Source organism: Lepisma saccharinum, chromosome 29 (genome assembly GCF_977018435.1).
Source record: "Lepisma saccharinum chromosome 29, izLepSacc3.1, whole genome shotgun sequence".
Lineage (NCBI taxonomy): Eukaryota > Metazoa > Arthropoda > Insecta > Zygentoma > Lepismatidae > Lepisma > Lepisma saccharinum.
The window spans coordinates 23821267-23965445 of NC_139257.1; the positions used below are offsets into that span (position 1 = coordinate 23821267).

Below are 144179 nucleotides of genomic sequence, written 5' to 3' on the forward strand. Positions count from 1 at the left end.
GTGGGTTATTGGCCCCCATCTGATCATTTTGAATTTCCCTACTCCCTCTCTTTTGCATCAGAATGCTAAGTGGGTTGGGTGGCCACAACTGCAGAGATATTTTCAAATTTATCAACATATGGTCCCTGACATCCAGTATTCAGATAATTCCAATATTTCCATTTACGTCAATTTAATTCAAGTGACAGTGTTATTTTTGTGTTTTAGAATATCTTGATACCATTATGATCCATGCTGGTATTTATTTGATATCTCGTATCAACAGCCGTTGTCGAAATATTCATTGTATTTATCCGGGATACTGACAGGTGGCGGAAATGTGTCACAAAGATAATTAATATAAAACTGACATACCTTTAAACAATCAACTATCGACATTTGCCAAATAAAAGTTTTAATAACAAATTATTTAACCTGAATATAAATGAAATGTATTTTCGGCATTTTCTTTGAAAAAGAATTATCCATTGATGAGTTTTTACTTTAAAAGCACATAGGGAACAGATTTTAAGGTGCAGCACCTTCCCTAAAATATAGCTGTTTTCATACCGATCGTTTGAGATATGTATTTTAGGACATTAAATCAAGTAAAATGAACACACTTTGTTGCACCTTTTTGTGAGATTAGCACATTTCATCCACTTTTTACCCCTGTTTGATGCTTCAGAAATTTTTTCCTTCCTTTTCTTCCATGTTTTGTTAAAAAATTGAACAAGAAATAAATGATTTTCACTCTACTTGAGAAGCTGCATAAAATCCTATAGTCTCATTTTGTAGAACAGAACGAGAGCTATAAAATGGTATAATATAATCATTGCAGCCTCAATAGTTCCCAAGATAATGTAGCAAAACCCGTGAGAGAAAACACAAACTTCAACGAAACCTATTCGGCAGAACCACCGTTCTCTACGCGGTCCGCGCGCATTGTATACAGAAGGCGCAGAAAAAAGAGAGGATTGAATAAAGGCATTTTATCAGCACCTTTTTGAAAATATTTTCAGAACCTTTTCTTACCTTTTCTGACAATACGTTTGCACCTTAAAATCCTTTCCCTAGATCATGTAAATAAATACAGTGATCTGGATTTTAGGCAGAACTGAAATTCTTAAATCGTGACGTTTCGAACTGGAACTTTCGGCAGCGAAATGGTGACTCGCGCGCTCGGAAGCTTTAGGAGCCTAAGGAGATAACGGTTGGTTTTAATCTATTTTAGGCTCATATAGGCTAATCCGGACTGGATCCACAGTCCAAAGTGGAATGGTGATCACTGAGCAATGTGTCTCATTCGGGGATCTAATCACCTCGTGATATCATTTATACTACACCAGATTTGAGCAACTCGTTAGCACATTTCGTTAGCACATTGTTCAGGCGGGAAGCTCGCACCGCACGTAGCCATCGTTGGGCGCCACAAATGAGGGTCTCACTTGTCGCACAAGACTCTAGCAACCTTCGTGTTCTGACGTCAGCGGGGAATGCCTTTGTTGTTACCTTAGATATGTTATGTTTTAGCATAAATACACTACAAATGTATTACTAATGCCAAGAACTAAACCTGACACGCATAACCTAGCAACGAAGCCATTTTGCCTAACAATGAAAACATTCCTCTCTGACGTCAGAACATGAAGGTTGCTAGAGTCGTGTGCGATAATTGAGACCCTCATTTGTGGCGCCCGGTGCGAGCTTCCCGCCCGAACGCCGAACCTCAAGGCCAGAAAACAGCAGATCAAACAACAAATAAAAGATGAGAAAAGAAGTCAGCGTTGCTTGAATGATTATAATTCAAAACTTTGCTACAATTACAGCCACTTACTATTAGAAGTAGCTAGTTAGCAGAACTCTGTGGTGGAATGGTTAGCACAGGACACTACGAAGCAAGGGGTCTCGGGTTCGAATCCCATCGTGGGCATGTGTGTTCTTTGGGAGTATCTCTTCATCAACCTTATCGTAACATCACTCATTCTTATCGTCGCGATTAGCCAAAAGTGGCAGAAAAGCAACGCTAAATAATCAAATAAATCAATCAAAAATAGAGATATAATTCCTGAAAAAGGTAAACGTTTCTCCCAGACACAAACAAAAACACATTAAACTTAGTGTACTTATAGTAATTTATCCTAACTGTACACAGATTTCACTGGATGATAGAGAAATTAATATTGACAAGCTCACCTTTATATAGAAGCTAAATCTAGCGTGCACCAAAGCTGACGGAAAAGAATTTCTCCGATGGAGCGACCACCTGTTGCTTATCGGTGATGCGGATGCTGTATGGACCGCTACTCTCCTTCCGGAATCCCGCGCGTCGCACAGATTTACAAGCCTCCAATTTCCTCTGCTGGGTGGCGCTGTCGACCGTCCCCTGCTATCAACAAACGAGCGGGAAAATCGTTTGATGTGTGCCGACCGGGCTTTTGATGCTGACAAACGCGCTGGGCATCTCGACGAGGCACCGCCGCGATGGTAACACGTGATGCCCCCGGTTGCCATGGCGACGAAGGAAGAGAGATTAACCGGTTGTGCTCTGTGAAGCTGCGCTGATATGCTTATGAGTATCCTGAGTCTTTTATAGGATGAACTCTGAGATGGGGATGAGACGAGATGAGAGTAATTAAAATCTGGAAATTGAGGGTGTTATTGGGATTAAGCTCTTCAAGAGAATAAACTCTTTAACTGAAGATGCTAATGCACGTTAAGGAACTCTTGCCATTACACACGCCGCTGCGACGCCACGGGTTCGTGGTTCGAATCCCGGGGTGCGCATGTGTGTCCTTTGCGAGTGTCCCTATCAATTTCATCTCCACTGATTCTCAACTTCGCGATCAGCCAAACGTGGCAGCAAACTGAAATAAAATCAATCAAATCAATAAATCAAATAGTGAATCAACTCATCCCTTTCTGCCTGTCCGTCTTATGCTTGCTAGAATATGACATTATTATATCTCTCCGAAAGTGGTCCCGTAAACCTCTACTTATATTTAGTAAAAAACTTATTTATATATTTACTATTGATTTTACATATTCAATGGAATTTATGATTGATTTAGTTTATTTTACTTCGCTTTTCTGCCAATTTTAGCTAACCAAGTCCAGACCAGAATTCGAATCCGGGACCGCCGGGTCTCCAGGTATCGAATCCCGGTCTGAGCAAGGGTGTTCCTTGTGAGTGTCCCTTTATAAATTTAACCATATAAAAACTCATCCTCATCTTCGCGATTAGCTAAAAGTCAAAAGTGGCAGAAGAGCAACGCTAAGTAACAAAAATCAATCAATCAAATTAACCTTTCGCGTAGTACTAACTTTTACATTAACTTTCTTATTTTGGAGCAGAACTTATTCTCCGGGTAGAGAAAAGGTTAAAGTAAGTAAAGTATAAGTAAGACCTACTCGAAAGGTTAAACCTTTACTTAAGTTTAAACTTTCGGGTATGTTAAATATTTACTTAAGTGTAACCTTTTGTGTAGGTTAAACCTTTGCTTAAGTTTAACCTTTCGGGTATGTTAAATATTTACTTAAGTGTAACCTTTTGTGTAGGTTAAACCTTTGCTTAAGTTTAACCTTTCGGGTATGTTAAATATTTACTTAAGTGTAACCTTTTGTGTAGGTTAAACCTTTACTTAAGTTTAACCTTTTGTGTAGGTTAAACCTTTACTTAAGTGTAACCTTTTGTGTAGGTTAAACCTTTGCTTAAGTTTAACCTTTCGGGTATGTTAAATATTTACTTAAGTGTAACCTTTTGTGTAGGTTAAACCTTTACTTAAGTTTAACCTTTCGTGTAGGTTAAACCTTTAATTAAGTTTAACCTTTCGTGTAGGTTAAACCTTTACTTAAATTTAACCTTTCGGGTATGTTAAACCTTTGCTTAACTTTAACCTTTCGGGAAAGTTAAACCTTTACTAAAGTTTAACCTTTCGGGAAAGATAAACTTTTACTAAAGTTAAACTTTCAGGTAAGTTAAACTTTTACTAAAGTTAACCTTTAGGAAAGTTAAACTCTTACTAAAGTTTAACCTTTCGGGAAAGTTATACTTTTAATAAAGTTTAACCTTTCGGGAAAGTTAAACTTTTAATAAAGTTTAACCTTTCGGGAAAGTTAAACTTTTAATAAAGTTTAACGGGAAAGTTAAACTTTTAATAAAGTTTAACCTTTCGGGAAAGTTAAACTTTTAATAAAGTTTAACCTTTCGGGAAAGTTAAACTTTTAATAAAGTTTAACCTTTCGGGAAAGTTAAACTTTTAATAAAGTTTAACCTTTCGGGAAAGTTAAACTTTTAATAAAGTTTAACCTTTCGGGAAAGTTAAACTTTTAATAAAGTTTAACCTTTCGGGAAAGTTAAACTTTTAATAAAGTTTAACCTTTCGGGAAAGTTAAACTTTTAATAAAGTTTAACCTTTCGGGAAAGTTAAACTTTTAATAAAGTTTAACCTTTCGGGAAAGTTAAACTTTTAATAAAGTTTAACCTATCGGGAAAGTTAAACTTTTGAGTAGGTTACTGTACAGGCTAAAAGTTATATCTCATATTTGGTATTTTGAGACCGATATTTCTCATTGTAGCTATATTAAGTTCATGCAATCGTGCAACAGGATATAATATAAATGACTTACAAAAAAGAAGGTTAATATTCCGAAAATATCGGCTAAGAATATGTAATTATTAAGCCATTTGCTGTACCAACTGTCAGGTGATTTATTGAATGCTCCTACACTCCCATCTAGTGAGCACTCAATCAACAGATGGATACAAGCAAAGTTCGTGCAGGTATATTAATGTTAATCAATATCTGCTGTGTAATTATTGACAATTGTTCAACTGACAGGCTGAGTCGATTTGACCGATAAGGTAAAAGTGGATAACGCGTCAACAACAGTACTGTGTTTTTGTGTTATTAAGAATCGATGCTGGACTAATTTGGTCCTTTGTACATCAGCCAATGGCGTCACGTGATTCATCCCATTGGACGTTGCTAGTTTGCTGGAATTACAACGCTGCCAAATGTACGAAATAGAGGTTGCTCAGTGCCATCTCACGGCGTACTTTCGAAACAAATTTTGCAACAGTGTACAATTGTAGTTTCGAGGTCAGACGTAGGAGGGCGTTCTTACAAGGGAGGTTATCTAGGTGTCCCCTCCGATTTCCATGAAACTTGGCAGGTGTTTAGAGGGACCCATAGGAATAAATACTTGTTTTTTTTGTTTCGGCTAAAAACCTGCTCTAGGGGGCAAAACACCCCCTCAAATGTCAAAATGAGGAGAAATTGAAGTGGGGATCTGATCCCTGTGTCCCCCTACGATTTCCATGAAACATGGCAGGTGCATAGAGGGACCCAAAGGAAGAAATACGTTTTTTTGTGTTTCAGCTAAAAAAAACTCTTTTAGGGGGCAACCCCCCCTTAAATGTCAAAATGAGGAGAAATTGAAGAGGGGATCTGACCCCGAAACCACGTAAATATGGCATAGGAAGAAACAGGGGGCATAGGGCCTCTCTATACACCTGCCAAATTTCATGCAAATCGGAGGGGGACACAGGGGTCAGATCCCCACTTCAATTTGTCCTCATTTTGATATTTGAGGGGGTGTTTTGCCCCCTAGAACAGTTTTTTAGCTGAAACAAAAAAAAACATGTATTTCTTCCTTTGGGCCCCTCTATACACCTGCCAAGTTTCATGGAAATCGGAGGGGGACACTTAGATAACGTCCCTTGTTAGTGAATTCGAAAGATTTGCTAATTTTTTAGTGTACGAATGGTGGCAATTCGTGAGATTACGAGGAAATAGAGAAAATTGCCTAGAGAGCTTTTTACAGGTTTCAGAAGGAGGTTAGTATTTGGGAAGTGAGATTTAGAGAGAGGAATGCTAGAAATTTTCTACACTCAGGGGTGTGGGTGGGTGCCTGGGTGGACACTAACCTGTCGTTAAATTGCTTTAGGCTAACCCTCTGCTGACCTGAATAGTCTACTTCAGAAAGGGAAAAGGAGAGAGATAGACCAAGAACAATTAAAAAGAGAGAGAAATAAGTTAATGAAAGTGAGAAACAGAGGAAAGAGAAAGAATAGTAAAAGAGAGAGAGAGAGAGAGAAAGAAAGAACAAGACATGAAGAAAAAGAAAAAAATGAGAGATATGTGGAAGAGAGGAGAGAAAGGAATATGATAAATATAAATAGAGAAAGAGAGATGAAGAAGAAGAGAGAATAATGGTAAGAAAGAGATAGAGAAAAGGGAGTATAATGATAAACAGTAAGAAAAGAGGGAAATTAAATAGCATACTAGAATTATGGCGAGGGAGAGAAAGTACAAGATACAGGGAAACAGCAAAAACGAGAGAGATAAAATGGAAGGAAAGAAAAGATATCAAGCAAAAGCGAATGAGATGAAAAGAATAAAATAGAGGAGAGATAAAAAGTCCTCCCAAAAAAGAGAGCTCTAGAAGGAGCCATTGCAAGCACCATCAGGTTTCACTGCATTGGTACACCATTAACCTTAGAAGGCAACCGCTCCGCTCCTCACCACCAAGCTCACCCCATCAGGAAATAACAACAGACCATTCAGACGACTTCTTTGTTTGTGTTTGTAGAAGTTCTAGAGTAATCTGTAGGTCACGTGACGGATGAGAGTACATTTGTACCACAATTTTCTTCTAATATCAGGAATTTCAACAACTGCGATAAGCGAAAGGATTACATGTGGTGGGCAGCCCAAGCAAGTCTTGCAACCGCACTGGGAATCTACAACATCGGGCGTATCCTGTCGCTGTCGCTTCTTCGTAACAACATATTCAAAAGAAGCGACGCTGTCCAATCAAATCCGCATGGTAACAAAATCAACCAATAGCAGCGTAGATTCGTCACTTCCGGTGCATATATGAGTATATGGGGCACGTATAAGATGTAAAAAAAAAAGCGCTGTAGATTTGGTTAGAAGCGTCGACCTGGCTAACGCACATCCCATACCTAATCATACCTTCGGAATTGGGGAAACGGAAAAGCAAAAATCTGTTGCCAAGACAACCTTTCAACGTCCTTTTTCTCTGCTCGATATTGATATTCTGGCTAGTGGTTTCCTCAATTTAGTAGGACGTATGGTAAAAGGACATCTTTATTCTCTCGGCGCTCCATTCTACTTTAACAAAACCAACTGTCCTTGTTATCTTCCTCCCTGTTAGGTAGCCAGTCTGCAAACCCACTCTCCAAATGTCCATCTCTGGAGAAATCAATAACCGGGGCCTACGAGATACTTATATACAGGCCTCACACCAGCTTCCGTGACGTCACACGATTAGTCAAGTTTACAACATTTTACAAAGTGTATTGTATGAGTATAATATTTATTTTTCTGACTGAATCTTTCTTTCTTATTCGCTCAAAACGTTGCTATAACATCAAGAACATTTCAAATGTTATGTGGCTTTAGAAAATACGTAAATAATATTGACAAAGTTAAAATCCAATCTTTACCGTTCTGCATAATGTACTTTTATTTTCCAAATTACCAAGGGAAAAAAGATAAAATTTTATCCTACAATTGAAACTTACTCTAAATTCGTAATAATTATCATCGTTAATATATAATTCCTATGGAATAAACACGTATGATTCAACTTATGCATGCAAGATAATTTTGTAAAAGTTTACGTACAGAAGATTGAGGAAAGAGCTTGTAAGATTGGAATTTTGTATTAAATAAACTTTTCAACTTTGGAAACTGAATTCCCGTGTGTAATTTTAATAATTGTTTAATGTTCTAGAAATCTTGTAAATATTTGGCTGCACAAGTTTGACTGGTTTGGTTGTAGGTTACAACTTTTTAAGATCAGTTTTCGTATTAAAGTTTTTACATTAAGCAAAAATAGAAAACGTACACATACCAATGCAACAAACATACTAGCCTAACCTATTCGAAACACAAACCTTAAATGATTAACAGTAATTCAAGCCTATGGAAAGGGATTTACGATCACACGGAAAATGAGAATATTAAATAAGCAACTTATATTAATTAAGATGTCCAAAGCAATAAGAAGGAGAACACAATAGAAACCTCATGTTCTATCAGGAGAATATTGCGGGAAGAATTTTGTATTCTTAAATCCTTATAATTATATCGCGTTTCGGTAGTACAAGCTAGATATAGTAAGAATCAAGAGACAAGTTTTTTTTTTAGGATACGGCGTAAGTTTTAGGAATATCAGCGTGTATTTCATTCATCCCTAACAGCGACAATTTACTTTTAACTGTACCTGGACATGTATTGAAATCGTACCATGCAAAATTCGCTAACATATTACAGTAAAAACTGCATATCCCGGAACCTCTATAAGAAGGAAACCAGTAAATACGGGGAAAAGGTCCTCAAAACGGACGCATTTTATACCTGAAAATGACCTGCTTAAGGCGGAAACCTCCTTAACGCGGAAACGGAACACCATTTAAAGACCAACGAGATGTTTTTATTCCCAGTAAGACGGAAATTTCTTCCTTTATTTTTTTCGCTCGCAAGAAAACAATGCAATACTGTAAGTGGGGCACGCCTCTGTTGCCACTCGCTTATCGGTAACATTGTCGATATGAAAGAATGTGCTACAATACTCATAGCTGTTACGATTCAGTTTCTTTCTTACATCTCTTACCCTCTTTCTCCACCTTTCTTTGTCTATTTCTCCTCTGTTCTTTCGTCACCTTTCTATTTTTCTTGTTATCTCTCTTTGTTTCTTTCCTTTTGTCTTCACTTTTATCTCAATCTTTCTTCGCCTCTCTTATTCCATCTTTCAATCTTTCTCTTTCCCTCTATGCACATCGCGCTACGACGCCAGGGGTCCCGGGTTCGAAAAGATATAAGTACGTACTGTACGTTCTTACAATACTGTAAAAGGTATACCAACATGTTGTGTAGTTACATAATTGTAATCTCTGCTATGCTTATTGCGACTGTATCGCATTTTTATTCATGTACGTACATGCATTAGTACTCTACATTATAAGTAATGCGAAATGTAAATCTGTCTTTCCATTATTTCCTGCAGCCCTCTATACTGTATTTAAAGTCAACCCTGTATAAGAAGGAAAACTGTTAAGACGGAAACTTTTGCTCGGAACCATCATGTTCCGGGATAGACAGGTTTTACTGTAGTTCATAATTATAATTTCCCCTCGTACTTGTGATATTTAGAACAGTTTTAGATAAAATCTCACTCTACTACTTTTAGACAGAGCATAAATTTAGGTTGCATGAAATCACAATGACTGACTGTGCAAAAGTATGAAACGAATCGTTATTCTTTAAATACTAGTAAATTTTCACTTTAGGGGCAATCCATATGAAGTCATACAACATGGTTGCTTGGCCATTTTTAAAAAAGTTTATTTTTTGTGTGGTGTGAGCCTCATATGTTGACAGTTCAGAACCACTGTTATTTTATTTTTACTATCACCGATTTGAAGATGGCGGGCAAGCTGAACACGATTCCGATGACCTCCATCAGTTCCAGTTCGTGGCCTTTCACTCCATTCTCTCACATAGCTGAGATTTCTTCAGCTGGGGTTTTCTTTAAGACCATGAACAGCCCAAGATCGCACAGTACTTATGTCTACACATTCATCCCCATAAAATGCCCTCAGTCTCAGCTGAATGTCAATTTGTAGCAAATTTTCTGCGGTTAGAAACTCTATCACTGCACGCTACTTCAGGTGCTCCACCGACATTGCATGGTTACATGCTGACATTTTCCTCGCAATAGTTCAGCACCCCCTGGCGATACAAGTTTGAAACCTTCAATGGAGAAGCGGGAAAGTCTTATATGTACAATGTATGGTTGCTCAAAATCCAAAATGCGTTTACAAGGTAACAAAGAAAATAAAAACATAGGAAGCTTTACTTTTCAGCACGCCCTCGTATATATACTTTATTGTAGATCCATTTCAGGATTGTAATGTTGTGCATTGACATTACAAATTACAGTTTGCAAAATTTTAACACAAAATGTTAATAAGAAATGAAATTAGGCATACCATATTTAATGCAAAATATTGATCTTTTCACGAGTTTTGTATCTCTTAAACCAATTTAATCTCAAACTCAAAATTTTTACTGAAGTTACTTATCATAGAGTACTGTATTGTGTACAAATTTCAGATTTTTAAACAACTGCCCACCAGAGATATTTAACCCTAAACTTGGAATTTTTTAACAAAAAGTATATGTTTATGACCCTGTAGAAAAACAAATATTAAAGTCTCAAGCTTCAAATAATGTTGACATACTCTATTGGTACACAGGTACTTGCGCAAATAAATTCAAGTGTCAAGCAAACTGCCTTCTCCCTCAAAAAAATGTCCGAAAATGTCATTTTGAGCGATTAAAATACACAATTTTTACCTTAAAATTTATTATGAAGGAATAATATTTATAAAATTACACAGAAATATAATTGTAGCCTATAATGTGCTTAACATCACAGATTTTATCTCACTGTCGCAGGACTTACCAGAGCTGAGATAAAACAGTTGCCGCTGATGCTTACGAATGGAGAAAATGACGCGCGCCATGATAAAAAAAATGCCCGCCATCTTCAAATCGGTGATGGTAAAAATAAAATAACAGTGGTTCTGAACTGTCAACATATGAGGCTCACACCACACAAAAAATAAACTTTTTTAAAATGGTCAAGCAACCATGTTGTATGACTTCATATGGATTGACCCTATAGCAACTTGTCTACAGATTTCCGTTGTACATTTCCAATTACCTCAAATGCTGGTGACGCAAGTACATGTTTTTAAAGTTCGCTAACTACATCGCAATAGTCATAAAGATTTCTTCCTGTCTTTAACAGAAATAATCGACAAAGGGAAAATATAGCATCCATTATAAAGGTCCAAAATTATTATCCACAATGTATTTGTGAAATAGGTTACTAAAATTGAACCAAATTATACTATTTCTTTCACGTGTTGTGTATCATGAAGATCATAAATCTTGTAAACCGGAACATAGCTTGAAGAAATAAGTGAATATTAAGATGTTTAAGACGTGACTTTTGAACTTTGAACTACACAATTTCAGACAACGTATGAGCAATAATACGAAAGTATAAATAACTATGAAAAACTAAATATGCTGACCAAGGCAGTAATTTATTTTATTAAAAACATAAACTAAACGTAACGTTTCAACCTTCTAGCAAGGTCTTCTTCAGACTCTGTATCAAGTACAAAAGTAACAAGATACAAAAACAGGGCCTTATATATACACAAACATTACTCCCTCCAGACTATTTAGAAAGTTGTTTGGAACTTTCTAGAAGGTGACTTTCACTTTCACCAACTTTACTCTCACCTCAAAGGCTAAACTCAATTACTTCCATATAGAATGTGGTTGGACTTTTAATCTCATGATCTTTTCCCTTCATTTTTCTTCCTTCTCCCCTCCTCTTTCTCTCTTGTCCTTTCCACTCTTTCTAACATCTTCTTCCATTCTTTGTTTAACTTCAGTCCCCCATTCCAGTTCATTGCTAGAAGGTTGAAACGTTACGTTTAGTTTATGTTTTTAATAAAATAAATTACTGCCTTGGTCAGCATATTTTGTTTTTCATAATCATGGAAACAAGGCTTAATGGTGTTATATAAATAACTATCAACATTTTCCGTGTTAAATATAGGAATATAATTAGTAGTTACAAGTTCGGAATCCATGCAATCAATATTACCATACACAATTTTCAAATGTCGTACTTCGCACTGGCTGAACACACTTTTTTTATTAACATATTGTTAAATGTTGTATTACATAGAAAGGCATAAAGTTACTTGCAACTGATCAGGACTTGACTATGCTTAATTTGCGAAAATAATTTTCATTCTTACCCTGAAATAAATACATTTACAGGAACTCTTTTTCGAGCAACTCACCCATTCAAATACATGTATTTCCCCAAAGGCCAAAACATCACACGGAGTATACACGAAGTATACGAATCTCGGAGGCCCCGCAATAACTGTTTCTGGTATGGGACGTTTTGATTGAGTCTTCATTAGGTGAGGAGAGACGATACGAGGAAATCTCGCACCTGTCTAGTCTTCGATTTCGTCTCGAAAAGAAAGTCTTATTCTCGATCTCCCGAAAATTTCTTTGTCAAAGTTATGATTCAAATCCAGGCTAGACTATTAGAGGCTCATCAGAATGCTGCACCTGTATTTCAAAGTGGGATCCGAACCACTGTTCAAACTGGTCCAGGGAGCCTTTGAGTAGAACGCATTGATGATGTGGAATGGTACAGTGCTTCTGGGGTTGGTACAGGGGCTAAGTAACACATTTGTTTTTTATTTCTTCCCTTCATTTCTTTTATAATTTCCAGTGTTTTCATTCTTCTTTTCTTCCTTCAACCACTCCTTCTCTGTATACTTTCATTCCTTCTTTCTTCACTCCTTCTTTCCTTTTTTGTCTCTCATAATTTTTCCTCGTCTTTTCTACCTTCTTGGATTCCTTCTTCATTCATCTTTCCTCCTTTAGAACCTTCCTTCTTTTCTGTCTTCCTTCCTGCTTTATTCCGTCTCTTCCCCTTTGGAACTTTCCGCCCTTCTCTGCTTTAATTCCTTCTTTTTCATTCCTGCTTTCCTCATGTTGACCCTACCTTCTCTCGGGCCTTCTCTCACTCCTTTTCCCCTTTTGAATCATCTTTCTGTCTTCGTTCATTTATCCATCCTTCTTCAATCCTTTCTTCCTCCATTTGACCTTCCTTTCTTTTCTATCTTCTTGGATTCCTTCCTTCATTCTTCAATCATCTTCTCTCCTTTAGAACCTTCCTTCTTTTCTGTCTTCCTTCCTCCCTAATTCCTTCTTTTCTGCTTTGGAACTTGAACTTTCCGTCTTTCTCTGATTTAAATCCTTCTTCATTCCTTCTTTCCTCATATTGACCCTACCTTTTTTCGTGCCTTCTCTCACTCCTTTTCCCCTTTTGAATCATCTTCCTGTCTTCGTTCATTTCTCCTTCCTTCTCCTTTCTTCCTCCTTTCAAACCTTGCTTCTTTTCTGCCTCCCTTCATTCCTTCCCTCTTAATTTAGTCCTTCCTTTTTATCAATGTTTACTTCCTTTCTGTCTTCTTTCACTTCTTCCTTCCTCCTTCATTCCTTCATTTCCCCTTTGGATCTCTCCTTTTTTTCTGACTTAATTCCTTCTTTCCTCCTTTGGGAATTTCCTTCTTTCGTCTTCTTTCATTCCTTCTTTCTCCATTCCTTCATAGACTATATGTTCCATAAACTAAGAAAAATGAGTATTCGTGAAGTTGGCACAGTTAGAAATGGTCTCTATCGGCGAAAGACGTACCTGTGAAGGGAACATCTCCAAACATTTTCCAAGGATGCAAACGCCATGGCAACCAGTTTATTTTTCCCCCATCTCGGGCTGAATAACGTGTTTACCTCGTTTACAATTTCTTTCTCTCTACGCTCCGATGAGTTGGCTTCTCGTCTGAAGGACTGGAAATCATTACTTCCCCCATCTAGCGTCTCCCTCTCGTACCATATTTTCCTTTGTATCTTTGTTTCGCAACTTTCTCTTTTGATCTTTCTCAGCTCTGTCCTCTTTTCAAATTCGCTAATGGAGATTGTCATTCAATCGGCGGCAGATGTTCGAGACATTTTCCAGGAAATGAGGATATTAGTGTATAATTTGCAAGACTGCACTGGAGAAATTTAATGGAAATTGAATGATGTTATCAGTTGCTTTCAGATTCTTTCCAAGATGGGGCAACAGGGATTTTTCTTATCTGCAAGATAGTTTCTTTTAAAAAATGTAGGTGGCAGCACTAATTGGTTGCAAAATTCTGAAGTTCTTACAAGAAACTTGAACCAGTCTTACCTGTCGCTTCAGTCCAAAAGCTGCGTATTAAATATTTTTATCAGACGACAGTTTGTTATTGTGTAATAATGGCACATTTTACGACAACTACTTCGTATGAACGTTCATGTACGAGGGGAAGTCAGTAAATAAGTTTCAAATTGATGTGGGATAGCAAGAAATATTAGTGAGTAGTTTGTAAATTTGTAATTAGGTGGCAGCACAATCCAGGTTGATAATATTCAGTTGGCAGTCGCTAGATAGAAGACTCAAGTCGAAAGTGAACTAGAGGGAGAAAGAGAGAGAGAGAGAAAGCAAGATAGAAAGATAAGAGAAAGGGAGAAAGAAAGGAGCAAAGGGAAAAACAGAGGCGAAAAGGAAAGAGGATAAAATATGTAGAAACAGATAGGGGAGAGGGGGCAAGAGAGGGGAAACAAAACCGAGGTATACATATAAAGAGAAGAATGAAAGAGAAACATGGACATGCAGAAATCACAACAAAGAACTCAGGGACGCTGGAAGACCGAGTGTCCAGCTACTATGTCTTTACATGAGTATATAAAGCAAACAAGAAAGAAAGAAGATGCATAAAGGGAGAAGATGATAGAAAGAAAACCAGAGACAGGATAAAAGAGAGAGGCAGGGAGAAAGGGCAAAGATGCAAAGAAAGAGATGAAGAAAGAAAATAAATTGGAGAAACAGCGGAAAAAGGGATAAACAAACCAAAAGAATGATAGGTGCAGAGAAGGAGAAGAGACAAACAGTGGAGAAAGATATATGAGGCAAGGAAAAATACAGATTAAGAGAAAGAGTGGAATAGAGATACGGAAACGGGGGAATAAATAGGGATAAGAGAAGGAAGAAAGCTACAGAGAAAGTGAGAAAAAACTCATATGAAAATATACCCACCCAAACGATATCCTCTATTGACGCCACTAAGTGTCAAACGAGGCATCTTGCTGATGCCGTTAACCCATCAACTATTGTGTTGGGAGAAAATCAGATTCGCCATGTACTGTTTACAAGTTTTGAGAGATCGATTACAATTACGAATTAAAACAATTAGCCATTAATATTTTAATGAAGGGTTTTAAGAACTGTTTCCATACCAACCACTGAATGATCAATAAGTTTTAGTAGCTAGGGACAAATTATGACAGTCCTTGTTTGCACAACTCGAACCCAGAGCAAGGTAATATTATGCTATTGCAAGCTAGTACCCAGGATCTTTTAAAAGGGGAGGGGGAGGCAAGTCCGAAACCGTGGTGATTATATTTATATTATTGTCATGAAATATATGTCAATTATAAATAATTAATATCATTAATTAATTTATTTATATATATTTATAAACATATATAAACAAATTAATTTGCTACATTTATAAACTAGTAAATTAATTCCTTTAACAACTGGTTCAGAAAGTCAAGAAATTAGATAGGTGAAACGTTTTTAATAAGTGTTAGATTTTATTTAATTATTGCTTTTTATTAATAATGATAATTACATTTTCATGCTTATATTTTGTTATGTTTCTATAATGGTGTAAATCTATCAATAGTCCCCAGAAAGGAATTATTTCCTTATCAGACTTGTATCTAGAGATTTCAGCGCCCAGGACGAGAATAGATTCTCGCACCCCCTGCACAGAATGGCATACTTAGACATTGTAGAAATTTTATGTACTTACTCTTTTCCGTTGAATCCGACGAAAAGAAAACTTAGCATTCAAGAAATGTGGCTAATGAAAGGGTAGTCGGTTCGGTTGTGCATCCCACATCATCTTCATTCAAGCAGTGTGCGTTATTGTTCAAATTTGGAAACTCGATTGCGAATTAAATATAACTAGGTGGGGGGACAGAAAATGAGAGACTTTAAGAAGACATTAGTTTCCTATTAAATTCACTAATTAAGTGGAGGTGAGAAATGGAGGAGAAATAACAGGCCGGTCTAATTTCTGTGTAGCAGGGGCCTAGGGTGGCAATGACAACCCCCTTCGCAGCTACGGCTCCTTTTCTTACTAGTCCAATTTCAAATAATCTAAAATCTTATCTATGACTGTAGAAGTACGTTTTAACCCCATGATGTTACCAGCCCTAAAGAGAGAGAGAGAGAGAGAGAGAGAGAGAGAGAGAGAAAGAGAGAGAGAAAGACAGAGAGAGAGAAACAGAGACAGAGAGACAGAGAGAGAGAGAAAGAGAGAGAGAGACAGAGACAGAGAAAGAGATAAAGAGAGAGAGAGAAAGAGAAAGAGAGAGAAAGAGAGAGAAAGAGAGAGAGACAGACAGAGAAAGAGATAAAGAGAGAGAGAGAGAAAGAGAGAGAGGGAGAGAGAGAAAGAGAGAAAGAAAGAGAGAGAGAGAGAGAGAAAGAGATGAAGAGAGAGAGAAAGAGAGAGAGAGAAAGAGAGAGAGAAAGAGAAAGAGATAAAGAGAGAGAGAGAGAGAGGGAAAGAGAAAGAGAAAGAGAGAGAGAAAGAGAGAGAGAAAGAGAGAGAGAAAGACAGAGATAGAGAGAGAAAGACAGAGAAAGAGAGAGAGAAAGAGAGAGAGAGAAAGAGAGATAGAAAGACAGAGAGAGAGTGAGAGAGAAAGTGAGAGAGAGAGAACAAGAGATGTATGCAACCTTCACACACAGACAAACATCATTCTTTGTTCTTTCTTTGTACGTGTTTATGATATTATTCTTAGTAAAGTTTGTTTGAAGTCAAAACTAATTGCTTATCTTTGTTGTCATATGTATAAACTCTTACCATCGGAAAATTTTGATAGGGGGGGATTTTAATAGAACAATATCATTGGTGGTATGTTGGAGATCCCCCTTAAGCCATGCGAATTCGTATCTTGAATGTGACCAAACACTATGGAATTATACTTATAAAGAAGACCATGTCTGAATGTGAATTAACAAAAAAATGGACATTTTCCCATAACGACTGCAGTTCGAAAAAAAGTCGGAACAGGGAGTAAATATGGTGAACTGTCCCGACCAAATTGGAACATTTAGTAGCTTCGCAAAAATGATTATGGAACTAAAATTACTAAATATAGTAGACTGCAGACCTCTCTCCAGAAACAACACATTCATTTATGAAAGATTAAAATCTAAATTCTTGCAAAATCTTAAAAATCGTCCATGTTATTTTTGTAGGTTTTCATAGGTTCGCATTAAAATATTTCATGGCTCGAGGGGGCGGGGCATGGCCCCCTTGCCCTCCCCACCTGAGATACGGGTCTGTGCTATTGTGTTTGCCCCATCCTCTATTGCATCACTTCATTCTCATCGTCGCTATTAATATGAGAGGCAGAAAAGCAACATAACACAACCAATAATAAAAACATATATATATATATATATATATATATATATATATATATATATATATATATATATATATATGACACTTTACTGTGTAATGCACTTACCAGTATAAGATCGGCCATGCTTTTAATAATAAATTAATTATTATGAGCACTTCTTGTTCGATAACTGTTTTTCGATTTTTCTCACTTTAGTATTTTGTTTACGCAACTATAGATGTCACCACTAGTACTAGTACGAAAACAGATTATTATAGTTGTAACAGCGTTGGAATTTTCCAAAATATCCACGTAACATTTCGCACATTATGTTCTGAAACATATGAGCAACATTTCAAGATATCACTTCTATGTATGCGAACACGTCACAGAATGAGCGAACCCTCAATAAACTATTTCCACCTGGCCAAGCTTCACTATCGACAGGCACTATTGCGAGAGAAAACATCTGAGAAACCGATAAATAACCATTCAGCAACGCCTTAAGGGTACACAAGTACAGCAAAGGCTTTCCTTCGGCATCAACAGATGTCACTACCAGTGACAAGCAAACTAAACATATTCCTTATGTGCCGAGGAAGAATGGGATTAATTGCACCTTCAAGGATCAGAAAGGAAATAATAATAAAAGAAAATTGGTTTCGATAAGACCTTGTGATATCGATAATCAATAGCTTTCTTTCAAGGCTTTCTCAGAGAACCCGCCATTGACGTAATAATACGCGTGCTTGTAGGTTCAGCTCAGACGGTCTATTTTGGAAGTCGAGCCTAACTTGTACAAATTGATTATTTCATTGGACGTTTGCAAAGTTCGTGACGGACATGGTTTGACGTTTTGTTCCAGAACATTGCTCGTTTTTTATGCTACGATATGAAATGCTAGGAGTGCTGAGTCCTGGTCTGATTATTTCGTTTTTAATGACAAATGGAAATTGGCGATCTTTGAACCAAACCTTTTCATAGTTGCCCTTAGTACAGCGCCTAGAATAACGTAGTGTCGAAAACGGCATGGTTCTGCGCTCTCTGGCTGGTTCCACTCGAAAATGATCCGCTAGAGGCGCTGGTGTTGACCCCGGTGCTTAGTGTTCGACTGCTTATAATGGAAGTAAATGGGGTTTTTGCTGCAACGTTTGATTCTTTTCCTTGTAACATTTCTTTGTATCAGAAAATTGTTATGATATTTGGTACAGTAGTCGCGAAAATATTAAAAAATATTATGAACCGTCGATCATGACCTGTCCTTGAGTTTTTTTATTAACAATACGGAAGAAAATATAGGTATGGATTGTAACACGTAACATGACAATTGCTGCGAGAATTAGTATTGTGTATGCATTATCCTGAAAGGTTCATTAATATTGTCATTGTCACAAATATTATTTTTATGGAAATTCACACAGACAATACTCGTTTATGTTTCAAAGATTGTTTTACATCCACTCGCGTGTTGTCAAACTTACCGCCCAAAAACTCGCAAGCGTGAAATATGACACTTTTCAGTTTCCCGCTTACTGGAAAAATGTAAACAACGCGTTGGTTGAGTTAAGAGTGTAATCAATGTTCTACTTACCAATCGACACGAATGTAAAGCAATTTCTTGATAGAGATGACAAGGTACATCCTAATCGGCTATTTGAACTCCATGTAATATGAAATTAAATTCTTTCGAATATCTGCATTTCGGGAAAATGACTTCATAATATGTACGCCACGAAACATTTTTTCTCCTTCATGACACTATTTCAATTTTATTAGTATACAAAAATAAACTTGTGTACACAATCCAACGTTTGACGTCCAGCCTCACATGCGATATGTTGATGCTCGTGTTGCGTTGCACATAAAACGTATTTATGTTACTTTTCTGTGTAAATTAATGCCATTTCGTGACTGCAAATCACTCCACAAATATAACTGTTTCCATCAATTCACTTACCGCCTTTCTAGAGAAACAAATCTACACAATATATTCCAAAAACTAACTAAGCCGCATTACTTTCATAACAAAATTAGCACCTGGGTCGATCGCACTGCCATCTACTTGTCATCGTCTCGGGGAACCAGTTTCTTGGGTCGTTTTCCACACTACGTTATTCAAGGCGCTGTACCCTTAGATTGTTCACACTTTTTGATTAGTATTTTGTTTGCGTAGCTGTAGATGTCGCCACCTAGTACTAGTGCCAATAGGGGGATAATGGTGCGGACCGCACTATCAAAATTTTGGGGAGCTTTACCTATTTATATGTATAAACATATCTTCTAAAATACTATACATGCAGGGATATGGGTAGAGCGAATGAGACTACATTTCCTTACTAATTCAACTTTTCTGCTAAATGGAACACATTGAATATGTTACATGAATAAATTGAAGAATTTAGAAGGGGCAGCAGATTAAAGAAAGTGATGAGTAAAGGTAGACGAAGGGACTTTCAGAGCCGCGCGTCAGGCTAAGTTTGCAGCAGGTTTTATGTATCAATCCGCGCGAGAACTGAGCTGAGAATCTTCCGTGCCAGTCTTTCCTCAACCGCCGAGCTGCTTACATCGCAGACACTGAGAAAATCTACAGTATTGCCAACCGCACAACACATCAAAACCCGCATGCATGTCAAGCGGAATGTATTTTTGTTTCTTTTTGTCTCCTGAAACATAACATTTTAGAAGTACTTTCGGCGCATAAATTATTTTAAAAATGTGTCATTACTTAATATAAATGCGAAATATCTTCGAAACATGAGAGCATGTGCATGCACGTCCGCAGGATTTTTTCCAGGGAGGGGCAAGGAAGGTATTTTTTCCGGGGGGGCAAGAAAGTCACATTTCCCCCAAAAGAATGTTAGTTCCATAAAAAGCATTGCTTAATGAATTTATGGAGTTAATACAATAATTAACACATATTATTGTGGCTAAAATGAAATTAAATCTATGAAATACATAATTTTTGGTTGACTGATTTTCGAGGGGGGCACGGCCCCCCTTGTCCCCTTCTGGACGCCATGAGCATGTGATATTTCGAGCACGCAAAAATAAAAATAAACAAAGATATAAGTAAACAACGATAGGCCCTCTTGAATTTAATGACAAATTATTGTTTTTGGTTTTAAAAAAAATACATTTATAAAAACTTTGTTACTGTAAGACACACGCACTTCAAGTTATACCAGCAAAAAAAGCATGATTTGTTATTGGTGATATATACAATCAAGTGCATTGTCTGCTGCTATTACTCTGGTTTCAATTTATGAATCACTTCACTAAACCAGGATTCAAATCTTGGTCTGTCCATTTCTTGCGAATCATCCTTCCCTTTCTTTGCACGGAACAGTAAATATACGCCTTCAACAAAGCTTCCATTGCTGACAGTGGGTGAAACAATAAGCCTCCCCCTTCCCCTCCATTTCTCGTCGGTTTGTTCAGCCCTGGCGGTGGTTTTGCACGGTGGTATATAAAAAGAATTCAATGTACGTCCCCGCCCCTCCCCTGACCGAGTTAAAGCACGTCTGGTCCAAATAATAAACATGTTTCTTCTCACGGGGATATCCTTTAATACCGCGGAAATTCTTTTATCGTCAAACAACAAACAATCGTTTCCTCTTCCTAAACTCAAACCGCAAATCATTCAACACCCTGAATACAGTTCGTGCGCACATTGACGGCAAATAACCTCACACCCTGTTTTACTTTGATCTTGTTTCCGTAAGGAGGATTATGCATTTTAAAGAACTTGCTCGATTTGAAGAGCTTTTCCCTTCGGATGAAGCCCATAATAACACTCGCTGAACAGGACACCTCGATTCAGCCATTCTCGCCGTTGTATAGCACGATTATTAATCACAATGAACATAGGGTTAAAATAGTGGGATGTGCAACACTGGTATCACGAATTCCACGCGCTCTGCAACGTATACAGTCTTGCTCGACTCGCACTTGGGATTCAGCGCAATACAAACTCCAGTTGGCGAATCTGCGGATCGTCTGCACAGTGATTGCAACCGATCAAGTCCACTTCTGCTAATGGATGTATAATTTTGTCTGTATTTTACAAATGAAATAACTGTTTTCTTGCAAGTATGCAGTTGTGTCGGAATAGAACCCGTCTCAGTGGAACAATATTCTGCGCGCACGTTTGGATCTACATATGCGAAAACCTGCTGCAAAGTTAACCTGACGCTTGGCTATCGTAATTATACTTTTTATAGGGGTTTGGACATGATCTGGGGGGACGTACTATTGGTCATGGAGGGATGAGCACACCTGAGAACTATCATTTATAGTAAAGACCTTTGACTTACCTGGACAAAATCACTTGGCCATGTCATTATTATCGGGCTCACTTCCTGTGATGAGTAATTACAAGTAAGAATTTTTACGTCAATGTCCCTGCACAAGTAGTTCCGAGGATACATGAGACTGACTCCTAAGATGACTCAAGCATCTTGCTGATCATGCCACCTCCACTTTCAAAAAACGAGAATGTGTGGAGGCCTACATCGAACCCCCACCCTTTCATGAGCCTCCACGACGCAGCGCAAAGGAGTGTCGGGTGTAGAACCTGTGGCGAGAATACAACGGTTGAAATCAACATCCTTGCTGCTCAGTTCGCGGCCAGTGTGTATACACCTTAATGTAGCGTATGTTTCTTTAATAGTGTTGTATGGCGAAATTTATTTATTTATTTATTTACTGCCCTCAACAGAGGTAAACCTCCAATTACAGACGGCAGAAAAAAACAAAGGAAACAATACAATTAGCAAATATATAAACATACATTAACCGATAATACAAGTAATCAATAACGTAATCAATAATGAAATTAAACAATCTGTTCCTTCCTCTTGTCTTTCACCATACAAGAACAAACTATATTCACCATATAGTTTGAATGGCAATGATAAATCTAAGGCCTGGTTATTCATTGAAAGCGTATTATACAAATCACACATTCTACTTAATGGGCTGCTTTTATATTTCTGAGTTTTAAGAATTTTCGTAATCAGTAAGTTTCGCCCACGTTAATTACTTTTTCTCGTATTGAATTGTAGTTGACTAAGGAAATAACTATTGTCTAATATACCGTTTACAGTTTTATGTAAGTATAAGTGATACAGAATATTCCGCCTATCACAAAGGCTCTTAAAATTAAATTCATGCAGCAAATGTTGATATGGCACCAGCGGCGTAGTGCCCACGTAAGGCTTGTAAGTCCACCTTACAAGTTGGAATTATTGAAGAAAACGTATTTCATTCCCGTATTTATTGCTTGAACACACATAGCAATATCAGACTCCAAGTAGAACTTTTAACGAAACAATTGAGGACTTGTTTTGATTCGAGTTGTTTCTCTGTAAGGCTTCTTCAGAGGACTTACGTGCGGGTGAATGGAAGAAATGGACTCGCCCATGGCGGATGTGTTTGCTTACGTAGTATCTTCTCAACCAATGAGAGGGCGCCCCGATTCTCACGCACTGTAAGGCGCATTACCAGTGAGTGCTATCTGGCGAGATTTCTGTCCCCGCTGCGTCTGTTTGCCACGGTCGGAAGAGAACCAAGAAAATCGACTCCCGTGTTGTTTCAACAATGCTTGACGGGAGGTGTAGCTAACAAAACGGGTGTCATTTGAAATGTGTAAACTAACTATTAAGTTCACAAAGAGATGGTTTAATGTTGGATATTACCTTCATTAGAAGCAGCGAAGTTAAAGAGGAATGTCTGTCAATCCTAGATCCGGCAGCGCCCGCAAAGTTAGGCGCGTGCATTACAGTTGCCCGTAATGTTAAAAGCATGCGCGTAATACTTAGCGTTATGATTTACAGAGTTTTTTTTTTTTACCTTTTCCATTGACTAAGTTGCTTGATATGCTTTTCACAATTGCGCAAATATCGTAACCATGATAATGAGTAATATTCTCGAATGCATTTGCATTTGCAAATTGTATCCTACGCATTTCCCACAAATGTTTTTTTTTTAGTGAAAGCAAAAGAATAATAAGATTAAAAATATGACATGGCCTTTCCAGAAGAAGAGTTTGTGTCCTTAACTAAGCTGTATGCGAAATATGTCAATTGCTACCAGTTGAAAGTTGAGCTACAGGCAATTTATTCTGAAGCCGAATATCGAGTATAGAGTGTGTTTGAACTTCATGAGTACCTGCGTATTACCCATTTGAATGAAGCTGTTGAACAAGTGTACAAACTAACAGAATTGTTCCTCACTGTTCCTGTCTGAAGCTCGTCGGTGGAAAGGTCGTTTTCTGCGCTGAAGAGGATTCATACATTTCAACGCAGCACACAGACTCAGGCAAGGAAATCTGACTTAGGACTGATATCCATTGAAAAGGAACTGCTAAAGACATTGACCAGAAACTCCCGTTTCTACGACGACGTGATTGAGGTGTTCAGACTAAAGGATCGACGGATAGAGTTACAGTATAAATGAGAATTTTCAATAAGTAATACATATGCTATTATTGTTAACATAGAGTGTGTGCATTTTGTGTTTGAACTTGAGTATGCCCATACATGACTTACATTCAAATAAATTTTATTTAGTTAAAATATCTTTGGGTTTTCTTTATCCAATATTCAGGTCAGGTTTATCTAAGGAAGCCTTACACCTTTCACAGAATGACGCTACGCCACTGTATGGCACATGATATTGTACTGGCTTATTATATTTTATATAAATACCTCAATGCATAGTGCCAGGGGCAATTATAAACGAAATCTAAGTGTAATGAATATATTTTAATGACGTGTCAGTAGTGGGATTTACAATAGGATAAGCACCACTTACAAGTGTAGGAAAGAAGAGGTTTTTGATTGAACAGCCCGATTTGCTTACACTTGAAACAATGCCAAGAGGGGCCTATACCCCAATTCTTCAGGTGTGATATGCTCTGATTTTTAAGAAATTCTGGATTCTAGTGTAGAAAGGAAGAAGCCTCTCAGACAGATTTGCTTACACTTAAAATTATGCCAAGTTCCTATATGATTTTATTGTTTATAGTGTGTTTTTCTGTCAAAATCCCAGGAATCTTGAATTGATATAAAGCTCATAGCTATTGGGTTCTGAGACCCAGTGAGTGTGGTGCATGGTTTTTATTGCCTTGTAATCGGGAGGCTCGGGTTTGAATTCTGGTAAAATGTGAAGCCTCCCCTAATGGCAAAATGTTAATATTGTTGTCTTGTAATCAGGAGGTTTTTGGGTTTGAGTCCTCATAAAATGTGAAGCCTCCCCTGATGGCAAAAATGTTAATATTATTGCTTTGTAAACAAAAGGCTCGGGTTTGAGTCCTGATAAAATGTATAAGATTGAAATACATGTTGCAAAATAATATCTCCACACGTGAGATTTTGAGAATAATTACTGCTAGTTGATAGCTCCCAGATCTGAACCCCCCCCCCCTCCTCTTCTCAGACAGATTCGGCCATGTGTGTAAAAGCTATATCTGTGTGATTGTTGTTCATAAACTTGTCAAAAATATGGCTTTTTTAATATTATTTTTGGCCATATTCCCATGCTCTACAACTTACAGATCTAATTCAATACAATTTGAGCTGTTAGCTGCTTTTTTTCTATTCTCTGATCAATTCCATTGCTTGGGGTAGGCAATTATTTAGCTCGGAAAAATGCATGAATTGATATTAATCTATCAAAAGACTAATGTTTTGCTTACATGCCTTGCCGGCACGCAAGAGATATAATCTACACAGCTAGAAGAGGCCATTAATTTTTCTGTACAACATGTAAAAGTGTAACAAAGATCATTGAGATAAGGATACACATTTTCTGTGCGATAGGGGGGAAGTGTAACAAAGATTATTGAGATAAAGATACACATTTTCTGTGCGATAGGGGAAAATGTAACAAAGATTATTGAGATAAAGATACACATTTTCTGTGCAACATGTAAAAATATAACAAAGATTATTGAGATAAAAATACACATTTTCTGACATAGTAGCAATGAACTGCCTTGCATGGTGAAACCAATTCTCATTCTGATAATATGAGCCTAGGCAAGACTTAGAGAATATTATGACAGTTCAAAATCCAATTTTGTCTGTATTAAGGGTCTCAGAACCCAGTAAAATGTGGATATATTCCATATAGAGAAGTGTTAATATTGTTACATTGTAATCAGGAGCTCTGGGTTTAAGTCCTGATAAAAATATGTAAGATTGAAATACATACAACAAAATAATATGCCCACACATAAGAAATTCACTGCTAGCTGATATACAGTTGAGGTTTGTGTGTTGTACAACAGGATAATAGAGCAAATATCTTCTAGAATTGCTCCGTGACTCTCTCATTTCTTACATCATAAACATATGATTTTTCACCTATGAGAATAACACTACATATGGTGTCATCAGGTAATGCCTCATGGAATTCACAGATAATTTTAATGTTTGTCCTGTCATTCACCACAACTTGTTTCCTTTTTGAAGTGTTAATTACAAACATGGGTCTCTGTGCTTTGAATTCATCTGGTGTGTAATACATGTCAGTATTGCCAGTAGTGACCCGTTTGAATGCCGAAAATGCCTCATATAATTTGAGGAAATCATCCTTGGACATGTCTAAATTGTAATTTTCTCTAGGAAATACCTCATTTCTGCCATTTTTAAGATATATGTTCTTGATGTTGCAGTTATCAAATTTGCTTGAATTTTTTTCCTGATTGTTGTGTCTTCCAGTCTGAAACAGTACCACTACAAAATCAGGCATGTCGTATTGTATGCTGGAGAATGAATTTGTAGCATCAAACTCATAATATGTACCAGTTGCGGGCTTCTGTACACATTGATATGTATAAAATTGTAGAGAAATTTGTGGATTTTTTATTATATCAGCTTTGTATTTAAGAGCATAACTGGCCTCATATTCAACAACCGGGATTCTTAACTCCATAGTCTGAATAATGCATTTGCCTGCATCTGGTAGGGTATTAGGCAGAGCTTCTCCTGTAGGGTTTATTGCACTGTACCTCATCAAAGCATTGTTATCATTTGCAGCTTTTCTAAATGTGATTCTTAAACCACCCTTCCACATAATATCTTTGTAATCTGAGAAGAATCCTGGCAATAGGCGCATGGGGAACAGCACTGTGTGGTTGTTAGATAATATCTTATCACCAGCCTCAAATCCACCTATTTTGTAGTAAGAAGCCTCGGTTTTGGATAATTTTAGTGTGGCCAAAGCTGTGGAGGTAATGCCGGGATAATCTATTCTGTTTATAACAACGCCATGCTTTCTGATCTCAATTTCAGAGAATAGATGCGGCACAAAATTATCTACCAATCTTATATTTGAATTTGCCGGATAATCGGTACCATCGAGCTTTACAACATCAAATTTGATGTATAGATCTGCTCTGTGGGGGTGTATAAAGCCATCCCCTACATCAAGATCAACCTCTCTCTGTGTTGGGTTGATTTAAATTTGCAAATGTCCTCCTGTTTGGAGGGAATGATTGTAGCTCATAACTCTCAATATTTTCCATTTTTTTCTTTAATGTATTTTTATTTAAATATTAATCTCTATGATAGCAGTTGTTGTGGCTCCAGCAAAATCAACTAATTCTTCTTTTTCATTAGTGACCATCAATTGAATATAATCTATTCTATTATGACACACAGGAAAATATAATGTTGGGGATGGATTGTAGATGATGGGCTCCATGAATTCAGAATTAGGTTTGAATGTTGCAATGATCCCTGTTTGTTTGTGAGTGCCTATGCCATTTGATTTGGTGATCATACCCTCAGCCACATTACAGTGAATATTCAGAGTCTCTATGGCTAAGAATTTGGGTATATTCATAGCAGTGTGTTTGATGCCTGGTTCAAGTTTTGTGTTGTTCTCAAAGCCTAACAGCTCTCCTATAGTACCCAGATTCACTGTTTCTGTGGCAGATACAATTTCTACTCTGTGAGTGACAGAATTTTGACTTAACACTACACCTCTGGGTAATTGAGCATTTAGAGTGGAGAGATTATATTGCCCTAGAGTGATGACAATTTTTTCATCCCCTACTGCAATTGTATTGTTGTGGTGTGTAATATTGGGGATTAGGTACATGCCATAAAATGCTCTGAGAGCTATTGTTTTGGGATACACTATGTCATCATGCAATTTGAGTTTCAATATTGAATTTTGGCTGGTGAGATGGAATACCCCCATGATGTTTTAAATACCACAAGGCTTTTTGAAAATCTTCAATTGATGGTTTATTTATTTGAGACATATATCTAAGAACTGATAAACACAAATGTCCACAATTAACATCTTTGAAGTTTTGAACACGGGCATTATTGTAATAAAGATTAGCTGAATTTAGATATTTTATTAAATTTTCAGGTGGAACACCTCCAAATGAATCAAACACAAATGCCTCATTTTTTAAATATTTAAGATAACAAATCCAGTGAGTGCCCTGATTTTTGTACTTATCCAAATTAACAATGCCACACTCTTTGTTGAGTGGTTGTTCTGGTAAAGAATCAGACATGTACACACCTCTAAGATGTTTGATGCCCAGTGGCTTGATTAAAGCTTCAATATCTTGGTTTGTAAGCGGCTCTTGTTTTTTTTAAACTTATTCATGGCTCTTTTAACACCTTTGCCTTGTTTCTCAATGGCCAGGTTATGGCGCCTCTGCTCATCTAATTCTGCCCTATTTTTCTTGGCATCTATTACTGTTTTTGCTATGGCGGCTGATCCCCCGGCCAAGCTCCCCACAGCCCCGAGAGCAGCTAAGATGGCAGGGATGGTAAATATAAATCCCCCCACATGTGATTTTTTTCTTGATTGCTGTAATTTTTTTTAATTGGGGGGTGCTAAGCAACAATTTCATACCATGCCCCTTTGCAAGACAAGAATTTTTTTTCTTGCGCTGCTTTTTATTCAAAAGACTGTCAATAGTTTTAAGAGATTTGAGACCTGCATAAGGTATTTGATACATAACACCCTTGGCCTTTATTGTAGGTTTATTATATACATATTCACAACCCCCACCCCAATTTTTGTTTGGTGCTCATAACTATGGTGGTTCCCAATGCTGCTATTTTTTCACTTAAAGAAGCATCTTTGCTTACAAATCTACCAAATGCAGCCTCTTCTAATTTCTTGTCTGCAACATGTCTCTTGTCAAGATCAGAATGTGTGTTGTATGCTATGTCATGGTCTCTACAAACAGCATCTAGGGGATTAACACCAGGATCACCTCTGTTTAATCTATGATCCAATTTTGTACCGGGGCCACAATATTGATAGCCTGGAATGTGTAGTTCAAATGGCAGCTTGTTTATAATGTCATTAACATGGCCCCGACCCTCAGAAATATTCCAAAATTTAGGTGGTAGAGTATTAATAATTTTTATGAGATATCCAATCCCCTTAGTGTCATTTACTATAAAATTAGACAATTTTGTGCTTATCATGTCCATAATTCCAACTTTTTCATTGTAAAAATTGTGGTTCCCAGCATTTTCCTCCCCAGCTATCACCAATAACCTATCTACAAGTTTCCTGACATCATCAACCCACACAAATTCTTCAGGCAGGGTGTTGTATTGTTTGATTCCACAGCCAGTCTTAATTTGTGACCATATGGGCTTGATTAAATTGTTGTATTTTGCCCCACTGCTAGACTTGACTCTTTTTTGTGTGGGATCATTGTTCTGGTATAGAGTATCTGATTTTATTAATATTTCTTTGTAATATTCATAATCTTGATCTGTATAGCTGCCAGGTCTCTTCCTAGTCATCAGTTCCCACAATCCAGGTGTGCCGGGGTACTTAACAAAAGCACCTTTTTCTCCGAGACGAGATTCTGAATATACAATCAGATCATCCCCCATAAATGTTACTCTGAAATTGCCAATTCTATGTATGATGCTACCATCAAGCTCTGTGTCAGCATATAAGCCAAACACCTCATCTTTATTGTCTTTAGGTGTGGTTAAATATTTTTGAGCAAGAAGACCCAATTCAATAGGATCCTGAGTAGCTTCAATTCTTCTAGGAGCAATAGGACTAGGTGTATGAATACTGGAAAGTGGGGTGAATGGATAATCTAATATGTTCCTTGCAGCTACAGGTACAAGCTCTGTGATCAAATTTTGATTTTGCTCTGTAACAGTTTTGATATTTTTACCTAATTCACTAATAGCATCAATTATGGGCTGTTCTGTTTGTTTGTGTTTTTCATAAATTCCACGGTTCTCTGATTTCCATCCCTTAAATCTTTTTACAAGATAATCTCTTAATTTAAGATCATCAATGATTGGCCTTTTCATGTTTATTTATTTATGTTTCAATGTCTAGAAAATTGTTGATTTTATTTCTGTATTTGCCAGTATTGGGTGTTCTTGTCATATCAATTGTGACAAACCCATAACTGTCCTGGTTCCAGCACTTACTGCAAAACTTAGAAAAATCATTGTAGCTCAAGTCCCCACCTACATATTCATCATGTATGTGTTTGAGGTTGGTATGGTCTTGATGAAACACACATATAAAATTGCTGTTGTCTCGGATCAGTTGCTTCGGTATTTTTGAAAAAGTCTGTGCCAGGTAGAAACAATCAATGTTTTTGTGCCGGCCCTGTGTATAGAAATTTCTAACCTTGTTTTGATTATCCAGTATAATGTCATCAAACACAACAACAGAATTATCGAGACATTCATGAAGTGGCTTAACATCTGGTTCAAAAGTGGCAATATCCAATCCATCATATAGCTTCATCAGCTGCTGATATTTTAATTGTTCCAAGCTCTTAGAGAAGATATACAAGTGCCTGTTTTTCCAGTCTAACCAGTTGGGTGCCAATAAAAAATTATCAACCATTAGTGTAGTTTTACCACAAGCAGATGGCCCAACAATAAGACACCTAATATTTTCAGGCAGCAATTTTCCATTTCTCTTATTCTGCTGTTCAGGTTCTGGCAGCCTCTTTATAACATCCCAGGTGCTCATATTATTATTTTGTTTGCATCGATCCAGCTGTGTTCTGGGAGTCCTAGCCATTTGACAAGTAACTTGTTGCCTTTTCTGCGGATAATTTTTTCTATGAGATATGTGTAAGGCTGTTTAGTTTTGCTGAGCTCTTGTTCATAGAACCTGCCTTTGAGAATTTCTCCTCGGTGATCCTTTATTATATATGTGTTAAGGGTCCCAGGTTTAATTTGAACCACTGTAAATAATTCAGTGCTCCAGTTTCTTGTAAAGCCTCTTTTGAATAAGTGCTTATATTTGCTGATTCTTACTTGATCACCCACCCTGTATTTGGCCTTTCTTGTTGTTGGCTGATATCTAGGATAATAAACAGTGCTGATCAATTTTTGCTCATCAGATGAAGTTACTTCAGAGGGTTTCATGTTGATTGTGGAATGGACAGAGTTGTTATATTTATGTAGAAGTTCTGGAAGAATATTAATCCATTTATAATTGCCTTGAAGTGTAAATTGTTTATACATAAGATTTTTTAAGGTTCTGTTGAATCTCTCTACAATTGAGGCCTTGAGGTCACTGTAACTCGAATAATGTTGTATTGCCTGGCTTTTAATAAATTGTTGAAACACTGAATTATAAAATTCTTTGCCATTATCTGTTTGCAAATAGCGCGGGGATCTTCCACTCTGATTGATGATTGTTCTAAAAGCTTCTGTAACACATTTTCCAGTCTTGGATTTGAGTGGCACAGCCCAGGCAAATTTTGAAAATGTGTCTATTACAGTGAGTAGATACTTGTAGCCCTTGTTGATTTTGTCTAAGTTTTTCAACTGTCCACTTGCCATTTCAATCAAGTCGCTCTGCCATAAATCATCTATGCCCTTTGTGACTACTGGGAGTCTCTTATAATTATGTCGGGCTTGTCTGTGTAATTCATCAACAATAATTTGTCTAGACATAATATGAAAACAAGAATATTGCAACTATAGGGTGTTCAGCAGCTGAGACTACAGGATTTTCTAAATATAATTTATCCCCTATTTGTATTTTAAATTCCAGAGAGCCATCATCTTCAGTATAGGCTGTTTCCAATGTATTGGGATCTGTAAAATCCTCCAATTCTACACTGGTGATTTTCACTTTGTTATCAGCATTTGTTATTGATAAGGTAGGGTAGTGGTGTGCCTGTGGCTGAAGCCAATATTTGATCTTGATAGGTCTCAATGTGCCCCCAACAAAAAATTGGTAATAAAATTGTGCAGGGGACAGCATATATATTTTGCCACCTGGTGTAAATGGTGAATCATATTCTTTGTTGGGGATGCTGTACAATTCAAGAATTACTATATGTTTAGGATTCTCGATTATGCCTGTTATTTCTTTTTCTGCTGTAAGCAATCTGCTTGTTACAGATTCAAGGTGCTCATTGTCAACATCAACATCATCATGGCCTGGCTTGATTTTTATGTCCACAACAAGTTTTTTGTATTGTTGCACAATTTCTTGGAGCTGGGTGGCAAAAACAGACAAAGCATTTGCTTGATTGGATTCCATGGTTCCTAGCTGTTGCTTGATATTAGCTACAATTTGTTGCAAATTTTCAACATCTGCCAATTTTGAATTTTGAGCTGTAAGATCATGGACCTGTCTTCTGATATCCTCAAATAGGGCATGCAATTCATTAATATGTTGATTAGTTGGAAGAGTGGCCACTGTCTGAGTGAGATGTTTGATCTCTGCCTGGATATTCTTGATATCTTCTGATTTCAATATGCGATTCACTGCTCTCTTAATATTTTTAAGTTCCTGTGATGCAGGCAGATTTGATACTGTATTTTGCAAAAATTCAAGTGCCAATTTCACATTGTTTAATTCAGAAGCATCAGCCACATTTTGCATAGCATTTTGGAGCAGGGCTATATCTGCCTGAGAGGGTGTGGATTGTTGTAAAATTTCAAGTTTTGTTTGGATATCATCGATCAAGTGATGAAAATGAGATAGTTCAGATTCAGTGTTGAGGTTTTCAAGCTTTGTGATTTGTTGCTGGACACTGACAAGGGTATCTACAATACCGGGCAGGCGAGATTCTAGTACATTTGCCAAATCACTTTGCACTGCTGCTATTGTACCTTCAAGATGGGTTATGGAACTTTGAATTTTTCCAAAATCTTCATATGTTTCAAGTTGCAGCTTAATATTTGCTACACTCCGAGTTATTGCATTCAAAGCATCAGAAGATGGCAAATTGTTCATAAAATTTTCAAGTGTCTCAATTTTTTCTTTAACCTCGGCTATGGCATTGTTCAAGGGGTCCAGATTAGGTATTTGGAGTGACTGAATCTGTTCCTTTAGAGTGGAAATCACTAGATCAAAATCTTCTTGTGATTTTATGCTTTTGACAATGGTTTGGAGCTGTGCCTGGACATTATTTATTTGCTCTTCCAATTGTTGTTTCAATTGCTCAGAGTTGGTGGCCTGGGTCTTAAATTTGGCTTGAAGAGCTGCTACAGCTTCTTCTAAACTTTGAAAATTATCCAATGTGGCCAAGTCAGTATATTTCTGAAGCAGCAATTTGAGTTCAGAATCAATTTTAAGAAGAGGGTCCATGCATTCTGATTGTAAATTTGTAATTTCTAATTGAAGACTGGCATTGAGTGTGGTTTGTAAAGCTTGTAAATCACTTCTTAATTTCTTGACTCTGACATCAAGCATCAAAATCTCATCACTGTGATCTTCATGTCTTGTATGGCCAAAAATATCATTAGGCATTTTTGTTTTAGCGGTTATTTATTATTGAATATCTGATTCTTAATTCTATAAAAAAGGGTATAAGCTTGTCATAGGATCCAGGGACCTCAATATATAAGCAGTCACCAGCAGAAACAGTATAAACAGTTCCAGAAATCATGTTTGAGTGCTTAATTCTGTAAATATTTCTCCCTACTGAAATTTTAACATTGCCCTCAGGGGTTGTAATAAATTGCAATTGCCCACCTATAGGTAATTGGTAATAATTTAAATTATTGTTAAATATGTACAATGTTTTGCCTGTTTTATCATCAGTATCTGTAAGTATGCTGTTCAGATGAATAATTAACAAGCCACTCAGTTTAGATATCATATCAGAAGAGGGTTGTGGTGTTGGCAGGTCCATAATAGCCTGTTTTTTGAACCCAAATAAGTTCATAGGCATGTTTATTTATTTCAAATCATGCTCTGTAATTGGGCATTGTTTCCCACTTTTCAAATCACAATGACCCCATGGTAGAGTATGTATGCCACATGATAAAATACATCTCTTATCATCATGTGGGTCCAGAGCCACTTTTCTTACAATATTGCTAGTCAATAAGTGATCCACACTCTGAATTCTGGATTCTGATGTTCTGATTAAACTCTGGGATTTGAGACAATTTTTATAATCTTCAAATTCAAGCTCTTTTTCAACAGTCACTCTGCCAATGCCCTTGGCTTTTTTGGCAACAACACCACTACATGTTTCAAAACTATACATCTTGGCCCTTAACCCAGCAAATGCCACAATAACATCACCAAGTGTCTCATCTTTTAACTTGCCAGGCACCTTTTTGTTGTGGGGTTGAATCTTTGTATGTTCACTGGTATCAAAATATTCAAGCAATTCAGGCTGTGACATATCTTTATAAACATCTTCTGTTTGAATATCAAGAACAAAACTATCTGTATCCATGTACATCAGTTTTACACTATCACCATAAAAAGGTTTCAGCACATCATAATACAATGTTAACATATGTGATTTGGCCAATTCCAATATCACAGCCCCTACATAAATAGGTTTATCAAACTTAATCTTTGTTTTTTCATGTTGAAAAGTGCCATATTTTCATCATAAATTCTTCTATAATTGAAATTAGGCTTTGCAACCAATTTTTTGCTCAGGCTGGGGTCAGTAATTATTTTAACATCGGTATGTTTTCTGACATTTTCAATTGTTTTGCCATATACAGAATTGACCATCAATTTAAACAAAGATTTATCAAATTGGCTTTTTGCAGATGTACGAAGCTCTGTATTTGTATTAATATATGGTTTCAACCATTTTGAGTGCCTGAACCTCAAAACTTTGCCAAGTTTGGTCACTTGGACACCATGATGCATCAGGAACTGGAGGTTTTTGTAATATATAACATAACCCTGTTTTGGCTCCAGTGTCATCATCAATTTCTTCTGTTTAGAGCCAGGTGAGCACTGAACCTCGGGAATTGGGGGCAGATCAGAAAATTTGTTGTGTAAATCATCAGGAATTGTCAGATCAACCTCTAAGAAGAGGCCATAATTACTGTCATCAAAGTCCTGAAGATCTTCAATATTGAAATCTTCGACCCATTCAAGCCCTGCATGTGGCAGTTTTTGCATCATGGCATAACCATAGAGGCTGTTGGCATCTACATACAATATATAATTTGATTTCAGTGCTGGATCATAATCAGGCATATATTTGTTATTTGCTCTGGCATATCTCTGAGAGCATTGCACCATGCCTCCTCATATACATTGCTCCATAAACAGATACATATCTTGATCTTGGATCAGATCCAAATGCATTTTAGTGTTTAAAAACATTGCAGACCATGCTAGGCCCGGGGCACTGTAAAAATATATTGGATCCAGTCTATAATTTTGCATAGAAGATTTTCTGAATGCCTGCAATATATCAGCTAAGAGGGTCACATCAAGTTTTAAATATGCCATGTGATAATCACCAAATGTCTGGCATTTTAAATTGTTCCACATCAATTGGGCATGGTGATAATCATCATCAGTGATTCCAGATCCTCTGATTTTGCTGTAAAACTGTTGTTTTGGTGGCAGAGCACACTCATCAAATTTAGAAAAATCTGTAACATAGTCATATGAATATACACCCTTCCGCCTAATTAATTTCAGGTCCTGATTTGGAAACAAGGCACATGTAATTTTGAATTGATCATCAGATAATTGAGTGGCCAGTGTAGCCAGGCTAGCAGATAAAATTCTGTATGAATCAAGAAATCTTATGTGAATAGGAACACCATTAACTTTAATTATTTTGCTAATAGATATATAATTTTCATCATTTTCTGCTAAAATATTTAAATTCTGCTTGTCAAACCCCTCATATCTGATCAGATGATGAAAATCATAATTGGATGCTCCATGGCAAAATATTGGGACAAATTTTGGTCTCTGGATCTTAATATTACAGCTATTACACAGGGCCATTTTGAATTTACCATCTGTATGAGAATGGTGTTTCACCTTGATATTTGTATCTGAAAATTCAGAATCACATACCGGGCATTTTTCTGCATTGTTGAAATCTTCAATCTGTTTCTCTGTTAAAGGCAACATAGGTTTTGATTTTAATAAAACATTAGATGCTATGTCACGGCACTCATTTTCTATTCAATGTGCAAATTTTTTGATGGCATCTGGTCCCAAGTATGAATCTTTTTTACTAACAACACCATCCTGTACAACAACATAACAAAAACTAGAAGGTTCATGTAACTGGTATGGTGTAATTGAAGATTCTTCAGGATCTGGATTGCAGAATGCAAGGGGTTTGAGATTTGATTCAAAATCACAGACAATATATGCTGGGTGTTCCAACAAGGCTTCAAACTTTTTGAATTTTGCATTTTCACTTGGCATTGGCATCACCATATGAACAGGTTTATAATTGCCACAATATTTCAGATGCTCAATTAACTTGTTTTTGGCAATTTCTGCATTCACTTCCCGAACACCATTTACCATTTTTTGACCATCAAGTACAGTTAAACATCTTCTGCACAACTTGAATATTGTATTGGATTTGTCTATTTGCTTTCTCACTAAAGCTTCAAGATTATGTATCAGAGTGTAATGATATGTGCCATCCCCTTCAATTAAGAGCAGATCAATCGGAACAGCAGATTCATCATCAAATATACTGATTCTGAGAGGTTCTATCAAACAATTGCCACGGCCAGTAGAACAAATAAAAACATTAATAGATAATTGTTTGCCATTAATATCCCGGGCCTTTTTTTCAAATTTATCAATATTCTGAACAGATATTGGATATTCTAAACCCTCCATTGCTTCATCAAAATCATGTTCATGTTGTTTGTAATAATTTATTCTCTGAGGATTCCTTGAAACTGGATACAAAGCAGCTAAAATACACCACAAAAAGCATTTCTGGTCGGTATTTTCTATATTAACCACGGCTTTTTTGTTTTTAATATTGGCAGGTAATGGCAAATATGTAGATCCTTGTAATGGGCTGAATTCAGAAATATTAACATATAACTTGTGTGGAGATCCGCATAGGCTCCATCCAGACTCTTTTGCTGCAAATTCAGAGTGTTTAATATTCAATTGATCTATCAAACTGCTTATTATTTTGTCTGAATTTGCATTTGAATATACCGGTACAGTTTCTGTTATGTGGGGCTGTGTAAATTTTGTGCCATTTGGCTTCTTATATTGAGTAAACAATTTGAGGGACAGCTTATAAGAGCCATTTTGTGCATTTAGAATTGCCTGCACATCAGGATTTACACTGTTCAAAAAATTCTTAATGCCACATCTTGGCTCTGATTCAAACCGGTAATCTCTTAATTGGCCATTAAAACTGCTATGGATAGGTGGTTCATAGCGTGGCTGTTTTGCCGGTCCAGCATTAACAGGTGCTTCATGCTTCCTTTTCAGACCAGATGTAGATGGTTGTGGGGGCAATGTTGATGACTGTACATAAGAATTACACTTATGCCATTTGTAATATGCCTTGCTTAATATTTTATGGCATCTTGGACACAATTTAGTAGCTTTTCTGCATTTCTTACGGTCACAAATACGGCAATGCCTAGCCCAATTAGAACTAGATATATTTTTATTACACTGATTGCAATATTTTTGTTTTGGCATTTTTGTTGTTTATTTATATAAAATTTCCTGGTCCAAAAAAAACAGAACTATGGACAATATGCCAAATCAATTATAACAGCAGTTAATAGCTGAGCTGGTGCTTTTATACCCAAACAACAGCAATAACTAGGCTCGGGTGGTTCCCAATATAAAATAATTTTGCTCTGTTGTAAAACACTTTTTACCAGGTTTCAGATCTGGGAGCTATCAACTAGCAGTAATTATTCTCAAAATCTCACGTGTGGAGATATTATTTTGCAACATGTATTTCAATCTTATACATTTTATCAGGACTCAAACCCGAGCCTTTTGTTTACAAAGCAATAATATTAACATTTTTGCCATCAGGGGAGGCTTCACATTTTATGAGGACTCAAACCCAAAAACCTCCTGATTACAAGACAACAATATTAACATTTTGCCATTAGGGGAGGCTTCACATTTTACCAGAATTCAAACCCGAGCCTCCCGATTACAAGGCAATAAAAACCATGCACCACACTCACTGGGTCTCAGAACCCAATAGCTATGAGCTTTATATCAATTCAAGATTCCTGGGATTTTGACAGAAAAACACACTATAAACAATAAAATCATATAGGAACTTGGCATAATTTTAAGTGTAAGCAAATCTGTCTGAGAGGCTTCTTCCTTTCTACACTAGAATCCAGAATTTCTTAAAAATCAGAGCATATCACACCTGAAGAATTGGGGTATAGGCCCCTCTTGGCATTGTTTCAAGTGTAAGCAAATCGGGCTGTTCAATCAAAAACCTCTTCTTTCCTACACTTGTAAGTGGTGCTTATCCTATTGTAAATCCCACTACTCGTGTCTATATTTTTAAGTTTGCAAGTGTTATTAATACAGAGCATGCAATTAATGGAAGTGAAGCACCATGAAAACAAAACTGTTAATAATATTAATAATAGGGCCTCCTCGATGGCATAGTGGTAACGTCGTCTTGCAATCAAGAGGTCTCGGATTCAATACCCGTTGTAGGTACATTGCACAGTAGTTCGTATACCACTTTAGAATGTAGGTCCAGTCCCGAATAGCTTTTCTGTATATAAAGTGGACTTAAAACAACAATTTAAAGGATAGAGTCGGGGCCTAAATTTTATGAATCCCTCCCACTGTTTGTGTCACTTCATCAACTTCATCTAATCACATTTCTTCCTCGTAATCGCGATTAGGTTAAATATGAAACTTTCAAGTACAAATGTAATGCAACTTTACCCATTACCTTACCAATAGATTCATCTAGGAAAGTTACGGAACGCCCCTGAGCCCAGCCTCAACAGGATTAACAAAAGACCATCGCTTGTAAAAGTAACTTTCTGTCAGCCCTTTGCCTCCACCGCTGGATCAACTTCCCAACAAAACCCTCGGCAGACAAACTCGAACGTAAATAAATCCACAAACAACGCATGGATTATTCAAAAGGCACGGCGCATCTCGTCAAAGGCGCTCGCAACGACTGCAGCTATTCTCGCAATTAAGCTGCCTTTTCAATATTCCCACGAGGGGTCTTTGTGATTGGCCTGGCTTACACGGACTGCGAGGCGTGTGTCAACAGCAACACAGGTGCTTCCATCTATCGCCGATGACCTGACTTAGTTCCGGCTAACCCTGGGCTGGAAAGAAAGTATAACTGGATTACTTTATTCACTTTGAGAATGACCGTATAAATTTCGTCATTGGCAAAGTGTTTTAAAAGTGCTTAACCTAAAGGCAGCACAGTTAAAAATAATATGCATAAAGGACAACATTGAGGAAAAGAACCAGAAGGGTCGATAAACAAGAATTTGTACGAGTTAAGATAGACTTTTAAAATTGCCCCAGTCTGAGCTGAACCTACAAGCACGCGTGTTATTACGTCAATGGCGGGTTCTCTGAGAAAACCTTGAAAGAAAACTATTAATTATCGATACCACAAGGTCTTATCGAAACCAGTTATTACTTCCTTTCTGATCCTTTAAGGTGTAACAGGTGCAATTAATCCCATTCTTCCCCGGCACATAAGGAATATGTTTAGTTTACGTGTCACTGGTAGTGACATCTGTTGAAGCCGAAGGAAAGCCATTGCTGTACTTGTGTACCCTTAAGGCGTTGCTGAATGGTTATTTATGTTCAAATGTTTTCTCTCGCAATAGTGCCTGTCCATAGTGAAGCTTGGCCAGGTGGAAATATCCACGTAACATTTCGCACATCATGTTCTGAAACATATGAGCAACATTTCAAGATATCACTTCTATGTATGCGAACACGTCACAGTTTGTAGAGCAATGGCACGGTATGTCAGAGACCCGGGTTCGAGTACTAAGCTTCTTTCTCCTGAATACATAGTATCAGTGCCGGACCTACAAATCTTGCCCCCTCTCCCGCAAAATATTACCAACGGCCGCTCTACCTACTAACCTTTACACACACACACACACACACACACACACACACACACACACACACACACACACACACACACACACACACATATATATATATATATATATATATATATATATATATATATATATACACATACATATACATATATATAATACATACACACACATACATACATACATATATATATATATATATATATGTATATATACAGGGTGATTCTAAAGGTAGGGTACAAACGAAAACCACAGATACCTTACATGATATAGAGACGAAAATGCCCCTTCCACTTTGCCGAGAGATGCCTCCGTGAGGAGCTAGACAACGCCGAAAACGTGTGAAAATGAACTTCACACCGCTGTACAGCCAGTACCAGTGAAGATAGAAAGGCGGAACAAAAGAAGTCCAAAGGAACACCAAAGTCGCCCATCCGAAAAACACCAGGCGGCAGCTGCGCAACGCATGCGCATGGGGTTCCACAAAGGAAATAGGAGTGTCCCGCAAGACAAGTGAAGGGAAAGGGTAGCGATCGACAACGGTAGGGACAAAAGAAGCAATGAAGCATGAAGTAACAATTGCACAGTTGGAAACAAACACCATGACTGAAGCAGTGCAGTCGAGAAATGTAGTGCGGGGTTGCAGAACCACGGGAAGACGACGTAGGACGAAGAAACACACCGAGAATGCAAGCAAACTGGTCCGTGACACTTGACAGGCAACAGGCGCGAACATGGTTCGGGGCAGAAATGGCGGCGCTGGCGTTGTAGCGCATGGGGAGTCCCCAAACACAGTGGGGAGACACCGCAGCAAGAACAAAGCACGGTGCAACAAAAAAGAAAGAGGACCGGACGGGGAATGGTACCTGCCAAGGAGACAACAAATGCGGGACGAGGGATTCCCCGTAGCAGCACCGAGGGGATGTCACACAGAGGTCGTGCGCCAGCAGGACAAACACAGCAACTACGGGCACAGGAGGTTATTGCCAATGAAAAGTGCACCTACAGATAGGACCACGTACCCCGTACAGACGTTGTTACAAATGTCGTGTTGGGGACACTCCTATTTCCTTTGTGGAACCCCATGCGCATGCGTTGCGCAGCTGCCGCCTGGTGTTTTTCGGATGGGCGACTTTGGTGTTCCTTTGGACTTCTTTTGTTCCGCCTTTTTATATTCACTGGTACTGGATGTACAGCGGTGTGAAGTTCATTTTCACACGTTTTCGGCGTTGTCTAGCTCCTCACGGAGGCATCTCTCGGCAAAGTGGAAGGGACATTTTCGTCTCTATTTGATGGGAGGTATCTGTGGTTTTCGTTTGTACCCTACCTTTAGAATCACCCTGTATATACAGAGTGTTTCCGGGCTGATGATACAAACTTTCAGGGATGATGGAGAAGGGCACATGTATCAATTTAAGATAAGGAACGATGGTCCGGAAACGACTTAGTCGAAAGTTATAAGTGAGAATCGGTGTATGAAGATGTAATACTTTTATTAGCTGCACAAGTTTCACAAACTGTTCCGTGGCCAGCTCGGTCACCTGATCTGACCTACTTGAATTATTTTTGTGAGTCTTGTGTACGAGATTGAAGAGGATCTCCTGACAAGAATTCTCGCTGCCTGTGACGTTGTTCGTACGACCCCGGGGTTGTTCCAACGGATACGCATAACTTTGTGCGACGATGTCATACCTGCCGCCAAACTGGAGGACGCAACTTTGAACAACTGTTGTGAATGTAGCACGTTGTGAAACTTGTGCAGGTAATAAAAGTATTACATCTTCATACACCGATTTTCGGTTATAACGTTAGACTAAGTCGTTTCCGGAACGGGGTTCCTTATTTCAAATTGATATATGTGCCCTTCTCCATCATCCCTGAAAATTGTATCATCAGCCCTGAAACACCATGTATATATCGTTTCTAGGTAGCGATCGTCCACTCCTTGCCCTAATTCACCAGCACCTAAATACGTAGAAGATGAGAGAGGGCTTACATATCGACCATGAATGCAACCACACCCCCAGGCCTGAACAAGCCCACCCTGTAACTCCCCTCAAACCCTATCCTCACCCTCACCACCACCTTTCCCCCAAACCCCCACCACTCACAGTTTTTGACAAGCCTGGCGAAAGAACCACCTATATATTTTTTGTGGTACTGTGAACACTTTTTTTCGGGACCTGGCAACACTGTAGGTCATGTTTAGTCTTTGCTCTTGCCTCCAAGTTCTACAACGTCTCTCTACTCCTGATGATGTGACATACCATCACGAAAATTTGAAGTTTTTCTGCGTTCGGTGAGTGTTTCCTCTCTCCTCTTTCACTATATATATATATATATATATATATATATATATATATATATATATATATATATATATATGTGTGTGTGTGTAATGTTGACATAGTCATATTTAAGGGCCTAGAGGGTGATTCAAAAGTAGGGGCTCCCCGATGGCGCTGTGGTAGCGTCGTCGCCTTGTAATCAACAGTGGCGTAGCCTTATAGTACGCCCGTACGCCCGGCGTTCCCAGATTTAATATTTAAAAAATGCGTAAATGCTGTAAATATAAAGTAAATCTTGACTAATTTCATATATGCCTGACCTTCATGGTATTATAATAGCTATTTCTCGCGATCCGCTTGCAACGCTCCACTAACAACACTCGTTCTAGCATTTTTTTAAATGCCTTTCCTGGCCGGACGCCGAGCAGGTTCGGCGTACAGGACCCTATATTCCTTGCTGCCTTTCTGGAGGGAAAGCTTGGATCCCTAAAGCACGCGCCCAAATGCTCTCTCTTACGCCCGCGTATGGAGCAGAGGGCTACTTGATTGGTTCACGTGACCCTTCCTGCCTTCTGAAGCAGACGACAGCGGTAGAATTTCTACCCGGTTCTTCGCGCTCGTGCCACTCGTGCTATGTGTTGCTACAATACGCAATATTGACTGACGTAACTTTACCAAACTGAAATATAGCACTTCTTAATGGCCACTGCATTGTATAATTTATCGCACGAACAGCGATGTGCATTAAAAACTAAAAGATCAACACAGTTTTTGTCAAATAAGTTGCTGAAGTCCTCGTGGTACAAGTTCAGCCTGTGGCTGCTCTACCACTTAATAAAAAAAATATAATAGTTTTGCGGATTGTTGTTTTTTCGTTATTATGTAACTGCTTAATATTGTGTCAATGGAAATGTTTAGCATTCATTTGAAAACTCTTAACATCGAATGGTCTCTGGACAAAATTATTTTATAATGTTTATCAACATTCTCAAGACGTAATAAACAGTGGTCTGAATTACTAATCGGCACTGTTACGTTAGTAGAGTGTACGATAGTACGATCATCCGCCCACCTCCGTGTCAGAGTGTTTTGCACAGCGCGCCAAGACGACAGAGGCCCCTGATTCGAATCCCGGGGTGAGCACGGGTGTTCTTTGTGAGTGTCCCTTCGTCATATTCATATTCGCGATTAACCAAAAGTGGTAGAAAAGCGAAGTAAAATAAACCAAATCAATCATTAGTTGGATCATTCACAACAATGACGTCTACTGTTGTCCAGAGGCTTGTCATTCAGGTAGGTTTTATAATGATTTGTGTCATGCCGAAAGGTATAAAACACCAGAGTTCAAAACATTTGTTGCATAGTGAGGCATCTAATTTTCTACCTAAAACTGCATGGATGATGATGCTTTATTGCAAACCCAGCTGACTTCAGGCAAATAAACAACACCTGTGGCGACTAATTCCATAAGTAAATTATTAACCAAAAAAGGGCCGACCTTTCCTTCGGACTTGGCGTTCCCACCCGAAATGCCCATGCTACGCCACTGGTAATTAAGGGGTCCCTGGTTCGTTACCCAGCGAAGGCACAAGTGACTCGGATCCCACTTTATACTGTAGGTCCAGTCCCGATTAGCCTTACTGTGCATAAAGTGGACTTAAAACACCAAATTATTCAATCAATCATGATTCAAAAGTCCTTAACACCCCTATAAAAAGTAAGGACTACAATTGGTCATGATTGAAACAGGTTAGGCTTAGAGGGAACCACATGGTTGTGTTCCCAGTGGACGTCCGCCATATTGATGGCCACCATATTGAATTCAACTCAAAATTTTTAAATGGGAAGGGGGTGATGTGATATATATATGACACTGTTTTCTCACACCTGGAAAATGATAAATTTGTTACAACCATTCAGTCGTAACTTTTTCCTTATTAAAGATAGATGGAAAAAACCTTCACCATTTCATTTCTCGTGAAATTCTAAGCTGATTAGATTCTAGTCTGACTGCCACGCGGGAAACCAGGCTGATCTAAGATCGGAATTTTTCCAGCTTTGTCCCAGCATAAAGCGGCTCTAGGGCCCACCCAGTCTCAAATCAAATGGTACCGTGGGAGGAGAGGGTAAAGGCGGCCGCAGGGTGGTGCGCATCACATCACCTCCAAGATGGCAGACATCGAAAATGTGTGGGGCGCACATACGGTAAATGTGCATTCATTGCACTGTGCAGTATGCACAGGGAAATTTACCTTTGCCTGCATTGTATTCGTTTATGTACCCCTGAGTACCTACGTCTATTTTGTACATACGCATATACGAAATCTCTACTATGTCAATGGCTGAGGCTCCCCTAAAGGCTCAATTGTCTACGCCCCCGCCCCATCCCCAAACTGTTGGGTTTTGGGGCTTATAGATCCGGCATTGCGCTGTATTATAATACTTACACCTGTTTTTATGTGACGAATTTATACCTTACAATAATAGTTGAATGAAAAAAGTGTGTTAGTTCACATTTTATTTAAAATGTTTCAACGTTTGAAGTTTTTCTACGTTTATTTAAATCGTGACGATGAGGATGGATAATTAAATTTATGAAAATGATGAGGAAATGCACAAGGAACACGGGACGCGAACCCAGGACCTCTGTCTTCCTACCTGTTACGATAACCACTCCGCCACAAGGGCAGGCTAAGTAGAAAGACACATTTCAATTTAATCTTAATGTTCCGTCATCGCAAAACAGTGTGTAAAAGGTCAACCAGCCCCATCTCTTGGCGTTGAGTATTACTAAAAGCAACACAACATCTTCGAGTGTACAGCAGAGACACCTGCACACAACGCTATGTACTTTCATATATAATTTACAGTTCGCTCATCCTTACCTACAAAAAAGCGAGTGTTTTTATCAAAATCTCGGCGGTACGGATGCACAAGAGTCCCAAGCCGCAACACTTAATTTTGCGTAATTACAGCTTTAATTCATTTGATTCTCCTTCATTAATTAATTTCGTGGTTTTTCAATTCAGGCATATTTGAAGGCACTGGATGTAGTTCCTGGAAATCCTAATAGATGGTGCCACCCATCATGGCTTTACTGCTTCCATCTATCGTGAAATGATGTAACTTGGAGAACAACTCGTCGATATTTTATTTCTCTCAGAAATCACGACTGGAAATTTGAAGTTGTACTTGCCAATTCCACCAGAAGGAACAACGTACCAAGCGCTTATTGCTTCCATCTCTCGTCAAATGTTAGAACTAGGCAAATAACTCGTGCGCCGACGTATAGGAGTTATGGATTTCAATTTTGGCTCCATTATCTCGCTTTTTCATGTATGATGATGAATGATGAATGAGATGAAAGTCATATATATATATATATTATATACAGGGTGTCATTTTAATGGCGCCCACGGACCACGGAAACGTGTAGAGGACATCAAAACAAACAACTTTTCTCAGTAACATTTTTCGCGTTGGTGCGTCGTTTCGGCGCTACAGTCGTTCAAAAAAGCCCGTTTTGCCGCCTGTATGCTGGCAACCACACACAACATTTGATCGTATCTGTGACGTCATATCCCGTCCTGAAGCGATGCGTTCCAGGGTTGCCAGGAACACACATATTCTGTGAAAAATAATATAGCTACAACCAACCACATGTAACACTACGGACCTCAATTTGTTGTTCTAAAATGGCTGATGACGTTTTCGTGTGTTTTGGAGAAATAGAGTATTTGAGTGAGCGAGTTCTTCGAAAAACAGTTCCGGTAAATGTATTCATTTCAGAGTAAGAATATTACATGTTATTGCAAATTTGACATGGTTATATCCTAATCAGTGACAACTAAATGTGTGCATTTGTATGAAATACAACATTCAATAACAATAACATGTTAGTGAAAACAACGTTTGTGTTCAACCAGCCCTAAGTACGACATTTAAGAATTTGTGAACCTAGCTGAATGATAAATGACTGATTTGTAACTACATATATTCAACTATCTAACACGAAAATAAGTTAATTGCTATGTATGTGTCCTTATTGTTGTGCATAAGTTGTATGAAATTGTGCACTTCGAAGTGTAAAGGTCACGTATTCATTATCTAGACATAATAGCAAGATATTCAGTTATATTCTCAAATAATATATTTATGTTCAGTTTAAAGGAACTATGCGCAAGATGATAAATATGATGTCAAATAAATATTATGTCCATTAATGAATTTTTACGACTTCGTTCAATTTTAATTTTGTGGTTAATTTTTGTACCTTAGTACCTGATGCAAACAATGCATGTTATATTCTCCTTCTCAAGGAGACCAAGATCTTTATGAATATTGCGATGTAGTTAATGAACAATATAAATAATGTGCACACCAGAATTTAAGATATGTAAAATTAAAATCTGCACAGAAGTTCCTAAAATTAAAATTTGCTCTTTACGAATAGCAATTCTTAACTTTGCACAGTCAGTCAGTGTGATTTCCTGTAACCTATTTGCATTCTTTTTAAATTTATGCTTCGTATTGACAAGTATGAGAGAGAGATATTAATGTCACAAGTGCAAGGGAAAATATAATTCCAAACTTGCATGTCAGTGAAATTAATGTTGTACCAATTCAACTATACATCATTTCAACGATTAAGTGCTTTTCTGGAATTCGTAATCTGGGCCAAGTTTAGATTGCAGGGTGATTATATCTTCATATGCACACACACACACACACACCTATTTTACATGGCACGATTTCGATACACATTCATGTAGAGTTAGCAGTATAATGTCGTTAGGAAAGGGTGAAGCACACGTTGACATTCATGAAACCTACGACATCTCCTGAGAAAAGACTTGCATCATATATTACCTCTTAAGATTTTCTATTACCTGGCTTGTCTACCGAAAAGGAATATAAATTATAAGAGTTTTATAACAATAGCGGCATTGTCCTGATTTTGCATGAGGACTACTAGATTCTCTTGCATTTTGCTTAGTGTTCATTAATTAATGTAAGCTGCTTTCATTATTATTGCCAATGTGTTTTTAATCTCTTTGTTAATGTAAACCCCTTCCCATAGGTTTGAATTAGTGAGTTAATCGAATTAAGTTTGGTGTTCTTAGCATCCAGATGTTTCGAGTAGGTTAGGCTAGTTTGTTTGTAGCATAAGTATTTAACACTTTCACTCCTCGCCTGTTCGTGTGTGTACGCAGGATTTTTAATGGATGAAAATGTAACTCATGACTACGGAAACTTGTGTAATCAAATACCTACATGAGTTCTCGGAAATTAAATATGTGTGCAAAGTACACTTTGCGTTTGCAAAGTTTGAAAGTTTATTTAATACTAAATTTCATTCTTACATACTCTTTCCTCATCTTCATGTACGTAAAACTTTAGAAAGTTATCTTTCATACGGAACTCGGGAACATGAGTTAGTTTCACACAGAAATAAAATATGTATGATTGCTGAGAATTCTTTAACAATTAGTGTGTTTCTAAGCTTGTATGTAATTTCTAAGTAATATTTTTCTGTGATCCTTTTCTCTTCGTAATTTGAAAGGTAAGGGCAGGTTGTGAAGAACAGCAAACGGAAGTGGATATATCGAATTTTGTCTACGTGTAATTTATTTGCAAATTAAAATTTCATTCTTATTCAAGTTTTTCCTTTTATTCTCAAATACGTAGATACTACGTTTTATTCATTGTAAACCATGGGAGGGGAGTTCCAATGAGTCATTCGCCCCACTCTTGCAAATTGTCAATGTTAATTTCAATTCATAAAAATGCAGAAATATTGTTCGAACAGAATAACCAATGTAACAATTGCTTTAGATGGAATCACCGAGTATAAAATACAGGAATTAAGTTGTGTTTTAATATTCGACCATCCAAAACAAGGAATATACGGTTCCACTTTTCAAAATAAAAAAGAGAGATTTTTATGTAAGAAATCACACAAACTTTAAGATTCCTTATTCCTCTACAGACTTTTTTTTAAAAAAAATGTATATTAAAATTAATAACTAAATAGAATGATTACGCAATTCAGTAAACCAACTGTGGAGTCAGAGACTGGGCAGTTCAGAGATAACGTTCTGTGGTGTGTTCAGTTTTATTTTAAATTCGCATGGCCTCTGCAACGTGTGTAAAGAGACATCTTTTCACTACCGAATGGTGCCAGTTTTATTTACCTTATTATTTGAAATCAGAAATAATTAGCGTGAGGAGAAGTGCAACCTGTAACACGTCCAGAGTAAACCCACCTACTGGAGTGTTCTAAATACGCCACTGGAATAATAATCTAGTTCAGGAACGGGATACAACTATTCTTAACACATTAATTACTCTGCTCAACAAGTTTTAGAATAAAATCAGGATTCACTGACCTTCTGAAACATATAGTTTAATACCTTTGTTCGAGATCTTATGATAAACACACGTCAACTGCTTCTTTCCCTGTGTTTGTTATACTCCATTTCCCTAAATATATTACAATATTATTGTTAGTATTAATAACAAGAACAACAACTTTCGAGTGAGATTTGTTTATTATATAAGTAATTATAGTGATTATTGTACAATAATAATCATAGTCATGATAATAATGTTTTTGTTATTTTTTATATTATGCAAGATTTATCAATGTCTAACGCCCATAGTGTAAACTTATTTATCCCTCCTGTATCCACGATTGAAATGCAGGTAAGAAAAGTGAGGGCACGGTAATATTTTTTTGCAATATAAAATGAAATTCGCCTCCCGATGACGTAGTATTAGACCATCGGGTGGTAATCAAGGTGTACCGGGTTCAATACCCGGTGAAGGCACACAGTCGTTCGGATCCCACTTTAAACTATAGTTTTAGTGCCAATTAACCTATCTGGGCTAAAAAGTGGACTTAAACAAAACTCAAACTCAAAACAAAATTCATAGATGACAAACAAAAACTACTAATACTAGTAAAAAACAACAACAAATAAAAAAGAAACTAAAGCTAAAAGAGCACGTGCTCAAAATGTCCACCCTGCGTAGCGAGACATGCTTCAGCCCGTCTTCGAATACCAATTTGCACGCGTAGCAACATGTTAGCATCAATTGTAGCCACTGCTGCGTGCAATTTGGCGACTAGCTCTTCAGGACTTGTTGGTGGTGCTCTGTACACGATTTCTTTCAAATGGCCCCAAAGGAAGTAATCTAGTGGACTGAGATCGGGCGAACGAGGTGGCCAACGTACAGGTCCGTTCCTTCCTATCCATTTATTCGGAAAAATTCTGTCCAAGTGCTGTTTTATGAACCGAGCAAAATGTGCTGGCGCTCCATCATGCTGGAAATACATTCTGAGGCGTGAATCCAGTGGCACATCTTCCAAAAGTTCTTGTAGTGTGGTCTGCAGAAATTCAAGGTACTGGTGAGCGTTGAGGCGGTTTGGAAGCAGAGCAGGCCCTATCAGTTTAGTGCCGACTATTCCACACCAGACATGTATTCCCCATCGAACCTGGTGACCGCGCTCTCTTGTAAGATATGGGTTGTCATGTGCCCACCAATGGCTGTTATGAATGTTGAAAACACCGTCCCGAGTGAACAGTGCTTCTTCTGTCCACAAAATATGCTCCGAGAATTGGCCATCTTGATCTAATTGGTGTACCAACCATTCGCAGTACACACTACGACGATTGAAATCCCCAGGCATCAGATGTTGTGTCCTTGTGTAGTGGTACGGATGCAGTTCTTCGTCTGCCAGAATCGAATGTACCATTTGTCTGGACAAACGAAACCGGCGACCGATGTCACGGGTACTTTGCATTGGATCTTGCTGAATTGCAAAGAGTACTTCCTCTTCAGCACGTGGTGTTCTCACGTACCGCGGACGACCTCTGTCCACCTGAGGAGAAGGTGCAACATTTCCAGTATACCTCATCCGAAGATCCAGTCTGCGTATTACTTTAGCATCAGGATGACGCCTTGCTGGATAACGTTCGGCATATTCTCGGGCTGCAACTTTAGCACGTCCACGCGATTCCCCAAGTAACATATACATATCGCAATATTCCTCGAAGGAGTACTCCATTCTATTGGCACTGTGCAAACCACCTAGTTTCAAAAGTCCGAGTCGGTATTTTTCTACTTATAGCACCCGTTGCCATAGATATTGCCAGATTATTGACCATTATCATCATTCATCAGCAATATTTTATTCGACTTACAGCTTTGACTTTGGCTGTTTATGCCCAGCATACATTTTCATTTTGAATACATAAAAGACACACTTTAGGTATACATTTCTGCCAAAAGTTGAAATATATTCTTAAGAAACGTGTTTACATATAACTACATTCACTCGTTCATTTCCTAAAAAATTCAATTTTATATTAGCTTGTCTCAAAAAGCAATCACAATATATCGAATATCTGTTGCGTTCAAAAATGAAGTCAAATGTATGAAAAAAAAACACATTTTATAATACTTTGAATAAAATGTTTCTTTTCTGAAAAGTATAAGTAGGACATTTGAAAATAATATGATGAACATCGCTCTTGAATTACTACAATCACAATTTGGAGATTTTAAAATGGATTCTTTGCAGATTTATATGTTATTCTATCCACTTATCCTTCTGATACGTTGTTCCTGGGATTGTAGAGTGGGATCCACTGTACCGTGCAAATTATCCATCACCATGTTCATACACTTTATTTGACCCAATAAGAGCTTCAAGAATTAAAATAAAACTCAAAACAAGCTGTTGACAACTTCTGCAACAACAAACATAAAAATCCATCGCTTAAAAATACACAAGATGGAAGAGAGAAATTAATGAAAATAGATATGGATCCTACTGTATGTGTTTCAGACGTAATGTAACAACGTGAACCTCGGATGCTTCCATTATCAGCACCACAAACAATACCACAACGCGTGTATCAGGACAAATGTATAGACGTAACCTGTAGATATCAACCTTGCAATGATATTTGCAAATATTGAACATGTAGGCTGAGAGACAAAACCCGATATAACCACTTTCTTTTGAATGCGTTGTTTTTTTAATCATTTTCTTATGGTTGGTTCATTTCCGGGTTTGTCTACTGGACGCGTTTCTCCCTTCGTTTTACAGCTAATAATGTGGTTGGTAGTTTGCTATTATTCACAGAATATGTGTGTTCCTGGCAACCCTGGAACACATCGCTTCACGACGGGATATGACGTCACAAATGCAATCAAATGTTGTGTGTGGTTGCCAGCATACAGGCGGCAAAACGGGCTTTTTTGAACGACTGTAGCGCCGGAACGACGCTCCAACGAGAAAAATGTTACTGAAAAAAGTTGTTTGTTTTGATGTCCTCTATACGTTTCCGTGGTCCGTGGGCGCCATTAAAATGACACCCTGTATATATACAGGTAATGGACAAAATAATATGAACACCAATGCAATTGCAGAAAACTTGTATTAGTAGGGGGTTGGGCCCCCCCCTTGCCTGAATGACAGCTTGTATCCTACGTGGGATAGACAAATAAAGGTCCTGTACAGTGTGAACTGGAACACGTAGCCACTCCTCGCACAAAACAGTCTCAAGTTCCGAAAGTGTCATTGGAGGTGGAAACCGATTACGCACTTTGGCCTCCAAAATACCCCACAAAGGCTCAATGATGTTAAGATCGGGGGACTGTGGACACCAGATGAGATGTTCTACCTCATCACTGTGCTCATCAAACCTTGCACCAACGCACCTAGCAGTGTGAATAGGGGCGTTATCATCTTGGAAGATGGGGCATGCATCGGGAAACAAAGTCTGAACCATGGGATGGAGGTGGTCACCCAGGATGGTGCAGTACTTCTCTGCGTTGATTCTCCCACGCAGGACGACAAGTGGGCCAACACCATTCCAAGATATAGCCCCTCAAACCATCACAGACCCCCCACCATGTTTCACGGTAGGCACTAAGCAGCCAATATCAAATGCTTCAACAGGAGTTCTCCCCACATAAACACGTCCTGTGGTCTGAAATAATGTGAAAGACCATTTGTCTGACCATATCACATGTTCCCATTGCTGCTGTGTCCAATTCTTGTGTTCTTGGCACCACCTTCTTCGTGTCACTGCATTACGTGGAGTCACCAACGGTTTGGGGATGGCAACTCTGCCATGAATGTTCACAAAATGCAGCTCCCTTTGAATGGTTTTCGTTGATACAGGGTCCTGGAGGTGATTGTTCATCTTTGCGGTTATCTGGGACAGTGTTGTCTTGTGCTTTCGAGTCACTATTAGCTTCAACACACGTCGATCCCTGTTGGATAACTTTGTTTTTCGCCCACTATTGACACTGCTCCGTGCTACACCAACAAGTGTAGCTGTTTTTGTCACAGATGCTCCAGCCAGGCGGGCTCCTATGATCATGCCTCTTTTGAAGTCTGAAAGGTCGGACATACCTGCATTTGACGGATAGCTGACTGCTCGCATGCAACTCTCACACCAGCTTCTGATAGACTGATATGTTTGCTTTCATCGCCACTAGATGGTTGAAATCTCTGCTGAGTGTTGTTCCTTTTCCACGACGGCGTATATAGGCCTTTGCAAACCAAGGTGTTCATATTATTTTGTCCATTACCTGTATATATATATAAACACTAAAGTCAGAACATGCGACATAGAGATTTGCATTTGGCAAAGGTATATTCTGTTAACACACTACGGGATATTTTTGTTACCAAATGTAGTAGTAATAGTACGCTTTTAAATATATTCTTCAGATATTCAGACTTATACCCTATCCCAGCTAACTGTGGAACAAGGTTGCGCATACCGTCAGAGAAGCGAGCGAAGTTGAGTGGCCAGCGAAGCAGTACACGCTGCTGGATAGGCAGTCACTTTCCTCCACTGCAGGCAATTCCGTTCATCTCACGTGTTCATTGGTGGAGAAGTCTCTCGTCACTACTTGCGCAGAGACTTGATTTCGTTTGCCTGCTCTACAGTTAGCTGGGACAGAGTATAACTGAAATATTCTTAAGCTTGCTAAACCTTTTTTAAAATCAGAAATACAGAGAATCTTTAAATATATCAACTATATTATTTTAATAAATTTTTCGTTGTTTCCATTCCTCCCCCTTGGCGTCATCGCCTTACAATTAAAGGGTCTCTCGTTCCACTCCCGGTACAGGCGCACTGCACAGTTCTTCAGGTCTCACTTTAAAGTGTAAATCCAGTCCCGATTAGCCTATCTGTGCATCAAGTGAACTTAAAACAACAATTCTAATCTCTGTTTATTCATTTCAAAATTTGTAGGATGTGAATATCACAAAAATAAGAAGAAAATAAGAAGACGCACATAAAATGTACGCTTGGTAGTGCGGGGGGAGACGCAAATCACAATCCTGCCATCTCACTTTCTCCATTGTTTATTATTTTCTTTACAGTTGCAACACTTCATCCGTGAAAAACAGAACTGTTTTTTTTTTCTTTCCACATTTCCAGTTGTAATCGTCACAAATAATACCCTCAATTCTGTTAAAATAGTGCAGATTCTTTAGGAAATAGTTTTCCCTTATGTTGCACTTTATTTGATAGAACTGTCCATCACGTTTCTGTCATCTTAATTTTGCCCTGTTTAACCTCTATTTGACTTAAAATTGCAACATTTGTTCCTTTCCTGGTCATTATCGTTTTGACGATACTTCCAAAGTGTATTGCTGTGAGCCTTCTATAAGTGATGTGGGATCATTTATCACTAACGTCAAATTACGTTACCTGTAGTTTCACATGATTCCACACTGTTGCCTCATATACTACATTAACACCAATTATTTGCATGAGAGTGCTTCCGTTTAGCAACAAAATCACTAGAATCTTCGTGCAGACTGTTACTTGAGAAAATCCATTTTGTTCGTTTGCATGCTACAGTTTAACTCAAAAAGCTTTCAATATGACTGTGTACACAATGAACAAAAGAAGTATCGATTTTGGCTCTGGCTTTTGACGTCAGTTTGAACTTAATGGAGAATTAGCGCTGCCTTTAATGGACGATTGTATCGACTAATGGATAATGGAGCGCGTGCTTGCTACCATACGGTCTTCAGAAGTTAGATGTTTGCCGGAGTGACGGATGTAGAGCGATGTGTTCTGCAAGTGGACGAAATGCAGCATAGAATTCCTTTGGAAGGATGGGTGAAAAATTCGACGATAGATGCCGCTAGTGTGTCAACAACACAAAACCAGAGAGGTTGTCGGACACGAATTCTTAAGAATGAGGTTCTTAGTTACTTTCAATTGACTTCTCTACATGGTTTAAAGTACATAGTAGAGGAGAACAGGCATTGGTTTGAAAGGTAAGTTAATACATTATTAACCAAGCGTTCCGCGAAACAATGACGGTTTTGTGGCTAAAACTACTCGTACATGACACGTTTGAAAGGTTGGATGGTCGAAGGAGCTAACTGAATTGCGTAGCTCTTTCTATCATTCAATCTAAATCAAAGGATTTTTTTGAGGGGGTGAGCAGGAGAGGATACATTTATGTTCCTCCCTCATTCTCACCAAACGGGTCGTTGGGTGCCTGGGATTGTCAGGGAATCACACTTGCTCGAAGGGGATTTAGTTATCATCAGGAACAGATTTCTATGTAAATACACATCTTCAAATGCTAATAAAATTGATGTTATTTTGTATTATTTTTGCGTAGTGTGGTATACAAGCTCAAAAAATGCTATTTTTATGCATGACACATATTTGACATGTTTTTAAGTTATTTTATGTATTGTTTTAATATTTTCAAACATCCACGAACATAAATTCCATATTAATTATATTACTACTACATTTTCTCTTTTTATGTTAAATACCAAAAGCTTTCATTTCATTTGCATTTTATTCGTTTTGGAATCTGTGATTATTGTAAATATAGTGTTGTGTGACTCCATTTAGTGATGGGGATCGCTGGAGACACAAGGATGTAGCTCGAAGAAAAGCGAGTGGTTAAGTTTAACTCGTTGGCCCGCCTGGCCGAGAAGAGGGAAGATGAAGATGACAGAGCTCTCTGCACACAACCAACCTGGCCCAATCGCCGCTGGCTACCCGCAGGCCCATGCCGGTGTCGCCGTCTCGTCTGGCCTCGGGCGTCCTCCGTGATTTAACTCGCTCGCGGCGCTTACCGCGCTCATCCCAACGGTTTCTGTGATCTACGATAACTCTTATTTTCATCCCAAAGGCGACGTTTTATTCCCTGTCATAATGTGTTGACCCTGCAGGTTTTAATTCCTCTACCACTGGGTTGATTACCTCTGTCAGGCGGCCGAACCCAGTAGCGACGGAGGAATGTTAATGCTAGGCCAGCGGTATGCTAGGTATTGCTTGCAAGATTGGGTCAGTGTACTGTGTGAAGAGGCGATGTTCTAACGTTTGCTCAGGCTCCCTCATCATTCCCCCCACTAAGTTAGCATCCATCTCTGGATGGTTGCATATGGCAGGAGCAGGAGGGACGATGACTTTTATTGCATAAAAATTGCATTTGCAACATTCAAAATCACCAGTAGGAGAATATTTAGAACTGCGAAGTAAAAGGAATACCAAACACCAATAATAAGTTCAACGACGAGAGTCCATGTGGGCAGAGTGTGAACACTGCAAATGTTTACGGCCACATATCATGTAGTAAAAATGTAGAAGAAGTACATACTTCTAGGTTGATATAAAAATGTAAACCTTCCAATAAATGTCTCAAAAATATACGCCCCAAAATTCACATTCACCTCAGGTATGTGAATGCCATTGCCTGTGCATTTTTAAATGCATGAATTTCATTATGTGACAACTCCTTGCTTCAGCAAATAAACTTGGCTCCTCATCCACAAATCAAAGTACAAACACTATTGCATCCTGGCACCTTATTTATGATTGAGCTTGTGGAACTCGCACTTTCTTGCGTAACACGCACTGGTTTGCTTGCTGATATTGCATTACTTGTTGCTGGTGCACACTGGGGATCTCTTCATTGGCTTGGGAGTATGTCATCACTGTTGATGGGGGAGGGGTGGGGTTATGTGGTCCTTGAAGTAGGAGGGTGTCCTTGGTGGTGGCTTCCGTTGTATTCGATAGTGCGTGGGGATTGTGTGTGGCGGAAGTTGTGTCTGTCTTGTGTCGGCGTCCTTAAGGTGGAGTTCGTCTGGTGGTCATCCTCTGGAGTTGGTGGCAGGGCCGTGCAGAGAGAGAGAGAAAGAGAGAAGGGCGAACGAGTTTAGAGAAGTTGGTGTGAGTTGATATACCTGATTAGAAGGGACCGTCGGATGCGGGGAATACTTTTGCTGTAGGGTGTACTAGACATTTCCTTCTTGTATTTTGAGTTTATTGTGGGTTTTTGAGGATGCATTGTTGTGTATGCGTGCAGGGGTTTAGGCACCCCTGACTCACCCTAAACTAAATTGATATCTAACTTGCGATTTCTTTTCTTGAGAGAAGGGGTAGGGAGGGGGAGATAAACCAAATGTGAAGGGTTTGTGGGGAGCATAAAGCGTATTACTTACGACGGAACTTAGTGGGCAAGAGTGATCATGTTTTATTAAGTGATAACTTTTCTTTTCCTTTATTTATTTATTCTATTATTATTATTATTATTATTACACGCACTGCATGTACTTTCCAATGTGAAGCAAAAATAAACTACAGGGTGGCTCAATAAGTCACTTAACACCCTCAGTACAAGGCCACTGCGGCATGGAATGTGAAAATGGCGATGACCAATCATTGCCTGGCCAAGGGGGAACCACATTGACGCCACCCACACGGTCGGCGGCCATCTTGATGTCCGCCATCTTGAATTCAACTTCAGAATTTTAAATGGGAAAGGGGTCGTGCGACATATCAAAATGGGCTAGAATTTCACGAGAAATGCAATGGTGAAGGTTTTTTCGACGTATCTTTAACCAGTAAAAAGTTATGACTGAATTCTTGTACCAATTTGCTCCTTTTCGAGGTGTTAGAAAAATGCCTTAAAATTTGTTTAGCGCATCGGTAATGCATCGAGATCAAAGTGACGTCTATGGAGAGACGTTCGCATGCCATTGCACATTATTTTAATCGGATACATCCATGAAGAGCTGCGCATTATGAATGGTTGTCGCGAACAATTTACAGTGTGACGCTTCCATTGAATTAAAAGTCCTTCACAGTGACAAGGCTAATGTTTATGTTCATAAGGAAGTTCATAGACAGAATATGCGACCCTTGTCATGTGATAACTAACTTTGGACAAAAACAGGTTCATAACGTTCCCATAAGTGTTCTGGTGTTCTTCCCTATTGACAAAACTCTGAAAAAAGTACCTTCTTCCACAAGCAAGGATGAAAAAAAACTGTTTATTTAACAAATCCAAGTAGCCCTAAGCATTTAAGGTTCCGTTGATGGAAAATTGACTAACCAATCGTGTTCCACACAGCACGCCACACCATTAACTTACCAAAACTAACTATTCAGCTTTGATCTGTCGAAAATGGGTTATCAGATAAAAAGCATCGAATATTCTGTTTATGAACTTCCTTATGAACATAAAAATTAGCCTTGTCACTGTGAAGGACTTTTAATTCAATGGAAGCGTCACACTGTAAATTGTTCGCGACAACCATTCATAATGCACAGCTCTTCATGCATGTATCCGATTAAAATCGTGTGCAATGGCATGCGAACGTCTCTCCCTAGACGTCACTTTGATCTCGATGCATTACCGATGCGCTAAACAAATTTTTAAGGCATTTTTCTAACACCTCGAAAAGGAGCAAATTGGTACAAGAATTCAGTCATAACTTTTTACTGGTTAAAGATACGTCGAAAAAACCTTCACCATTGCATTTCTCGTGAAATTCTAGCCCATTTTGATATGTCGCACGACCCCCTTCCCATTTAAAATTCAGAAGTTGAATTCAAGATGGCGGACATCAAGATGGCCGCCGACCGTGTGGGTGGTGTCAATGTGGTTACCCCTTGGCCAGGCAATGATTGGTCATCGCCATTTTTACATTCCATGCCGCATGGCCTTGTACTGAGGGTGTTAATTGACTTATTGAGCCATCCTGTATATTTTCTGAGCGAGCAATTCGGACCTTCTTGTGTTCACGTGTTTGTTTAATTTCTTTATTTTTTCTGCCAAAACTGTGTCATGAGCAGTGTTCTTTGGCAGTTGCAGCATTACAGCTGATTCAGTGCAGGATGATTCTTTATTTACAATACTCTTTTTCATCCTGCTTGCCAAAACTGTACCATCAGTAATTCTAGGCAGTTGCAAATTCAGCTGATTGTGGCAAGGTGCGCGACCTTTATTGTTGCACATATGGCCTCATTTATCCACACATGCAATTCTGAATGCATGTATTCTGTGGCTTCACGTTAAGTTTCCATTCAAGGAAACAATTCTCAGCGCTTTGTACTTATTATTTGCCACGTCCTTTCTTGGCCAAGCTTTGTTCAGAATTGATTACATTTTCTTTCCGCTCATATATCGGTTGTAGCAGCTACGGGACATTTGGCAACGTGGTTTCTTATTGTTTTTTCTCATGGATCAAAGTCCACGCGTGGCATATTCTTCCAGTTAAACGTGTCGGGTTTCCGAGTGTGTTTTTATGATCATTTAAAGTAGATGAGATTAGTTTTTGATTGGGGGCTTATTGTGATATTAACAATTATTATTGTTATTCTTGTTAATTATTATGACCTATTATTATTAATTATTATTATTACAATTATTATTCTTCACTCGCACGGGTTATTTAGTTTTCTTTTTAAATTAATGTTTCTTATTTTTTTTTGGTTTGCATTGCTTGTACGATTAGTGTAAGAGGGACTGGGAGTAAACAAGAAATATGTACAGTCGAGTTGGTAAAGATTTCAAGTGGTCGCGTTATTTTTGCATGTATTGTCGTAGGAGTAACGCCTTGAGTACTTTCGGATAGTGTTCGTTTGAGTGCAGAAAACAAGAAATGCACTAAAATTGCCTGTCCACGATGCTACCTACGTTTGTCACCTGATTTGTTATTGTCAAGAGCAACGAGGGAGGGGATATGCTAATTAAGAATTTAGGGATTGTTAGTAATGCTTTCGATTAACGTTGGGGTCATTGTTAATTAATAAAAGAGAAAGTTGTAAAGAAAATTGGTAACATGTACGGTCGTGCTCAAAAGCTACAATGAAGCCGGTATTCCTGCCATGCTGGGTTGGAGCCAAGGAGGGGTTAACATTTTGGTAACCTGTAGTGTCGTGTACAAAATTACATTGAGCCGAGCGTTTCCACCATGATGCCTTTGTTGAGGGAATAAAAGTTGGCAGAAAATGCTTGTATCGTCAACAGGGGTGCGGTGGGATGGTCTAAAATAAGGGTTAAAAATAATTGGTGGCGGTTGCCCGCAAATAGACCATGTAGTGTGACTCCATTTAGTGACTGGGATCGCTGGAGACACAAGGATGTAGCTCGAAGAAAAGCGAGTGGTTAAGTTTAACTCGTTGTCCCGCCTGTCCGAGAAGATGGAAGATGAAGAAGACAGAGCTCGGGCGTCCTCCGTGATTCAACTCGCTCACGGATCTTACCGTGCTCATCCCAACGGTTTCTGTGATCTACGATAACTCTTATTTTCATCCCAAAGGCGACGTTTTATTCCCTGTCATAATGTGTTGACTGCAGGTTTTCATTCCTCCACCACCTGGTTGATTAACTCTATCAGGCGGCCGAACCCAGTAGCGACGGAGGAATGTTAGTGCTAGGCCAGCGGTATGCTAGGTATTGCTTGCACGATTGAGTCAGTGTACTGTGCGAAGAGGCGATGTTCTAACGTTTGGTCAGATTCCCTCATCAATTGATAATTTATTTGCTATTCTAATTTTTTTTCAACAATAGAGAATGCAAGCTTTCGCTGTGAAATAAGCATAGGGGTCATTCCACATCAAATCAACGCAACAAACTAAGATTTTGACCCCATCAACTCAGATTTCGATACCCGGTGGAGGCACATAGTGTTTCGGATCCCACTTTAAACTGTAGGTCCAGTCCCGATTAGCCCCACTGTGCATAAAGTGGACTTAAAATACCAAATTAATCCAATCAATTTCTTTGTCACGGAGATTTCCTTTCTTGATCAGCAGTATTCACACGTGCATAAGCAGCATGTTTTCCGATAACTGGATGAAGAAAATTCTTTGCGGGTTATGCTCATAACTCGCGCACTTTCGACGTGACATTCAGTGGCGTTTTGTGCGCTCGCATGTTGACATTGGGTTGCCCAATGCTCGAAATGACTGAAAATGTCAGTGTGTATAATCTGTCCGGGTATATCTGTGCAAGTAGTGACTCCAGAGGGCCCGATCAATGAACACGTGAGAGGAAACGGGATTGCGTGGATGGGAAAAGCGACAGGTGTTATTTGCCGCTTGCAGCAGTGTTTACTCCGCCCACTCGTTTTCTCCACTTCTCTACCGTTATGAGCGGCCTTTCTCCAAATGTTCCCAGGATAGAGTATAGTAGAAAAGGAAGATAAAGAATTGAGTACATTCGCTTGTTGTAAAGTTAGATCGCAACTGTGTGTGCGCACGTCCTTTAATAATAGTTTTCTGAAAGGAAGAAATTTATATTGACTGATGCTACGTTCAATATCGCTTGAGGTAATGAGAGCATATTTAAACTTTGGGCCATTCCATGCCATTTCAACGTGGTCAGGGCACCCACCAACTCCGATATCGATGAAATTTGGTATACAGCTTTCCGTTATGGTTGAAAGAAGCCCCTTAAATGTTTTTTACTCTCTCTCAAACAGTTTTCATTTTACAGCACTTTGAAATGTCATTAGTCTTTTTATAGGCATTTGTAAAACCTTTTGAGTGTTGATGTATTTTTTTCTGAAATCCTTATTATTTCATTGAACTTTGTGTAAAATTTCAAGGAGATCTGATGATTGGTTAAGGAGAAAAGTAATAAAATGTAAGCAAGGGTATCTTGTGTCGAGGGTCTCCAGGGTGACAGACAACACTGATTTAATGGCATTTCAATGTGCTGTAAAATGAAATGAATGTGCTATCCTGGGAACCTTTCGAGAAAGGCCGCGCATAACGGTAGAGAAGTGGAGAAAACAAGTGGGCGGAGTAAACACTGCTGCAAACGGCAAATATCACCTGTCGCTTTTCCCCTCCACGCAATCCCGTTCCCTCTCACGTGTTCATTGATCTGGCTCTCTCGAGTCACTTCTTGCACAGATTTTCTCAGACAGATTATACACACTGACATTTTTAGTCATTTCGAGCATTGGGAAACCCAATATCAACATGCGAGCGCACAAAACGCCACTGAATGTCACGTCGAAATTGCGCGAGTTATGAGCATAACCCGCAAAGAATTTTCTTCATCCAGTTATCGGAAAACATGATGCTTATGCACGTCTGAATACTGCTGATCAAGAAAGGAAATCTCAGTGACAAAGAAATTGATTGGGTTGGTGTTTTAAGTCCACTTTATGCACAGTAAGGGTAATCGGGACTGGACCTACAGTTTAAAGTGGGATCCGAAACACTATGTGCCTCCACCAGGTATCGAACCCGGGATCCCTTGATTACAAGGCAACGACGCCACCACTGCGCCATCGGAGAGCATCCGTGACAAAGAAAGACTTATATGGGTTATATTTGCCACTAATAGGTGGCGTGCATATGTTATATGTGGAAAATCAATTATCACTCAATAATGGGTTTCAACACAGCAACTACGTATTGCAATAGATGGAAGATAAGATGCATTAAGGTATATCGTTTCTCAACATCACAATACATTATTGGCTAAATTGGTTAAAAAGAACGTAACTTACCGTCGCTCGCAAATTGACTCTGAATATATGTTTACTTTTTGAATCGAATTGGTAATCGCAGTGACGAGACGAGACTTGGAATGTGGGTTTGATCTCGTCCTTATCAGTCTCGTCTCGTCTCTGAAAATATACTGCACAAACGTTCACAACGTGTAAAAGTCACTCAGACAAACAACTTCTTAATGTGTTTTTACTGCTTCATGCCTCGTTTCGGCGCTTCGAACCCTCGGAATCAGGGACGTCTCCACCGGGTGGACGTAGGTGGGCTCTAGCCCACTTGGAAATAACCTCAGCCCACCGAACTTGAATAAATATATGATATATATTATTTAGATAACGCAAAGTAACAAGCTAGTAAATAATTATAGTTTAAAGCACAAAAAGCGGCCTTAACAATTGACTAACGTAACTCAATTTCACTTCAAAAGCGAAGAACGTTTCTAGATTCTCCATTAAGTTGGGTTCCTTTCATTAATGTGCGGAAAATGATTACGTGCTCGAAAACGGTCAAATCAACCTTTTAACACATGTATAGACAATGAGTAAACATACAAAAATAGGAAAAAATGTATGGAATAAATTTGTTCAAAATGTTTATTCCAGAATTCTCTTTAGTATTCCGGTAACTGTGACTACATGAGTTTTGGTAAATATATATTTTTTAATGTTATCAGTAGACCTCGTGTTTTAAGTTTTTAACCAATTTTTTCCTTTGCAGGTAAAAAATAAATAACAAGTTATGTCAGCGTTTCATTAAAAACACAACAACTGACGAAGTTTTAAAGAGCCTAAAAATAACTTTTTTTTGCTTGTTAGAACCTATTTTGGGTTAATTAATAACAGTTAGGCAACTAGGATATTCTACGATTTCAGAAACTTCATACCGTAATTTTCCATATGTCACACTAAAGCTGTGGTCTCGTCTTCATTTTTCAGACCTTGTCCTCGTCTCGATAAGTCTCGAATTGTCTACGATCTCGTTCTTGTTCTCGTCTTCATTTTTACAAAGCTATCTCGTTCTCGTCTTCATTTTTACAAGGCGATCTCGTTCTCGTCTTCATTTTTACAAGGCTATCTCGTTCTGGTCTTCATTTTTACAAGGCTATCTCGTTCTCGCCTTCATTTTTACAAGACGATCTCGTCCTTGTCTTCATTTTTAGAAGGCTATCTCGTATTTGCCTTCATTTTTACAAGGCTATCTCGTTCTGGTCTTCATTTTTACAAGGCTATCTCGTTCACGTCTTCATTTTTACAAGGCGATCTCGTTCTCGTCTTCATTTTTACAAGGCTATCTCGTTCTCGTCTTCATTTTTACAAGGCTATCTCGTTCTCGCCTTCATTTTTACAAGACGATCTCGTCCTTGTCTTCATTTTTACAAGGCTATCTCGTCCTTGCCTTCATTTTTACAAGGCTATCTCGTTCTGGTCTTCATTTTTACAAAGCTATCTCGTTCTAGTCTTCATTTTTACAATGCTATCTCGTCCTTGCTTCATTTATACAAGGCTATCTCGTTCTGGTCTTCATTTTTACAAAGCTATCTCGTTCTGGTCTTCATTTTTACAAGGCTATCTCATTCTGGTCTTCATTTTCACAAGGCTATCTCGTTCTCGCCTTCATTTTTACAAGACGATCTCGTCCTTGTCTTCATTTTTACAAGCCTATCTCGTCCTTGCCTTCATTTTTACAAGGCTATCTCGTTCTGGTCTTCATTTTTACAAAGCTATCTCGTTCTGGTCTTCATTTTTACAAGGCTATCTGGTTCTGGTCTTCCTTTTTACAAGCCTATCTCGTTCTCCTCTTCATTTTTACAAGGCTATCTCGTTCTCGTCTTCATTTTTACAAGGCTATCTCATTCTCGTCTTCATTTTTACAAGGCTATCTCGTTCACGTCTTCATTTTTACAAGACTATCACGTTCTAGTCTTCACTTGTACAAGGCGATCTCGTTCTCGTCTTCATTTTTACAAGGCGATCTCGCTCTCGTCTTCATTTTTACAAGGCTATCTCGTCCTTGTCTTCATTTTTACAATGCTATCTCGTTCTGGTCTTCATTTTTACAAGGGTTATCTCGTTCTCGTCTTCATTTTTACAAGGCTATCTCGTTCTGGTCTTCATTTGTTACAAGGCGATCTCGTTCTCGCCTTCGTTTTTACAAGACGATCTCGTTCTCGTCTTCATTTTTACAAGGCTATCTCGTTCTGGTCTTCATTTTTACAAAGCTATCTCGATCTCGTCTTCATTTTTACAAGGCTATCTCGTTCACGTCTTCATTTTTACAAGGCTATCACGTTCTGGTCTTCATTTTTACAAGGCGATCTCGTTCTCGTCTTCATTTTTACAAGACGATCTCATTCTGGTCTCCATTTTTACAAGGCTATCTCGTTCTGGTCTTCATTTTTACAAGACGATTTCGTTCTGGTCTTCATTTTTACAAGGCGATCTCGTTCTCGTCTTCATTTTTACAAGACGATCTCGTTCTGGTCTTCATTTTTACAAGGCTATCTCGTTCTCGTCTTCATTTTTACAAGGTGATCTCGTTCTCGTCTTCATTTTTACAAGGCTATCTCGTCCGTGTCTTCATTTTTACAAGGCTATCTCGTTCTCGTCTTCATGTTTACAAGGCTATCTCGTTCTGGTCTTCATTTTTACAAGGCTATCTCGTTCTGGTCTTCATTTTTACAAGGCTATCTCGTTCTCGTCTTCATTTTTACAAGGCTATCTCGTTCACGTCTTCATTTTTACAAGGCTATCACGTTCTGGTCTTCATTTTTACAAGGCGATCTCGTTCTGGTCTTCACTTTTACAAGGCCATCTCGTTCTGGTCTTCATTTTTACAAAGCTATCTCGTTCTGGTCTTCATTTTTACAATGCTATCTCGTTCTTGTCTTCATTTTTACAAGGCGATCTCGTTCTCGTCTTCATTTTTACAAGGCTATCTCGTTCTGGTCTTCATTTTTACAAGGCGATCTTGTTCTCGTCTTCATTTTTACAAGGCTATCTCGTTCTGGTCTTCATTTTTACAAGGCTATCTCGTTCACGTCATCATTTTTACAAGGCGATCTCGTTCTCGTCTTCATTTTTACAAGGCTATCTCGTTCTCGTCTTCATTTTTACAAGGCTATCTCGTTCTCGCCTTCATTTTTACAAGACGATCTCGTCCTTGTCTTCATTTTTACAAGGCTATCTCGTCCTTGCCTTCATTTTTACAAGGCTATCTCGTTCTGGTCTTCATTTTTACAAGGCTATCTCGTTCTAGGCTTCATTTTTACAATGCTATCTCGTCCTTGCTTCATTTATACAAGGCTATCTCGTTCTGGTCTTCATTTTTACAAAGCTATCTCGTTCTGGTCTTCATTTTTACAAGGCTATCTCATTCTGGTCTTCATTTTTACAAGGCTATCTCGTTCTCGCCTTCATTTTTACAAGACGATCTCGTCCTTGTCTTCATTTTTACAAGCCTATCTCGTCCTTGCCTTCATTTTTACAAGGCTATCTCGTTCTGGTCTTCATTTTTACAAAGCTATCTCGTTCTGGTCTTCATTTTTACAAGGCTATCTGGTTCTGGTCTTCCTTTTTACAAGCCTATCTCGTTCTCCTCTTCATTTTTACAAGGCTATCTCGTTCTCGTCTTCATTTTTACAAGGCTATCTCATTCTCGTCTTCATTTTTACAAGGCTATCTCGTTCACGTCTTCATTTTTACAATACTATCACGTTCTGGTCTTCACTTGTACAAGGCGATCTCGTTCTCGTCTTCATTTTTACAAGGCGATCTCGCTCTCGTCTTCATTTTTACAAGGCTATCTCGTCCTTGTCTTCATTTTTACAATGCTATCTCGTTCTGGTCTTCATTTTTACAAGGGTTATCTCGTTCTCGTCTTCATTTTTACAAGGCTATCTCGTTCTGGTCTTCATTTGTTACAAGGCGATCTCGTTCTCGCCTTCGTTTTTACAAGACGATCTCGTTCTCGTCTTCATTTTTACAAGGCTATCTCGTTCTGGTCTTCATTTTTACAAAGCTATCTCGATCTCGTCTTCATTTTTACAAGGCTATCTCGTTCACGTCTTCATTTTTACAAGGCTATCACGTTCTGGTCTTCATTTTTACAAGGCGATCTCGTTCTCGTCTTCATTTTTACAAGACGATCTCATTCTGGTCTTCATTTTTACAAGGCTATCTCGTTCTGGTCTTCATTTTTACAAGACGATTTCGTTCTGGTCTTCATTTTTACAAGGCGATCTCGTTCTCGTCTTCATTTTTACAAGACGATCTCGTTCTGGTCTTCATTTTTACAAGGCTATCTCGTTCTCGTCTTCATTTTTACAAGGTGATCTCGTTCTCGTCTTCATTTTTACAAGGCTATCTCGTCCGTGTCTTCATTTTTACAAGGCTATCTCGTTCTCGTCTTCATGTTTACAAGGCTATCTCGTTCTGGTCTTCATTTTTACAAGGCTATCTCGTTCTGGTCTTCATTTTTACAAGGCTATCTCGTTCTCGTCTTCATTTTTACAAGGCTATCTCGTTCACGTCTTCATTTTTACAAGGCTATCACGTTCTGGTCTTCATTTTTACAAGGCGATCTCGTTCTGGTCTTCACTTTTACAAGGCCATCTCGTTCTGGTCTTCATTTTTACAAAGCTATCTCGTTCTGGTCTTCATTTTTACAATGCTATCTCGTTCTTGTCTTTATTTTTACAAGGCGATCTCGTTCTCGTCTTCATTTTTACAAGGCTATCTCGTTCTGGTCTTCATTTTTACAAGGCGATCTTGTTCTCGTCTTCATTTTTACAAGGCGATCTCATTCTCGTCTTCATTTTTACAAGGCTATCTCGTTCACGTCTTCATTTCTACAAGACTATCACGTTCTGGTCTTCACTTGTACAAGGCGATCTCGTTCTCGTCTTCATTTTTACAAGGCGATCTCGCTCTCGTCTTCATTTTTACAAGGCTATCTCGTCCTTGTCTTCATTTTTACAATGCTATCTCGTTCTGGTCTTCATTTTTACAAGGGTTATCTCGTTCTCGTCTTCATTTTTACAAGGCTATCTCGTTCTGGTCTTCATTTTTACAAAGCTATCTCGATCTCTTCTTCATTTTTACAAGGCTATCTCGTTCACGTCTTCATTTTTACAAGGCTATCACGTTCTGGTCTTCATTTTTACAAGGCGATCTCGTTCATGTCTTCATTTTTACAAGACGATCTCCTTCTGGTCTTCATTTTTACAAGGCTATCTCGTTCTGGTCTTCATTTTTACAAGACGATTTCGTTCTGGTCTTCATTTTTACAAGGCGATCTCGTTCTCGTCTTCATTTTTACAAGACGATCTCGTTCTGGTCTTCATTTTTACAAGGCTATCTCGTTCTCGTCTTCATTTTTACAAGGTGATCTCGTTCTCGTCTTCATTTTTACAAGGCTATCTCGTCCGTGTCTTCATTTTTACAAGGCTATCTCGTTCTCGTCTTCATGTTTACAAGGCTATCTCGTTCTGGTCTTCATTTTTACAAGGCTATCTCGTTCTGGTCTTCATTTTTACAAGGCTATCTCGTTCTCGTCTTCATTTTTACAAGGCTATCTCGTTCACGTCTTCATTTTTACAAGGCTATCACGTTCTGGTCTTCATTTTTACAAGGCGATCTCGTTCTGGTCTTCACTTTTACAAGGCCATCTCGTTCTGGTCTTCATTTTTACAAAGCTATCTCGTTCTGGTCTTCATTTTTACAATGCTATCTCGTTCTTGTCTTCATTTTTACAAGGCGATCTCGTTCTCGTCTTCATTTTTACAAGGCTATCTCGTTCTGGTCTTCATTTTTACAAGGCGATCTTGTTCTCGTCTTCATTTTTACAAGGCGATCTCGTTCTCGTCTTCATTTTTACAAGACGCCCTCGTTCTCGCCTTAATTTTTACAAAGTGATATCGTTCTCGTCTTCATTTGTACAAGGCTATCTCGTTCTGGTCTTCATTTTTACAAGGTGATCTCGTTCTGGTCTTCATTTTTACAAGACGATCTCGTTCTGGTTTTCATTTTTACAATGCTATCTCGTTCTGGTCTTCATTTTTACAAGGCTATCTCCTTCTCGTCTTCATTTTTACAATGCTATCTCGTTCTGGTCATCATTTTTACAAGGCGATCTCGTTCTAGTCTTCATTTGTACAAGGCTATCTCGTTCTGGTCTTCATTTTTACAAGGCTATCTCGTTCTAGTCTTCATTTGTACAAGGCTATCTCGTTCTGGTCTTCATTTTTACAAGGCTATCTCGTTCTGGTCTTCATTTTTACAAAGCGATCTCGTTCTGGTCTTCATTTTTACAAGGCTATCTCGTTCTAGTCTTCATTTGTACAAGGCTATCTCCTTCTCGTCTTCATTTTTACAATGCTATCTCGTTCTGGTCATCATTTTTACAAGGCGATCTCGTTCTAGTCTTCATTTGTACAAGGCTATCTCGTTCTGGTCTTCATTTTTACAAGGCTATCTCGTTCTAGTCTTCATTTGTACAAGGCTATCTCGTTCTGGTCTTCATTTTTACAAGGCTATCTCGTTCTGGTCTTCATTTTTACAAAGCGATCTCGTTCTGGTCTTCATTTTTACAATGCTATCTCGTTCTGGTCTTCATTTTTACAAGGCTATCTCGTTCTAGTCTTCATTTGTAGAAGGCTATCTCGTTCTGGTCTTCATTTTTACAAGGCTATCTCGTTCTGGTCTTCATTTTTACAAAGCGATCTCGTTCTGGTCTTCATTTTTACAATGCTATCTCGTTCTGGTCTTCATTTTTACAAGGCTATCTCCTTCTCGTCTTCTTTTTTACAAGGCTATCTCGTTCTGGTCTTCAATTTTACAAAGCTATCTCGATCTCTTCTTCATTTTTACAAGGCTATCTCGTTCACGTCTTCATTTTTACAAGGCTATCACGTTCTGGTCTTCATTTTTACAAGGCGATCTCGTTCTCGTCTTCATTTTTACAAGACGATCTCATTCTGGTCTCGGTCCCGTATAGATATTTCGATACCATATCTATGAATTAACGCTCAACAGAGGACTCTGTTTTCTTTTTGGCCGATATTCGATGTATATGCACTTCCGATTTAGGAGTGTGACGTCAATGAGATTATGTCGAATTACACGCATATAACACACATGAAGTTAGAGATTTATGGGGAAAAGGTATCGAGTTGAGTCCAAGTTTTGGAATATGGACTTCCTAATATTTCTGAATCTTCTTCCCTTTTAAGAAAATAATAGTTCTATTTCCAATTAATTTATACTTCGTGCGAAAATGGAATTGGATTGAAGTTTGGATTGGTACCCGGTATTACACAAATAACGTACACAATGGGCGCTTTTAGAAGGATCAAAATCCATAAGTCATGTTGTTAAGTGTTAGAAGAAGAAAACATTTGAAGGGATTGATAAATTTGATTTATTTTACTTCGCTTTTTTGCCACTTTTGGCATGGTGATAAGATAAAACGAATGAAGGGGCAATCACATACACACACACACGCCAGAACACAACACATGCCCCACAGAGGATTATACTGACTGAGACCAGACGCCACAGCCTTGTTAGTTTGCAAAAATGCAGTTTGATTGGGTGTCTTCACGAAGCCTCATACTTTACATCCAGAAGTGAGGCGTGTTGATGTTGCTATTTGAAAATGTCTCATTAAGGCTATTAGCACAGATAAACGTATTATTGGCAGATGTTGAACTAAGGGATGAAAAACCTCTGCTCTGACCTGTTGGGAAATACTCTTGTATTCGACAAGAAATGGCACTGCTAAATTTCAAGCCTTAACCTTGACGTCACCAGAGCCAACGTCAGCTCCATCTCTTGTCGATTATTATAAGTACAAGTTACAGCAAGAGTACGAGTGGCGCCTCTCAGCGGATTATTTGGAACTTCTTGCGGAGAGTAATTCCCAGCAGACCAGCGCAGAAATTTTCCGCCCTAAGTTCAACATCTGCCTATAAACGTTTATCTGTGCTGCTAGGGTGGGCAGTGACGTCTACTTGAAAATGATGAAAAAAAAGTCCAACAGCGGAGATGGGACATTATAGCATCACCTAACGGAAATAACATTTTGATCTTGCATTAAAAATGTAATTAGTAGAGTGTAGATATGTATGTATGTGTGAAAACGCTCTTTCATTACAGGCTATTCTGGATCTTCTTCTGCGTGAGCGCCATTCTATGGGCTATAGCCTTGTCTTGGAAGGTCATCCATGTGTACAGTGATGCAGGAACTCTGACCACCATTGACACCACAAACTACCCCGTGTGGAATGTGCCTTTCCCAGCTGTGACGTTTTGCAACATCAACAAGGTTAATTTGTCCGCTGCCTCAGCCATGGCTCAAAATATGTAAGTAATTTTTAACTTGAACTCGCTGTAAAATATCAGCTTTCAGATTACGATGTGAGACTCACTTTCTCGATAACCAAGTATCAGGATTCGATCCTTGGCCTGGGCATGGTTTTTTCTTTGCGGATGATCCTTTATCATTCATCTTCATCGTTACGATTAGTCTAAAGAAGCAGAAAAGCTACGTAAAATACAAATCAACTTCCAGGTGTCAAACTTAAGTCAACTTAGGCTTAAATTAATATTAGCAGTTTGCAACTCTGCTAGAAGTAGTTCCTAGAATGATGCTAGATGGCAGCAGTGGGCTCTGAAATTAGGCATGGGTATGCTAACATAAGGAGGAGACATTACTTTCCATTATCATATTTTGAAATATCTGATTATAGTTTTCCCTAAGAGAGTATGGACCCAATGACAGAACTGGATTTAAGAAGGGGTTTTAGAGGCTTCAGCCTCAGAAAAACGTGATCGTGTATGTATAACGACATAATAAATTTCGTGGATTCCTTGTCAAAATGACCTTGAATGCAATATTAAATTACATTTAACGCTGTAACTTTAATTTATCTTGTGATTCAACAATTTAAAATTGTCATTAAACATATTTCAGTTAGGAGATAGAAGACACATTATATATTATTAGTTTATTTTAACTTTTTGATTTACTTTTGTTCTTTATTGTGTCTCACTCCTGACACCAAAAAACAATGAATTTCTACTTTGTTACATTTCCCCTTCAAACTCCATTAGAATATTCAAAGGTAATTTACCTGCTCTCAGTCTTAAACGATTAATTTCCATAATTTGACAATTCACAGTAATTAAAATAAATCTCTCGTTAAGTAAAGAAGCAGAGTTTCATTTGTCCCACTAGTGACACAAAAATTGTTCACTTATTATTAGAGCCCGGAAGTTTGGCAAAATGCCTCTTTTTATCTACTGCATATATTGATAAAATTTTTCCGGATATACGTTTCTTATGTTGTTTCGAATGTTTTGGAAGCCTTTTCATTTTGCCTATTTTGCCTATTTGGGACCCCACTGCCTATTTTTAATTATAATGCCTTTTTTTGCCTTTTTCAATGAAATTTGACATTTTTTTTTAAAAAAAATGTGTATATAAATTATTTTTCTCCCAAAAAACGTTGTTGGCATTTATCTTTCTTCCGTTTATTATGTGAATCATTTTCGCCTTATTTAAGTAATATTGAACTCACGCATGTTTCAACATTGCTGAAGGAGAAAAGTGTGAGAAAAAAATATTTCATGCTGAGTCAGGATATTGCCTTTCGGTTAACATTTCTTGTGCATGATTGACTGCTGAAGTGGACAGGTTGATTTCGAACACAAAGAAAATATTTCTGAAATTTCCCTCTCCAACCCGAAAATTTCAGGATGTTGCGATTGAGCTTAGTTTACCTCAGCAACCAGTCTTGACGAGATAGGGAACCTGGATATCAGCAGCTATATATTATGCTAACAACCTTCAAAAAATCAGTGAGGTGATCGATGCTCTTCCAGAAAATGAAGCGGCTTCAATTCGTGAAGTGAAAAAAACTCCTGTGCTATTCAAGTTTACTTTTGCACATTATGGTGCATTGCCAGAGACAATTACAATTATAGCATCCATGAAAATCTTCGATGAATCTATGCAGCAGATGATGGAAGTGCCAGGAGAAAAGGGGTGAGCTGTTGCGGAAAAGTGCAAACGGGTAGTGAGTGCAAATAAGGACTTGAAACAATTGAAAACAATTTATGATATTCTAAAAGATGAAAATGCTGTTACCAAAATGAGTCCAGCTACATTAGCTTGTTCTATGTATGCTCCAATAACTTCTGTCGAAGTAGAAAGATCATTTTCTATTATGAAAAACATTCTCTCTGACAGACGACTATCAATGAATGTTTAGAACATAAAAAGCACCTTGTAGTTGTGTGTAATCAAGACAGAGAAAATTGAAATGCACTTCCCAATTTAGATTTTAACATTTTGCCAAAAATTATAGATAAAAGTAAGCGACTTCTAAATGTGCCTTTTTTCGGTTTATTTTGCCTTTTTTTTTTCATTTTTAGTGCCTATTTACCACATTATAAATGCCTTTTTGCCTGCCTATTTTAACGAAAATAAATGCCTGAACTTTCGGGCTCTAGTAATAACTAAATATCTTGGAAAGTATTCTAAAGGAAGTTATGTTTAATCAACAGTTTTAAGTTTCATAATTAATTGCACACAAATTAAGAAAAATGTTGCTTAATTATCAGTACAATAGTTAATGTAGTCTGCGTGTCCCACCTGTGAATGGAATGCCCCAACATTTCTATGTCAACATTGTCATTCCAGTTTTCTGTCATGTTATTCTTCCTCTTCTTTCTCGTCCCCTGTCTGTCTTCCTTCTATATTTCTGTTAATTTTCTTCTACCTTCCATCCTTTCCCTGCCAATCTCTCCTCTCTCGTTCCTGTTTTTTCTATTTTTCTCATTCTCCATTTTCCTATCTCTCTCTCTCACTCTCTCTCTCTCTCTCTCTCTCTATCTTGTCCTGTTTCGTAATTTATCTTTCTCCTCCCTAAGTTTTCCTTTTCTATTTCTATCTGTTTCTCTTTGTTCCGTTCCTATATCTCTCCCCTTCTCTCTCATTTCCCGTTTTCTTCCTATCTCTCCTTTCCTGTCTGTACCTCTTTGTATGTCTCAATCTCTGTCTCGCTTTATTCTCTCTCTCTCTCTGTTTCGTTCCTCTATTACTATTTCTTTCTCGCTCTCTCATTTTCTTTCAATATCTATCCTTCCCTCTCCATTTATTGTTTGTCTCATCTTCTCTCTCTGTGAATCTTTTCTATCACATTTGGAGGCAAGTTTTACATAAGCAGGGAAGCCCATAGAAGAGTTACCGCTATACAAGGGAGAGCCTTGTAGTGGGATTGTGATAAAGCATTATGTTGGGGGTTGGCCGTGTGTATACTCGTCGATATACCGGGTGTTTCATAAATAATTGAGCTATTACAACAAATCTCCAATGTGTGCACCACGAGTGACACGTCACACATCGACACGATAGTCTAGTTCTTGTCACACTCGCTCAACATCGGCCTGTCGAAAGTGTCGCGATGACAGTTTCCCTTAGGGCTGCGATTTCCCGCTGCATCGGTGAGACCCTGCACCCTGTCTTTGATGAAACCCCACAAAGAGAGGTGACACGGTGTTAGGTCCGGTGATCCTGCGGACCGAAACATTGCACAAAAAAGCGGGTGATTTGAGTGTAGCCTAGCTGCAGGGATGTGAAGTCTCAGCTTAACAAAACATACACGCACAAAATGTTTGCGTTCCTCAATCGTTCTGAACTGGTTTCATGAACTAAATTCAATAACGTACTTGCAATATTCTTTGTAATCCCTGAATTATGTATTAAACATCTGGTACTTATTTAAAGTGGATTCCGCATATTGCTATCCCGTGCTTTCCATATATTCAAATTTTTGTTTGACCAAAGGGTTTCACAATCCCCGGACATATCATTGACATAATAATAATGTACAGTAGGATCAATGAGTATTACCGCGCAGATTGTCCATCACCATGTTCGTGCACTATATTTGACCCAATATGAGCTTCAAAAATTAAGCGAAAACTCAAAACAAACTCCGGCAGTTTGTTTCTTTATACAGCATATTTGCAAAAGATACAATCAATCTACATCTTTATCAATATACGCTGTATAAAACACATCTTATTACTAACATCGTTCACCCTGTCCGTTTGTCCATTTATTAAAAAAGGAAACCAAAACTTAAAATAACATTTTAACGGCATTATTAAATGATCATAAATTCAGGAATGTGCAAATTTTTAATACAGATTTGGAGTGAATTCTTGACAATGTGTGGTTAGATCAGTACTGTCTCAGGCAACCATGGTATTTAGTGAAACATGTTCAATTCAATAACTGCCTAATACTGTCATTGCAGGAAATATCCACCAGATTCTAACGAATCTGATGCCTTCTACTTGCTGAGGGAACTCCGCCAATTTGTACATCCAACAATGTCCCTAGACAAGAAGGCAGCCGTACGATTGGACAAATTGCTGAAACTCAATGGATTCAGCGTCGACGATATTATGCTCAGGGTAGGTCCCTTTCAATTGTTAACAGTAAATGTTTAAATTTTAGGATACAATCAATGGGCGACTTTCCGTAAAGACAATTGAATGTCGACTTCTCTTCTACGTACACAGTTAGAAGGTAGTGTAAGCTTGTCTGTTAAATCGCAGAAATGGGATACAAATCTTTTTAAATTTAAATTTCAATATTCGGGGGCATACGCCCGCTTAGGACGAAACCTTTTTCCTTAGCAGTTTTCTTAACGTTTATGCAATTATCAAAATGCTACCATGAAAATATTATGGCATTATAGACACCATGGCATACTGGGGGATAGAGCTGTCCCAATTTTCGTAACATTTTTCATAGCGTAACCAATCAGAAACGAGCTCTAAGTCACGAGTGTAGTAAATGCGGTAAACAACGCATCACATCACATTTTTAAAAGCCCCTAAATATTTAACCGAGAGGAATAACGTTTCCTGTAACAATTTGTTAGCAATCAGGCGCTACTTAAAAAATATGGTACTAATTTACTATCCTTTGGACACATTTCTTCATTTTTACAGGAGAAACTACTTACCGCAATAAGTTCCTGTAGCATTATCTAACATCGGGAAGGTGTTTTGCTTGATGTGGGAATGTTTCATAGCGGAAATTCATGTTCTTCGTTGAAAATTCATGCTCCGACCGAGAATAGCCTTTGGCGCGTACACCTTAGTACATCATCACGCGTCGTGATTGTGTTTTGTTCATGTTCATTGGGTATCCAGTGTTTCGAACTGTCTGTGTTTGCAACGAAAGTTAGAAACATGACTTGTCGTGGATGCGTGGTGAAATTCGTACCGGGTGTGGAAGATCCAGAGGATTTTTTAATTTAATTGAACACGGGATCGTGAAGAAAGGAAAGGAATGTCGAAAATGTGGCAGTGAATGTAAGCAACTCGTTAGAAGGAATGGGCTGTGGGTATATGCCTAATATGACGTGTCGTGGATGCGTGGTGAAATTCAGGTAAGTTTTCCGTATTCTGGAAACGGATTTCTTCAAATTTAAAAGTTTGGGGCTCATTTGGGGGCAGGTGACTCCGGCCAATTTCTAACACTCCTTTAACAGGGCCTCTATAGTGAAAGCCGGGTAGCCGGAGCGGAGCGGAGGCGGGGCCGCGGTAGCGGTTGGGAGCGGTAGGTCAATTACACCAGGGGCGGAGCCCGGAGTCGCTGGGAAATTCGGACTCAAAAATTTCAAACAAGAGTAATTTTTTACTTTCAATTTCCCACCGACTCCGGGACGGATAGCCCCAAAAACCATTCACGTATAGCGCCACGAAACATTACAATTTCCTTCGTAAAAAAATGCGAAAAAGGTTTTTAAAAAAATTACATCAGAAGAGCTTTGTTCACGGGTATTTCTTGAGTTCCGAAGATTGAAACACTGCATAACGAATGAAAATCGACAAGAGACAAGCACGACGCGCGATTATGTAGGAAGGTGTACGCGCCATATTGTGTCCGAGGCAAGCGTAAAGGCTACGTGAAAGAAGTGCTCGTAATGTGAAACATTGCAATTACTGTGATCAAAAAAACGTCAATACATCTTAAGGAATGTTCCGCGAAGCAGATAGGTAAGTACGAATGTCAAAAATTGATGAAACGAAGAAATTATAGGTGTTTGAACTATAGTAAATTTTTACCAAATATTTTATTACGCATACAGAACACGTAGCATATTTTAGTTGTTTCAATTGTAAACAACTTAAGATAATTTTAGGGGAAGGTCAAGGTTCGCAAAAATAATATTTTATATGTGTAAATATGTATACAGGGTGTATCAAAAGTAATAGCTCAAACTGACACAGTTAAAAGTACACGATAATAGAAGCAAAAAGGCTCAGTAAACATGTGTCCGCCGTTTTCGAGATAATTGCGAATGTGTGGTTACAAGCCGCCACTTACTTCATTGTTTGTAAACGTCGTCCTAGTTGGTAGCTAATAATGTGTTCGAATGTGTGGTTAGAAGCCGTCACTGATTGCATTTTGTAAACACCGAGTGCTTTACTCCTTGCGCGTTCCGAAGTTTCCTCATTGTTTACAAAACAGAACATTTCCGAGAGGTGGCGTTGTAATCAAATAGAATTGTGACCAATTCCGAAATGAACTGGGGGTGTTCGAAAGAATTCGAAACTCAATACGGAATCGCGTACAGTATTGCTTCCGGACGACACTTTGAATACCTCCTTTAAGAGGTATGAGTGTACAGTAATTGCAACATGTAACATAGTAACGTTTGTTAAAGTTAGTAGAATGTTCAATAAAAGTAATGAGCTCTCCAATTACTTAGGAGATTACCTATATCTAGGGAGACAAATTTATGGTAAATAAAAACTGAGGACAGCGGTAAATAAAATGTTAGATCAGCGGTATATACCAGCGGTGGAAAAACCAACAACATACAAAAGAGCTATAAATTGATAAACTACTTCATTTTTATATACTGTACACATACACAAGTACTTAGCTGTCAAACCAAAAAGAAAACATCAACACAAAATCACTTCATTTCTAAATTGCATATCTCAAGTGATTTATTCATTGTATGTATTTAAAGGATATCCTTGCTGTCCAACAAATAAAATAATCACTACTGCACATACACAAACACATGTTGAAAATCACATGATGATAAACAAAATTCATTCATGACTGAACACAAATGACACCATTGTTTCCCTTGATGTGCGGGAACAGACTAATCTTATCGCTGCTACAGCTAGCAAGTTCAATGAAACTGGAAATTGAGTAGACATTCGGGGGAAGAAAGGAATGCAGCTTGACAGGGAGCGAAGTTATCGAACTGAGATTATGTGAATGGGAAATCCCAATTTGCAGCGTCTTCCTGATGTGATCGAAGATAAAACGTTCTACAGCTGCAAGTGGTAGGAAACTTTACGCAAACGTTTTGTTACAAATCGACAGTTTGCGCGCACAACCTCGATTGCCGGTTTTTGCGTGTTTTCTACTTAATTTGATGATATTTCACGGTTATTTCGCGAAAAAGCGCTCATTTCGTGGAAAAACACAGATTTCGCATTACTTCGCGAATAAAACTCGTTCATATTTCATTATTGGGGGTGTAGTTACGTGCACAATGTTCAAAATTGCATCTTTTTTCACATTTCGCGATTTCGCGCATATCGAAAATTCAATGTCCCTACCTATATCCTATCTGTCGAACAGGCTCACTCGTTGATTTCGACACTTTTTGCATTCGTGCTTACCTATTGTGCATTGCGAAACATTCTTTTAGGTGTAATTTTGCTTCTTTCACGAAAATAACTTCAATTTATGAGATAACCAGTTATTATTGTTCTTCCTTTTTCCGTTTCAGTAATACACAATATGGCCGCGCAGCTTGACTTGGGTAGTGGATATACAGTGTTTCCAACCTTACTAACCGAAAAATGCCCCACACACTATTCATGCATAGCCCCAAAAATCATTCCCCCATAGCCCCAAATACCATTCACGGTAAGGTTAGGTTAGGTTCAGTTAGGTTAGGCAAACATAGTTAAAATTTGGGGTTATAACCAGAAAATACCCCACACACCTTTCACGAATAGTCTCAAACATGATTCCCGCATAGCCCCGCAAACCATTCACGGTAAGGTTAGGTTTGGTCTGGTTCGGTTAGGCATACATAGTTATAGAAAAAGGGACGTCATTTTCTTGTAAAACAACGGCGTGGTTGGAAACAATGACAGGATATTACGTCATTAAACGTGTGCAACATCGGTTCATTTACAGAAAGCAAATGGAAGCAATGGCAATTGGGCGTCGGAGAGATATTTCTCTTCAAAAATACATCCATTCCCGGTCAAACAGATTCAACGATGAAAGAAAATACCTCCGCGAACCTTCAAAATTCTACAGAAACTCATTTCGGTAAGTAGTTTATTATGTAAAAAATGAAGAAATCCGTTCGGCGGATAGGATACTGTTACCATAGTTTGGACTGGCCCTACAGTTTAAAGAGGAACCCGAATAGCTTGTTTGAGGTAAAGAAACGTAAATGAACATATCTTTAAAGTTCCTGACGGAATATACACATACCAGTCCTTCACTCGTCAACATGGATTCATAATATAGTTAAGTAGGACAGTCAATACTTGTATGGCAATCAGATTTAAACATCAGACGATTAGATCCCTGATGTCGTTATTAGAGCTGCTTGGAAATCTGAATGCGGCGTCGAAGGCAGTTAGAGTCACCTTACCGCTGGAACGTAGACGATGAGTCTCTTGAGTATGCGACAAGGGCATGACTCATCGCACCAAACTCAAACACCTTTTTCGATCTTGTCTTGTGACGAAAGCGTGGAATGCTTTCCTGGTTAGGCTAGACTTGTTAGGTTTAAATACCAGTGACGTATTCTAAACATTTAACCTAGTTTACATCAACAATAATTATTATTGGATATACTTATTAACAGGGAACGGATTTATATGTAGTAAAAATCTGATAAATATTGTTGTGATCCCGTCTTACCTGGGATCTGAGGTCACAGGGATGCTTCAATAATACATTTTAGGTAGAGCTTAATTGTACCTGTTAGCTGAACCTGCTCCGATTAAGAGGGAAGAGATATGGAAGGTTGAATTTAAAGGTTATTTACGCTTGTTCATACCTGGCGGGTGAGTGATGTTCTTGTCCAGATGCTTCTTGCAGATCGAATTGTGACTGATGCCAAGGTTCTATCCTGCGACTCTTGGCTCACCAATCCGAGCGATCCCGCGCGACTCGCTGCATGCTTATTCAGCCGTAACTTCGTGTACCGTCGTCGTAAGTTCTGTAAGTTGTAATGTGCTTTAGAGTATTCCAAGTGTAATCAGAGACTAATGAGAGTTCGATGATACAAGTAATCCAAATGAGAGTCAAATGAGAGCGAACTCGGGGAGTGAGCTCCCTTTTATAATCTTAGGCTTCGAAAGGTTGTTAAACCTTTCGAACACGCTGGATCTTGTTTAGATCCACGCATTTGCCTTTCAGTTCCTTGTTTAACGGAAGTTACACAGTTTGCGCATTCTTGGGATCGCCCGCTGGTCGGATAATTCCAGGAAATAAACAAGCGTAAATATTCTCTTGACAAGGTTTTCTCGTATTCGTAATCTCCATATCTCTACAATATAAAAATACATATTTAGTTATTTTCACCAAAATTTGGAGTTAAATATGGACTTAAGATTGTAATAATACAGCACACTATATGAGCTATATAATATACGGTATGTTTAAATTCATATTAACTGTAAAACAACACAAAATGTAAAGGGTTTTCAAATAAGAATGATATGATTTTGAAATGAACTGGCAACTATGCTTCAAACGTTATAACTGTCACTACTTGTCATTTGTGTTTAGTATACTGTGACAATTCATCATGACTAAATACACGCTTCAAGAACGTTTGGTTATTATCCAAAAAAATATGAAATAGACGTTCATTTGAAACTTGAAACCGTTCATAATTTTGAGCAAAAAATTATCTTCTCAGATGAAGCTTATTTCTGGTTAAGTGGATAGCTTAACAAACAAAATTGTCGTTTTTGGAGTGGCCTCCAAGAAGTTGTGATTTAACTCCTTTAGGTTGCTTCTTCTGGCGTTATTTGAAATCTACAGTCTATGCAAACACACCACGAACCCTTGAAGCATTAAGATTGAACATCGAACGCTTTATTCGTGACATTAGGCCCGAGCTATTGCACAAAGTCATCGAAAATTGGGTTCATCAAATTCACTCGTGTGCACGAAGTCGAGGTGGACATTAAAATGATGTTATTCAAAACATAATGTAATAAACTATGTTTCAAAATAATATAAAAAGTTTGTTTTTATCTGAAATAGTTTTTATTTTATTTCATTGTAAAACCATATCATTCTTATTCGATAACCCTGTATTTTGATTTTCTGTTATAAAACAATGAATAGCAAAATTGTGTTGTAATTGTTCGAACGTGAATATCCTTCTGATCTCTCTTAAGGTGGATTTATATTAACTATAACTGTGTTCAATATCGCAAGAGTAATGGGAGTGTATTTCAAATTTGTCAGTTATTCGCAAGAAATTCACCCAACGCTTTCGGTCACACAGAGGCATGTAGTTATTGCTTGAATATGGAGTATATGTTGAGAAATGCTCTGAAATATGGAAATAATATGTAAAAATGACTAAAATATATAAAATATGCGATAAAACTTGATACATGAATAAATATGGAAAATAAAAACTAAATTTTTCTAGTCTACATGCCACGATGAGCAAATATCATACGGTGTCTCCCTCTGTCGAATCTTCCGTGAAGCGGCGGCTAACACGCCGGGCAGTGGGAGGGCCTATGGCTGTATTTAGACGCTGACCTTGGCACTGGACGCGTCAGTGCTTCAGTATCCAGATAGCTGGTGTCCAGTTTGCTCTTGTTTATGATGTGTTAAGATGTTAGCAAGTGTTTTAGTTTGTTTTGTTTTAGTTTACGTATTACTGGTGGTTTTCTACAGTCCAATAATGCAACGCTATATGTACAATTTTACACAACGAATTTTTATGTACGAATTCTTACAGGGAAGTTAAAATACGTTTTGCAGCAGAATTCCCAGATGTTCCTGTTTCACAGAGAGACAGTGTTTGGATAGTAGTGAACAAATTTAGATAATAGGTATATAAAATGACATTTTGGTTTTAAAATTGTGACTACAGGGTGGCTCAATAAGTCACTTAACAACCCAAGTACAAGTCCACTGCAGCGCGCAACATGGAAATGGTGATGACCAATCGTTATCAGGCCAAGGGGGAACCACATTGACGCCACCCACACGGTCAGCGGCCATCTTGATGTCCGCCATCTTGAATTCAACTTAAGAATTTTAAATGGGAAGGGGGTCGTGGGACATATCAAAATGGGCTAGAATTTCACGAGAAATGCAATGGTGAAGGTTTTTTCGACGTATCTTTAACCAGTAAAAAGTTATGACTGAATTCCTGTACCAATTTGCTCCTTTTCGAGGTATTAGAAAAATGCCTTAAAATTTGTTTAGCGCTTCGGTAATGCATGGAGATCAAAATGACGTCTATGGAGAGACGTTCGCATGCCATTGCACATTATTTTAATCGGATGCATCCATGAAGAGCTGCGCATATGAATGGTTGTCGCGAACAATTACCAGTGTGACGCTTCCATTGAATTAAAAGTCCTTCACAGTGACAAGGCTAATGTTTATGTTCATAAGGAAGTTCATAAACAGAATATTCGATGATTTTTATCTGATAACCCATTTTTGACAGATCAAAGCTGAATGGTTAGTGTTGGTAAGTTAATGGTGTGGCGTGCTGTGTGGAACACGATTGGTTAGTCAATTTTCCATCAACGGAACCTTAAATGCTTAGGGCTACTTGGATTTGTTAAATAAACAGTTTTTTTCATCCTTGCTTATGGAAGAAGGTACTTTTACAGAGTTTTTTCAATAGGGAAGAACACCAGAACACTTATGGGAACGTTATGAACCAGTTTTTGTCCAAAGTTAGTTATCAAATGACAAGGGTCACATATTCTGTTTATAAACTTCCTTATGAACATAAACATTAGCCTTGTCACTGTGAAGGACTTTTAATTCAATGGAAGCGTCACACTGTAAATTGTTCGCGACAACCATTCATAATGCACAGCTCTTCATGGATGTATCCGATTAAAATAATGTGCAATGGCATGCGAACGTCTCTCCATAGACGTCACTTTGATCTCGATGCATTACCGAAGCGCTAAACAAATTTTAAGGCATTTTTCTAACAGCTCGAAAAGGAGCAAATTGGTACAAGAATTCAGTCATAACTTTTTACTCGTTAAAGATACGTCAAAACAACCTTCACCATTGTATTTCTCGTGAAATTCTAGCCCATTTTGATATGTCGCACGACCGCCTTCCCATTTAAAATTCTGAAGTTGAATTCAAGATGGCGGACATCAAGATGGCCGCTGACCGTGTGGGTGGCGTCAATGTGGTTCCCCCTTGGCCAGATAACGATTGGTCATCGCCAATTTCAAATTCCATGCCGCAGTGGCCTTGTACTGAGGGTGTTAAGTGACTTATTGAGCCACCCTGTATAATCCCAAATTTGACTTAAAAACTGCACTTACTACAAGAAATAAACATATCCATTCTAATAGCACATTTATATTCTTACCAGAATACTAAATTTATTCCTGTATATAGTTTTTTTATTTTTGCTTCTCAAATATTTACAGCAGATTTCGTCAATGTTCCGTGAATTGCATAACTTGCAGGATAATTCTGACCTCAGAAAGTGTTGAAGCGGTAAATAAACTATAAATTTCGTGTTTAAGAGTCTATTTCGCATTTTGCAGTTCATTTCGCATTATTTCGTGACAAAACAGGGTGGGAAAATTCATCTCACACCTTTCAGAAACATGAAAAATTAGAATGTGTTATTCCACATTTCGTGTTTTCGTCAAAAACGAAATATGCATGCCTCTAGTAATTTGTAACTGTTACATCTATTCTACCCTATACAATCTCTTTGGCTCCAACTGATGGCACTTACTCTGGCACGAAAGGTAAATATGGTATTAATCATTGCCTTTTGTTTATTTGTTTCTGGTTTGTTGACATTACCTATGTAATGTACAGCCAGAGCGTCGTCAGGCACACACTAAGGTAGACGCCGTTACAATATAATGTTATTATGCATTATGTATACGTTTTTTGTTTTCTATATTTAGATTTCATAGTTATATTTGTCTTTTATTATAGTTTTTCTATTATTGTGTATTGCGTTTAATGTAATCTGCTAATTATATCTTGAAAGACAGAGAACGCAGTCACGCTGTTTTGTGAATTTTCATACTATCCTTGGTAAAGAATATTTGAATTCAAAACTAATCGCATATCTTTTTTTGCTACAACAATTTTGAGGCCAAGATTGTTGTTGGGGAAGTGGACGTTCCCCCTGTCCCCCTAGGATTTCGCACCCTGATTCTCAGTCACCATGGTAACATGCTTTTTGCAGGTGATCCAACCATGTGAAGAACTGATGCTTCGCTGCACTTGGGGAGGATACGAAGTGCATTGTAAAGAAGTGATCAAGATGATAAGAACAGCGTATGGATTCTGCTGCAGTTTCAACTATCTTCTGACGGATTCGGAGTACGATATGTAAGCGGCTTGTACAGTAGGATCCATGAGTATTACAATGCAAATTGTCCATCACCATGTTCGTGCACTTTATTTGATCCAATAAGAGCTTCAGGAATTTAAAGAAAACTCAAAACAAGCTGTTGACAACTTCTGCACTAGAATACATAGAAATCCATCGCTTAAAAACACATAGAATGTAAGACAATTTGCACGGTAATACTCATGGATCCCACTGTACAGTATCAGATATTCTGGGTGAGTCAGCGCTTAAGCCTGTAACTTACTTTTCCATTGCTGAGTGCTAGAATTTTAATATATCGCAATAAGGGCGGATAAAATCATGATTTCAATATTTTAATCAATTTTTTATTTTTTAAAGAACGGATAAATTGCTTGAATGTTTTTTGGTTTGATTGATTGAGTTGATGTTTAAAGTCCACTTTATGCACAGAAAGGCTAATCGGGACTTTTTGAAAAGGAATACCCCTAAGCGATAGTACCGCCCTCATTCACCATTTTCTACTCTCATATATAACACCGGTACCCCTGGTTCGTAGTGCGATACGCTGACCACTCCGCTACGGAGTGCGGCAAGAACTGGAACCACTATGTGCCTCCACCGGGCATCGAACCCGGGATCCCTTGATTACAAGGCAACGACGTTACCACTACGCCGTCCAGGAGGCTGAATGTTTTTTGGGCACCGTACATAAGGATACATATTTTTTATAGAAAGAATTTTTCTGATAAATGGACCTGCAAAATATTTGAACAGTTTGATTAAAGCAAATAAAAATTATATGTATATATATTTTTTTCTGTTTCTGATACTTTATATGCACTACTGCGGAAATGATTGTTGAATGTGTTAATGAAACTATAATAATTTCTGTAACATTTCTTCCAGTGAGAATAAAACAATCTGGATGTACTCTATAATTGTAACTTAAGTTATTTTTATAGTCTTTGTAGCTAAATTTTAGCATTTTTAATAATACAGTAAAACCTCGTTAATTCGGACTAATGGGGGATATGTTGACCGGTTTAACGAAAGTCCGGATTAACTGAAATAACCTAAAAGAACAGTAGAAAGTGCATTAAAATTCCGTTCATAGCAACAAAACACGTTTATTATGGTGTATATAAAGGGCATAGGCCTAAATACACTATACAGTAAAGTGTAAAGCAATACTGTGCATACAATGCAGTACGAGGGCATTCCTGTGTCAATGCGGCTTCTTCCGAAAACATTGTGTTTTCAAATCAAAAGATTTTGACTTGAACAAAGGAGTTGAACAAGGAGCCTCAGCCCCTTACTATTTAATGCTAATGGATCAAATACATAAACATTGTAGAAGAAGAACTCGAAAAAGTAAAGTTGGGAATAGGAAACTGACATTAATAACATCAAATAGAAAGTACAACATACAGTAATAGAATGGGTCAGCTCCATACAAGATAGAGAAATTATAGTGAACCCGAAGAAGAGTAAAGTAATACATATATCAAAGCATGAAAATGAAGAGAGATTGGAAATAAAATGGCAAGGAGAACAGCTAGAACAAGAGAATAGATATGAATATTTGGGAACAATAATAACACGATGAAAAAGTAAAAGAAGAAATAAATAGCAGGGTTCTAAAAACAAATAATATATATTACCAAATAAATAATACAATAGTAAGAAAAAGGAGGAACAAGAAAATACTAAATTAATTATTTATAAAACAGTAATTATACCAACAATGCTCTATGGCATAGAAAGCATAACGCTCCAAAATAAGCATAAAAGTCGATTAAGAGCAACAGAGATGAAATACCTCAAAAGAATCGTTGGAAAAACCAGACGAGATAGAATCAGGAACACTAAAATCAGGGAACAGCTACAAGTAGAATCAATTGAAGAGTTAATAGAGAGAAGAACACTGGGCTGGTATGGCCATGTCATGAGAATGGGAGAAGAAAGAAAACCGAAACAAGTAATGGATACGAGACCAGAAGGAAGGAGAGGAAGAGGAAGACCTCGGATACAATGGGAGCAATACCTGTCAGAGATGGTTACTAAAAGAGGAAAGGCACTAATGGAAGTTAAGAGAATGGCACAAGATAGGAAGAGTTTGAGCAGATGGCTGAAGGACCCCGACGCCTAACAGCACGAAGGGGAAGAAGAAGAAGAAGTAAAAAAATATTGAATTTTAAATCAAGATAAAACTAAGTGTGTTTAGTGTTATATATTACATTTTCTTTCGTATGATCTTCACCTCATCAGTACATATATTTTGTTTTCTTTCTTGGAGCTTAATAAACAACATTCAATCATTTTGAGATTAATGTACTTTCACCAAAAGTGATTCTGATATCTACAAATTCCTTGTGTACATTATTCTTTAAACTATTTATTTAAAGTGTCCCACTCCGTGGCCGTGCGGTCTAAGGCGCTGTGCTTTGGGCTCCGACTGCGGGACGGCATGAGCTACTATGTGAGAAGCGTAAACCGGTCTGGGAAATTTCCTATAACGGCTGAGTTTCGAAGATCTCCACACCTCTATGTAGGATTGTGGGAAGGAGACCGGCAGTCGGGAGATAGGCCAAGGCCCTTTTGGTGGGGGAAGGAGCAGACAGACACACACACACATACACTCTCTCTCTCTCTCTCTCTCTCTCTCTCTATATATATATATATATATATATATATATATATATATATATATATATATATATATATATATCAATTATTAAGTAATGAAATTATAAAATATACAATAAGTTATATGGACTGTCCTTCATTCAAAATTCGATTGCAAATTTAATATTATAATACACTACTAGGGGAGAGTCGTACAGTACCGGCCGTCCTACAGTATCGGCCAATTGCTAGTTCGGACATTTGACGCTACATAGCAGTAGTTGACGACAGTAGGAGGGAAGGGTATATATTCGTGTGCGCTTTCACGCAGTATTGAGAGAGCTGTGCCTGTGTTACTGTAAAGAGTGAAGTAGTTGCGTGAGAGAAATTATTTCTGGGGCCCTGGTATTCATGTTCGAGGTAAGTGTTTGATTTTATTGTCAGATTCAGTTTATCGGTATTCTATAAGGATACGAAAACCTGTAAATAGTTTAGCAAATTGATTATAAACAACGTGTAATCAGAACTTTTGTTACCGCATAATAATGATCGTACAGTATCGGCCAGCGAAGTGTCGTCCAGTATCGGCCACACAGAATTTCGTACGCACCTACTACAGGCCTTCTTGCTTTGGTTTTCAGAGTAAGATGGAGGACGAGGAGGGCAACAAAAGAGGTAAATGGACTGAAGAGGCCATGAAAGAGGCGATAAATGAGGTAATGACAAACAAAATGACAGCAAAACAAGCATCTAGTATATATTGTTTACCAAGAAGCACGCTAAGAGATAGATTGAGAGCAATTCAACGTGGTATGGATGTGGACCTGACACCTCAGATGGGCAGATTTAAGAAGACGTTTGATGACGAAATGGAAAAACAATTACTTTCGTATATGAATGACTTGGACAATAAGTTTATGCCCCTAAGTAAATAAGAAGACAAAGAAGACAACTGTAGAAACTGCACAATGCATCCATCATTTGTCTAGAGTCCTTTGAGGAAGATTGGGTTCAGTCTACCGAATGTGAAGTTTGGCACATGTTGAATGCGTAGACCAAGAAAATATTTTGTATTTTGTGACTATTGTAAAAATGTCATTTCAACTCCGCTTTAACGGACTTTATTTCCACATTTCTTAATACCACACCTTTGTACACATACATTACATTTTTATCATAAAACTGAAGCATTTATCAATAGTTACCGCCACCTAAAATTAAAATATTGACTGGCCGATATTGGACGACAACTTTTCCACTCATTGAAAATTCAGCTTTTCGTTTTTTGTATATATCTTGTACTTCTAAAAACATTTCAGAGAAATTAAACCAGTGTTCCTTAAAGTATGCATTGAGGTATCGTATTACTATGTTCAATCCGACTATCTCCTAATCCTTTATCAGTTATAATTAATAAGCTTAAGGTGGCCGGTACTGTACGACTCTCCCTTAATGCGTGACCAGGGGGAGGGGCAAGAATGAAGAGACATTATCTCCTAATCCTTTATCAGTTATAATTAATAAGCTGAAGGTGGCCGGTACTGTAAGACTCTCCCTTAATGCGTGACTAGAGGGAGGGGCAAGAATTAAGAGACATTAAGAAGATAATAGTTTCCGATATAAATTCACATCTAAATGCTATTATAATTCTTATTTATAAATATATATATTTTGCGGTAGCTGAGGAAAGGTGATGCAAAATGGAGAAGAATTAACAAGTCGGAATAATGTCTGTGTTCTTGGTATTAGTGCTATCAGTGTCATTAGAGATGAGGCTTTTTGTTGTTCGTTCTTTTTGTGTTTTCGATATTGTTCCAGTAAAGTTTATTCTTCAAAAATAATTGTTGATCTTGGTTGTTAGACCAAAAACTCCAGGACAAGATCGTTGGTGGGGGAATTCCCCCCGGGGATTTCGCACCTTATTCATTTTAAAATTAGTAGGATTTTTTGTTGACAACTAATTAAGTTACTGCCGCATAACATAATAAGCATATTGCAAAACAATATCGCAATTTCAGTTAAGAGATTTTGATGTAATTAAATCCGTATATATATTCATGGTCATGATTTTTATTGGAGGAAGGTGCAAAGGAGGATTGCCAGTGTAGCAAGTTGTGAAGGGGGTTCGAAAAATCCAATTCACCCGGGCGAAAATTTTATCTAAAGTGGCCCCTGAATGTTACCTTTCTTAAGCATAAAGTCCATTAATGTTGACAGGTATACTTTTGTGAAAATTATTATTATTTTAAATTTCAACATGAGCTTAGATGATTAACATAGACACCGAATCCTATTCAACTTTATTGAACTAATACTCGTTTCTAACTATGTGCGTAACTTGTTGGTTGCAATGGGGGACGCTTGCCCAACTAACTAACTAACTCTCTGGCCTTCTTAAACCCGAAGGTTAATAGCTGCAGCAACACAGGCCTTCCATCTGTCCCTATCTTGAGCAAGATCTATATACTCTTTTCCATCCCTACCGATTTCCTTTAGGTCCATCTCAACGTTGACCCTCCATCTTCGTCTTGGCCTTCCTATAGGTATCTTACCATCAGGTTTCCCAACAAGAATCCTGTCAACTCCTCTTTCCTCTCCCATTCGTGCCACATGGCCTGCCCACCTAAGTCTTTAGATTTAATTATTCTAATAATATCTGGACATGAATACAAATTATGTAGTCCTAAATTATGTAACCTCCTCCACTCACTTGTCTCCTCATCCCTTTTAGGTCCAAAGATTTTCCTAAGGATCTTATTTTCAAATACTCTCAATTTATGTTTGTCTTTCAATGTAAGGGACCAAGTTTCGCATCCATATAATACTACAGGCAAAATTACTGTTTTGTATATTTTAACTTTTAGTTTCTTAGATATTAAACGAGAAGACAAAAGTTTATGAAGAGAGAAGTAACATGCATTTCCTGAATTAAGCCTCCTTTTTATTTCCTCTTTAATATAATTTTCATTTGTTAATATTACTCCTAAGTATTTGAATTTGGAAACTGGTTCAAACGAGTTGTTATCAATAAATAGATTTTGATTAATACCTAACACTTGGTTTCGGCCTGTAAGCATATATTTAGTTTTCTCTTTGTTAACTTCCAAACCTATCTCTTTAGCAGTTTTGAAAAATATTTTAGTATTATTCTTTATTGTATTCACATCATCCCCCAGTAAGTCTACATCATCTGCATATGCTAACAACTGAGTCACACCATTTAATTTTAGTCCTTCTTTAGTTTCTTTTACCTTCCTAACAGCATATTCTAAGGCAAAATCAAAGACCAATGGAGATAATGCATATCCTTGTTTTAACCCATCATGAATTGTAAATTTTTCAGACACATTAATACCCACACGAATTTTACTTTCTGTTTCACTGGTGCATACTTTTATCATACTAACAAGCTTCTTAGGTATTCCAAACTCGACTAATATATTATATAATTTATCTCTTTTGACCGATTCATATGCTTTTTTGAAATCAATGAATAGCTGATGGACATTTTGATTATATTCCCACTTTTTTTCAAGTGTCTGTCTGATGTGAAAAGTTTGATCTGTAGTTGATCTGTTACGTTTAAATCCACATTGATAATCACCTATAATTTCATTAGCATATGGGGTTAGTCTTGTTAAAAGAATGTTAGATAATATTTTATATGTTGTTGAGAGTAGAGAAATTCCACGGTAATTATTGCAGTTCATTTTATCACCTTTTTTAAACACAGGAACAATTATGGATTCTTTCCACTGTTGAGGGATTTCTTCTTTATTCCATATTAAACAAATAATTTATGAATTTGACATCATATTTATTCAACTCAGCTGGTATTAAATCAATGCCAGGTACTTTGTTATTCTTTAGCCTTTTAATAGCATCTTTAACTTCAGTCAATTTAGGTTCTGGAAATAAAGGTTCTGCTGTGTGCACTTCATTTACTTCTGATTTATCTCGTACATGAACATTTAAAAGGTCATTAAAGTAGTTCTTCCATCTATTTAGAATATCGCTTGGGTCAGCTAGAAAATCACCGTCTTTATCTTTTATCAAGTTTACTTTAGGTTGCCACCCCTTTCTAAATTCATTTACACCTTTATATAAATCTCTGATATTTTTGTTTTTGCTGTTTGTTTGAATTTGGTTAATTTTACTTTTCAAGTAATCTCTTTTTTACTTCTAAACATGCGGTTAACTTCTCGCTTTATTTTATTATAATTGCTTAGATTTGTATCATCAGAGTTATTTAACCACCTAAGTCTAGCCTGATTCCTTATTTCTATTAGATTATGATATTCATTATCAAACCATGGCTTACTTTCGCTTTGTTTATGGTATCCTATATTTTCTTTAGCTGCTGATTCTATTGTATTACGTATGTGCTCCCAATTCTTATTTACATCTCTTTCATTTATATTTTCATCATCATTTAAATCCTGCAAAACATCAAATCTATTTTACAGTTTAATTTGGTAATCTTTCTTCATTCTTTCATCAGTAAACTTTACTGTATCAAATTTTATAACTTTTAGATTTTGTTGCTTATGATTTATCACTGAGAGTCTTTCTCTTAATTTAGCAATTACTAAATAATGGTCACTGGCACAGTCAGCACCTCTATGTAAACGAACGTCAATTATACTAGTATGACTTCTCTTATCAATGAGAATATGATCTATCTGATTATGAGTTTTACCATCTTGAGAAGACCAGGTATATTTATGGATATCTTTATGTTTAAAAGTGGTACTTTTCACAATTAAATTCTTTGAGGTTGCAAAAGTAATTAGTCTTATACCATTATCATTACTTAATTCATGAAGACTTTCTTTACCAATCGTGAGTTTGAATGTATCTTCTTCATGCTGGGAGAATTTATCAAAGACCTGTTATAACTCTTCATAAAAATCATCTTTAGTATTATCATCTTTATCTTCCGTTGGTGCATGTATGTTTATTAAAATAATTTTACACCACCTACCCTGTAAAACTGCATATGATAGATATCCTATCATTAATAAATTCTACTGTTTTAAGAGCAAAGATAATTCTATTATTTATGAAAAAGCCTGTTCCAAAATTATGATTTTCAGTACCACCATAGAAAAAAGTATAATTTTTAGTTTTACAATTCCCTTCTCCTGGCCACCTAACTTCCTGGACAGCTACTACATCTAATTTATACTTAACTATCTCATTAACTGTACACTGAAATGCCCCAGGCCGGTAAATTCTCAGAACATTCCAGGTGTCTAATTTAATATCCTTATTCCTAACGTAAATCTTATCCTTAGTCCAGGGACCTCCCAAAGTAGTCCCCACCCGGAGATCCGAACGGGGGACTATTTTACCTCCGGAATATTTTAACTTGGGAAGGACACTTGCCCAACCCTCAAATTGTCAGTTTTACTAAAAATTACAAGTTAAGGGTATTTTTGTTAACCCCCTTCGGCCTGAGGATAAAAATAATAAAGAGCATAGTTTGTGATTGTGCAAACGTGAGTTATTTAGTAAAATAGTCATGGACGTTATTTGTATTGGATGGGAGACTTTCGATTCTGCCCCACTCCTCCCCCTCAAAGTTTGGCTCCAACTCACGCCATGTCCCTAACATGATGTTCTAATTATGTTATCAACCTTCATAGAGGGTAACATAAAAAAATACATATCAGAAAATATACCACTGCTCTCTAAAGAGGGGGGATTCTAAAGACCACAAGAGAAACACAATTTTTTTTGTTGCATTAGTCGGATTTTTATTAAGGAAGTCCAGAACAGTTCCGAGCACAACTAAAAATTTAAGTATCAACGTAACGAACTTTTTAGAAAAAAGTGTCTGTGCATTCGAACACCCCTACCCCCTTCGAAAAAGGATAATGCGATAAGCAACGTCGCGCCTCTACATTAGTAATTTGGTGCTATCATGATCGCGGCCGTACCTATATCTACTTATCCCAAGGGCTGCGCCAGAGGCTGTGTGTCGGTTCTCCATTAGTGTGGGCAGGTATAAATGTAATACACCTGTCTCTCTCTGTCTCTCTCTCTCTCTCTCTCCCTCTCTCTCTCACACACACACACACTAACACGAATTTTACCGGAAATCGTATGAAAAATAAAGTAAACTCAGCCTTATGCTAAAAACACAGTTAACGGCAGACGCGGACTCGTCAACGGTTTTAACGATCGGAAATTTGAATCCCTCATAGGTAGCTCGAGAGAACGTTTCTCGAGTTGTACTCATAATTGTATCTGGTGAACAGTCGTTGCCTCCGATTCATCTGATTATCAATTGTTACGTAAATAGTTACCACGGGAGTTGCGCTACTGAAAGAAGTTTATTTCTGGACCATGCCTGGTATATTGATTCAGCGAGACGATCTTCACATCGAGTTCTACAGGTAAACGAACGTTTCTTTATTCCCTTTCTATTATTCTCACAACCCTGCCAGACCAGTTAACCATCGAACTGTTAAAATCTAAAGTTTAAAATGCTCCCCTTATTTCACAGGGGTTAACCCCCTTTGCTTCTTTACGGTTACCGTTGTGTCTCCGGGGCGTTACCCCAAGCCATATGTGTACCTCTCGCAGCCAATACCTCTTGCAAACTCAGAACGAGTTGCTCTAGGCTCGCATAGTCTAGGTTCGATCCCAAACCTGAGGGTTTTTATACTCATTGAATATCAAAAATACAAGGTACAAACGACATAAACAAAGCGTGGTTGATAAATACAGAGCATTACCTGACATTCGCTACGAGACTCGGCGGCAAGCGGCCCGGCGTCAGCGCTTGTCTTTCCCGGTGAACGGGGTCCGCGACAGTCCCATGCTACAGTCTGTTTCTTTTCGCTCTCCCTGCCTTCGCTCTCTTTCCCTTCTGTTGACGTTGCAGACTGACGCCAGTATAATCCTCCCTCGGAAGTTGTGTTGTGTCGTGTCCGTGTGTTGAAGATTGTGGCTTAATATGGCACCACAAAAGTTTACATTACAACAAAGGATTTATCTTGTCGAGTGTTACTTCGAAAGAGGAATTGTGGAAGAGTGCGACGACGTTTTGCAACGAAATTTCCTGGTGTTCCCGTTCCACATAGGATCACTATATTAAACTCCGTAAAAAAGTTCAGAGTAACAGGGTCAGTTCTGAATAAAAGTGGAAAGAAAAATGGGGAAATCTAAAAACTAAAGTATACAAAGACAATCCGCACACCACCTTCTGTAGTCAAGGGTAGTACACAATATGAAAACTGTAATTTTAATAGCCGACACTACCGACTGTCGCTGACCCCGTTCACCGAGAAAGACAAGCGCTGACGCCGGGCCGCTTGCCGCCGAGTCTCGTAGCGAATGTCAGGGAATGCTCTGTATTACACGACGCTTTCCTTAATTGAACTGCGCATACGTGCATTCATATGTGTGGAAGCTTGGGTTGTAAGAGGGCGAACATACAAAGTTTCTGTTAAAACGTTTGGACGTAGATACGTCAAAATGTTAGTTATAATATTTTTTTATGCTTACCACATTCCAAGCATCCCATTCCTTTCATTATGTGGCGCTTTTCAAATCAATTTTCCCCCGAGGAAAAGAAAAGCCCTTTTGGAGATGAAGACCCAGAGTTGTAGGCCTACCCCCCCCCCCACCCCCCAAGATTCGGACCTTATCATACCCGCATCATTTTGAACCTTGTATAAACCATTTACCTTGGCTACAGCCTATTGTTTGTTCCCAATCACAAAACCCTTCATTAGATCACAACTTTTGTTGCAAGAGCTGAGGTTCTTTTCGCTTTCGAACAACAGAGCTAAGGAAGTTGAAATAATTTGTTTCAAAGGACACCAACGATGGTTATGGGATGATAATTTATGAACATTTCTACTATCAATAATATTCAAAAGTTAAAATATATATGGAGTGAAGACCAGAATATAAGCATATAACTTATTTATTGAAATATGAATATTTTCCTAGAACCTAAACATTTATTGAATTTGTTTGGGTGGGAAAACGGGTGGACAGAGAATTTTTGACCGTCCCTCACTGCATCCATGGCAGAGTGATTATCATAGCGCGCTACGACGCCAGGGGTCCCAGGTTCGAATCCTGGCCTGGGTATGATTGAGTGTCCCTTCATCAATTTCATCATATCATCACTCATCCTCATCTTCGCAATTAGCAAATAGTGGTAAAAAAGCCGTGTAAAATAAACCAAATCATTCAAAATACTTCAGTCTCGCAGGGCCAATTTACAGAATACCTGGCAGAGAACAGCTAATGAAATGACTCAATTAATTCACATTTATAAATATATAAATACAGACCTTTAAAACAAATAAGATATTTTTTTAAAATATACATTTAAGGAATGTAAACATGTTATGAATTCCTGAACCAGCGCAGGTCATGCATGAGCGGCTAAGGACAGCATTAGCACCTTGGAAAATACATGCTAATAACACCAAACCTGACCTGACTTACCTATCCACGTGTGCATATAATAGCTTAAATATACAAAATATAACTTGCAAAACCTATTTACATGCTTATTTATGCTATTATATTCCTACGTGGATAGATTAGGCAGCCCAGGTTTGGTTCTGTTAGCATGTATTTACCAAGGTGCTAATGCTGTCCCTAGCTGCTCGTGGTAATGTATCTAGCATATTTCTCTTTATACAGAAACTAAAATATGAAACCACTACAAACCTAGCTCTATGTTCTATTACTTAATTGCTAGTTAATCTGTATTAAATAATGTATTATCAGTAGAGCCCGGAAGTTTGGCAAAATGCCTCTTTTTATCTACTGCATATATTGATAAAATTTTTCCGCATATACGTTTCTTATGTTGTTTCGAATGTTTTGGAAGCCTTTTCATTTTACCTATTTTGCCTATTTGGGACCCCACTGCCTATTTTTAATTATAATGCCTTTTTTTGCCTTTTTCAATGAAATTTGACATTTTTTTAAAAAAAATGTGTACATAAATTATTTTTCTCCCAAAAAACGTTGTTGGCATTTATTTTTCTTCCGTTTATTATGTGAATAATTTTCGCCTTATTTAAGTAATATTGAACTCACGCATGTTTCAACATTGCTGAAGGAGAAAAGTGTGAGAAAAATGTATTTCATGCTGAGTCAGGATATTGCCTTTCGGTTAACATTTCTTGTGCATGATTGACTGCTGAAGTGGACAGGTTGATTTCGAACACAAAGAAAATATTTCTGAAATTTCCCTCTCGAACCCGAAAATTTCAGGAAGTTGCGATTGAGCTTAGTTTACCTCAGCAACCAGTCTTGGCGATATAGGGAACCTGGATATCAGCAGCTATATATTATGCTAACAACCTTCAAAAAATCAGTGAGGTGATCGATGCTCTTCCAGAAAATGAAGCGGCTTCAATTCGTGAAGTGAAAAAAACTCCTGTGCTATTCAAGTTTACTTTTGCACATTATGGTGCATTGCCAGAGACAATTACAATTATAGCATTCATGAAAATCTTCGAGGAATCTATGCAGCAGATGATGGAAGTGCCAGGAGAAAAGGGGTGAGCTGTTGCGGAAAAGTGCAAACGGGTAGTGAGTGCAAATGAGGACTTGAAACAATTGAAAACAATTTATGATATTCTAAAAGATGAAAATGCTGTTACCAAAATGAGTCCAGCTACATTAGCTTGTTATATGTATGCTCCAATAACTTCTGTCGAAGTAGAAAGATCATTTTCTATTATGAAAAACATTCTCTCTGACAGACGACTATCAATTAATGTTTAGAACTTAAAAAGCACCTTGTAGTTATGTGCAATCAAGACGGAGAAAATTGAAATGCTCTTCCCAATTTAGATTTTAACATTTTGCCAAAAATTATAGATAAAAGTAAGCGACTTCTAAATGTGCATTTTTCGGTTTATTTTACCTTTTTTCATTTTTAGTGCCTATTTACCACATTATAAATGCCTTTTTGCCTGCCTATTTTAACGAAAATAAATGCCTGAACTTCCGGGCTCTAATTATCAGTTTCAAAAACCATTTATTTCGCTAAATTATAAATATAAGTATATGCGATGCATTGTTTCGTTAACCATATCTGTTGCATTTTTCTTGTAGTGATTACACTGCCATCTACCGGTCATTTTAACTTTTACAGTTTTGCAATTACACACAAGGAATTTATAGCGATATAGCATTTAACAATTGATTCTATACTCAATTTACACTATTTTCTAGCGTCTACAACAAGGATAAAGCGAAGAAAAAGGTTAAAGAGGAAGAAGAAAAAGTTCTTCATAGAGTCAGTGGATCAGGACCTGAGTCCGGATTCTCTGTTCTAATAGACCTAGCGTTGGATGAATATTACTCGCCCTTGTATCCATTCTATGGCCTAAGAGTAAGTCAGTTTTTGTTGTATCCTAACCACATGTATTGAGACTGATATTTTAGATGAACCAACTTAAGATAAATTTTGGGGGGCAAGGTACATTTTGGGGGGGGGGCACGATCGTCATAAACAACGCTTTATATGTAATGTAAATATACATAAAAGTGTACTTCTACCTGAATTTTGGGGACCAGAACGTGCCTTGGCCCCAAAAGTCGGCGTCTATGATCTATATTTTTATTAATTTCCATGCTAAGTTACATACATTTACCAATTTGTCGCCTACCTCCGTAACGGAGGATTAACACAGCGCGCTACAACGCCAGTAGTCCCCGGTTCGAATCCTGACCTGGGTATGATTGAGTGTCCCTTCTTCAATTTAATCCTATCATCGCTCATCCTCATAGTCGCAATTAGCCGAAAGTTGCAGAAAAGCGACGCTAAATAAGAAAATTTAATAAAAAGTGGAATTGGGGTGTTTTCGTTCAAGACATTTAGCCAGTTCCTGTTAAGTGACCTATTCTAGTGTTCAGGAAATACACCTGTTAAACCTTTTTGCCATTAGAAATACCATGTAATGCATCAACAAACTTATTTCGAGTGTGTTCTGTGCCTGTTGTCTTTTGGTAAATCATTTTTCGACCACTGTATCTGCTAATATGTGATTATGAAAGTATTTGTGGGTCAAGACAATCGTTTCCAAGTAATTTATGAAAAACTTTTCCATTGGCGCCATTTTACAAGATGGCAGATTTGCCGCCATTTTCCAAGATGGCAGATTTTCCTCAAAGACATGGGTAGCGGAGTTTTTCAATAGAGAAAATTACATATTTTGGCATATTATGGTAGAAAAATTACTTGTGTTGCAATTATTTCCATGTGAAATCGTATATTTCCTCTACTATATGTGAATGCTTGAATGCAAATCAATTGTTATTAAACCTATAATACTTTTATATTACTTCAAACATTTTTTTTAAAATAAGTCATTAGTAATTATATATTACATATAATGAGATACTAGTTGATGTCAAAGAAGTATTGAACTTTCGAAGAGAGAATTTGAATTTGAAGGCGTTCATTATTTACAATACTGAAAATGAATATCTATTATATGCCTTGTTATTTTCTTGCACCTACTATCATGCAGATTTCCACACTTTTAATACCTATATACCCACGGCTTTAATTATAAGTTACCATAATTTGCATAAATATTAACATCGCCATCTTCAGGTAACATTAAGGTCCCGTATGAGCCGGGACAGTCCCTCTTTTGAGTGTGCCCCGATTTCTTCAACGTAAAACGGGTCACCAAAGTGCCCCTTTTTATTATAATCACTTATCAGTATAGAATTACTGAAACAATAAACCTTCTCTACTATTACTATGAACTATGGCATTGTTGGGTGGAAATTATTGCACATTTCGATGTCAATAATGTGCCATGTTCCAAATTTCTTGAAATATTGGAGTTTCCTCTCTGTTCACCTGGAACTAATGCCCCCACTGAACGAGGGTTTTCGTACATGAATCGTTCGTGGACAAGTGACAAGATACGCTCCTTCAGTACATACTTTGATTGGATTGATTTGGTGTTTTAAGTCCACTTTATGCACAGTAAGGCTACTTGGGACTGGACCTACAGTTTAAAGTGGGATCCAAAGTGCCTCCACCGGGAATCGAACCCGGGACTTCTTGATTACAAGGCGACAACGGTACCACTGCGCCATCGGAGAGACAGTACAAACATTGAAAGCTATATTGATTAATAAGGTGGACTTTAATCACACGTGTGAAAACTTGTAGAAAATGAAGGATGTACTGCAGATGATCCATTCATCGTAAAAATATCAATGAATTAATGATTTCTAATTCTAAAGGACTTCTTGGTTGTAGTGCAATGCATATCACCATATTATGTAAGTTATTTACGTAGTATTAATTTATATGCTTAATTACTTCTTAAACATAAGTATTTATGACAGTTTTTATATTAAACTATGTATACTTGTTGCCCAGTTATTCCTTTAGGAAAATATGAAAATGTCCCATTTTATTGTTTTTAGAAATCTGCTCACCTTAGGGAACATCTACATTCCAGGTAGTATTGCATGATGGAGATGACTACCCCGAGGTGTCTACTGTGGAAGAAGTAGTCCTTCCAAGACAAGAGGTGTTCATTGCTGTCACCCCTCAGACGATCTACAGCACCGACCAGGTTCGAAGTGTTAAACTGGATAAGAGAGAGTGCGTCTTCGAAGATGAAATACAATTACGTATAACCAAGGAATACAGCTATCAATCCTGTATTACGGAGTGTCGGATTGACACTCTTCAGAAGGCTTGTAACTGCACACCGTTTTACTATCCAAACACGAGTAAGTATTATTCAAAGTGTTGCATGTTTGTATGGATCTGCGTAAGTCACGTTCGGACTGTTGTCATTTGTGGAGATTCGGTTGGTATGCCTACATAGTCAATGTATGTACTTGCGTGGTCATTGTATTATTGCAGTCCCATGTGCTCAACCTACATACGTGGTCATTGTATTTACCCAGTACTCGTACCATATCAGCCAATGCACTTCTGTCGTCATTGTATTTATTGAGTCACTCTTCCAATATGTTCAACCTATCTACGCGGTTATTGAATTTACCCACTCCTTGTACCATATCAGCCAATACACTTCTGTGGCCATTGTATTTATTGAGTCACTCTTCCAATATGGTCAAACTATCTACGCGGTCATTGTATTTATTGAGTCAATCTTCCAATATGTTCAACCTATCTACGCGGTTATTGAATTTACCCACTCCTTGTACCATATCAGCCAATGCACTTCTGTGGCCATTGTATTTATTGAGTCACTCTTCCAATATGGTCAAACTATCTACGCGGTCATTGTATTTATTGAGTCACTCTTCCAATATGTTCAACCTATCTACGCGGTTATTGAATTTACCCACTCCTTGTACCATATCAGCCAATGCACTTCTGTGGCCATTGTATTTATTGAGTCACTGTTCCAATATGGTCAACCTATCTACGAGGTTATTGTATTTACCCATTCCTCGTACCATGTCAGGCAATGCACTTTTGTCGTCATTGTATTTATTCAGTTACTTTCCAATATGGTCAACCTATCTACGCGGTCATTGAATTTACCCACTCCTCGTACCATGTCAGCCAATGTACTTTTGTCGTCATCAAACTATCTACGCGATTATTGTAGTTATCCAGTCCTCGTACCATATCAGCTAATGCACTTCTGTCGTCATTGTATTTATTCAGTCAATGTTCAAATGCGGTCAACGTATCTACGCGGTCATTGTATTTACCCAGTCCTCGTACCATATCAGCCAATACATTTCTATCGCTATTGTATTTATTCAGTCACTGTTCCAATATGTTCAACCTATCTACGCGGTCATTGTATTTTCCCGTCGTCGTAGAAATGAAAGTTGCACTTACGTTCACCTGCATACTTTTCTTCTCTGTAGATGATGCTTCCGTGTGTACCATGAAGGATGCAAGATGCATTCGGGAGAATCAACGTAAGTATGTATTCCTTCTTTCGCTAGATATACAGTCACCTTCAAAAAAATCGGACGCCTAGATCCTCAAATACTCGATTCCATAAAAGTCGTTACTAGTTTTGCATAACTTTGCGTCGGTGGCCTAACTTTCCATTAACATTAGCTACTGAAGTTCTCTCTACACCCTAGGGTTAGGCAACACACACAACGCCCTGTATGGAATGGAGTATTTCAGGATCCCATTTCTTTTGACGGTGACTGTACATTTGATAATGAAACTTAAGAGTTGACATAAAAAATATCAAAAAAACTTTACTCTTATCGTACATTAAGCCTTCTATAAGACTGAACTTGTAGTTCGAATGTGGAGTTTTCAGTTCTTACTACAGCACTGCTGCAGTACAATAGCAATGACAATAATTTTGACGGCTGCTTATTGAATTCAGTACATTTTCACGTGAAGTTTTTTCCATATTAGCTCACCTGATTCATTGTACACAGTGAATATGCAAATGTAAATAATAATGTCCTTGAACGTTATGTATTGTATCCTAATACACAAATTACAGGTATTTATTTAAAGCTGAGGTTAACATAGAAATAACTTCCAGCTAAAACGTTTGTAAAATATTCACAAATATATCATTCTGGAAATGGTGTAAAGGGTTTTGGAAAATTCACAGCCGTTTGAAGTATTATAATTCTCGGTATGACGTCTGAGACACGGGTTGGATTCCAGGAGAGAACGTTTCTAGCAATGTCCTTCATGGAACAGCCCTGGGATTCACCCAGCCTCTAAGAATGGGTAACTCTGGTTCGTAAAAGGGTCCGGAACGAGGTGCTGATCACATCAGCTCCACAAGTGTACGATATCGTGAATGTATGGATCCTACCGCCATATATGGCTTTAGAGCATGTTGGAAAGTTCAGGGGGTAACTTTACCCAATATACTCGTATATATGCACATGCATACATGGGCGGATTTAAGGCCGGTTCAATGGATCCAACCCCCCCACTTCGGTTCAGTAAAATTACCAGATTCTCCTGTTCTATGTATCATAAAAATTTCTTCGGGCTCGTTTTATTCTTTTAAATTGGAGACTTACAGGACGGGATAAGGATGGGAAGGAAATTATGTAATTCCACACACTAGATGGCACTGCAGACCAAATGTCTGCAATTTCATGATAGGTTCGGAATTTCTGCAATAAAAAACTTCATTGGAACTGTAAAATCAGTTATAATTTTTCCTCCTCGAGTCTTCTTAAAGGAATTAAGTTTTTAAAAACACAGTGCAAGAAAACCAGGGAAACACCGTAACATTCTCATGTTGTTTGACAGAAGATGAACAGAAAAGCATCAATACTAAGTAGCGTGACTTGTGGAATTGTATTTACTAATTGTAGAAACTTTACAGACTACAATTTACTAATATTAGATAAATATTTCAGCAAGCTCTTCAGTTTCTTCAATGTGTAACCTGTGGGGAGTTCGAAATATCCCCACTTGTTCTAACCAAATCGTTTTCATGCAGTGCAAAGATTATGTTGGGCACCTCAAAAGGTGAACTGTTCAGTACTGTGAACATGTCAGTATTCTAATAGAGATAATAAAAAACAAACTAAGAGAGAGTTCTGAGATCTATAATGAAATTTATATCAAAGCAGAAACTACTTAGAGACTATGATAATGAAATGAAGAGACCTAGAACACGCAGCCGTCAAATAGGAGTAATAATGCACCAGCTGAGAGCACAAAATAATATTACAACGCAAACCTTCGATATCCATTTTTGGACCATTTTGTAGAAGAATTGAATTCACGTTTCTGGGAATACAGCAAACACATTGCAAAATTGCAACATCTTATTCCAAAAATGTGAAATGGCTATCCCTCATTCATTTGAACAGTGTGTCAAAATGTTGGATGGCCTGGTTGATAGATTGGATTTTGATAGCCTGATCATACCTAGGCCTTCTATACGTCCCGGATTTTCCGCGACAATCCCGAAATGATATAATTTGTCCTGGTGTCCTGAATAGTTTCTTCGGGATGTAGAAATATCCTGGAATCGGGTGGGAGAAGTGATTAAGACTATATTTTCCTGAACTTCTTTTATTTTTAAATGCGTAATATTAAAAAGCTCATTTAACTAAACTGTACATTGAACAGCTCCCTCTCGATAATATCGGGTTACTAGAAGATTTGATGCCCGCACTGTCAGTCCGCAGTTCTCAAATAAAGTTTCGACATTGTGAGATAGCAGCTTAGTTCATTATGGCACGGAAAAGTAAGTTCAGGATTAATTATATACTTCGAAGTGACTGTTTTTTTTTAATAAGTGTAAAGAATGTGATAATGGATATTGTACATACACACAACTTTGTCGGGTTCAGAACCTCCCCCCCCCCTCGGGCTCCGACAAGCTTCCGGTCAGCAGTATCCCGGATTTTTACGTGAACTATATATACGACCATGTATGCATTCATACATGTGTGTGTGTGTGTGTGACGCTATATTGCTTGACATGTCTCCAAACTATAATGGATTTAAGAGAAATTCAAAAAACTAAATAGGACATAAAAATGAGACTGTTAAACGTCACACAAAATTGTGATTAAGGGTAAAGATTCCAATCATGGTTGTCGGCAGATTTTGTTCCAGGGAGGAACAAGAAAGGTATTTGTACCAGGAGAGGGTAACATTTTCCCTCATAACAGTATTGCCACCTAAAAAAACATTGAGATTATCATGTTCCTGCAATGCACTTGCAATAATTAACGCGTGTTACTGTGCCTCAAATGAAATTATATGTGTGAAATATATAATTTTTGATTGATTCTTTTCCAATGAGGGCCATGGCCCATGATTCCCATGACTGTTATTCGTTCAAGGAAATACCAATCTTTCAACACTGGTACTTAAATATTTACAAGCTAACATTAAGCAATATATAAGTATATCTTGCATTAACTTCTTGTCTGACTTTGCTGATTTTTTCTCAAAAGGCACTTTGGAGAAATTAAAACCGCCAGAGGACATTCCTGGTATAGACTACGCGGCCGAGAATCAGGGCATGGACTGTAAATGTTACCCAGAATGCTCAGAGATATCCTACAGTACCAGCTCCTACTCTATCACGTTCGAGGATGACATGGATTTACCAGGAATGACGTAAGTATGGCTCAAACTACATTTTGGGTACATACCAGGTGGCCAGAATCAAAGTTACCAAACTCAGAGCCCTCTGTAGCCTGTTTGAGGCATCGTAGAACTCTGAAATTTGGTGAATTCACTATGCAGACCATGGCGATAAAAAATAGTTACATTTTCCGCCACCAGGTTGAAATGTGGCGCTGTAATAATGAATATTGAAAAACATAAGTCAGGTGTACAAGAGGCTCTACCGCCACTGCAACAGCCACTTCTGTGACAACTTCTTCTGCAATCGGCCGGCGGCCCCTTCCTGCTAAAACACCCAGATCTCCAGTCTCTTCAAATTTCTTCATCATCTTTCTTAACCCATGCGTCGTCATGGGCCCCTTTCGAAGTCCTTTCGCATGACGATATCCTCGTAGTGCATCTGCACTATTACTACCGTTCTGATAAAACAACTTCACCAGCAATGCACGTTTTTTCTTATTTAATGGCACGGTGATCACTTCCGAACTCTTGTTCAGCACTCACTTTAAGTGATTTAGCTGAGTTATTAATTAGAAAGACATTTATTAGTGGCTGGAAGTTGCGAGAAAACAATCTCTCGTTTATTGCAAGATTGCAAGGTAAAGGCAAATCCATAACCAATTGGAGCAGTTTACGTCATTATTACAACCCATCATGGAAGTACAGCGCCACATTTCAACCTGGTGGAAGAAAATTGAACTATCTTTTTTTATCGCCATTCTCTTCCCCATGGTCTGCATAGTAGATTCACTAAACTTCAGAGTTCTACGATTCCTCAAACAGGCTACAGAGGGATATTAAGCAACTGCTTACACGAGAAGCCCCAGATTTGTGATTTCATAGTTCCCCGTCATAGCTTCTAGTTTGTCTAAATGATGTAAATACCAGATATCCTAACTTCCTGGCCACACATCACTGTTACTTTCTTACAAATAGAAAAGGTGTTAATGTTAGTATACCGTACTGTAGATATGATTATGTTATCATTTTCAGATGGCGCTACACAACATTAAATGTTATGGACATCTTTGTACACATTCTGAGAGAGAAAAAGATACAATAATTTGTATTAAATTTGAACATTTTCTACGTTAACGTATGAAAGGATAACTTGGCATTTATGGGTTTATGCCCTATTCAAGCATTATTGTGATCGTCCCTTCACCCATTTCATATCATCATCATTTTTCTTCATCATTATGAGTCGCCAAAAAAAATAATAATGACTGTTTGTTTAACGGCTACTTTTCTGTTCATAATACTTAATTTAACATTTATTATTGTTATTATTTTTATATTTCATAAATGCTAATTAGCGTTTCTTGTGTGAAGTTTGCTTTAATGAATCTCAAGTAAATTGAATATTTTTACAAATAAATCGTTCTCTGGTTATTCTTAGCAATGGATTCAATATTACCAACCACAGCCTCGTAAACGTCTACTTCCAAGAACTTGTCTCCATTCGGTACAGGACTGACGTAGAAGTCACGTGGGAGGTTCTGCTAGGTAGGTACATACAGGGTACATCAGCAGATCTGATTTGTAGTACGAATATCTTTAAGGTTTACAAGTCACTAAGTTTGACGAGTCATAAGATTGTTTTTGTAGTTAGGTCAGGCACTTGTGGAGGCCAGTCAATGCTACGGCTAGCTTTCCGCCTGAACACTGCACATCAAGACCAGTAAGCAGCTGATTACGTTGAGAGAGGGGAACTGCGCCCTCCTTATCCCGGAACCACCCCTTGTTTCTTCTGACCTGATTGCAACTCTACACCGCCCTGTTCAGTGGCGTGTACAGAATTTTTTTAGTAATGAGTTGCCATCTTTTCGTGACTTTTTTAAGGAATACTGGACCAAAAGGGGTTATGATCCTAAGAAAACCTTCCCTTGGACAATCTACTCCCACTTTTACGATGGCGAGAGGTTTCCCACTACACGAACGCGACCGACCTAACCTCATACCTCTCTCTCTCCCTCCCGATATCCGTGGCGGAGTGGTTAGCACAGCGCTACGAAACCAAGGTGTTCCGGGTTCGAATCCCGAACTGGTCATGGGAGTTCTCTGTGATGTGAGTGTCCATCATTTTCCTCAGAACATAATTATGTAATACGTGTTTTCATCGTTTACATATTAACAATAATACCAATTGGTTCAGAGGGCCTTGTCGATGGCGTAGTGGCAGCGTCGTCGCTCTGTAATCAAGGGGTCCCGGGTTCGATACCAGTTGGTGGCTATAAACTGTAGGTTCAGTCCCGATTAGCGTTCCTGTGCATAAAGTGGACTTAAGACACCAAATCAATCAATCAATCAACCAATCATTTTAGGATAAATGTGCAAAATGTACACCACGTATAACGCAGTAGCTTCAATCACATATAACATCAGGCTTGGTGTTGTGAGTATCAGCAAGCTTGATATTTGGATCGTATCAGGAGGGTGTTAGCTGATAGCCACTCGCTTATCCTTAATCTTCATCAGGAGAGGTACTTAAATAAGTGTTAATCTATGCATCTCTTAAATGAATGGTGACACACACATTAGGTTTTATGATCTCCAAGACTGAATCGTCAAGGACATAATTAGTGAAAGGAAGAGATGATCCAATGTTCACTCTCACACACCCACACACTCTCTTTTACTGGCTCTTTAACTCTCACACTTACTCCTCCAGCTCCCAAACCGACTCCCCACTCTTGACACTCCCTCCCTCCGTTTCCCCTACTTCCTTTCTACAACTCCTGCTACTAGAAATACATACTGCTGTCATAAACACATTCTTTGAATATCCTGTCTTCTACAAAGGTCAGAGTAGGTCAGGAATGTGAGATACACTACGCTACTAACCACACTCAAGCAAGCCTTACGATATAATTATTTTTATTGAAATACATTTCATCCCGAATTTTGTCTTGACAATGAGCATTGATTCTGAGTTTAGGCTGGTACACAAGATCATTGAGAACACCACCACAGAAAAATATATGGTGCGGGGTTAGGTCCGTTGATCGAGTTGGCCACTGAAACATATGGGCCATTTCACCTCAGGTATTCTGTACACATGGATGTCCGCAGGATCTTTTCCGGGAAGGTGCAAGCAAGCAAGATATTTTTCCGGGAGGGGGCAAGCGAGACATAGTAACATTGACCTCTTCCAAAACTCGCTTTCAGTCTAAAGTTATCATGTTGCTGGAACACTCTCCAAATTATTAACTTCAACTGCTGTTGGTTACACAATTAAGCCTTGATTTCACATTACTGTACATACACTAAAGTTGTTGAGCAAGGCAGTTCATTAAAATTAAGTGCTTTCATGTAATTTTTAATAAACTTCCTTGGTCGTATCTTTAGTGTATGTAAACTGCTGTGGCTGAAATGTATGAAACATATGATAATTTTAGTAGATATTCAAATTCCCAGGGGACGTGGTCACCTTCCCTTCCGAACGTCCAAGCTAGTAAATAAAGATCAGTAACTCAATAAGTTGGCACAATTAAATCACCTTGACAAGAGCCACTTTATATTTCTGGTAAGAAGAGGGCGTGACTTCATCCGCACCCTGTATATATTTTGTTCGGTGAAGTCACACAGTGGTTCGGATCTCACTTTAAACTGTAGGCCCAGTCCCAAGTAGCCTCCAACTCCTACGCCTTATTTACTTTTAACATGTATATGTATTACTTGCTTGTTATTTTATCGTTTTGGATTTTGTGTGTTTCAAAGTAATACCGGAAGTGGAAGTCATTTCCGGTTTATAGAAATTTGTAAACTATCCAGTCTGGCACAGATATATCTGTGGTTGAATAAGATGCCATGACAATAGTGTATGATGAGACAGAACGTTGATTTCAATGTATAATGTATATTTGGTTTTATCTTTTTAGCTATGAACCAGTTACATTTGTTTTACATTTCATAATTTTACAAGTTCATAATTTTATAATAAAATATTTTCTCTTACAATATAGTTGGTAAGTACATATATTATTTTCTTAGTCAGGTTCCTCAAAAGTGTTGACAAGTGTCCCATTATATCCTGCTTCTTTTAGAACTCTTAAGAAATAATCACGCGTAGTTGCATTAAGACGACGTTCAAATATAATATGATCAGGTGTTCCATCAGTTGCACCACACTGACAGATTGGGGATTGAACAATCTTCCTAGTATACAGGTCTTTAGGGGCTAGGGTGTAATTTAGCCGACATCTAAGAAGACTTGTTAAAGAGTTTCTTGAAAGGTTAATGTCTTGATACCAAGGTTCTTTAGGTATAAGTGGTTGAATTGAATAATTTTTTTTCCCATTAGTCTTCCCTGTAATTGTCCATTGTTTCTGCCAACTTTTCAACAATTCTGTTTTAGCATGCGACTCGAGCGCTTTTGCAGAAAATTTGATCCGAAGCGATCGGTCACTTGATTCTTCAGCTGCGTACTTGGCTAATGTGTCTGCTATGTGGTTCCCTTCTATGGATGTGGGCCCAGGAGTCCAGACAAAAGAAATACTGTATCCTGAGTTGGTTAGTTTGTGGAACAAAATTTTTATGTTAACAATGTACCAGTCTACATAGTAATCAGCTGTTATCGACCCCAGGAAGTGTAAGACTGACGCTGAATCAGTGGCTATCACTACCCTCTTGAGGTTATTCTCCTGTATATACAACAATGCTTAACGAATAGCAAACGCTTCCGCCGTGAATATTGAAAATTCTGCTGGTAATGGATAGATTTTGTATTTCATTAGATTATTGCAATATATTGCAGCTCCAGTGTTACCAGTTGCGGACTTTGATGCGTCTGTATATACTATGTAAAAATCTTCATGCCCTACAGAGTGTACATATTCCATGAATATGTTATTCGCCATACTTGGCATTGACGTTTGTTTATCTTTACCTGGATTTGGAGGAAAGTGAAAGGGAAGTATTGTTGCTAATTTAAATAGTCTGTCGTAAAGCACGGAGACGTTGAAAATCTAATAACTTTCGGCATGAAATCATTAATCGACTTGTATGCTGTGAATAAGATTGGAAGATTTAATTTATATTTAGCTGTACGGGTTGATGACATTAAGGATTGTAAAACTGATAATTTTGGAATTATAGTACTGGATATGGAAGACATATTTTTCATTAAGAATTTTCTCGCAAGATATTGTGCCCATAGTTGAAATGGTGGTTTTCCTAATTCAACAAACGTAGCTTGTTTCGGTGTTCCTTTCCATAGACCAAAGATTCTACATAAACTATGATATTGTATTGAAGATATTTTCCCAAATGCCCAATTTAGATTATTTGTAATCAAGAAAAAGCCATATTCTAATCTTGAGTTTAGCATTTGCTTGTGAACAATGTGGGAGTAGTCTAGGATTTGCTCCCCACTTTTTCTTGACTGTGAGGCATTTTATACTGTTAAACGTCTTAAGCTCGTTTTCTTCCATGTGTTCTACTTGGATCTTTCCATTTCAATGTATCATCCAAGGAATGTGTGTGTCCTAGTTTCTTTTATGTGTGATCCATTAATGTCTAATACAAATGGAGTTCGTAATCTTCTTCTATGGAACACAATTACAGATGTTTATGCCATTGTTATCACACCATGTGTATAATTCGTTTAAAGCCAGGTGTGTTTTCTCTATACCATCAGATAGATTCTGGCTGCTTTTGTATATAACAATCTCATCTGCATATTGCAATAATCTAGCATACTTTAATACTTGTTTACCAAGATCATAAGTATACAAATTAAATAATTTGGACTCAACTAAGTAACTATTTTATGGAGAAAGGTTCCTTGAATTGTGATGATGTTTGTTATTATAGTAGTGTTAAATAACTATAAGTGTTTCGTTAATGATAGAACAACAATAAACTTTAGTAAATGAGTAAAGGTAAGGAAATTATATTTTAATTCTTCCGCTATCACGTCACGCCACAACATAAAGGATAGTCTCATAACTCTGCCGCACTCGGGGATTGGGCAACTACCGTGACGTGGTAATCCTGTGGCTCACACCAAAAGGAATGTCACAATAACAAACCAATCTTGTTGGTTTCAGAGATGCAAATTCCAATGGTAATGAGACCCATCTACTGTTGTGTTTTGCAGGTAACTTTGGAGGTCTGTGCAGCATGTGTGTAGGATTCAGTCTGCTCAGCGTCATAGAGCTCGTCTACTTCTTCACTCTTCGCCTCTTCTTCGACTGCAGCAATAACTCTAAGACGTCCCCTGAGGTAGTTAAGAAGAAGCCGTTTCTATGCCACTGCGCGACAATTCCTACCTACGGTAGAAGGAGGAAGAAGTTCTTCAAGAGCAAAAGTTCAGCTCAAAAGATGAGCGAACCTCATTTCTTCCTTAGAGAGCTCTATCCCCATAGTTACATCTCCGGCGGTGTTAGAGAAGGAATAAAGGGACTGGAAGTGGGGTAGCTACATAATTTCGGGGGGGGGGGTCATATGTGGACCAAAAACATTTTCAGGTGACTCAGCCTTGGGGGTCATGACTGCTGAGATAATCCATTGAATACATTAATTCCCTTTTTCTCCCTTTCTTGCTTACAGTCTTTTTCTTCGTCGGTTTGCCCAACTCTCTTCCTTGTGTCCTCTTTTTATATCACTGTGTTTCCCTTTATCTCCTCTTTCTTTCCTCCATCATTCTCTTTCTGCTCTAATTTTCTGTCTGTTCCTCTCACTCTTACCCTAAATACTTTTATGTAATACTTTCCTATCTCCATCCTTGTGTTTCACGTTTCCTTTCTTCTTTATTTACATTTGTATCTTTCTTCTTACCTATGTTTCTTTGACTCTTTTTCTGTCTCTTACCCTAACTCTTTTATATTTCCTACTTTCTATGTTTCTCTAGCCACGTCTTTTGGTTTTGATTTCTCTTCATTCATTTACACTTATATTACCTCTTTCTTCCTGTCCATCTTTTCTCTCTTATCTTATTTTTCTTTCCTACTTCCATTGTTTCCCTATCTCTGACTTTCTCAATTTCTACCATTCTTTCATTAATTTGACTTCAATTTGTCTTTCTTCGTGTGTTTTTCTCTTCTTCTCCCTCTTACCTTAACCTTACTTTACCTTTCTTACTCCTTCGTTCCTCTGTGGTTTTCCATTTCTCTCCTTCTTTCTATTATTACACCTATCATTCGTCCTGTTGTTTCTTGTCTCTTTAATCTCTCTTACCCTAACTTCTTTTATCTTTCCTGCTTCCTCTGTTTCTCTACTTCCATTTTCTTTCTTTCCTTCTTTATTTCCACTTCCTCTGTATCTCTTTCTTCCTGTGTTTCTCGTTTCTCTTTTCTGTTTTAACTTAACCCTATCTCACCTCTTCTACTCCTTTTTTCTCTATCTATTTCTCTTCTCTATCTTCCTGTTTCTGCGTTTCCTTATTTTGTTTCTTCCTTCTATGCTTTGTCACTTCTTCTTCTGTTTCTTTACCATCTTTCTTCATTCGTCTCTTTCACTCCGTTTACCTCGTCTCCTCTCTCTTCATCTACAGGAATCCTGTTGAGATCGTCCGATTCCTTCATTCGTGACAGTTGTGCGACCATTTTCAGCCTTTTAATGCAATCGTAGACGTTCAATTGCTGCAAACACCGTTCCCACATCTTATCGACTGTCATCGATGGATTTCGGCTCCTGATGCGCCTTCAGACCTCACACACACACACAGACGCACAAACACACACAACAGGATTACTGAAAGCTGGTCTTATTTGGTGCAAACCTAAGGCGGACAGTCATTGATAACGTCAGGCAAACAGTGAGTGGTAGAAACCATGCCTAGTGATGAACGCGAGCGACACGACAGTGCTGCCAACGGAAAAACAAATATAACTTCATTGCCGGTACTTATTTACCCACCCTCGTATATTTTTTTAATACATAAATGAGTGTATAATTTCCTGTACGAATAGACATACTTGCAAACAATTCTCTTCACTGTGTTCGTATTTATTTTGAAGTCCTTTTATGATTGTTTGGAAGAAGAACAGGAAATGAAACAACAGGAAGGGTAGTAAGTAATCATACCAAATCACTGAATGCTTTGCTACGTCTTTCTTTATGAATTTTAGTTTCAAACCGTGTAACTAAATCGTTCGCTATGACAACCAGATAAGTCCACAGGGACGTCGTTTAGGGGGAGTCTGGGAGTACACTAACCCCCGAAACTATTTTTTTAAAAAAAAAACTCTCTACACTTACAAAATTACAAAACATTTCATCTAGATATCAATTGCTTTAATCATTTTAGTTATTGTACTTAGTGAAATATCGAATAAGTTAAATAAGATTATTATATTAATATATATAATATATATATATATATATATATTTCTACATATTATTGAAAACTTAATATGCACAGAAATTGTATGTGTGTGTGTGAGTGGTCAATGTATTTTGTGATGAACATTGTTTTATATGGAAAACAATATATAATTTATAAACAATATAAATATTTACATGTAACTAAATATATGACTGTATATATAACTACATATATATATTTAGATTTGCTCCCCACACACAGACATTTGTTTATTTACGCCCCTGTCAGCATGTACTGCACTTAGTCAAATCGGCGAAATTAACACTTATGCAGTTCTATTTTGTTATGTCGAGATTCTTTCCAAATCCATGCTTCCTTTGAAATATGTCATAACGTTAGTCAGTTTTCCATGGCTATTTTGAAACACATGTAGTCAAGTTTGTAATTAAACCAAAGTTGGCTACTTAACTAGTTATTTGGCAACAGTGTCAACATTAGGGGTCACGTGTTGGTGTTCAATAAATCCATTGTTAAGTCACAACACAAATGATGGTACTAATAGGTTTTCGTCTGTTTTTATTCGATTTATGTACACCCTGCTAAAGCACGTTTCCATAAAATCGGCATTCCAAGGTCAACTATAATAATTCTCATTGCATTTTTCCGACGCTATATTTGTAATTGAGTATAGCATTGTTTAGTCCTACTTTATTTATAAGCATCTTGTTGCACTGGAATATATGCTTCTTTATTCTAACGATTGCCGATAAATCATGACATACAGAAGTGCACTAGTTCAAATATTCCTATTCTCACTTCTTCACGCCGAGAACTTCTCTGTAGTCCTTGCTGTCCTTTTCAAAGATGTCTTTAATGAAAACAAAATCAGGACACATGTAATTCAACCTTCTTCTGATTTCTTAATATTTCAGATACATTATATACACTTTCAGTCTTTAACATTGATCTGTCACTCGCTATTCCGTGAGATGTCACAAGTACCAAATTTAGTGAGAAATTATTGATTTGGCAAAACTGATCAGTGGCCCCTATTGCAAAACAGGAGAAGTTAAAAGTTTTTTAGAAATGAGGAAGGGAAAGGGATCGTGGCCTTCAGCCGCCCATTTAAAAGGAAAGTGTTATAGCACCGAATCAACAACTGACTTCTGATTAAATTATGGATGGTCATAAGATTGGGATAACTAACGGATATCCGAATCTGAAATTATCCGATATCCGTCCCGAATGCAACGGATAATCCGGATAATTAGCATGCCCTGATAATTACGATATCCGGATAATTTGAACACACGGATAGTTCTGATAGAACACATGTATATCCAAATATTCTGATAACTCTGATCTGCTAACATTCAAAACTCCAGATGGGTGTAGAGAGTATACCCACAATCACTTTGTCTCTCCTTGTCAGCTGAAACAACACTAACTCTTGTATTTCTGACCATCCTCTCTTCAGTGTACAACACATTGCGACGACTGGGAGCTCTCCAGGTGTCCCTGTTGCAGGATAATCCTCTGTCGCCCTTGTGCAATCCTTGCTTCTGGCTTCCTGATTTTGAATCAGGATAAACCTGTTTCGAGTTTCGTCTCCTTCTTCTTCTCAGCAGCGAGAAAACTCTCAGTATAAAGAAGTATGGTAGCTCAAAGAGACTTAGCAGGCTTCCACCGAGACACAGGCCAAAGATTCCACCGAAAGAAGCTGAAAAAGATATAAAGTAGGCGTTAGAATAACTCAGGATTGGCTCGAGACGCATCTATTGTGGATTAGGTTATATTTCCTTTCGATGCGCAGATCATGTGCGCAATAGCCACGCGACGTTGCCATTGTGGCGATACCGAACGAGAAACCGTAAGTGTACAATGTATGAGTATGACAGTAACTTGACAACAGCGCATGACTCAACGCTGCTCGTACAGCCTCTCATTGGCTCTTTGATGATGACAGCAAGAAGGGCGCGGAATTGTGGCGGGAAAATTCTGACGTTGCACCAAATTTACAACAGGATTGAATTAGAAACCTTATTTTTCGTAATAATAGATGTTTTTATTAACTTGTGAGGAATGTAGGTCAATTGCTGCATATTTTTCTTCAGATTTCAATGGCATTACGCTTCAGAGTTGTTGAAATTACAGTTTCTCGTGAGGCAGAGGAATAAGGCTGCACAGGAAGGGGGAGTAAATGCAGACATACACCAAGTATAAAGTACGAGGGACGTACCAAAACTAAGTAAACATTGAGTCTAGACTGCCTGGATGTTACGAAATATTCCATTTTAGTGAACTGGTTACAGCATATCAGGTGGCAGCACTGGTGCATCTCCATCGTGAAGGTGAGAGCTATAAATAGTTAAAGATGGAAACAGTAGTTGCGCAGTGATACTGCCAGGAAAGAAATGCGCAGGGGAGCAGGGGAGAGGGGATATTTTCAGATGAGCAAGCACATTTAGTGTACACCTAAATGCCACATTCAAGAAATGTAACAGGGGGTTATAATTAAAGTGACGGTGTTCAGAGTGGTACAGCACGGGCTGTAATGAGAGTAGCAGTCTGAAACTTCGTAGATATGCTAATGAAGCAATGCGCTCGCGAATTATGCAAAAAAAAAAAAAAAAAAAAAGTTCCAATTCTCGCCACCAGGGTACAAAATGGCGCTGTAAGCAGTCAAAACTTGGTATAGTTACAGGAAGAACACTATAAATCGTAGAAAACAATACTCTTTGTAATAAAATATCGCTACAATTTCACTATTCGAATTACATGAACATTACTAAAGGAAAAAGCAACAAGCGTCACCAACAACAACCAGGGAGCTCACACAATGGTTAGGCAATGTCACCGACTTTGACGTCAGAGTTACTTAAAATTCCACATTTTGACTGCTTACAGCGCCAGTTTTTACCCTGGTGGCGAGAATTGGAACTTTTTTTTTTTTTTTTTTGCATAATTCGCGAGCGCATTGCTTCTTTAACATATCTACGAAGTTTCAGACTGCTACTTTCATTACAGCCCGTGATGTACCACTCTGAACACCGTCACTTTAATTATAACCACCTGGTATATTTGGACTAAAAAAGCGTTTATTGATCCAGCTTTTCTTGTTGGATTGGGGGAAGGCGAGCGGAGTCATCGATTGAGAAGTACTTCGTCCATCTCCTCCCCTTTTGTCGACGTTTCTAGATGAGTGACAACGAGTTACATTCCGTGGAGTAGCAGACACGGCAGCTTGTAAGGAGAGAACAAAACACGCTTTGAACATGCGATAATAGAGAACATAAAAAGTGCCAAAGAACAAAATTATGCATGACTTGAGTACTTAATTTGGGACAGTTACTGAGTGATCGGTTGGTATTGTATTATTGCATAAAGCGTGTCACAATGGGTCTCTTGAGCCGTTTTCGAAGACCGCGAAAGCGACAAAAAGTGCCCCGCAGACCCTACGGTGTGTCTCCAGTTAAAAGTTGCCCGTCAAACAGTAAGATTCGTAGCACATTCATTAAGGAACCAATGATGATTCTTGTATATTCAACATATATGAATCTTTCAAATAATGGAGTTGTGATCACAAAATAATAAAATAATGTGCGGTAGTGGAACACTATTCGTCTACCTGATTCTTACCACTAATTACAGCGATTCTCACGGCTTCTTTGAACACCGCAGGTATCGTTACCATTCTTTATCGGACTGATTTTCTAAGGCAGAAGGTAACGCCTAGTCCGTTGCCAGAAGATACAGGTCGGAATCTATCTGTACTCTTCTCGAACATTTTTGTATTCAATTTTCAAATAATTATTCACAATAAAATTGTATCAAGTCGCTGCTTTCCGTTTAATTAGGCCTGTCGACATCACCAGCTCACGTGTTGCCGCTATTCAAAGAACGTAGCTCCTTATCATATAGCTTGCGTAATTCATCAACGCTGCTGCTTCCTGTGAATATAAATTAAATGTCTTGTTAGCGGTGAGAATCAGGTACCCGAGTTAAGGCCCTGGGTCGCCTGAACTGCTGATGACCAATCGAAATGTCCTGGTTAGGTATAGATAAAGACCTCTCTTCCAGGTTTCCGTAAAGATCCTCAAACAGCGATGTCTTCTACCAACTGGTAAAAGACCCAGTTGGCGGGACAGTTGTGGCTGGAGAACACACGAGTAAAGACCATGCATGTCTCCCTGTTTCTGTGAATTTGCCCCGCTTTAATAGTCGGAATTTGTTGATTTCGTTGCCATCTAGTATTCAACTGTTTGAGCGTTGCCAAGGCGATAATTTAGATATTTGCTCCTCTGGTTTTTCATAATTTATAACTAATATACCAAAATTATCCTTTAATATTTAGAAATCCTTTGAGAATATAATGTTTAAATTCTGCAACGTTAACTTTTAAGCGATATAATATTCGTTGTCTATGTTCAAAATGTCCTGTGGAGAAAGAGGCCGTCGTATAGGAGCATCCTGAACATTAGAATGTGGTAAGGTAGTGTTCGTATAGGTGAATCCTAACATGCTGATAACAGGAAAGTGACGCTCTTAGAGAGGTACCTGTCACGTTTTAATTGACGATATTTTCGATTGATTTCTTTAGTATGCGCACATCAACACACATACTATTTTTACCCATCACGCAATACACGGATAAGCCCCTTAACTAAACGAAATTGAAGACAGGTCTCAAGAAAATTAAATCTGCCTGTTAATAACATTCTCACTAAATTTTTAAAACCAATACATTCATTCATTGCTTAACAGTAACGAAATCTATACTGTCTATTAGGCTGTAAAGGGGCACTCAGCACAGCACACAGGGCAACAAAATCCACAAAGGATTACTCTGGCTGTGGATTCAAGCGCCAGGGCCTCGTTGGCTTGCAAGAAGTAGTGACAGGGGTGTAATACGTGGGTGACATACCAGAAGGCCCTCCCTTACACCCCTCATACTTTTGAGAATTTCCACGTACAGCCTTGTAAGAGTTGTGGTTCGAAAGAAAGGAAGTCCCAAGTTGGCGTTTGTTGTTTCGGATTCAGAATAACTGACGAACCTTTGCATCACCTGAGCAATCTAAAGCCCGCTTCACACGGAACTAGATTTCCAGTAGGTATGTCCTAGTTGGCGCTGGACTGGCTACCAATTTGCTAGTTTTCGCCTCACACGATACTTATTAGCGTACTTGTCGATAGACTTTTGTTCCCATACGAGGAAGTTGTAATGGCGGCCGCGTGAGATATAAATGTATCACTTCACATTTTTAAAAGCCGATAACTATTTAACCGAGAGGAATAGAGTTTCGTATAAAACGTTATTAGGTACAAAACAATGGGCCTGCTAAAATACATACTTTACAACGTTTACTGTACACGTATGGAAGAATATTTTAGTTGTTTCAAATGTAAACACCGTGCACTCAGCATAGATGGTATAACTCAACACGCCTTTCATTCTGTATACGTTATACATTGCTGGAGTAACACTCGGAAATCACAGACAAACACGCTCCTTTGCACACTCACAGATTACCTTCACACGGCGAAACTTTGCTCTGATTGGCTCTTCCACAGAATCCAGTCGAGGAAAGCAAGTAGCAATTAGAACATGTCCTATTCCTCCAAACCAGTTAGCCAGGCGGCCATGATTGATACCTAGAAAGTTAGTTCAGCGCCAACTAGGGGATTCCTACTAGAAATCCAGTTCCGTGTGATAGGGGCTTTAGACTGGACACAACTGGCAAGTGCTTTCATGACCTTCGCATCATGGCAGTGGTGTAGTTTTACTCATGGACAAAAATACTTAATATGAATTAGAGGCGTACCCATCAAGTTGTCCCACGATGTTATCACATCCCTTCTGTACCTGATAACAGATATGTCTCTGTAGAATATGTGTACCAACGTATGGTCGGTTACGTTGACCCCTTCCCTGCAAGAAATCAAAGGTACATCTTAGGTATGCAAATAAATAAAATGGCCTACAAGTTAGATCTGTCTTGTAAATTTTGACCTTCAGATTCTTTGATAGTAGGTGAATATATAAAACCATGGGCGTAACTTGAAACCTAACTTTGGGGGTCCAGAATTGCACTTGGGAACTTTGGGGGAGAAGACAGAATCAAGAATTTTTCCATCCCGTAAAAAATATCATCCAAGATTATTTGCTAAATAACTATTACACTTGCGAAATAACAAATATTACTCTTTATTAATTTGCTCTCAGGTTCCTGGAAGTCCACAAAAGTATCTTTATTTTTAAAATTTCAATAAACATGACAATTTTGAGGGGAAAGTGCTCCCCTTGTCCCCAACAAGCTACGTTAATGGATAAAGCAGTGCATAGGAGGTGAAACATATGAAAAAGAGGAACAAATGAAAAGAAAGAGAAACAGGAAGAATGGAAGAGAGAGAAACAACATAAGGACAAGAATGAAAGAGAAACAACATAAGAAAGAGAGAAAGAAAAAACAACATAAGAAAGAGAGAAAGAAAAACAACATAAGAAAGAGGGAGAGAAAACAACACAAGGAAAATAGAGAGAAAAACAACATAAGAAAGAGAGAGAAACAACATAAGAGAGAGAGAGAGAAACAACATAAGAAAAAGAAAACATAAGAAAGAAACAGAGAAAGAGAAATGACATAAGAAAGAGAGGAAAACAGAAACAACATAAGAAAAAGAGAAAACAGAAACAACATATGAATGAGAGAAAGATAAACAATATAAGAAAGAAAGAGAGAGAGAAACAACATAGAAAAGAGGGAGAGACAGAGAAACAACATAAGAAAGAAAGAAAGAGAAACAGCACAAGAGAGAGAGAGAGAGAGAGAGAGAGAGAGATGGACATAATATAAGAAAGAGAGAGGGAGAAACAACATAAGAAAGAGAGAGAAACAACATAAGAAAGAGAGAGAAACAACATAAGAAAGAGAAAGCATAATAAGGAGAGAGAGAGAGAGAGAGAAACAACATAAGAAAGAGGAAGCATAATAAGGAGAGAGAGAGAAACGACATAAGAAAGAGAAACAACATAAGAAAGAGAGAAAAAGAGAAACAACATAAGAAAGAGAGGAAGAGGAACAACATAAGAGCGAGAGAAACAGAAAAAACATAAGAAAGAGAGAGAGAGAGAGAAACAACATAAGAAGGAGAAAAATATAAAACATCGTAAGAAAGAGAGAGAACAACAAAAGAAAGAGAGAGAAACAACATATAAAAGAGAGAGTAAAAACAACACAACAGAGAGAGAGAGAGAAACAACATTAGAAAAACAGAAAGAGATGAAACAACATAAGAAAGAGAAAGAGAGAGAAATACAGAAACAAAGAACGAAGAGAAATGGGTAGATAAACATGGTAAGAAAGATAGAAAGGAGAAAGTAATTAAAGAAAAGGAAAGAAAGATATAAAAATAGTGCAGGAGAAATTGAAAGAATGGAAAAAGATAATATTAGCAGACATAACAACGAAAGCACAGACCATGTGAAAATACTTTGTCGGTCCGAATAAAATTCTTTGGCTACGTGCCAGCAATGAAGTAGAAGTTTCAAATCTCTCAATTGGTAAAAAGCAACGTCACAGGTTGCAGATAACTCAAGTGGGTCATCTTAAGCAGTGTTGCCAGAAAGTGAATACTCACAACAGCTTTGCCCTGTCGAAAGGACTGAGTTCGAAATCATTCATATCTGCATCGACAGCATACGACTCAAAGGTGCATTGTGGGTAGCAGTTGCATTCCATCCCTCCTTCTTCCAAATCGCCTGCTTCATGGAATTTGTTGGTGCTCGCAAAATGGCGGAAGTCATCTGCAAAGGAAATGGCCGCGTGGTGGCGTCACTGTTCTTGACATGTTACTAAGTTTAAGCATTGAGTGGATAAACAGAAATGTAAGTTTTATATTTAAGAATATTTGTTAAAAGTTTAAAATTTATATATATTTTCATTGCTGAAATACAGTTATTGCTGGCCTGATGTAAACAGATGAAGATAGATTGTAAAATCGGCTCGTACATGTTCTTGGGTGTTGATTGATATTTAAAATTAGATTGTTGGAATGAAGGGTGTATGTTTTTGGAATTGACTATGGTGTTTGTGTGTCTATAAAAGGTAAATCTTCTTTCCGTGGATATACGGATGTATACAATCATAATTGCGCCAAATTGTAGCTGTGATGTGATCATCACCACGCTCTGACGCCATGGTTGCCTTCAAGCACCCATTTGATACTGAATGAACCCCAGAGCCGTGTTATTCAGGGGCATTGTGGAAAAATATTCCAACCTGAGCTACCATGGGAATCGAACACAGGTCTCCGATGTGGAATTCAGACGCTACGCCAAATGGATCTCTGCTGGTAAGGTGATGTATGTATTAATGTATTATACACAATACATAGCGGTGCATAATACACCGCTATGAAGGAATATACTGCATAACGAGTGTGAAGTAGGGCGTTACATATTATCGATCTTGGTCAAAGTATGGATGGTGTGACTAGCGTCGCGCTTCGGCAACCTTCACCTGTCCTATGTTTGAAGATTGCAGAGGCGTCTCGTGAACGCATGCGGTGCATGCTGCGCATGCGTCAAGTGTGGGAAAAAGGACAGCTTGCTCTGCGAACGACATTCATGAGCATTTCTACATTCTAATTTCTTCATATAGGAGAAGTATTTATTGTACACGAGAGCGCTGAAGAAGCTTATATTACATTTCTTGGATTTGAAGTGAAATAAAGTAATAATTATTTTACAACAATTGATGCATGCGTCACTTCAGATCCAAGAAATGTAATATAAACTTCTTCAGCGCTCTCGTTTAAAATAAATACTTCTCCTATATAGAATGTAGAAATGCTCATGAATGCCGTTCGCAGAGCAAGCTGTCCTTTTTCCCACAATTGACGCATGCGCAGCATGCACCGCATGCGTTCACGAGACGCCTCTGGAAGATTGGGTGAACCTCAGAGCTGCTGATTTCCTTATTTGCTTAATTCAGACACAACAGATAACTGTCCAATTACAATGTTCTACATTTATCTCTTCGTGATTTTCATCGCCTTGTAATCAAGGGGTCCCGGGTTCGATACCCGGTAGAGGCACTTGGCACAGTGGTTCGGATCCCACTTTAAACTGTAGGTCCAGTCCCGATTAGCCTTACTGTGCATAAAGTGGACTTAAAACAACAAATCAATCAATCAATCAATCTTCGTGATTTTAAGTTAGTACCATTTCTAACAAGAAGAAACTAAATTACATTACAGGAATATACGAGGGTATATCAAAAAGTAATTGAGTAAATCGTATGTAGGCATTTGGCCATAGCAAAGGACAGAGTTAAACATGTCGAAGTAAACGTACATACTTATCAGTATACAATACAGATACTGAAATAATGATATGGTAACGAAAAGGTAATACTAGATAAGCTAACTTGAAGGGGGAAAATAAAATTTCATGCTACAGGGTACCTATAAAAGTTGCTTATTCATATCCAGAGAACTTGAAAGAATACAATACATTAACTGTACATTGTAACATCACAAAGCCTTTATGACTTCTTGTGATAGTTGCACGTATGAGTACATACGAAAACAGAACTTATTTGTTTATTTAAGTTCTCAGGTCCTCCTTCAGGCGGCAGCAGCTCTGCACGTTGACTTTAGTCGCCATCAAGCGGAACAAAATTAAACTAACTTCCTCCTCCCCCCTTTTCCCCCTACTACGATCGGAAGCAAGTTTCAATCAGTGATGCCAAAAGAAGGGAAATTTCCCTCGGCACAGGGAAATTTGAGGGTGAAAAGGTAAAAGGGAAATTTGATGAAAAATAGCTAAAAAAAATAAACAGGAAAATTTAAACTCACATTTTCGTTTCATTATTTTAAAAAGTTCGAAAATATGTTTTTTCAGTGTGTACTTTTTCCAAAAGAATAGTTAGCAACAGTGACACTTTTCAGTAAGCTTTCTTTCTCCCTGTTATAGATGACCTTGACCGGTCAGTCTTATATTTGTCGCGTTTCCTAGAAAGGCCTGAAGGCACGAACCGCGCTGCACCTGGAAAATATTTGAGACGCGATTTTCATTTCAACTTCTTTTCTTGTTCCATCCATCATTTCAGAACGTCTCTTAGTGGCTCTGTGTGTGACTTTTTGTGTCCTGTGTCGTTGCAAGGAGAATGGAAGAGGTGACTGATAGGAAGCTACCTGCAACTCCCAAAAAGGTTAGAAAACGTCATGGGGATTTATCTGCGGATGAAAAGATATCTGGGAAACATGTGAAAAGCTAACATTGTTTCCTGAACTTGTGATTGTCTCATAAATATTTGCACTGTGAGCGAAGCGAGTAATTTTTTTCCCTTTGAAAACTATTGGGTAATAATAATTGTTTCCTAAATCCTTGCATATCATAGAAATGTTTGTATCCCAAGTGAGGTGAGTGTGAAAATTTTCTTTCTTTTTCCCCAGGAAAATTTGAAAAACGTAGAGTACCCGACCCCACTTCGGTGCGCCCCTTTTATCTTCTCTTGTTCGAGAATATCTGCCCATTACTTCACACTTTTATGATTTTCATAAATATTTAATAATAATAATAAAGTTTGTTCCTCAAGCAAAACAGGCGTCAAAAGAAAAATATTAACAGCAGGCCCCTAGCTAAGCTTTGACAATGGGTGGATTTCAAAGTCCGACAATCATTGCGCCGCAGACGAATTTTTTTGGGGGTTGGGGATTTTTTCAATACATTAGTGTTTTATTTTAAAAATCAAATGTTTATTTTAGGATAATTATATTATGCAACTATGATCAGTTTCTAGTATTTTATTCAATGGCCGGTTTGAACCCACTAAACCGCCTTATATACGGTCCTGATTAACAGTTATAGTAATAAAAAGATACAGCTTCAGATGTGTTTTGAAAATTGAGGGAAATTTAGGTTGAAAAAGGGAAATTTTACACTGGTAAAAGGGAAATCCTGATTCGGAGATTGGCAACACTGGTTTCAGATGGCAGTTGCTATCTTCGCCGTAGACTCTTCGTACGCCTCGCCAGAAAGCTGCAACGGAAGCCTTTCCTGTCGCCGAGTGCTTCGTATTCCTCTTGCAACATCTAGCCGTAAAAGTGGGTACCCTTACGGTTAAGTGGAATCATCAAGCCGGCGTTAAGGGATATAAAGTAAACCAGTGACTTTATAATAAAATGTTCCATTCTTACTTCTACGAGACATCATATTGTCCACGAAGTTAACTCCGGTTAAAAATTGACGAGAACTGTGCGTCTCTTTGACTGGTCGCTGTTCGACTTATAGTAAGTGGATTTGACGTTATGCCAACACGGCGGATAATCATGGCACTTGAATGATTCATACGTGTGAACATAGGTTTGAACATTATAATGTGCTTCCCATTTCAAGTTATAGTGACGGACGGATAAGTAGCTTGTCTACATATCTCGGCTATCGTTTTTTACGATTTTATCATTGAGTATAAAGAAAACAACCCCCCTCCCCTCCTGAAGAAGCTGGACGAAATAGGACGCTTGACCACCAACGACGGAACTTGAGATTTTTCGCGCCTAAAAGTCAGTCTGTTACAATTCGAAATTCTCAGTCCCCCAGATGCGAACATTTTGCTTGTTCACTCTTCCTGTCACATGGAACGTAGCCTCATCACTGAAACAAAGTTTGTCAATAAAATCATCATCACCACTGCATAACTCTAGAAACGACTCACAAAAATTTTTGCGGGACGTGTGATCATTAGTGATTAAATGTTATAACAACTGCACTCGATAGGGATACATCTTTAAACGCCTACGCACTACGCGCCAAACAGTTGCTCGAGGCATTGTTAGCTCTTGACTCACTTTCCTTGTAGACTTTTGGGGGCTGCGTTGAAAACTAGCTCGAACTCTCTCGACATCTGCCTCAGACGTGGACGGTCTACCGGACGATTTTCCTTTGCAAATGCATCCCGTTGTCTTGAATTTATCATACCACTTACGTATGGAGTTCTTGGATGTGGTTCTTTACGAAATTTCGTACGAAACTCACGCTGAACATTAACAACAGACCGACAAACGTGAAACTGTAGGACGCAAAAATCTTTCCCTGCACCACAGGCAGCCATCTTGGAACTTATCACCCTGCCACCTAGTGGAGAAATTTGGAACTACTACGACCATTGCAAACAAAACTCGAGGTTGAAAGTATTTACATAGAACTTTAATTGTTGATAAAGTTTTATCGCTCCTGGAACAGTTTCTTATCGATCAAACCATTTTGATAACAGCTCTAAGAAGGAGTATCATAATCTGATATTAATAATCATAATCATTCTCTTCTCTTTACATGTAAATAGGACGGAACTCGTAGGATTAGTCCCGTTCTCCTGGTTTCTACTAATTAGAACCAAATGTGACCCCCAGTAGTTCTTTCAACTCGCGTGAAGAAAGAAAGTCGTATTATTGATCGTTTGTTTCGCTCGGGTGGGTCCTGTTAGTTGTTGATATGGGCTTCCTTTACACGCGCTTTCTTTATATCATCTAATATTAACTGGGGTAAATCGATAGCAGCCCATACCGACCGTTACAACATATAAAATTCAAATCTGAATCCCCCCACTTCCAATACAAGATATGACGAAGTATTAACACAATGCTATTGAATTATATAAAATAGGGAAATTATATAAAGATGCGAAATTGAAGAACGCTGACAAAGATTGCGGTTGCAGATCACTCCTCTCGAGATCGAACCCTGGTCTGCTCGATTGAGCAGAATATTATTTCGAGTGAACCAACAAAAATTCAACACACACACAACTAACTGTAAGTAAATATTATTATATACTTACAGGAATTCTCAGAAAGGCATGCGACATCCCGCAGTGTGCAAACATTATAGGTATCTGCAAGATAAATTGGGAATGAATGCATGTAATTTTACCTGTACATACATACACACAGATATGGATATCACATGAATACATGGGCCTCCCTGATGGCGTAGTGGTAACGTCGTCACCTTGTAATGAAGGGGTACCGGGTTCGATACCAAGTTGAGGCACATGACACAGTGGTTCGGATCCAACTTTAAACTGTAGGTCCATTCCCGATTAGCCTTACTGTGCATAAAGTGGACTTAAAACATCAAATCAATCAATCATATGAATACATGTAGGAGCGGCTCAAGATAAAATTTTCACTGGGGGGTGGATTTTTAGCTCCCCACCAAAAATCATTGAACATGTTACTTAGAGTATTTGCGGTTTTAGATAAGAAAAATAATACATTAAGCACAGATAAACCTATTATAGGCAGATAATGAATTCGGGTATCAAACCTTCACTTAATTACTGCCCGCAAGAAGTCCTACTAGTCATCGCGGTTTGCTCTAGAGGTGAACGCACAAAGGTGAAAGTGGCGCCTCTCAGCGACGACTAGCAGAACTTCTTGCGGACATTAAACCATAGCGAAGATGGTTTGCTACCTGAGTTTAATATCTGCATATAATACATTTATCTGTGCTTCAAGTGTTACTGTTAAAGAATACATTTATTGTAGGTATGAATTCATTTAATACCTACATATTTACATAATTATAACAGTAATCTCTTAGTTTATATTGCTAAATGATTGCTACACCTTTAATTAATTCTTGCCTACACACGTCTAACCCTTTTTAAAACAAATAGGCGCTACTCGGGGAGGACATCCCGGTTTAACGCCCCCCCTGAGAGCGACGCCATGTGCGTCTGGCCCCTTAAGCCACCCCTGAATGCAAGATCTCACTGGTAGAAACTTTGCAGTTTTTACCTGTGAAAATTTTTTTACCTGAGACATTATAGATATTGCTGAGGATAGGGACAGATTGAAGGCCTGTGTTGGTGCAGCCATGAACCTTCGGGTTTACCCGTTGGAGGCACATAGTGGTTCGGATCCCACTTTAAACTGTAGGTCCAGTCCAGATTAGCCTTTTTGTGCATAAAGTGGACTTAAAATAACAAATCAATCAAAACCTTCGGGTTTTAGAAGGCTAGAGAGTTAGTTAGTTGATTGATTTGGTGTTTTATGTCCTCTTTATGCACAATAAGGCCAATCGGGACTGGACCTACAACTTAAAGTGTGATCCGAACCACTATGCGCCTCCACCAGGAATCGAACCCGGGACCCCTTGATTACAAGGCGACGACGCTACCACTGCGCCATCGGGGAGGTCGCAGTTAGTTAGTTACCTGTCCAATAGATGGCGATCTGGCAGTAATACAGACAATGATGACGTAGTGGTAACGTCGTCACCTTGTAAAAACGTGTCTCGAATTTGATACACCTTAAACTGTAGCTCCAGTCCCGATTAGCCTTACCGTGCATAAAGTGGACCTAAAACAACAAACTCAAGCAAACAAAAGAACAGAGAGCTCTCCAAGAAGCATTGTACAGAGTGATGTGCGTCTACGCGTAAACAACGATAATCTACATTCTACACGTAGACTCTCTTATACACATAGATGACGTAATCTATGTAAACAACATGGCGAAAGGTGATAACTTAGCAAAGGGCGCCGTGGAAGTAAAACAAAATTATACTGCGTATCAGTTGCTGATGTGTGAGGAGAACTTTTCATACTCTTTCATCCAAATTCGAACAATTTCTCACCTAGGAAAAAAACTAAGATAGGAAATATTCTAGTGTTTTATGGAAAAAAGCCCACTCTTGCCTCACGACTGCCATCTGTTGTTGTTTTTTGCATACTATTGATCTTCTTCCATAGTTGATGATAGAAGAGAAGAGAAATTTTGTTGTAAATAGGATTCTTTTCAGTTTGTTAGGAACCAATATAGTTGAAAATGTCACTTTCTTTCAACAAAGCCTTGAAAATTAATTTTAATGCACTTTAGATTGTCTACGTAGTCTATGTAAACTACAACCCAATGTAATCTACGCGTAGATTACGTGTGGACAACGCATGTAGACGTAAACATATAGTCTACGGCACATCTTGTACATGAGAACTCATACAGGGTGCACCCAAACTCACCGTTCGTCATGCTGTAGAAGAACGGAGTGCATTTGCATATTTTGTGGAACTCGTTGATCTTGCATTCTGTGATACAGGTGGCGTAGCTGTAGATACTGGTCGAATTGAGCTCCTTCTCGTCTTCAAACCAGCAGTTTCTCTGTCGGAGACTCAACCTTTTGACGCTGCTAGCGCTGTAAGTTGTTGAAGGTACCACAGCCAAGAATACCTCTTTCTTCGGTGGGATTATCTTCTCGATTGCTAGAGTTTCCGGGAAATCATATGGGTAGTGAAGGAATATCTGAAATTTCGAATCAAAACAGACGGTTAGCCAGTCTTGTGCTATGCCGCCGGCTATGTAAGTTTACTAACAATATTTCTTAGTGACTGTAATTTACTCATGTTAGGATAAGGTTATTTCTAGGTGTTTCAAAATGATTTGAACTTGTTATATTTTATTCGTAAATGGTGAACATAAGATGCAATTTCACACATATGTAATGTAACTGTCCAAGTTTAAGTTAAGTTATGGATGTGGGCGGGCATCCATTGCTACTTTGCACTCGTCAATACGGCAATTGTTACCTGCCCAATCCATCGATGTAATGTGACAATCTTTGGTTAAGGAACTCCATTACATTAGGGTGTAAGTGCCATTGGGCTCCATGTAGCTGATAAAGTCTGCACTGTCATGCGTCAGCCACGTAGTCAGAATGTTCATAAATATTTCGCCAGTTACGGCAGCCATTTTAGAACTGCTTAGCCTGACACCTGGCGGCAGAATCTAGAACTACGGGGACAGTTCAAAAGAAGAAACTTAAGGATGTGTTCAAATGTGTTCCACGTATATTTGATCGGTGATTATGTTGTATTGCTCATGGAACTTGTTTTTATCGTTCAAATCATTCTGAAACACTTTGCGTAATTGGTTTTTGAAATTATGCAACTATATAATTTTAGCTGCCTCTTAGATATACATATTGTGCCGTGTCAATTTTTGCATTTAAAGAAAAATCTTGTTATCTTTGAAATCATCTTGTCTCGTCCTCCCAATTGATGCATTTCAGTGCATCAAACGGAACACCAGTTGATAAAAGTGCCCTTTTATGCATTTATGTGTGTATTTTCATACACTAAAAAGTGTAACATTTACAGTCTATGCACGTTAATGTATCATTGGTGTCATGTGTCAATTGACACGTTTTGGGTTTTGTGTGTACATAATAGTTTTAAAAAGTACGAGGGGAAGTCAAAAAGTTCCGCACTTTCACCATAACTTTCTTTAGGTTGGCCACACTGCCTTCAGAGCTCAAGTTATGAAAGGTAGTACTGTTGTGGTTACATGGCCGAGGTTTCATATTAATCGCTTCATTTTTCTTTCTTTTGTAACAGAGTAAACATGACCAGTGTGCACCAACGCAGAACAGAGATCAGTGATCCGTTTCTCTGCTGTGTCAGGGGCTGATTTTCGCCTCTACTCCGTAGAAGTGTATACGAGTGGATCGAGAGATTTAAAAATGTCATTTGCGACAATCTATCCCATCTTGTTATTGTTTTTATGTTTTGTTATCTTTTTTCTACTTTACGTTGTTTCAGTGTAAAATGGCCAAATAAGACTGTATCTGAAACTCTAAGTAAATAAATAAATATTGGTCGTGTGCAACATTTGACGATTTTTTGACTGGCGATTATATGGGTAGAGTTAAAAGTGCCATTTTTGGGACATATCTCCATATATGGCAACACTAGCAGGTCGAAATATTGCCAACAGTCGCATGCAAGATGTGTTTAAGTATTGATTATACATTTAAGTGAGAAATTGTAAATGAAGATTTTGTGCCGAAATTGGACTCTTGAGAGAATCCTAGGCTGCCCCTGGTTACATTGAATTCTCTTAGAGAGAGAGAGAGAGAGAGAGAGACGCTCACTTTCGCCTCTACTGTGACTGGTTTCTTTTAATTGATTCAGCATGGCGTATTCATTGGAGCAGCGCGTGTGCATTGCTGAAGAGTATTTTACTACTCATTCTTACACTCATGTGCAAGAGGTTTTTGCAATAAAAATCCCCTGCTTCTGCTGTACCTCACAAAGCAACTGTTTTACAACCAATCAAACACCAACAAATGATCCCACAAATTGTTGGTATTTATTGTTGGAAATCAGTTCTCAGATATTTTCAGCAAATTAACAATGTTTTTTTTAATAATGTAATTGATTTTATTTAGATATATGCCAACATAAATTTATGAACCCAGTGATAGCCTACAGAATTAGATTAGTGCAGAAAACCCGGTGTAAATATCTCTTACGATTTTCATGATATAAATTTTCAAAATTTGGATTGCGCGACTTTTGAAACATACTGAAAATGCACAATTTCTAGTAGGTGGTTTCCTGGCGCCTGATTTTCAGAGCTGGCGCCTAGTTTTGAAGACAATTTTTCGAGCACTGTACATAACCCCCTCCCTTTTCGAAAAATCTGGGCACGCCACTGTTAGTCATGGTTCTGTGTGCGAAATCGTCCACGACAAACTTCAGATCACTGATCTCTGTTTCTGCTTGGTGCACATTACCAACAGCACGACCATGTTAACTCTGTTAAAAAAGAAAGAAAAATGGAGCGAATAATATGAAACCTCGGCCACGTCACCACAAGTGTACCACTTACCAGCATGCGAGAGCTGTGGGCAGTGTGGCCAACCTAAAGAAAGTTATGGTGAAAAGTGTGGATAATTTTTGACTCCCTAGTATTTCCCGTCGATTTAATTTTTCTCTTACGCTAGCAAAGACTTCCGTGGCGGAATAGTTAGCACATCGCACTGCGACGCCAGGGGCCTTGGGTTCGAATCCCGGCTTGATCATGGGTGTTTTTGTGAATGTCCCTTCACCAATTTATCATAAATCGCTCGTCATATTCGCGAGTGGCCAAAATTAGCAGAAGAGGAAGGTAAATTGAACCAAATTAATAAACAATAAACAATCCCTTATGCTAGCCTATAGTCAAGCTTGGACAACTTCTTTGCAAATGTGGCGCCCAACGAGGGCTAAGTGCAGTGCGAGTTTCCTGCCTTCACACTGAACGTCAAGGCCATTAAGCAGCAGAGCATGGGCCACTTTCCTTGAGGGGTGAGAAAATACTGTGGGGGAAGGCACCCACCTTCTCTCAGAACCTTTCTTCCATTAATGCACTGTAACTCACGAATTCGATGAGGAGAGGTTTCCTACTGTACGAACGAGACCGACGAAGCCTGCAACTTTCCTGACTCAATCCCTTCCTTCCCTTAGTGTCACTGGTTTAATGACTTTGAGACCAAGAGAATAAACAAATATAAGTGTATTAAAAGTATAAAAACAACATAAAAAAGTATTTTGTTTATAATATTTTAGGTGAGATGATCAGAATACATTTGTTAATATACAGAAACGAAAGTAAAAATACTCTAGCATCTGAAGTAAAATGAAGCACCAAATAAAATTACAGGCCGGACGATAAATATAATAATTTAATATTATTAAAAGTTTACACTTTCGGAGATAAAATAAAAAATAACGAGAATTATCCATTTTTGATTTGTAAATGAAAATTAATTTATTTGGAATTTTCCATCGTTTATCACTTTCGGCTTTTTAGGGTAGCTAATATTAAATATCAGTCATTATATTGTTTATAAATAATTAAATTATAGATTATTCAAACTGTCCACTTGCCAAACTTCTTGAAAAATTTGTGGTAGGTCGATACTTATTTTATCACAATCCCCACATTTTCTAGTATAATCTCTGTATGCTTCACATGCGTTATACTAGAAAAAGTTGTAATTAATTCATACCTACCTTCATCCCAGAAAACGAAAACAGTGTTGCAAAATACTCGTCCAGTTGTGGATCCAGAAGCATCGTGAGGCCTATGTGAAATCCTGATCCACTCAGTCGAAGAGGCTTTGCCTGCTTCTTGTTACTTCTGTATGGGAAAAGAAGTGATTAGTGAAAATTACATGAACAAACAAATCTTGGGATCAAAGTATAAATATTTGATCTTGACATGTTTGTTTCTTTCACTTCCACACGTGTTCAAATCTTAACTAATAATAACAAATTTTACCCCGTACTTTGATATAGATTGTACAAATATCTACATTTGTTTGTATTGAGCATAATTTGACGAAAATCATACTATTGAATACTTCCATTTATTTTTGATAGTAATATCTAAAAAATATTTTCTTGCTTTGAAACAAAACTGTTTTCGAATATTTACGCAGTACAGACACACAAGTTTAAGCTTAACAAACCTCATCTCCAGGAAAGTATCAACTCGGAGCAAGCCCCAGCACCTATCGACCCGTTGGGTGAGATGAGTCATGGCAAGGACTTAATAATCTTTTCCTGCTCCCACAAAAATAGGCAAGAGTTAGGCTGGAGAGTTAAATGAACTAACCCAGCTCTGATATTGTATTTTTATGCATGTAAGGGTTTCTCATTGTACTATATATAACATGGAAGGACTGCTTTACGGCGCAAAAGTGAAGCCATTCTATCGCCTAGTTACCCCAGGAAACAGGGAAAGGAAAGTGAAGCAGACGAATTTTTCTATGACGGAAAAGAATTTTTACGACATATTATTTACGAAATAAAAGCTATAGTCCCCTATATTCAAACACCACGGGATTTAAGATTAAATTTAGGTATCAATGTATTTTAAAGAACTTCTTGGTAAAAGTTGATTAATATTCAAAACTCCACAGCTGCTGTCCGGATGATGTTATAAGTTGCAACAATATCATTGTTGATTGATTTAGTTTATTTTACTTCGCTTTTCTGCCACTTTTGGCTAATTGCGAACATGGGGATGACTAATGATATAATGAATGGACACTCACAAACATCCATGCCCAGACCTGGATTCAAACCCGGCACGCCTGGCATCGTAGCACGCTCTGCTAACAACTCCGAATATTATTGTTGATATCAGAGCGACACTCCGAGCACAATTGGGTTCAAACCATCGAAGAAATATTGTGAAGGAAAGAAATTTAGTTTTAATGCACGGATCCATACATATTTATTTATAAATGCGACACTACATGCAAATGTCTACTCGTCTTGTCTTCCAGCTCACAGCATCAAACTAACAAGAACTGTGCAAATACACGAAAAGAAAATGATAGATAATTAAGAAGTATGGAATAGATTGAAAAGTATACGTACATGCACAGAAAATTAGATTTTACTTTGTATTGAGTGAGACAAAATTTTGATTTCGTTATAAATGCAAAAATTCAATATGCTGACCAAGGCAGTAATTTAATTTTATTATCAAACATAAACTAAACGTAACGTTTCAACCTTATAGCAAGGTCTTCTTCAGACTCTGCACCAAGTACAAATGTAACAAGATGCAAAGAAGCATCTTAAGAATAGCGAAGAATGCAAACAAGAAAAAGGAAAACAGAGAAGAAGAAGAGGAAGGGATTATCTACGAAGAGAAATGTAAAGAATGTCAGAGTGTGCACATAGGAGAAACGAAAAAGAGGCTGAAAGACAGGTTGAAACAACATAGGGATGATGTACGACTTAAGAGAGAGAGAAATGCAATATTTAAACACACGAGAGAAACAGGACATGACATAGAGTGAGATGAGGCTAAGCAGATAGGAAGGGAGAAGAGAATGCTAGTGAGGAAATGGAAGGAAGCCAAGGAAATAGAGAAGAAAGGTGAAGAAGACACAATGAACTGGAATGGGGGACTGAAGTTAAACAAAGAATGGAAGAAGGTGTTAGAAAGAGTGGAAAGGACAAGAGAGAAGAAGGAAGAAGAATGAAGGAAATAGAGCGTGAGATAAAAGAGTCCAACCACATTCTATATGGAAGTTAATATGTTTAGCCTTTTAGGTGAAAGTACTTAACAAGGGAAAGCCACCTTGCTAGAATGTTCCAGAACAACTTTCTAATAGCCTGGAGGGGAGTAATGTTTGTGTATATATATCGTCCTGATGTGTACCTTGTTACATTTGTACTTGGTGCAGAGTCTGAAGAAGACCTTGCTACGAGGTTGAAACGTTACGTTTAGTTTATGTTTTATAATAAAATTAAATTACTGCCTTGGTCAGCATATTGAATTTTTATATCATGAAATCAAGGATTAATGGTGTTATAATTCTTCCTTTTACTCTGCTACCGCGATATATTATTATATTAATTTAACACCTAATATCTTGATTAAATTTCATAAAATGAGAAAAAATTAAGTGTGTGTAAGGAAGCTACATCAAATCGCAAAACAAAATCTATACATTAACCCGACAAGACGTAAGGATGCGCGCTGGATACAAAATTAATACACACTTAACACTTTCAGTGAAAAAAATAACTGCATCAAGGTCGACAAATCTCAAGCAATACATAACATTCATTTCGAAGCTTCGATACAATTTTTTTTCCTCATGTACGTCTTGCGAAAACATCCATTGAATGGAAGTTGGGCCATAATATCGAGGCACTTTTTTGTGCTCTATTAAAATTTCAAAAAAACACATGCCAACTATTAAGGTAGCGATGAAACACTTATAAGACATTCATTTATAGCGCTGAGAATAAATATTGTTAAATAATGTCTCTTTTTGTAATGTAAGGAAGTAAAAAGGAGAGTAAATACAGGTTAGCTTATGGGATCACCATGTTTTCTTCTTCCGTTCCCTGGAGAAACTAATCGCAAAAGTGGTTTCAGTTTTCTCGGCCGATCAGCGTTGCACCGAGCGTTCCAGTTATTACGTAGTTCAATGGTGTTTCTCATATGCTCACCGAAGAGAGAGATTAAAATATCAAAACATGAAAGCATTTTTGTGCTAAAGTATAAAAAGAAAGTAACATTACGAGATCATATTATATATTCATAATATTGTTACTCCAAACACTTTTCATGAAGGCATTAAAACTAAAATTCAATAAAGAAATCTCATGGTTGCATCGTGCTCCATCTTTGATTGGGCAATTGGACTCAAAGTGACCCAATGCGTTGCGTTGATTGCTTACAACATTTTATGCTGCTAAATTTTTGATACAGTATTTTCTTGTTGTTGTTGTCTAAAACTGATACACAGGCAAAGTATCCTACCTGTCTGTGTCTCCTATTTGTGCTAAATAGTTAAATGAACAGCAAAAACCTTCCGCAGTCTTTGTCAACTTGAATTTGTCAGTGCAGTTGAAATCCTTGGATTTCCATTTACACCTTATCAGCATTCGATCACATGGTTGAACCAACTGAAAATAGAACACATTTCTTGAGATTTTTATAAATTTAGAAGCATTATTTGTAATACCAGACCATAAGTTAATAATAAATCATTTCTGTGCACTTCATGGATCAAAGAAACATTGCCCTTAGGATCAAGGAGAAGAGACATGGTTTATGTAGGCCTACATATTTATGTACATGCATTTTAACATGCACATAAAACATGTTTCTGGATTACTGTGTGAGGACATGTCCCCTGTCGACACCTGCGCTAAATAAAATTACACCCGGTTGATATTTTTTTGCTATTTTCTTAACCAAAAGTGCAGTTCAAACACAGTGCATACAATCGGAAAACTGAGCTGTGCAAAAATCTAAATTCGGCATTCTGGCAATTATGCTATTCATGCGCCGAAAGCATTATATAAGTAAGTAGGGAGGGGGTTTTAAGGTGCAAAATTGTGGTCGGGGAAGGGGGAAAAAAGGTTCTGAAAATGCTTTGAAAAAGGTGCATAAAGATAAAAGTGCTGATAAAATGCCTTTATTCAATGCTCTCTTTTTCTGCACCTTCTGTATATTATGCGCGCGGACCGCAGAGAGAACTGTGGATCTGCCGAATAGGTTTTGTTGAAGTTTCTCTCGCGGGTTTTGCTACATTATCTTGGGAACTATTTGGGCTGCAATGATTATATTGTACTATTTTATAGCTCTCGTTCTGCTCTACAAAATGAGACTATAGGATTTTATGTAGTTGCTCAAGAAGAGTGAAAATCATGTATTCTTCTGTCAATTTTTTTTAACAAAACATGGAAGAAGTGGAAGGAAAAAAGGTGCTGAAACATCAAAGACGGGGATAAAAGGGGACAAATGAGTTAATCTTCACGAATAGGTGAAAAACGCTGCAACAAAGTACATTTTACTTGATTTCATGTCGTAAAATACATATCTCAAACAATCGGTAAGAGAACAGCTATATTTTTAACATTCCCTTGTAACAAACCTGAGTGTTTAAGGTTTTATATTTGTAAAATGTTAAGATTTTTAAATGTTTCTTAATTCTAATAATGTGCAAGATGTCACAGACAACTTTAGTTAGATTGGTACAGTTGTGGTTGGAACTTGTATATATGTTTAGAAATACGTCATAATCTGTTCATGTTGACGTCATTTTCCCATCTCAGCAGAGGAAGTGAACCCGCCTGAATGTTTTCACCGGACGACAGACTGAGTTGAAAAACAGGTGAAGGTGAGGAATCAATATCAACTTGGAAACTGGGAGATTTCAAAAATAGTTTTGGGTTTGCAAGTTTTCTTCATGCCGATAAGTTGAAAGTAAGCAATTAATTAATTATGTAATTAAACTTTCGCAATATGTGAGTGAATTGCTCAACGTTAGTATTGAATCTTCTTTATTGTTAAGTGATTATGAAATATAAGTGATTATAAAACTGCGGTTAACTTTGAAAACCATGATGTGTTTCTTTTCTACCCAGCAAGTCCTGATGATTTGCAAAGATTCTCATGTTCCTGATACAAGGAGCAGCGGACTAACTTTTTAACGCCTAGTGTCCAATTGGAGGACGTTGCACTCTAATTATAAGTATTTCACTATGACCAAAACAGCTGACTCAATACAAAGTTCGTCGTTTAGCAAATACAATAATATAAGATGCGCATTTATGGAAATTAAAAACTTATAACATAGATACCAAAATAGGAAGTGAACATAAAATTGTTATTAATATTCTTAGTTCTAACTTATTGTAACACCATTAAGCCTTGTTTCCATGATATGAAAAACTCAATATGCTGACCTTGCTAGAAGGTTGAAACGTTACGTTTAGTTTATGTTTTAAAATAAAATAAATTTTCTGCCTTGGTCAGCATATTAAGTTTTTCTAACTTATTGACTTGAAATTTTTGTATTGTATTCTATTTTTCATATTTTTGAGCTCTTTTTCGGACATTCACAAGACAGGGAATTAATTATCTTCTACAAGGCGGAAGAAAATATAATATTCAAAACTGTATTCAAAATTTATTTTTTGGCAAGATATGAATAATAGGCAGTAAATAGACACTCATGGGAACTATAAAATGCCTTAAACAAGCTTCAAACAACATGAAGTGAAATTAAAACATTAAAGGTAATGTTTTTCTGCAAATAAATAAAAGAAGCTAAATTGGCAAAAATTCGCATCTTGATGATATTTTATTTTTGGTATTTGACATAGTTTTTCTGCCACTTTTGGCTAATTGCGACGATGGAGATGACTGATCATGCAATTGATGAAGGAATTCTCAGAAATAACACATGCTCCGGCCTGGATTCAAACCCGGGACTCCAGCAGTCTGTGATAACCACTCTGCCACGGGGGTGGACTTAACCCTAATGTTTATAGAGACAATGTTTGAATTAGGAACATAACCTAACATAATCTTACGGTACAGTCACGGACACTTCTGGGTTCGAACAACCCTATTGCGTTACAATTAAAAAATATACGTGACTGTACAAAGCAAGGTCGCCCATGGAGGGGGGCAACATTCCTTAAAGTGGAGAAGAGGTGGGGTAAGAGTTTCCCCTAGTTAAGAAAATTATCTCAAAGCATACAAGATAGGGCTTCACACTATTACAAACCCATACTCACAAATTTCATCACATCCTCCAGTCCATAATTGTTCATTGTGATCACTTCTTGAGCACTCAGGTGAGTCTCGAACTCAACATCCTCCGGATAGATAAGATCACTGAGTTCATGTAAGAACTCCAGGAGTTCGGATTTGTTGACACCTGCGGGATAGTTTCTGCAACAAGAAATATTAATGGTTAGTACAGAACGGCATCCATTCAGTACACTCGTGTAAATTATGTATTACTTGTCTTGAAACAAATTTAACGAAAATTTCCGCTAACGTTGCTACTTAGCCGAATTTATCTGTTTATTTTATGGTACTGAACCATTCTTCCCTAATGTTATTCCTCAATCTAATTTGTTTATTTTTATTTCATAATAATAAGAAAACTTTTCCACTAACTCAGTCGAATTTGCTTAAGTTTTTGTTTTTATAATAATAAACATTTTTCCCTGAAAGTAGTCGTCAATCGATTTTTTATTATGTTTTATAATAAGAAGAAAAATCTCAAAAATGTTAGTACTGAATTGTGTTTGATCATTGCATAATAATAAACAATTTTTTTCCGAACGTTAGTATACTCCACACTTAAAATTATTTATATTAATTTTATATTAATGGAAAAGAGATTCCCTAACGTTACTCCTCAGTCGAATTTATTCATGTTCATTGTAAGTCTATTGTATTTAATTTATCACTTTTGCAAGTAACATACCTAAATGGTAAACAAATACAAGTTGAATATAAATGTCTAGTGCTTGAAAACCTTTCTATACATGAAATTGTATCGAATGCCAAATACATGATCTTTTACTTGGCCGTCAAGTTTCATATTTGAGGTTTCTTTTCAGAATCGTTAATGGACAAATCTTCACTAAGCTTCACTCCATTCACTTCAAGCCCATACATCAAATCACAGACCGAAATCGGGGACAACTTGAAACCAGCAAATAAATGTAGTCAATGAATCTTACATTAAATGGCATTATACAGTAAATTATTTTCTTACCAATTATTTGCTAGTAATATATTCAATTCACAAGATTTGAACTGATACATCAATTCTACGTACACATTGATTATGTTTTAAAGTGTCAAACTTATAAAACACAAGCCTAGACCTACTGCCTCGTACATAGACGAAATCTGCTACCAGATATTAGCAACCAAATTGACTCTTCTTGCCGCATCGTGTTGTGTCGTATTGTGTCGCAATGTGCAGCTGTTGACATCATGATATAAAACGGATTTATTCTGTATTCGGGATTTTTCAAAAAGTTAATAAAAACAATACCAACATCATGAAGCAGGAACTTACAATTTGTCCACAAACTCATGCGCCTTGGATTGTTGTATTTTATTGATGTTGCAAACTGTCACAGCTGGGAATAGGACGTTGGAGATTGGATAATGCGTCGTGTCTATTGTTGTAATCGTTGGAGTGTTGGTGTATCTTGCATACACAACATTACACAAAGTGAAGCAGAAAACTAGACTAAACACAGTCAGGGCGAGCCAGATGATTCTAGAAAATAGGAAAAACAAATGGAAAATTAGGCTGACAATCAATGTAAATTATTCATTGTGATATGAAAGAACCTTAAAATGTGTATAATTTCACCTTTTTCTGTCTTGGGTACAATGATATTGACGTAACACGATTTTTCGTTTTCGACACAGTAATAAAGTGAACTCCATAACTGCAATTTGCATACCTAGAGTAATTACAATTTACTTACAGTGGGCGGAGGAGGTACTGTTAGTAAATTGTAACGTCCTGTTTTTCGACATCTCACTTAATGAACGTTCACTAGTTTTATTCAACATATATACCTTTTCATGACATATGTATTTATTTAATTTGTTTTGAGAGGCTGACGAGAACAGCCCGAAGACATACATACAGCAGTAACAGTGGCGGCGATAAGATGGGCAAGGAGGGGCAGTTGCCCCCCGCCACTTTTTGCAACTTCTTGTTCCCTTGCACAGCCCTGTCTACAAAGGGAAAAAAAACTCCCCCAAGTTTTGGAACCCAATAGCCGCCACTGAGAAGTAGAATAAAATAATAAACGATGTTAATAGCGACGGAAAAATCGGAGTTACAGGACTTAAGTAAATACAAGAAATGTCTTATAACAAAGAAACACGCAACATGCAACATTATGTTAGTAACAATACAGATTAGATTAGAAGACTGGGAAATTTTAAAATATTACATGAAAACAGTAGAAGAAGACAATTTATACTAATAAAAACATATTATATAACAATTATAATCTATCTATATGAAGGGCGCTCGGAAATGAATTGGACAAGCGTTATATAATCCATATTTGTTATATTTTACCTGCAATACAAAGATGTACATTACCAGTAATCTCCCCCTGACTGAATGCACCGCTCCCATTTATCGGAAAGTTTCCTGATGGCTGCAGAGAACCACTCTCTTGGAGTAGAGTTGCACCACTCACGGACAGCTGTCTTGAGTTCTTCATTAGATTGAAAGTGTCGACCACGCAATGCGTCCTTCATTTTGTCGAACAGTGCATAATCCGAGGGGGCTAAATCCGGTGAATATGCAGGATGTGGGAACACCGTATATCTCATTGTTGCCAATGCCTCCTGTGTTTGGCGGCCCGTATGCGGCTTCGCATTGTCATGCTGAAGAATCAACCCGAGAGCCCATTTTCCTTGCCGCCTCTGCTGAATTCTGCGTCTCAGCTTTCGTAGAGTTTCACATCAGCTACAGCTATCGCTGTTTACAGTTTCGGTAGTGGGAAGCCAGTCCACCAGCAAAATTCCATCTTCATCCCAGAAAAGTGTACCCATTTGCTTCTTGGGAGTGAGAGTCGGTAGAGGTTTTTCGGAGCGTGGACTTCCAGTGTGTTTCAATTCCATGGATTGCCTTTTTCTCTCTGGAGTTTCGAAGAGGAACCAAGATTCGTCGCCATTCACCAGTCTTTCAAAACAATGTTCTCTGTCTTGGTTGTAACGGCGCAACAATTCTCTGCACATGTCCACTCGCTGTTGTTTCTGCTGATCCGTCAGATCGCGAGGCACCCACTGAGCACAAATTTTCCTCATTTGCAGATCCTCATGAATGATTGCATGCAGAGTTGCTCGCCCAAAACCAATTTCATGTTGCAGTTGTTCAATTGTTTCACGTCGATCTCCCATAATCAAGGTGGAAACACTTTGGATTGCTGCTGGGGTACGCGTTGACCTTGGGCGACACAGCTGACATCTTTGTCCACACTTTCGTTTCCCCTTTTGAAATTTGGAACCAACTGAAACACTACTCCGTGAAGGCGCTGACCCACCACAAACGGCCGCAAGTCGGCGATAAATTTCGGATGCCGAAACACCCTCTTTAGACAGAAACCACGCAGCCCACCTCTGACCACGAGAATCACCTTCCATTTCGTAGCTTGTCCACGTATTCACTCACATCCGTTCACGTTATGAGTCAGCAATTCTCTGGTAGTGGCGCTAGCAGACTCATCTTGTGGTGGAATGTAGAACTATCTCCTACCGTTAAGCAAAACAAAGTTCGCTTGACAGATGTTATTTGCAACAATGCAGTGTTGCCAGTCCAATTCATTTCCGAACAACCCATATATATACACTGGGTGGCCAGAATTAAAGTTACCCTCTGTAGCCTGTTTAAGGCATCGTAGAACTCGGAAATTTGGTGAATCCACTATGCAGACCATTGGGAAGAGGATGGCGATAAAAAATAATTCAATTTTCCGCCACCAGGTTGAAATGTGGCGCTGTACTTCCATGATGAGTTGTACATTTATTAATTAGAAATACATTTGATAGTGGCTGGAAGTTGCGAGAAAATAATCTCTCGTTTATTGCAAGATTGTAAGGTAAAGACAAATCCATAACCAATTGGACCAGTTTACGTTATTATTACAATTTACCACTTTGGCAGATGTATAATAAATTTTACCAGCGATGTAAAATATTCTGACCTATTCAGCTGTTAAAGTTATTATTTATTTATTACATTATAATATAAATTTTTATATCAAGAACTCAAACAGCAAATAAGAATTTGAATAAATAAATAAAATTTGTCGTAAAATGAGTAATATAAACATTTCAGAAACAACTAGTAGTACTTTTTATTGTTATTTATACAAGGTGGCTCAATAAGTCACTTAACACCCCCGGTACAAGGCCACTGCAGCGCGCAATATGGAAATGGTGATGACCAATCGTTATCAGGCCAAGGGGGAACCACATTGACGTCACCCGCACGGTCGGCGGCCATCTTGATGTCCGCCATCTTGAATTCAACTTCAGAATTTTAAATGGGAAGGGGGTGATATGATATATCAAATCAGGCTAGAATTTCACGAGAAATGCAATGGTGAAGATTTTTTCGACGTATCTTTAACCAGTAAAAAGTTATGACTGAATTCTTGTACCAATTTGCTCCTTGTCGAGGTGTTAGAAAAATGCCTTAAAATTTGTTTAGCGCATCGGTAATGCATCGAGATCTAAGTGACGTCTAGGGAGAGAAATTCGAATGCCATTGCACACGATTTTAATCGGATACATCCACGAAGAGCTGCGCATTATGAATAGTTGTCGCGAGAAATTTGAATTAAAAGTCCTTCACAGTGACAAAGCTAATGTTTATGTTCATAAGGAAGTTCATAAACAGAATATGCAACCCTTGTCATCTGATAACTAACTTTGGACAGAAACTGCTTCCCAACGTTCCCATAGTGTTCTGGTGTTCCTCCCTATTGAAAAAAAACTCTGTAAAAAGTACCTTCTTCCATAAGCAAGGATGAAAAAACCTGTTTATTTAACTAATCCAAGTAGCCCTAAGCATTTAAGGTTCCGTTGATGAAAATTTGACTAACCAATCGTGTTCCACACAGCACGCCACACCATTAACTTACCAGTACTAACCATCCAGCTTTGATCTGTCGAAAATGGGTTATCAGATAAAAAGCATCGAATATTCTGTTTATGAACATCCTTATGAACATAAACGTTATCCTTGTCACTGTGAAGGACTTTTAATTCAATGGAAGCGTCGCACTGTAAATTGTTCGCGACAACCATTCATAATGCGCAGCTCTTCGTGGATATATCCGATTAAAATCGTGTGAAATGGCATTCGAATTTCTCTCCCTAGACGTCACTTAGATCTCGATGCATTACCGATGCGCTAAACAAATTTTAAAGCATTTTTCTAACACCTCGAAAAGGAGCAAATTGGTACAAGAATTCAGTCATAACGTTTTACTGGTTAAAGATACGTCGAAAAAATCTTCACCATTGCATTTCTCGTGAAATTCTAGCCTGATTTGATATATCATATCACCCCCTTCCCATTTAAAATTCTGAAGTTGAATTCAAGATGGCGGACATCAAGATGGCCGCCGACCGTGCGGGTGACGTCAATGTGGTTCCCCCTTGGCCTGATAACGATTGGTCATCACCATTTCCATATTGCGCGCTGCAGTGGCCTTGTACCGGGGGTGTTAAGTGACTTATTGAGCCACCCTGTAATATTATTATTTTAAATGGATGAATAAAATCTGAAAAATATTTAGAGTTATAATACTCAATAAGATGTAATTATAATGGATATCTCTCCTTAATACAGGGTGCTCGGAAATTCCCCTTACAAACTCCTAGGGCAAGTAGAGGGAACTGAGTAGACAATATTTGGAATAGGAACCCATGTCCGGAAACGTACCGTTTCCGTGCTACAATCATGAAAATGTGTCGGATGTGCCTGTGTTGGTATGCAACCGGGTACGCAGTACATGACGTCAGAAGATCACCTGATGACCTAAAGTGTAATAATTTATTACAACTATGTCAAATGAGGTGTTACGTAAGGTACAGAAGTGAATGACGTGTGACTCAGTCCATAATACAAACAAATTTATTTGGTAACAATGCCAAGGGAACAAAAAAGAAACGTACTATTCATTGATCAACACCTGTGTCGACAGTGGAACGCAACAATTTGTAGAAGTCACGTGCCATCAGGTGATCTTCTGACGTCATGTACTGCCTACCAGGTTGCATACCAACACAGGCACAGCTGACACATTGTCATGATTGTAGCATGTGTCGGATGTGCCTGTGTTGGTATGCAACCTGGTAGGCAGTACATGACGTCAGAAGATCACCTGATGGCACGTGACTTCTACAAATTGTTGCGTTCCACTGTCGACACAGGTGTTGATCAATGAATAGTACGTTTCTTTTTTGTTCCCTTGGCATTGTTACCAAATAAATTTGTTTGTATTATGGACTGAGTCACACGTCATTCACTTCTGTACCTTACGTAACACCTCATTTGACATAGTTGTAATAAATTATTACACTTTAGGTCATCAGGTGATCTTCTGACGTCATGTACTGCGTACCCGGTTACATACCAACACAGGCACATCCGACACATTGTCATGATTGTAGCACGGAAACGGTACGTTTCCGGACATGGGTTCCTATTCCAAATATTGTCTACTCAGTCCCCTCTACTTGCCCTAGGAGTTTGTAAGGGGAATTTCCGAGCACCCTGTATTTACATTTTTAAGGGTGCTTTATGTCCAAGGAAAATCTACAATCTACGGCATTTTTTACCTTGATTTCTTTTTCATAACCGTGCTGCCATCTCTTGTTGCTTTTATAAGTAAGTAGTTTATTATTGTCACGTTCTATAAATAAGACAAGAAATACATCGTGTTTCTAAGTAACAAGTTTTAGGAAGTGGTCATGGGCTTCATAGTCGGGGACCATAGGAAATTTAACAATTCGTCCTTTGTTTGTTCATGGGAAATAAGCTTCTGCTTTGGTATAGAGTGTATAACACTTGCAGGTTCAATTCGGTAATGCTCAACATTTCTACGACGCTTGGACTTTATGAATTGTTTCAGAGAATCATCAATATACGTATCAAATATGAAATGGAGACCGCTGTATCTACCATACTTGTTAATTATTCAGCTGATGAAACTGTCTGCTAAATCAGACCATGTCTTGATACTTGGCTGTTTAAAGTCAAGAGCTTGTAGCTGAGCCACGCCATCAATAACAGCGAAACTACCAAGGACTTCCACATCTGTAATCACATTTGTCGGGATACCTTCATACTGGGACTTATCTGGTAATACCTCAAGTAGTTCCATTAACTTGCCCTTTTCAGAGCAGTGCAACATTGTCCCATCAAGAGCAAACATTGAACGAGGTACTACAGAAAGTTCACAACTGCTTACTGTATCACGAATATCTATTCTGAGGGCACATTTGCAAGCGATGATATGGCATCAATGTGACAGATGACATCCAGATTTACCAGATCCTGTAAATTTTGGCTGGCAGCGTGAAAACAAACACTTAGTTCCTGTAATGTGTTGCAGTCCTCCAGCTCCTGAAGCGATACTTGAACTTGTAAAGTGTAGCTGTGTCAAGACAAAATGTAACAGCAAACGTAGCAAATGTTCAGCAATTAATGTACCCTGTACAGGAATGTGCAGCTGTGCTGGAACTGAAGATATGTGCGAGAATAGTGGAATTACTGAATCCTTTGTGTTTCAAAGTGATGATGATGAAGAGGAGACTCTAGTGTCAGAAGGAGACAATGTATTATTATATTCACACAGAAAACAAATATTATATGTATAATGTCCCTCCATTTGTATAAACGGTCCATGAAGAGATTCAAATTGCCTGTTACAACACAGATGTTTCTATCGAGTTTTTCCTATGTATAAATTTCAATAGTATATTCTCTTGTGTTCTTCAATTAAATATTTTTAAATTTTCATTATATTATCCTTGGCAGAGAAATGTTCGATATGAATATGAAAAAATCCAATAAAAATAAATGCATAACATTGAATGACGGACAGCTACAATAGATTCTCGAAGAAAGAATATGAGAAAAATAATTTTTCACATTTTACTGAAAAACTATTGACAATACGTGAAAATTTTTAATAATCAAAATTAAGGAGTATTAAATTATCTACCATTTTAAAAAATATGATCAAAATGGGAGCAGGGGGATCCGAGATATAGCACATTTTATGAAAGCTGAAGCAGCCATTTTGA

At 38.0% G+C, this 144179-nt stretch overlaps 2 protein-coding genes across 2 annotated transcripts; one reads left to right on the forward strand and one right to left on the reverse strand.

The window, feature by feature from the left end:
• Positions 1-53816: 53816 nt before the first annotated feature.
• Positions 53817-109357, forward strand: LOC145981435 (sodium channel protein Nach-like). The gene is made up of 10 exons (XM_083114668.1): positions 53817-54058; positions 69713-69919; positions 73882-74041; positions 83089-83234; positions 96064-96223; positions 98319-98595; positions 99718-99771; positions 102763-102928; positions 104337-104443; positions 109038-109357. The coding sequence occupies exons 1-10, from the start codon at positions 53817-53819 to the stop codon at positions 109355-109357; spliced, it is 1839 nt and encodes a 612-aa protein (XP_082970794.1).
• A 3222-nt stretch (positions 109358-112579) lies between these two features.
• Positions 112580-118966, reverse strand: LOC145981436 (pickpocket protein 11-like). The gene is made up of 3 exons (XM_083114669.1): positions 118845-118966; positions 117029-117135; positions 112580-112926 (listed from the first exon to the last, which is right to left on the reverse strand). Exons 1-3 carry the CDS (start codon positions 118943-118945, stop codon positions 112580-112582), a joined length of 555 nt encoding a protein of 184 aa, XP_082970795.1. The 5' UTR covers positions 118946-118966.
• Positions 118967-144179: the final 25213 nt, after the last annotated feature.

Bases quoted from the DNA above. Each gene is read 5' to 3' on its own strand.
- LOC145981435 (XM_083114668.1), top strand. From the start codon at position 53,817: ATGTTTGCCGGAGTGACGGATGTAGAGCGATGTGTTCTGCAAGTGGAC. The intron at 69,920-73,881 runs GTAAGTAATTTT...CTGTCATTGCAG, and splicing joins TCAGCCATGGCTCAAAATAT to GAAATATCCACCAGATTCTA. The intron at 74,042-83,088 runs GTAGGTCCCTTT...TGCTTTTTGCAG, and splicing joins TCGACGATATTATGCTCAGG to GTGATCCAACCATGTGAAGA.
- LOC145981436 (XM_083114669.1), bottom strand. From the start codon at position 118,945: ATGGAATGCAACTGCTACCCACAATGCACCTTTGAGTCGTATGCTGTC. The intron at 117,136-118,844 runs GTGAGTATTCAC...GATTTCTTGCAG, and splicing joins TTCGACAGGGCAAAGCTGTT to GGAAGGGGTCAACGTAACCG. The intron at 112,927-117,028 runs GTACGCCTCTAA...TATCTTTTTCAG, and splicing joins ATCGTGGGACAACTTGATGG to CTTCTTTCGGTGGAATCTTT.